The 113,315-nt window shown below is 38.8% G+C and overlaps 1 protein-coding gene across 4 annotated transcripts; it reads left to right on the forward strand.

Annotated features, from left to right (window-relative positions):
• Positions 1-6,978: 6,978 nt before the first annotated feature.
• LOC146317880 (netrin-G1-like) lies at positions 6,979-94,606 on the forward strand. Of its 4 annotated transcripts, none has more exons than XM_084733071.1 (7): positions 6,979-7,025; positions 15,082-15,736; positions 47,709-48,352; positions 75,041-75,213; positions 80,917-80,943; positions 82,840-82,884; positions 92,685-94,606. In XM_084733071.1, exons 2-7 carry the CDS (start codon positions 15,491-15,493, stop codon positions 92,921-92,923), a joined length of 1,374 nt encoding a protein of 457 aa, XP_084589197.1. In that variant the 5' UTR covers positions 6,979-7,025; positions 15,082-15,490; the 3' UTR covers positions 92,924-94,606. The 4 variants fall into 4 exon arrangements, with proteins under 4 accessions (XP_084589197.1, XP_084589196.1, XP_084589198.1 ...); XM_084733070.1 differs by lacking the exon at positions 6,979-7,025 and adding an exon at positions 7,756-8,458; XM_084733072.1 differs by lacking the exons at positions 6,979-7,025; positions 82,840-82,884 and adding an exon at positions 7,756-8,458.
• The last annotated feature ends 18,709 nt before the right edge of the window (positions 94,607-113,315 follow it).

Genomic DNA, 113,315 nt, shown 5'->3' on the forward strand with positions numbered 1-113,315 from the left:
ATAAGTGGCATGTACTTTGCAACAGGCAACAGCAGGGTTCGACAGCATGTGGTCCATGTCTTGAGAAAGAGTTGCTCCAGCAGCATCACTCATGGTAGCTTGATATGACTGAATCACAGTTTCCTTTCATTTCATTTGTTCAGCCTGGTGTTTTGTTCATGTTCCTGGGCTTTCACACCAAAAGTGCAAGTGTTAAATTGTACAAAAAGCATTTTTTTTCAATGGAGAGTGTGATTGCACTCTCTTGGCCTGTTATTATGGTATCTACTACCGTGATTTTCATCTGCAATAGCCGCAATTTCAGTAAGTAAATTTAACTTTGGACACAGAACTTATGACCGCAGCAATTTTACTGTACAGAGAGTGGCTTATGGCTTTGTTTTTCCCTTAACAATCAATAGTAAGTGAAGTATCTGCCTTGCTGAAGTCAGTTTATTGTAGTGGTTGGTAGGAGCAGTTGTCAGATCTAGTCAAAGAAATATACTGATTTAAAGGTTGTTATTTCAGCTGTGTCAGTGCCATTCATATTTGTTACCAGTTTTGTGGCCATAGGAAGATGATGTCACAAGTTTTAATGCTGCATACTAAGCTCTAATTGGTCAATTATTTTGCCCAACCTGGTGAAAATGGGTAGCCAGACTGGTGAAACTGGGCACTCTCAGTTTGAGACCAAAAAGAGAAATTGTTGTCTCCCCTGCATCCAAATTTATAAAAAATACACAATGAATTGCCATAACATCTTTTTTTTCTTTTTTTTAAATAAACTACTGGTAACAAACCATTAATTTAAAAAGTATGTGAAATGTATTTTTTTTAATTATAAAAATACATGACAGCAGTAATGACCTTTGCATAGCGTAATGTCAAGTTTCTCACCACCTCATAAGAAACTTGTGCTTTCCACTGAAACCCTAAAGGGCTTTTCATTTGAAATGGATACAGTAAGTGTTTAGTTTCTTATTAACAGCACACTGCTGCGGTAGCTTTAACAGGGCAAATGGGAACTGGTCAAAATGAGGCTTCATACTGATGAATTGGCATCATGCCTGGACTGAGTTAGCTGTATGATTCATAAAATGCAAATGTTAGCTGTTGTTAGAGTGTAAACCAGTTAGTTCTTCTCCTCTGTAGGACGTCACCAATGGGTGGACATTGCTGAGGGCTGCTCTCTGGCTCTCATTTTGTGCTGCCCATCACTATTTCAGGAAATGTCGTTTGCAATTTGAGTCCTGACCCTAACTTTGGGAAGTGCTGCTAAAGTTTACTGGGACTTGACTATCAATCATCATCACCATGGTTTAATTGAATATGATCATCATCACAAAAACTAAGTTAGCAGAGATGCTGTAAATCACCTCAGAGGGAAAACCAGAGAGCATTTTTTTTTCATAAAGCATGAACCAATTTCACCTCAATTAGTGAATGTTTTTGTACAATAACATTAATCAGTGAGGCCCGGCCCCCAGCTAATCACATGTTCCATGTAGCTAATGTTAGTTACTCGAGTCCACTGTAAAAATGCGTGGCCCATAATCTGCTGTCACCAATACCACTCCCACCAACGTGAATAAATTCTAGTCAGTGGGCCTGTAACCACGGTATTTTGGGGAAACAGAAAAAGGTTTCATGGGGCAACCATCTTGGAAGAAATGCAGAAGAAACATACTGCTGCTAGCAGGCTAACTATTCAATCTTAGCCTAAGCTCTGCACCACTAACGGTTGAAAACTGATTGACGGGTGGATGTCATGATATTATTGATTGAAACTGGTTAGCTTACATAAGAAGATGTCATGGATCGAATGATTGGATTGACAAAATGTGTGCTGTTAGATAGGTGCACAGTATAACTGGGGATGTGACCTAAAAGAGTTAAAAAGGCATTTTTCTTTTTATCTCAACTTTAAGATAGAAAAAGTAAGTTTTCTCTCATTTTCTCACATTTCACCATAGAAGTAAATAAGGATGTTTACAAACTTAATAGATAAATTTCATGCTTAATGTTTCAAATGAACACACACACACGCACACACCTACACACTTACACACACGGACATGCTGCAGTGCTTGAACTAATTCCAAAGCTTGTTTCCTGACTCTCCCATCTCCTTCCTTACCCTGATCACTTCCTGTTCTGAGCTGCACTGCAGTGGCTTTGGCATACTCTCCAGAAAAGTGTCACATATTCCTTGTACACAGAGACTTTTATGTGTGGTAACAACCCACTCAGACTCACAACTATGTCTCACTTGGTGAAAAGCTACACTGTCATATGCCACCACATGGTTGCTCAACTTCTCACTTGAAAGGTGAAGTTGCACTCCAATTATCAGTCAGCTTCTGGTGACGCAATCAGTAAAGGTAAACAGTTATAACCCAAACTCTACCACAGATGAGTGATGTTTGTCAACCGTGTGTGAATTTTGCTTTAATTATAGCCAGAAGCACTCTGAGATCTTTATGTAAATCACCATTACCTGAAAAAAAAAAAACAACTTTTGGGTTAACTTTCACAGGGAATTGGGAAGTTATCTAATATTTATAGGCCCTCTAATTGCATGCCATAATTACAACCTTGGCCTTAAGAAAGGCTTTGGAATAAATTGAATTAATTTGGCAGCCATAAGTTGTGCTTGCATGCTGATTCACTCAACTCTACCTCTGGAAAAAAAAAGCTGATTAAATACACTAATAATACATTTAAACCAGATAGAAATGCATCATGAGACAAAGAGGCCCGAAGCTGCATGGAATTAAAAATAAAATGTTATTCCAAATCTGTGTGTAGTGTGGAGGAAAAACAAAAAATGCATACAGATTGATGACAACGGGGTTAAAAAGTGACTTGCAGACTCATTCTTTCTCCCCCTCTTATCTCCTGTGTGAATGTTTCTTTATCCTCTGTCTGTATCTGCCTCTCCGTCTTCTTTTCCACTTTCTCTTGACTGCTCGCACACAAACACACACACGAACAGGGCTGCTGATCCCGTCCCCCTCTGCGGTCTTCCAACATGCAGCCGGGGTCACGGATGATTAAAGCAGTGGCAGGTGGACTCCACTTTGAAACTATCAATAGACCCCCGGGAGCTGAATCAAACAGCAAACCCTCCATCTCTGTCAGCCTGAGCTCTCGGTGGCACTGAGGGAGAGGACACACGGAGGGTGAGAGGGCAGACTCCACCTCTGCATCCTCATTGTACACTGTAGCACGCGGCTGAAAAACCGTGGAGCGGCTATGGAGGAATTCCTGACTCTCTGATGTGATTTCAAGCAGGCTTTGTGGATTCATTCAGCTGACCCTGCAGCCTTTGACCAGAGGGAGCTGGTGTCGGTAGCTGTCTTCTGCAGCATTTTTTATTCCCACCACCCGAATGTTTGCAAACATTGATAGTCAGTGAATTATGATCTCATAGTTGCTGCTGTACTGTTTATGGAATCAGAGTAGAGAGAGCAAAGACAGACACACACACAAGGTCACTTTTCCTAGACTATTGTTTGAATTCTTTATTTGTATTGATTTTAACTTTGGGACTATAAGCTTTTATTTTTAGCCAAGCTATCAGCACAGCTCTAAGGACAGCAGTGATGGTCAGTCCACCACTTTGATCCAGTCTGAAATAACTCAACAACCATTAGATGGGTTACCGTGGAATTTTGACATTCATGGTCACCAGAGGATGAATCTGACTGACTTTAATAATGCTGTGACTTTTTCTTTAGGACCACCACAAAGAAGAGATCTGTTGGATGGATAGGTGATTCATTCATTTTTAACAGGTCCTGCCCCTGACCCCCAACACTAACCTTATAGTAAAAATTATATCTGTAGTCGTGTCCCCCATAAAATATTTTTCTTATAGAGGTGGCTTGGTCTAGCTTTGTATTTTCAGCAGCCCAGATGTGACTGAATAATTAAAACATGATTATAGGAATACCAAATGCACCAGTTTGTTTCTATGATAATTAGAAAATAATTCTATAATTTATAATACATAGTTTAGAGAACATTATAGATCTAAGGTGAAACTGAAAGACGGGCAGAACTGAGAGAAAAAGGTTCAAATTACAAATCCATCTTCTACTTCAGCACCATGGACAGCTCCATGGGTTTCTTAATACACAGCATGGTGGACTACGCATTTTGTTCATTTTGCTATCAAATCACCTACTGGTTTCCATGACATTTGATATAGTTGATAGTTGAATATGAAATATGAAATAACTAGTTACATGTAGACAGAATACAGATGCATATTCCATATAGCATCTATCTATCTATCTATCTATCTATCTATCTATCTATCTATCTATCTATCTATCTATCTATCTACACTACTGAGAATCAAAATGAGGTAGCACAGTCATGTATGGGACTGTCAGGGAGGTATGGTCGTATTTCCAGGAGGAATGATTTAATGGAAATGTCAAGAGCAGCAGTCGCTCCAAGCAAAGGCTGAATCTCTGATACAATGTGAGCCACTTTTACCTCAGTGGGGATGAGAGACTTGTTGTCATTCAGCTCCAGTCCCTACCAAAATCTGCCTTTATCAGAACAGAAATGGCATTGTCACTTTTTAATGGGATTACAGGTCTTTCATTGCATATTAATTTGGGGGAAATCAATATGGGCTGTGGTTCTATTTGGGGGCATTTTAAACATTTAGTCGCTTTGCCTATATTCTGCAAAAAAGAGTGATGAAGAGCAAGGAAAAGAGGTGTGGAAATTAGACTAGAATATTCAGATTCCTGACAGAAAGAGATGGGATAAAAGAATCTAAGGTCAAAATATCCCCCTTGAAAATGAGATGGTTCATTCCAATGGGTTTATTCTTTTATTTTGAAATAAAATGGATGATTGATGTAAGGAGGGGCAAAGGAAGGACATCTGAATAACTAAGTGGAAGAAAAAAGGGAGGAAGGAGGGAAGCCCCAAATATTTTTTTAGTATACACTGTAAAAAAAAAAAAAAAAGACTGGCTGCAATGGCTGCCAAACAGAAATAAGTAAAATGGCCTAATTTGAATAAAGAGCAAAAATAAATTTACAGATTTTTTTTTCAGTAAAGCTCTAAAGGTTTTTTGGAGAAACACTGTGATTTTTTAGATTTTTCCAAAAGTATTGCAATCAAACACTGAAGGTGTTGATAAAGTGATAGTGCTAAAAGTTTTACAGGGAAACATTGGTATTGACAGATTTTTCTAAAATTATTACGATCAAACACTGTCATTAAGTGATAGCAATAAAATCTCCAAGTGAAAACATACTGAAATATAGACATTTATTATACATCTACAAGATTTTCACTGTTTCAAGTGGGGTTGGAAATTTAAATCCAACAATATGCTATTTGTTTTTATTCTCCACAACCCTCTGGTGACCTGACCTCCAAGATGAGACTGTTTTAAAGTGTTGTTTTAATGAATAATGTTGTCCTCTCTGTATGGAAAGTCCTCTCCAGCATGTGGTTAAGTTGCCTGCAGAGAGTAGGAGCAGGAGCTGTCCGAGGTGCTGAACATGCGTGCAAGTTCGATCACACCAGGCAGTGATAACTAGACTGGGGGAGGTTGCAAAAGTCTAATTTCTCCAATCAGCAACATGCTAGAGAGATGATACTCATACTGCACGTGTTCAGTTAGACACTCCCCCACCATGACCTGATGTTTGCGAGTTTCATAGGTTACCTGCCCCAGCCACATCACAACCTCAGAGCGTGAACCTGATCGAGGCTTTGAATAAATTAATATTTTTTTTATTTTTCCTCCCTACTCGGAGGTTGTAAGGCTTTTCACTCATCAGCTTGTAACAGGTAGCCCAGATGCCCACTCTCCCTGATAAAGGATTTCTGATAAAATTGTGGGGAATTAGCCATCATTCATGTCATGTATAAAGTTAGATTTAATCATACACCATCAAAACATTTTACACTAAGTCAAATAACATTTGCATGTCAATTTCTGAAAGTTATCAAATAACTAGAGCTAGCAGTTAGCTAGCAAACGTCGTATAGCTTACCTTCATAGTTGTCAATATACCTATGGAACTCAGGGCATTGTTTCCTGCTTGTACTAGCTGCTGCAGCTGCTGTTCAAACACTCAATAAACCAGAATTAGAAACATGTCATCCTGTGCAACTAGTCCATACTACAATATTATTGTAAAACAATGCTTATTTTCATAATACTGCCTTATTAAGACAAAAAGCAAAAGTCACTTAGTCATATTTAATGTATTTTTAACATGTTGCAACCATCCCTTGATCGTGGTGCAACTGTCCCCAGGGTTGGGGTCAGTTGTAACATATGGCTTCTTCAATTCAAACAAATACTGTGAATGATATGACACATGTAATCATCTTTAAATGGTATGAGTCATAAACACACAGATGTAAGTTTGATATGTAATGACTTGGTTGGTCGGAGAAACTGTAAGAAATGCAAAAAAAAAGTGTTGCAACCGTCCCTAGTCTCCCCTTTTCCAAAGCAGTTTGCACCATTACATTTCTTGTTAAACGGTTTACAAACAGTAAAAAAAACAGTCCCACTTTACTCTGTATCTTTGAAGAAACAGTCACTTTGCACACCCATAAAAAGATATGACGGGAGAATAAAAGCGCTACAGTTACTGATTCTTTAACTCAGATATAGTTTTGAACCTTTATTGCACCGACATGGGATCCGGTCTGCTCAATTACTGTGGTGACCTTCAGATGGGCGCGGTTGTTCTTATCGTGCGATCTCCACCAGTTGGCATTACACCACAATTAAAATGCGTGTTCAAAGCGACCTGTCACCGCGGTTGTTTGCCGCGCTGCTTGGCACCCTGTAGTGGAGAGGGTGACATCTATGACTCCTCGCCAAGGGAGCCCGGTAGACGCACCTAACTGTAGTTATTCCTTCAGCTCTGCCTTCAAAATTCACCGAATAATTACACCAACAACAACTCCGGCCAGGGGAGTTTTTTTTTGTCCTTTTCCAGTCTGTTTTTTGCGAGCGCATTTACCAAATCCCCCTCATTCTTAGATGGAAGGTAAGACCTTTTTTTTTTTGTTTTGTTTTCCGAAAGCGTCGAGACCTGAAGCGGTGTTGTAGAGGTAATAATCTGTGTGTGTGACCCCCGGTCGATTAAATGCAAATAATTGAAAAAAATTTAATCACATTTTATATTTTATACATTGTTTTGCTCTTAAGCGAGCTTATTCCTGCAATTTAGGGTGCATCCTAATTGCCTTAAGTTTCGGCGGATTTACTCTCCACCTTGCAGCCTGAATAACACTTAACATTTAATATGCCTTATTATAGGTGTGTGTTGTAATTACCATTACTGTATTCTGTACTTGGCGGTGTTTTAACTGTTGTGTTTTCCAAATGACATCAGTGCGGTTGGGCTTGCAGCTGCTTGGAGTTTGACGCTGCTGTAAAAAGCGATGCAGCCCGTTGCCGAGTAATTATCGAGCAACTTTAAATAGCCCAGAATATTCCACTTTAGTGCCACGGCAAATGCGTCTTCGTTTACTTATCAATTCGCGTCATTCTAAGAATTTATAATGAAATAAGAGGCAGAAGCACATTTACAGGTATTTTCAAAGGCATCACTGCGAGATAAAGTAACTTTCTTTGTTAAATTCTAGCGATGATTTGCATTTTTAACACAAAAACCAAAAACAGAACCGTGAATTGGGAGAGTAAATGACTCTATCAGGGCGGAATGCTTTGCACTACTGCTTAAATTTACCAACCGCGGTAAGAAAAAAAAAAAAAAAAAAACCCACAACAGCTGAAGTTGAGATTTACCAGCCTTTACCAGTCAGTATTATCTTTAGGACCCGGCGGAGCGCTCGTATGTTACTGGACATAGTGGCTCCATTTGAGGAAGATTGCTTATCTCTCCTCTCCTCCTCTCCCGTCCACAACTCGGCTGCACGGGCTGAGAAATCTATCCGACGCAAACGACCCCAAGAGTTGCTCTCCGCCGGGATGTGTTTTAACGCGCGTTGATGGACTTTAATGAATTTGCGACCACTGTGTGTGTGTGTATCCCCTGAGCGGCTACTTGAAGTATTTTGTCGTGCGCCATTCCAATGAACGCTGCGCCAAGAGCAGCGCTGCGTAAAGCCCCAACAGCCTGTGTGGTGGACACCAGTCGATACTCGGCGGCGTCTGTGAGCGCGAAACCAAAAGATCTGAACGTGAGCGAGTCCCGTGTAGTGCTTCGGAAGGAACGACTGCTTTAATAGCGAGACGCAAAAGTTTAAAGAAAAGTTGAGAGAAGGAGAAAACGCTGTGCTCTCCGCGTGAATGCGCGCTTTCTGCGCATACATCGCTTTTATTGATCCATCTGGAGCGAAATTAGAATATATTAGAAAAAGAAGCAGTCAAAGACGCATGAAAATCTTTCTTCAACTACTCGTGGCTGTAAATAACTTGTTGAATGAGCAGCTCGTCCCAGGAGTGCATTTAAATGTGAGTATTGTTGTGATTTCGGCTTTCAGATTGTGCTTTTTCCCTTTTTGCATACCGTCACTTGTATGACGATGACAATGTGACTAAATGGGCAATAATAGGGTAATTACAGGGGGCTGTTTCATGGGCGGAACGTTCACAGTGAGCGGGTTTGAAGTGGGTTAAATGACGAAGGAATGAGCCGCTTGAATGAAATTGAATTTGCAAAAAAATCCGTTTATATCCTTAGCGCTTTGCAATTTTCCTTCTTTTGGAAGTTTTACTCTACTGAGGGCGTTTTCTTTGTTGTTCTTTGTTTGTGGGAGCACATAAATCTGAATTTGCACTTTATCCAAAGCTGTTGTTATTTTAAATTCATCTCCATTATCCCCAGTCGTTTAACAAGCGACATAATGTGACTTTAACCTGTTGCGCAGCAGGTCAGTAAAGTCAGATCTAGGTGTGTCTCGCCTCTGCGCAAAATCTGACCCAGAACACAATGAACTAAATATCAGGATTACCGCAAGTTCCAAGAAACTGTTGCTTTCTTTGCGTCTTAATTCAAATTTTAAGCTGCATGATGGGACTCCATGTGAAATTACTGGACTTTTCCTTTAGTTTCTGTCCTGTGATTCTGATTGCATGAATCTTAGATGTCCGGGATGTTAAGATGTTTGAAACATGCTCTGCATTTTTGCATGTTAGTGGTTCAGGAGAGGAACTTTGAATAATGTATGGCAGGCAGCAGATTTCATGTGTGGCAGTGGTGCAGGCTGGCGGGCTGGCTCTCTGGCTGGGCTCCACACTGAGGGACCCCTCACATTGTCACCACATCAACCACATCCTGTCAGGGGAAAAAAGCTCTTTGCAGGAAAGCACAGCCAGTCCTTGTTATAGAGAAAAAAAGTGACTCCAGTTGGAGAGGTTAAAAGTGCAGCCCGTGTACATTAATTGTTTGTTTTATGATTGTTTTATATGCTTGAGGATCTAGTACAGCATGGATTCTACACTATGATAGACAAAGAAATGGAGAAGGTTTGAGGATAGACAGAGCAGGACAGAGAGTCTGAATGAGGGACCCAGGGAACGAAGGAAGAGAAATACAATAAGAAGACAAATGTGTGCCAGTACAAACATGCTTGCGCCTGCCAGTCGATCCCACTGTGACTCATATGGAAGGGCTGGTTTTTGGCTTGGGGAACATTGGAAGCATTAACCCGTTTATTGTTGCGCTCATCAGCCAGCCACAAAGCATCAGTCTGCTCAAACTGGCTATGGATCAGAAGTTATTGGTTGGAAGTCAGCAAAATCAATAAACACAGCGAGACAGCATCGCATCCAAAATCCTGACCAGGTGCTCGATACAGAAAAACAACAAAATAGCAATTGTTGCAGGATAAAACCACACAGGGAGCATCAGTCTAAGGCTGTTAGAGTCTTTTTTTTGTTTTTATTTCAAAATCAATAAAGGTGTCATCTTGCAATCACTGATGTCAGTGTTTAAGATAGAGGCCCTCCAGTGTTTCAGCACCATGGACAGTTCCCCCCCGCTCCACATTGCTGTATGGGAGCCAAGATGGGGATGAGAAAAGCCACACTCGGAGACTGAGAGCAAAGCCACACTTTAGCGGGATTACTATAAAATGAATGGAATACATCCGCCATGGTTTTTAAGAGTCTGGCTGGGAGTTTGTAACCAATATAAGCCACGGGGCATGGCTGCCTGCTGACTTTTAAAACACTCTGCCATGCTTGAGCTGCCCAGGGGATGGGATGCAAGTGGACACAAGGGGGTGTTTCAGAGGCTTCAAAAACAAGTGAGGGAAAAGAGACACAGAGAGGAAGAGAGGTGATGTGGTCACCCTGAGCTCTAAGCTCTCTCTCTCTCCCGGCATACGGAGAGCTGCTCAAATATTGATGACTTTTAATATAGAATCTGACCTCATATTTTTCTCAGTGAAATTACGACATTCCTGAGTTTCTCATTGCATTTTGAGTGCCGCTGAGTGAGAGGTATAGGCACAGGGAACAGGGGGAACAAGGGAGATAGGCCAGCACAATTAATCAAAATATTATTGAAATTGCAATATGGTCGAGTGTAATATCCACAGAGGCTATATTTTTTAAAATAAAAGTGTAAATTGTATAGCAAAACAGCAAAACAACAGATTATATGCACCATATGTGTAAAATTGTAGTTAGTAAACTTTTAACTCAGATTTTATACATATGGTGGTGCATTCCCTATACCACGTCAGTCTTCCTAAAATCTGATTTTAAAAAAATCACCATATATCACTTTACTTATAGTATCACAATATAATGAATCATAACCCGTGGATCATGATGCATATTGTTAGATTCTTGCCAATACACAGCCTTAATCTTGATACTGATATTAGGGAGTAGAGTAGTGTGTGTGTTTAACCTGAATTAAGGAAAAGCATGAAATATACACTGATTACTGGCTATAAACACAGATGGATGCTAATATTTTTACGTACTGGTCCTATGGGCCACCACGCCCCTAAACTTGGTGGACAAAGTACATTTTTGGTGGTCCAGCTTCCTTAACTGTGACATTTGTGTTGTCCACTTTTCCCCTGAAAAGTGTTGGTGAAGACTGACGATACGGGGATAAAACTTGATGTCCACAGTGGGTCACTTATATGGATAGTTTGGTGGCCACAGAGTAATTTTTCATGGCCACAGGCCACGGGTAATGTTGAACCTTCTATAAAGCTTATAAAGCATATTGGACAACACACATTCCAATACCAATATAAACCAATTTAGCCATTTTAGGCCAATATCAGGCAGTTAATGTTGGCCGACCAATATATCAGTCACACTCTAATTCCAATTTATCACGAATCATCTCACAATACCTGTCAAAATGATCACTATATGATTTTTTTTTTTACCATATTATGCAGCCCGAGTAGAGGATAACAATTTTGCTGTATTTTGCATTTATAGTTATTTTTCTATGTAATTTTAATGCAATATTTTGATGTAATAGGCTGTATAATAAAGTTATAAATGTAACATTTTCTTAAAAACCAGCGTATAGACTCATATAAACATATTTCCTACACAGACCCTGCCCTTTGCTCATATTTCCTTATTTTCTCATTATTTTTGCTGTGCTCGGGATACTTTACAAACCCAAAATGTCGGTATTTGATAACCTGGAATCTTTTTGTTGGGCTTACAAACAGCTCAGACAGATCCTACTGATTCTACCTTTAACTGAGAACCAGGACAGCACACAGAAATATTATGAATCACAGCTTTTGTCATACATTAATTCATCTGCGACATCTAAATGTTCTTTCTAAATGGTGTCAGAACACTTATTGTAGGCAGAAATAATCTCTTGAGCTGAGCATAGATTTAAAACATTTTTATATTGTGCATTTTTCCCCCTTTTACTGTCACATAATGCTCTGATGTTGAATGGTATCCATCCACAGAGGTTCATTGAGCATCCTGACACTTTCCTTTCATCTGTATAGATTTCATTACTCCAGGTGTCTATGAATTAAATCCAATATTCCCATGGTTGGTTCCATTTGCCATCTCTTATTAGCTTTGAATGTTCCCTATTAAATAAAAATAAGATAAGCGACCTCAACCACCCTGCCGCTGGTACCTAATTTGACTGTTTTTATAATGAAAGTCAGCCTCAGTATTATGAAAGGTGTGTGTGTGTGTGTGTGTGTGTGTGTGTGTGTGTGTGTGTGTGTGAGTGAGAGAGAGAGAGAGAGAGAAAGAGAGAGAGAGAGTGAGAGAGAGAGAGCATATGAGATGAGAGTGGTCCATCCCATGACGCACCTCTGATCAACGACTGACATTTATATTTATGAAATTTGATACTCGTATCTGCATGAGAGAAATGTCTTATTCATCACTCAGAGCTCCAGCCGTGTTATCAAATTTGTAATTGCCCTCTTCTTAGGGAAGCTTGTTGATTGACACAAACATATTTAAAGAGCCAAAATTCTTTCCCCGGGTGCGTTTTTTCCCGCTAGTTTCTCTCCGTCTCCCACCAGAGGTCTGTCAAACGAAGCCGGCCATCCATACCTCCTGACACGGCTCACTTTGAAGGGTCCGCCACGTCTGAATGGCAGGGCAGATCATTTCTCTGGCTCAGATGAACATCTTTCACTACTGCTGGAATGTATTCAAGCCTGTAGACATTTTGTAAAAGGGGCATTAGGGTGGGAGAAGTAAAGCAGTAATTGCCTTAGATGTGGTCAAAACTGATTCAAATTGGCACAATTTTCAGCCTGAGACAAGATGGCCAAGTTAAAATACTGAATTCTAATGCGTCCATATGTTGGCGGGGAGCACAGACACCAGGCTGCGTGTGTGAGCGACTCGATTCATTAAGATGAGATTCTGTTCCCCAAATCTGATCTGCATCTTTGTCCTTTCATATGATAAAGCTTTTATTAAAAACCCTCTCTTTAATTAATTTGATTTGACTTGATAATGTGCTGATAAAAACTGTAATCTTTTTGACACAAATTGAAAAGTAGCTCTTTCCTCTGAACATTAAAGACTCTCCACATGCTTCGAACCCCAGCTTACCTAAAAAAAAAAGAAAAATGTATTTTATCGGTGACTGTCAGTCACATGGGGGCAGCTATAGCCTGAAGGGTAGAGAATAAAAGCCGCTGACCGGAAAGTTACTGGTTCAACTGCATGTAGCAGCTGGATGTGTCAGGCATTTTCTAAGTCTAAACCTGCATTAGAATAAATGATGTGATGTCACTTTTCAAACTTGCAAGGGGTTTTAAAAAGGGGATGACTGTACATGCTTGTTAGAACTGTGCCCTAAGGAGGCAAAAGGTTAAATTGAAATGTAAGTACATTTTTCGGGAGCACAGACTTCTTTTCACTGAGGCAAAACCTCAGGCCATGTGAGCACATTGACAGTCAACAGTAACTTAACTCCTATTTACAGTGTCATTACTCTGTTGGAGGCAGCTGTATATAGCTGCTCCATTTTATTCTCCCCGCTGCCGCACACGCTCTATACCCGAGACATTGAGATCGTGTGGGTCTCCACTGAATGCTGCCAGGCACCATTACCTGACGAGTTAGGCCATCTGACTGATGGCTTGTAATAGCTCTGAGAAACGCACAATCCCTCAAATAGACCATTTCTGTCTCCCAATTTTGCTTTAATATTTCCCAAATGCCTCCGAAGGCACCGGGACAAACGCAGCTCCACGTTCGGCTATTAAGGAGCAAAAGTCGGGAAAAGCGATACCTTAAATGCACTGACTTGACACATGGAAATAAGCCTTTCTGTATGAAAATCAAATGGAGATTAGGCTTCACAGAACAAGCTCCATTTGAATTGTATACAGTGATTTTGGCAAGGTTATTATTGAGGGATACATATAAACAGTGGAGCCTTGAATTGTGTCTGTGTGTATATTGTGTGTGTGGTAGTGAAGGTAGTGAGACACACTACTTATCCAGCTCAGTGCTCTTAAATCACGTTAAAGGGATAGTTCAGACTATTTAATGTTGGGTTGTATGTGGTACTTATCCATAGTCAGTGTATTACCTACAGTAAATGGTGGGCACCCCTACAGTTTGGAGCAGCAGAGAGGAGTACCAGCATAGAAACTAAGCAATGTACTGTTATAAACAGGGTCAGCAGCTATAATACGTAACAATTTCATATTAACTAAAAGCACCAGATATGTTTTATTTATTGATCTTTTTTTTCTTTTACATCCCAAACGTCTCCAACAGTGTTGAAATGCGAGAAATCCAAATTTGTTCAAGGTAACATTGCATTTCCTGCTAACCATTGCTAGCTTGCTATAACTTTAAAAAACATGGGTTACATCAGAGAGTGAAGTGAGAGGAAAGTCATGACTAAACTTAACATGAATAAAACTTTAATATTACCTCTAGTGACAGAGCTTACATTGTGCACTTTTAAGTGTAGGCTATATTTAGAATACTTTCCAACTTTACCTTTACCTGCCTTTTCTGCCCAGAAACCTCTGCTACTTAAGCCAAATATCAGTCTCTCCAAACCAACCAAACTCCACAGCAGTTTTTTTTTTTTTTATCTTGCACAACCACTGCCTCGATCTGTTAGTTTGTTTTTGTTAGTGTGTGACTTCAGTGAATCTGAATAATCCTTTTAAAACACTGAAGTCACACAATAAGGCAAACAATCTAACAGACCAAGAGGAACCAGGAGACCAGCAGCTCCACTGTTGCTGGTCTACTGCACTGTTATGCAAGGTAAAATTACAGATTTGGAAATACCGTCTGATGCCAAAGTAAAGTGGGGAAAATATAAAATAGAAATATATTAAATAGGCTGATAGATATATTTTTAGATGGGCCTTTTTTAAGTGGCTTAAATACCTTTTGTTGCTGACTCCTGTCCACAGCAGTACATTACTTAGCTTCTGCGCTTGTGCACCTCTGTTTCCCCAAACTGGAGGCATGCCAACAGTCATACTGTCCGTGATACACAAACAATTGATAAGTACCTCATACAGCCTCTCTTCAAATAATCCAAGATGTCCCTTTAGTATAATAAATGGTTTTGTGTGTTTATGTGATCTGTGTAATTCACCACAGTCTTTTCTTCTGTCCTTTAGGATGCTGCCTGTAGCAGAAACCACAATAGACAGGAGATCAAGCTAAGACATCTGAGAGCCGCTGACTTATGAGGAGTGTCACTCCTCTCTGCATGTCACATCTGACCGTTAGTTGACCCTTTCATCAACGCCCCGCACTTGTGAAGACGCTCACTTGTTGACACACCTCATCAGCCAGGCAGAGGTGGCAGCAATCGAAGACAAAATAACTGAATGGGGGCTAATCGTTGCCTGAAGCTGCTCACACAAAAGTAGCAACATGCTGCCACAGTTCCCAAATGCCCCATTGCACCATTCAAAGCTGCAGTTCATTTAGAAAATCCTCAGCAATTTTGCCATTTCTGTGACAGAGCAGCAGCTGTAAAGACAAAAAGAAGTTCCACAGCAAACACACAGAACGAGATCAGCGATGCTTTGGCCCGTACTGTTCACTCTGCAAGCTGTGTGCAGCAGTGTGGCACATGCCATGCAACATTACCCGGCAGCCTGGGGACACTATGACGTGTGCAAGTCCCAGATCTATACGGAGGAGGGCCTGGCATGGGACTACATGGCCTGTCAGCCAGAAGCCACCGAAATGACAAAGTACCTACGAGTGGCCCTCGACCCCCCAAATATCACGTGTGGAGATCCGCCAGAAACGTACTGCGCTTTGGTGAGTCGTAACCTCGCCTGTCCCCTGATGGAGACAAATGAGGCTGTAGGCAGGATCACACAGCATACTGGGTCAGGGATAGAGAGCAGTGCATACAAGGCAACGTGCAGCAGAGATTGATGTACACACAGACCCACTGTGCATTAGGATACAAACGCTAACATCCAGCAACACATTCACAAGCTCCACACACGCACAAAGGGATGCAAACACACATCTATATAAACACAAATTTGTGTCCACTTCTAAATCTTGGAAGCAGGTGTGAAAATACACAGATGCACATGAGCACACACAAAAGCAAGTAAGGCACAAAGATATACAGACATCTATGGACCTGAGATTTCACAGACATGTACAGAACATTCACACGACAGGTCGTACAGTAAAATTATAAACATTTCAGTAGCACTTTACAATATGATTACCCTTACAAATGGTTTATAATAAGGTTATTAGTCATCTATAAACACTTTATAAATCAGTAATTAACAGTTATAAACAAGTTATAACAGTTTTCATACATTGGCAAGATCTAGTAACTGCTTAATACTAATTCATTAATCTAATTAATCTCACTATTGAATTACTAATATTTATAACTTGCAAAAGGGGGGCTAATTCTAAAGTCTAAAACAATGCATGCTGAAAATGTCAGTATTTTCAAAGACTCGTTGTATGAATCTGGTCATTTTTGATGCCAAATTAAACTTTTTGACTATTAACTTATGCTGACGGTGGTTAAATACAAGTAACTTGCTAACAAATATCTGCTGAAGCTGACAGGTGTCAGTGCTGAATGATGGAGCAGGCAAAGTAAGCTCAGTAAGTAATGAAATCTGAGGCTTACAGGAGAAATATCTAATATATTTGCTGTACTAAATGATGACACGATCATGATATGTCATCAGAGATGAAAGAAACAGTCGAAATATCGGATTCTCTGACAGCAACAACACAGCCAACATGTTATCCTTTGAAATTTCTACTCTGTGCCCAAACTGTTTTTGTTTGCCCATTTCATGTATATTAGAATTAGAATTAGTGCAGAATGTTCCCCAAATGAGTTTCTGTTCATGAGTTGTAAGAAATCATTAATGATCTTTTATAAGTCGTAGATGATGACAATGGTTAAACTGAGCAACGTGGTAATGGAGTCTGGCAATCACTGAACTCCAGATTCAGAGCGTGTATTTTCAGAGCAGTGTGCTTTTGTTTTCATGATACTGGCTAAGCCTCACATTGACAGACAACTGACAGTTATAAACATCTTTTTTTTTTTGTAATCTCTTGCACTGCAATATTTTAATGTTCCATTGAAAGATTTGGAAAATATTGAAAATGTTGCACAGTATTTTAATGTTTGTTTTTTTTTTAAATCATCCTACTATCTAGAAAATTTTCACACGTCTATTCTGACCACCATTTTGAGAAATTATATACATATACATTACATATCAATATCAAAGTATTTGGTCAAAAGTGGTATTGACTTTGTTATCCAGCTCTACATCTATAAGCACACACAGACATGCAAACACTTACTGCACAAACACAGTCGATCCACACTCTGCACACACACACACACACACACACAGACACACACACACACACACACACACACAGGAAGGATCAGTGTTAACAGTGACAGGGTAATTGTACTGGAGCAGTTATTATGCACTGCATGCTCACCACAGTGTTTAGCATTGTGTTTCATTGGCCCTTATCAAACATTATCAACAGTTCAAACCCAGGTTGAATTTGTTTAGAATCACACTCAAAGTAAGCAGCAAGAGCCCATAGGCTTTAAAGTGCTTCATTAGAAGTCATGTGTGTGCCCGCCGAGAGCTCCTGCAAGTAAATATTTACCAATTAAAATGGGCATCTTTAAAAGGAGGGTTTTTATTCTCGCAGCTCCAGATGGCATTGAGACATTTAATGCCACTGTAGGATGAAAAAGGAGCCGGTCTCCAGTCGTGTGTGACGTTCTGTGAAGCTTTATATCAAAACGAACTGTGAAACCTTTATCAGCCCAGGAGTTTATCCTGAATACACATCAACATAACACAAAGCGTATAACGAGCAAAATAGAGACAGAGTGAAAGTGGTTGGTCTGATTTCTCTGCTGATGGTTAAAGACGCCTCACTGTAATTTTATCCATGTTTCACCTATTTATTTAATGTCATAATTTCATATACAGTATACTGCATTTCTGCTTTCAGACTACATAGAAAAATAGATAATCTAATACAGCGAAGCAATGTTTCTGTTCTTCTTGACATTGCAGAATGATGTTGTTATCCTGATTGTTCCAGCACTGGAATAATGTCACTTTCATGAACAGCTGGTGCTACACACCAAATCAGGTGCTGTGGGAGTTTGCTCGAGTGTTTGTTTCCATCGAAACAAGAACAGCAAATTGGGAAATTTTTAGCCACCCAAAGGATGATCAGTTGGTCTTTATTCGGTCAGTTCACAACTTTGGTTCAACAACTGTGTGTATCTTATGAAATGTAGCAATTTCTACAACATGGATTGAGACTACAGACATTCATGGTTCCCAGATTATGAATCATGACTTTGATGATCCTTTTACTTTACCTTTGGCATCTCTGCGAGGCTGACATTTGTCATTTTAAGTGAAATGTCTTGATTAGACTGATTGCCAGTTAATTTGGTTCAGACATTCATGTTCCCTTCAGGATGAATTGTAATTACTTTGGGTGTCCTCTGGATTTCATCTCGCGCAAACATCAGATTAAAATCACAGCCTCAGCTATACTTTCTATTTAGTGTTAGTTAGCAAATATTAGCATACTTACAAGATGGTTAATATTTCCTGTTAAACAATAGCACTTTATTTATTTATATTGTCACTGGTCGTACCCTGTCTATCCTGTGTAGGTGTCATGAATATTCTGTGTTTGCATTTATTGCATGAACTTTTGTTGATATGATGATTTAATTTTCCTTTCAGATTTAATAATGTTATCTGGCTATCTATCTGTCTGTTTATCTGTCTGTCTGTCTATCTATCTCTATCTATTTTAGCATGCTGACCTCAGCATTTAACTCTCCTAAGCTACTAAAATTCAGTCTCAGAGTCATTCTACAGCTAAAGGGTCTTACAACTCATTCATTCAAAATAGATATGTCCATTTCAAACAATATAACTGTTTATATTACGTTTATTATCAAGTGCAATAATTCTTTTTATTTGTTTTCAGTATCATTGCCAATATTAGTCCCAATGTCATTGCCAAAACCACTTTTCTTTTTTAGTTTATTTAAGCTTACTATTTTATTTTTATTACTTCTATTGTTAATGTATCTTATCTTATCTCTTATCTTAACTCTCACTGTTCACATACTTCAATATATCCTTTATGTTGAGATTGATGTAAGCATTGCATCCACTAGAGGGCACCACTCATACAACAAACATATAGCAACAAACATGGCAAAGTTTGTAATAATGGCTGAGGCAGCGTTGTAGACAGTGGTGGTCTGTGTGGCCAGTAAATACATCGCGACATATGGATGGAGATTTACTTTTGTCACATCATTTCCATTACTTTCAGATTTTTAAAACTGTTGGGTATTGTGCTCGTGTCTCATTTGAACTATTGGCTACACTACTACACTGCCCAACCCCATGACTACAGGAGGTGCTGCTGCGTTTCATATGTATCTGTAACCTTTCAGAAAAGGTGCACAAATATGGACGAAATGGATGCAGAGTATGGACAGAAAACTTTTGTTAAATATTATAAATCCAAAAAGTAATATTGCCGTCATCCACTCCAGTTCTAAATATGAGTAGAAGTAGTTTGAGCAACATATTAAATGTGCTTAAAGTTGCTTTAGTGTGCTTAAGAATATCGACCTGCCACAACAGAACAGTGAAGGGATCCTTGAGTGGCTTTGTTTTGTGACTTGTCAGATGTCCCTACATCTAACTGCCAGGGTGTCCATCACCTCTGACATAAATCTGAGGTCATCATCGTCCAGATGATGGAGAACACAGGCTCCTCCTGAACTCACCTAAATGGCTGTTGTGCGTTTGATCTGCTTACATTCTCGGCTGGCGCACAGGCAGACTGACACCGGTGACCTTATCCACCGGTGCTTCCAGAGAGTTTGTTGGAGATGAGAGGAGCATGCAAATGAGCTCTTTTAGCCAATCACCAAGTTGCCTGCAGTTGTGAGCCTGGTCTAATCACTTTCCCCAGGACTTGGTTTGCCTCATGGTCTATGAATCCTGGATGTCTGCTCGTACCTCCTCCCCTCCCTCTGCCTTATGATTCCCATCTCTGTTGCTTAAGGATGTTTTTTTTTTTTTTTAATCCTAACTAAGCTCTGACGAATATAGTTATGACAGAGACTGTGCTCATGAAAAGGGTATTAATCATTCAAGAGTGGATCTTTTACAACGTAAGGTTTGAGGTTGTTACTTTTTTGGATGAAATAGTAAAGATGCCCTTTTAGTTTTGGTTCTGTTTCTCTTGGATGTTCAGAACAAGTGATAAAGAGAGTCCAGGATAAACAGTGTCTAGGACAGGTGTTCTGCATCAGGGAGTTAGCCCTGTTTTTATTTTTAGCTGCAGACCTTCAGGGGTTCTTCAAAATGTGTTGGTATTAAGGCTGTTCTCCTGTGGTGCGCTGTGGCACTGTCACTCACTATCATCCAACACCAGTTTATGGTCTTTTTTTTAACAATATACAGTAACAGGCAGTGTGCAAGCTAAAATATTACATATTGTATTGTGGCATTGCTTTTGTATTGTAATCCAGTAACACTTTAGAGTAAGGGTACATAAATTATCATAAATTCTTACATGACCTCATGCATGAAATTGCATGAATTTGTTCATTAATGTAGTACTTGAACAATTAGAAATGTACAAGAATTAACTGCATCTTATGCATGATTTATTGCAAGAACAATACATTAATTAACGCAACAACTGAGGTATTTTCATGATCATGATTTCTGAGTTATTAATGATGTTCATATCTTCTTCATAGGTAAGAGTGTTGTTAAAGGGACTGGACAAAAAACTGACCAGCAGTGCTGACATATACTGATGAATTTCTAATGTTGTAAGAAGAAGAAGGCATGACTTTATTAATCCCCAATGGGAAATTACATTCTTTTCACTCTGTTGTTGTAATATTTGTACACACATACACAGGCCCGAACTACACACACATATGCACAAACAGGACCTATAAGACATGCATCTGAGAGAAGTGTCAGTAGCGGCGTTACTAGTTTAACTACATTTCTCAGTAACGTGGTCGTAACGTCGCTGTTTTCTTCATCAAATAGCTTTTCAGTAGTGAAGCTACTTTAGTGATCAAATAACGCGATCGCGTCCACAGAAGCTACATTTCCCCACGCATTTCTAAACCTTAAATGCGTCTCTTCCATGTCACGTCACGTACCTGCCCTCCTGCTGATGGCCGCCACAGACTGGGTAGAAAAAGATTGCCGCGATTTGTCGCTGCGGGGCAAGATGGAACGGGCCCAGCAGAACACAGTGGCAGAGGAGGGAGCAGAGACGTGTACGTGTCGTGAATCTCCATGGCCAAACCTTAACAAGTTCATGTTACTTACCGAGTCCTCACAGAACAGTTGAACGTTTCGGTGTTTACTTTGCAACGACAAAAAGAAGCTCCTGTCAACATCCAAGACGTCCAACACAAATTTAAGGACACACGTTCAGGTATTTCCCGAAGCTAACACAACAATCGCTAGCTAAGCTAATCATCACAACTCAGTCAGCAAACACCAACAGCTAACATGGTGCTAGCTAGCAACGTGTCCTTTGGCAGCTACAGAATAAAACTGTGTGCGCGCGCGCGAAGGGAATTTAGGCAGGAAGAGGAAGGAAAAATGAGAAGACAGGAGAAGCTGAAAAGTAAAGTAAAACTTTGGGTTATGTTACTCAGAAATATTACTTGTGCAGGTTTGTTTTGTTTTGTTTTGTTTTTTTGTTTTTACAAACTTCTCTACAAAACCAAATTGTTGTGGTCAGTTTAAATAAATAATTTGATATTTGTGTAGATGGCTCCTAGTACAGAAGGGGGCTAATAAATATACTACTAAACACAGACAGACAGATACATAGATACTTTATTTTTACTTTAAAAATAGGTTTGATGTAGTTAAGCTACTTTTGTCATTTTATTGTAGCTTAGTTTGCTACATTTCTCTGGTGAGTAGCTCCAGTGTAGTGAAGCTTCATTTAATGTAGAATAACTTTAATGTAGAATAACTTGTCATTGCTTTAATTAATGTGTTGTTCTTGCATTAAGTCATGTATGAGACACTATCAAGTCTTGTATATTTCCTATAGTTCATGAACAGGTCCATCACAGGGGGGATATGAGGCCCTGCTCACGTGCATGTAGATGAATCAGACACACACACATTCTAGTTCTACTGTATTGTTGCACGCTTAATCTCAGTGCAATAGATTTGTTGCAGCAGCACAGCTTGGGAATTTTCCCTCTGCAGTTAAGTGACTGTTTATTAATAACTACCATAATTTTCTTAAGTCAGTTTCTATACAGTTGGAGAACAGTTTACTTACTTGTAACTCCCAACAGCTCCCTGTTTTTCTTCCAAACCAATGCACATAAAAATGCTGTTGTGGATCATTTAAGAGTGTTGCTTCTCAAGTTTGTCAATTATTCTCTCATCATCCCTGTTGACTGCACTGATAATGGGAAATAGAAACTTCAAGGATGTCAGCATCAATTTTGGCCAGATAAAATATGTTGGAGGTGAAGCAAGTGTGCGATACTTTGCTGAAAATAGAACCAATGCGAGTATTATTTCATACAAGTGACATGTTGCTCAGTCTGTTCGTTGACTCACAGAGCAGATCAGGACATCCTCATTAGAATAAACTGAAGCAATCAGCTATTCACTCACTGGCTCACTCGTTTGCATCACCTCTAGCTAGGAAGGATTCACTATCACAATAAAGTGGTCCATTATGCATGTTCTGGAGCCGGGGCATATTTCCTTTATATTACTTTGTTTTTCATTCCATTTGCGTCAGGTGCAAGGCTCTATAGAGGCGTGAAGCACTGTGTGGGTGCACACTAAGCATAGCCCGTGTGACGGTTTTGTTCATGAAGCATTAAATGATAATACATGTCTCCATAAAGTGTTACCTTTATTTCTTAGTCATGCACTCATGGAATAATGGAAAGAAAACATTTTAGCGTTTTCAGCGTTTTCATAGATTAGTACAAATTATCCAGTTAGATTAATTTGAATGGTCGTATGCAAGACTATTATTATTAAACTATTGCACCACATGGGCCATAATGCAGACAAATGCCTCCTGTAAAGCATCTGCATCTAAAACCTCTCATAATCACTTTTGATATGGTTTACAGACATGAGAGTGCTTTTAATTACAGCACTTTTCTCCCTCTCTCAAGCCCAAATCAGGTTGGCTTTGGTGAATTTAATGGCAATTCACAAAAGTGGCAGGCCATTACTCTGACTTCATTGAGAGAGGAGGTTTAATTTTCAAGCAATTCAGAGCTAAACCAAATCATTTGTAGATGCCAAGTAATGAGCATGGACATGTTTATTCTACAAAACATAAAAAGGCGTTTGGCAGATGGCTGCCACAGCATCTTCAAATGTTCACAATCTGAATGTGCTGGGTAAATAAATTCTGCTTTGTTGAAACAGACCACCCCGTCAAGCATTTCTAACTCTGATTGCCACTTTCACCCAGTGGTTTGGTGGTTTGAAACGTGGCAGGGAAAATGTTGGAGGAAGACGTCGAGAGACGGTCTGTTCTCCCATAACATCTACAGTGATCTGGCAGTCACACTAAATGAATGAGTGTGAGCTTTGAGTTAGTTGTCATCGGCCCACATGCTCCACAGTATCTGCAGCCTTGCTGATTCATCCATGTCATGTTGGCAATGTATAAACATTTGTGAGACTGATTCAGTTATGGTGCTTATTCCAGCTACTCTGAGTCTAACTGGGTAGATTCTTGTAATTCCTCTGAACTTTATTCACTTCTCTCAGAATGGATGAAAGGAGTTGTGGCTGCCAGTTCACCACACGGCCCCCTTGGAGGCTTAGGAAGGAAAGACGAGACGAGAGCTCCCACTAAGCTGCTCGGAGACTGCCATGTTATTGACAGTGAATGCAGCAGACTTATCTTTGCTGGCAATGACGGGACTCATTGTGAACTTTCAATCTGTGCCTTACATGCCCACAAGAACTGACGTAATAGACTTTAGAAAGATAAATAGATTATCGACTAGAGAAAGGGAAGTAACCTTTACTAAGTACTGTGAGCTGTGAGGTCACTAACAGAAATAGTGGATCTGCAGAGTGGCATGTGCCCCATCTCCATCTCCTAGAAAATATTTCTGCATGGTAACTTTTTTGTCAGTTACATTCTGGAGGAAAGGTTTATTTTCTGCCTGCATTACGTTTACTGGCATCTTTCCAACTCAGAAAAAGTTCAGTAAGAGTGCCCAGAGACTAAAGTTTGTGTCCTGCCTCCCACACATTCTACATTAAAACTAGTACCCTGGTTAAGATTATAGAAAGGTTTCATTTTAGATTAAATACTGAAAGTGTAAATGCATCAAATTTTGCGTGTCAAGTCATCATTGACTTTTTTAATATTCAACCAAGACCACAACATGTCCCTAACATTAAAGCTGCTCTAATCATTTTAAAAAAAATATTAACAGTGAAAAAAAAAATACCCAGTACTTGTAATATTCACTCTCAGCACTTTCAGTGGCCTCATTTTCAGTTGCATCAGGCAGCTGTTTTCGGTGACAAAATTACCTGAGTGCTTGTGAACATAGTGTCTCATTTAGCAGCAAAAGAGCCAGATGTTTCAATCAGAAGTTGGTGGAGCAAAAACAGGAGAGTGAGTATAGGACTTACAGTCATTGGATAGCTAGAGATACATACCCAAATATATGTTAACGGTAGTCTGTGTTTGCTGGATGTATATTTAACGTGCACTGTGTAATAGCGTGTGGTGGAATTAATCACTATCATCCACTGGTTTGTGAATTAACATTTCAAGCCTCGAGTCTGGCAACATGGCTGTGACCGTCTTGTTTTTTTTGCCAGAAGTGACCATATTTGGATGAGAAGGTGGAGCTTGGGATTATTGAGGACATGTCATGGTAGCAACCTGTCAAACACAAGGTGGCTAAACCCTAAACATACACTGCTTTATTGTCTATTTTATGCTAAATGGGGCCATAATTTACTAAATGATGATCATGCTGTATTGAAGAACACTTAAATCTAGCGATTAAGACCATAAACCCATTAGGAAAGTGTTAACTGAGGTCATAAATCCAAACGAAGATTATTTTAGACTTCCATACAGTTGGACTTGCAGGAGTCGCCTCTGATGGCCATCAGACACATGGGTGACAATAAATATCCTACAAAATCTAGTTGCTGTTGCAACTAGTTGCATAAGAACGTACATTTAGAAGTGTGCTGCTTAGACTACATGTGAGTATTCATCACTTCCTCATCCAACTGGTAAAACCTTTTATTTGGAGCCTATGTCTGTTCCCAAAATCTGTTCAGTCACCATTAATAACTCCCTATATCATAGACACACAGTAGTTAATGCTCTCATAAATCTCAATTTAGTGCTCAGTACACTCATGAATCATCATCAATTTGCGTCATCACTGATAGGAGTAGTATCACACAACTTTCAATTAATAAAATGGGGCACATTTGACTTTGGAATTGTTAGTGGAATGTAGCACACATGCCATCGATACCACTTTTTTCATTCTAGGTTGGATTTTTTTTAAGAGGAGTATATAAATAAATAAATACATTTTACACCCTTCCAATATTCATGCTATCATACTATTAACAATGCCACAAAAAGATGCTCCAATAAGTAGCATTAAATAAAGTATGCAAAAAATACCAGGATGTCCTATTGCATCCACTTGCAATTTGCAGTATGCATGCCACCATCCTTTTCTGGCTATTCTGACCCCCAGTCCTTTGTACTGTGGAAGATACTTTACATTGACTGAGCCTCTGAGAGCACAGACAGATGACAGCTCATTAGCTGCATTCCAAGTAGAATACTTTTTCTTTTTACTTCAAATTTAACACTATAGACTGAGACAGGTACATGAGCAAGAGGGTCAAAGTTCAAGGTGCAATGTAATGACGAAGTAATCTTGGTTGTGCATATACTGCATGCAACAGTATGTACTTTGTAAGGGTGGCTGCACTATGTCAAATACAATGGCCTACAGCTGTTTTACATAGTTAACTATATAGTGAATAGTGATTTTGGACACAGCCTGTCTGTGGCAAATTAGTTAGGACATCAAAATCATGAATAGAGTGTCTCTAGTTGCTAAAATAACTGAGCAGTTCAGAGGTCATACCAGACACTGCCATTGCCCCTCTTTGATCCCTGTACCCTTCCTTCTTTGGGGGCGTTCACTCATCCATATATTTGTTTGGGGAGAGGGAACAGTTGGAGCGTTTAGCTTCCTGTCAACCCTGTGCCCTTGACTCTGTTCTGAACTGGCCCTGCCCACCACATCATCACCGCACCACTGCGTACTAAGACACCGAGATGACATGCAACATGTCCCCTGACTCCAGGAGAGGGGGGAGTCATCATTTATTCTTTCACTCGCCTGCCACATCTTTTGTCTCCTGGCTTTTTAATTTCCCTGTCCCTTGTTTTCTGTCAGCTGATGATGCATAATATCCACGGCTTGTTTGAACATGTGGAGGCTGGATGCTCCATATGAGGTGAAGCACTTGACAGATAGAGATATGTCGGCATTATTCCCTGGGATCTGTGACAGGTTAATTCTTCGAGGGTTGTAAATACAAAGACAGATGAATTATGCATGGAGATATAAAAGCAAGTGATGGGCTTTATGGTTCGACTAGACAGAGTCTTTCTGGACAGCTTAACATTTGAATGCATGTTTGCCATCTGAAGTGGAGCGCCAATAATCATATGCATAAGTGCTTCATTCTTTTTTAATTTTTTTTTTCCAAAGCAGACATAATACTTGAAAGCCACTTTGAAATATTTTTCTTTGGTGTATGCAGGATTGTTGCTTTCTCAGCACAAATGATAATAATTGCAGGTTTCCTTTTGTTGCTGTAAACTCAACTTACAAGAGTATCAGAATGTCTTTCACTAATACAAATGTTGTCTGACATCCATATACATTCTTATAGCAATTCAAGTTTTATAAGCAGTAATAAGCAGTGTGAAACAGATTGTACAGTTCTTGTACTGTATTTCACACTGCTACTTTTACTGACTTGCACGATGGAACCAAGATGCCTCCCATTGGCAGACTGTCAAACATTGATGTACCTTAATGGTATGTTTGCCCTCTGTGAAGTGAAACTGTGACATACGTTTCTACTTAACACAGCAGGGGTTGAGGCATATTTAATTCAGGCAATGCAGAAAGTAGATTCAGCAGAAAAATCAGAGCACATTTTATCATGACATGGTCAATATGGATGTAAGTAATGGTAGGGACAGTGGGGATATTTCCCTACCGCTTTTTCTGATTAACTAAAATTGTCCTTACATTTAAATCAAATATAATTTCATTCAGCCTCACAAAGGTTTAACTCCCTGGTTTTTCACTGGATGAGTGTCTATTGGTTTGCTTTGTTCCCTCCTACCCAACATGTGATGACGATTGCTGGAATGTGCAAAACAATCTAAGCTGTCATGTCACAGGTGCTTTACCCTCTGTGATCACAATGTTATGGTACCCGTATCAAATTAAATTAAGCACATTGATTGTTCACTGCTATGAATGAAACACACACCTATCCTGGTCTGGCTAACTCACTACAAACCATGAATTGTAATTTTCTGGGGAAAGAATCCCAGACCCCTGTGTTAAATTTATATTTATTCACAAATCAAACCTTCACCCTTGATGGTGAAGCAATTCTTAAAATGAATACATTCTCAATCACAACTCATCAAATATGGCAGCTCTGTCAGGTTTGTTTGACCCATCCATACATCCAACAGCAAATCAAAACGTAACAATAGAGAGGTTATTTCTAGGTTTCTACAGCAACTTTACGTACTTTAGTCAACTCTAACTGACCTCATCAAATATTTGACTGAAAAGTTTCACCATGTATATATTACACGGTACTCGGTCAACAGTGCTCTCTTTCTCTGTCGATGTGACAACTTTGTCAAAGGAAAAAAGGTAACGTCTGTACACTTTAACTTTAACTTACCTTTGTTTTTGCATTACATTTTTTATTTGACACTGTTCTGAGAGCTTTGCAACCCTGCCTCTAATATAGCAACTTTGACCATTCCAGTTGTTTTTTACTGGCATTCTTGCATGACATAAGCTTTAGTGATAATTAGATCTTCAAACACATGGGTCATGCAAACTGTAAATATTCAGTGTCCACACTTGGAGGAAAAAAGTGGCAGAGTTTATGGGTTACTCTGGCAGCACTTCACCTATAGTTCTAGTGTCTTAGTCTGAAGCACAGGGGCACTGACTAGCTGTATTTGAGATATTAGGATTGAGAATAGACGAGCTAAAATGCAGATGATTTTATTTGAACTCTTGTGGAAGTCCTTAAGTTTCCTGCCATGCCAAGTATGTCAGGGTGAGCTATGAGTGTATTCAACAGTACACAGGATATCTGTATCTGTGTAAGAGCAGTGGTGCCTACCCTAAACTGAAATATGAGCGCCTTATCAGAAGACATTTTTATGAAATATATACAAGGAGCACCACTATATCCCATAGCAGAGGCCATGTATTTATATTGTACGTATGAATGAACGCCTACATATATAATGAGATGATGCATCAGGAGCTGTCTGATTCAGCTCAGCAGGTGATTGATTTATTGATCACATTGTGCGCGCACTTTGCCGTGGTTAATTAGAGCAGCATGTTGCAGTGTCAGGGAAAAAGGAAAACCTAAGTTTTTACAAGTTGAGGAAAGTAGAGACAAGCAGCCCAATCAGTCACAATTAGTATTGCAGGACACATGTTTTACTGGAAATCATCAATGGCTGCAATCAGACTGATACTTCCATTAGATGAAAGGGTGCAGCTATGAAAGAAAAACAAATCATCTTGTGAATATGGTAAACTGCTGATTTGCAGTTTTTTTATTGGGGTTTGATATGCCATGAGAGCAGTAAGTTCAAATAGCAATACCATAATATAGAAATTCTCTGTAAAAGTCAGGCATGTCAATTTTTCTTAAAGTTACTCTGTGAACCAATTACCATTGATTAATGGCTTTGTACTGTGTGAATGGATTGCAAAAAGAGAAAGAGACCTTCCCTGACCTTCCTGGTTGCAAATAACAGGTTGTGGACTGATTGCTATGTTCAGAACTATGGATGTTTTTCCTGAGTGCCTTGCCTCTTTTCAGCTCCCCTACAGCGGCAACAGTGTGCAACACTAGCTAACATTAGCTCACATCTACATACAACCGGCACTTACCACCGGCACTTGCTAGCTATTGACAATTGTCAATAAAGATTTATTTGAAAGGTAGATGTTTGCTAATAATCATCCATGCCAACCTTTATGCCAAAAAAAAAGACATATATGGACACGTGGCGAGGAGGTGGTTTGTCCGTTTTGGAAAGAGAATTGGAGGTAGGCTAGCTTCGTTATACAGTCCATATTTTCTGTTCACATGACACGTGAGAAAAAAAATACTGACCTCAAAGAATCAACTCATAGCTCTGGTTTCCTGTGTGACAGCTGACCCCAAAATTCTGACATGCCAGAAATTCATCCTAATGTCTGATGGCCGTTTAGAAGCAGTTGGCTTGTCCTCGCTCCCCCTTGTACACTACAAGGTAAACAACACCCAATGAAGCTGAAATTCAGTCAAACTCTAATATCAGTTTTTCAAAAATCATGTCAGAAACGGGCTCAAATCATAGAGTGTATACCCAGCTTTAGTCTGTTAGACTTAATGGCTACTGGTGTCATCAATAATGGATTTTCTTAAAATTACACATAGTACCTTTTAAGTATTAGCATGAAAATACAGCCTACAGAAGGTACAAAGTACACATTTCAGACTACGGGCCATTCTGTATATAATATATTGTTGTATTATAATAATTGATGCATCAATATGTACATGTGATTTTCCCCTTAGGGATCAATAAAGTCTATAAAGTTCTTGAGTAAATGTACTTAGTTACTGTCAGCCATTCCAAAGGGACCTGCTGGAAAACTTTGCCCTCTCTTTAGCGCTCTCACTATTTAACACTCAGTATTTTAAGTAGTTTCAATTTGTTACATCCTGTGGGGAAAAGATACCTGACATAAGGATTTTCAATTAACATATAAATTAAAATTCACTAATACAAAGTATTGGGAAACTCCTTGTGTGATTTGGAAAGTTGTAATGAAATGTAATTTTAAGTTTACATTTGAAAATGAGCAAACCGAAAGTGATTCATCTACATCCCTGCTTCTCCTATATCGTTTCAGATCCTACATCAACAAACTTCAGAGAAGATATTAAATCTTTTTTGTTCCCTTTAGGTTTGAATTTTGAAACAGGGTGACAAAGACTAATCTCATTAGCATTTACTGCTCGAGGACCCAAATTTGCAGGAGATAAGATGGTATTTTGGAGTGATTCAAAGGAAATCCTCTTACTTCACGATGTGACTCAGCTGCCTTTCTTCTCGCGGTCCAGCCACATTTAACTAATTTGCTGTAGACACGACTCTCATGCCAACACATTTTTGCCGCTTGCCTGGCAAAGGCATACTGCTACACAAGCATGAATGTTTCATCTGTGAATCACCATGTTTGTCTTACACCTCAGTGCGCAGGAAACAATTAGTTATTTCAGTGTGCAGTGTCTGTCAACACCAGTGAGACGGGAGTTCTTAGAAAGCGACAGTCATTCAGGACTTTGAATTAAGTGTTTTCTCAGGGATGACGTTGTTGTGGTGACCTGTGGGCCTCAGCTAGTTTGAATTCAGCTCCCCCTTCAGAGAGCGTCCTGTCCCTCCTGTTTCCATCTCAGGTGTTTTACCTTTTCAATCAAGAAATGACAGGATACCACGCGGAAGGTCTACGCTGTAATTTTAGAAATAAAAGGAATTCCTTCACCATTAAATTAAATTCTTTTCGCTCTCCCAGCCTTCAGTGCTTACACCCATTCAGCACCCTTTTATGCTTGACAAGCTGAATGGGATTCATGTAAAAGATACAGTAATTGAATTACTCAAAAGCTATTTGGCAGGCTCGCTCTCTGTTGCTGCCCAAAGAGAAAAAAAAAACTCAACTTGGCTCACCCATCTGCCAAAGGTTTCTTTTTTTTTTTCTTTGCAGGGAAGTGCATGTGCATGTGAAGGACTTCCCCTCCCTCAAGACACTGTCTATAATTTTGGCCAGACTGAGGAGTGTCAGGCAATCAAGCAGCGCTCTCATGGGAGAGGAACATGCTGAAAGCTTTAACCTCAGAAGTCTGTGATGGTGGGAATACAGCTGTATTACAACAACTGCTTTTTAATGAAGGCCATAGTCACCTGTTTAACATGAAAACACAGCAGCTAACCTCTTCTTGAGTGAAAATCTGTGGTGTTTCTTGCAATGCTGTAAAGTCCTTTAAGTTTGGCACCAATGTCAGCAGTGATCAGACAGTATGAAGTTAACTTGGAATTACTAGAATAATCGAACTCCAAAAAATCTAATTAGTTTTCTTCCCAAAAGCTTTGGATAAAGGGGAAGCAGGGTGCAATGATGTACATGCCCACACCTTAATGCAGTCATATTTATAAACATGTATGTCGGTCGTATAAGTACTACATGAATAGAAATGTGAATTTTGCAATTAGTAGTTTTGGGGGAGTAATGTTTTGGAACTATTTGAGCTGTTTATTGATGCTTCTGTACAATGTCTTCTGCTGTAGAGAGCCATTACTGGTTCTGTCACAGACGTAAGAAAAACTCAGTTACAAATATTATGACATTTCTAATCATGCAAAAAAAAAAGAAATCCAGCCTTCAAACATTATTTTATGCAATAGTAGGTCATATGGTCAGTTTGAGTGTTAGTTTAGTTCAATATTGTTCATTCACTGTTTCTGTTTTTCCAACACAAGTTATCAACTGTTTCTCCTGTAAGCTCCAGACCATCAAAGGTTAAATGTCACGCTGTGATAAATGGGGCAAATTCACACTTAAGCAGAAAGATAGTAGAATATTATGGGGTGAGTGAACTAAACTTACGATGGCAGAAGTATGCATGCTGAGCCACTGAATTTTATTTGGAGCTGTAGTTTTTTTGTGTTAAAACATTTATCAATGAGTCAGTCAGTTTTGGTCTTTATGCTAAGCTAAGCTAAAGGCATCCCAGCTGCAGATTTATATTTAACACAGGCTTGAGATTGTATATTAGCTGTGTTTCCATCAACATGTTTTTATTTTTTAAATAAAAATTTAAAATATTGCAATAGAAAAGGTTAAAAATGTCAAAATTATGAAAAAATCCTCAATTTAAAAAAAGGTCACGAGGTGATTTTTGCCTTTATAGAAAAAATTGCTTAATGCTCGTAATAAACACATTTTCTGAACGAGCTCTGATGTAGCGAACATGTTACTCACATGACTGATCAGCTGTTTCCTCATTGCTCACATGGCTCGGTAATATCTATTTCTTTTTACCTTTTTTTTCATTGTTTGATCTTAGACTGAACTGGCACCACCTACTGCTTATCTGTAAATGGATGAAAACAAGCGCTCATTCAAATTTTCTTTTGCTGATCTACACCAAATTTTGGATGGAAACCTGGCTGTTGACCTTCTCATCTTGTTCTTGTAAAGAAAGCAAATAAGTTCCCAAAATGCCGAACTGTGCCTTAAAGGTGTTAATATGTACAGCACATCAATGTTGTTTGTGTTGCCTTTAAAATCCCCCAGAAGTCAAAATGCTGGCTGTGTTTTTTTGAAAAGGTCAAGCATTACAGGGCAGAATTTTATGTTTTGTATTCATTTTTATTTTATTATTTGGAGAAATCATGAACTGAGTGGAAGGGGAAAGACTTGAAAGAGAGAAATAATGGTGAGATGACAGGCAACTGTTGCGACCCACCTCCCCTTAGGAAACCCAGCCATCATGTTGTCAGGTCATATCGATCTCAGAGCAAGAGTGAAAAAGACTGTGCTGTGGAGAGAGAGAGAGGCAGGGATGGAAGTACAGAGGGGAATAATGTTCGTTTCCAAAAGTGGCTGGTGTGATTTTATCATGCTCAGTGAAAGGGTGACATTTCAGTAATGCTTTATTCCTCACTTTGGCATTTCAAATTAATAAAAGCCTCTAATAACTATGCAGATTGAAAAGATGGAGGATGAGTTGACACACAATGAGCTAACACACTGAACAATGCAGCAATTTCACTCTCACTGTCTCTCCTTCTTTCCTTCGCTCTAAATTTCATCCCAGTTTCTATCAATTTCTCTGTGATGACCCCTGCATCTCATTGTGAAAGGCTGAGAACTGAGTCTGTGTCCTCTGATTTTCTTCTCAATGAGAGAGCACTCAGAATCCCTCAGAGCCAGACTTTCATGTGTTTTAAAGCTGCTTATATGAAGCTAACAAGAGTCAAAATCAATAATGCAATGACTTTAGAAGAGGTTATCGGTGTATTGTTAGGATGGAGCCATTCTGGGTTAAATGGATCACACTTTTTTGCGTTTATTTTAAATTGTTTCAAACCATATGGCCTAATAGAAGTGAAATATGGGTTTGTATAAACAGTTGAAAAATGACAGTTAAGATTTAGAACGCACAGAAGTCGGGTGACTTAGCAAAGGTCAGCTACTTTTTCTGCTACAGCAGAAAAAGGAATGGGCTGGAATCACTTAATTTAATTGGAATTGCCATTCTCTCGTGGAGGCAAAAGTAAATTTAAACGGTGCTTTCGCCCCAAGTTTGGGTGAAGACTGACATGCAAATTTGCAACACTGACCGATTGCAAACTGTCAAAGAAGTTCAATATTGTACGGTCACATTTACACTTTAATTTTCTTTCTTTATCAGAGTTAGGTGACTGTCATGTCAGTGTGTCATGGAGCAAATGCTGAGAGGTGATTGTCTTGGCTTAGCATAAAGATTGACAGCAGAAGGAAACAGCTAGTGTGGCTGTCTCAACTTTGAAAAATATGCCAGCAGATCTGAGACACACTAATTGACATGCTATATCATATTTGTTAAATCATGCACAGAGAATAATGTAAACAGTGCTTCATTTTAATACTGTATAACAAGATGTATGTTAATTAGTAGGTTTTAGAGTTTTTGGTAACTTTCAGAGAGTCAGACTACCAGTTGGAGTCTTTAAGGTGAGACACTTAAGGCAAAAACATTGATTTTTCATTCACTGGTCAATTTTAAGATTTTATGCTATTTTGGTTTCATAACACGTCTTCTTTCAGTCTAGTGGAATGAAATGTCCAAAATACCAAAATACACGTTTAGGTGTTTTAGTTTATTTTAGTTTAGATTTCTATTCTGGAAATGTGTGCAAATCAGTGCACATTTAATAAGACAAGGCCTCATTTGCATATTTAAACATAAAATGTCATAAAACGTATATACATAATATACGTTTATATATATATATACATATATATATATATATATACATATATACACAAAATAATCTTATTGTAAGTAATCAACTGTACAAGTTTAATTGTGATATCCATTCTGTTTTTTCTTTTTTTTTCTTTTTTTTTGACCACATTCATTTGTAGTGGAATATTTACAATATCTAATTCTTTAATTGCCATTTTCTCTAAATGTGTTTTGTTGTCATGAAGGTTTGTTGATACACACTGTCATTCTTTCTCTTTATATTTCATTTCAGCCCTAAAACATGGGCAAGATTGATTTATTGTTGTTCACTATATTTTATATCTTACTCTGTGATTAAAAAAAAGAGACCCCAACTTACCTCCATAAATATTTTGACTGTAATATGCCAACACAATGAAACTGGACAACCTGATTTCATGCAGTGTTCAAATTTATTTCTTGAAAGTGATTCAAATTGATGCATATCTTATTAGATAATGACTCATTTGCAAATCTAAACATAACATTTCAGAAATCCCTCTTTTACCATATTTACCTGTGGTGTCTTGCACTAACCCAAGCTATGCTAATTGCCTCCTGACTCGAGCTCCATACTTAATGCACAGACATGAGATTGATATTGATCTTCCCATCTCACTCTCAGAATGAAAGCAAATTAGTGTCCTACAAAAACTATTGCTTCGGCGTTGAGAGAGCAGAGAAAACTGGAGAGACGATTTAGACAAAGCATATGTACTGTATAAATATACTGCTGTTTGAAATGTATAATTATGTTGGACAAAATACTCAAAGAAAAGTGACATTTACACATTTTTATGGATCTTGTCATAAGGGTGAAGCCATCTTTACCCACAGTTCCTCTCTGAATGAGTATGAATATTTTCTGCCAAACTAAAACCAATGAGACGCAAAACTACAACCCGGGCATTGTTAGTGTCATGCTCTATCTGTGTAGGATCAAAAGAGATGCCTGTAAATTTATCTGACGTGTTTATTTTACACACACATATATGCCCGCGTTTAGTATTCTGTCTAAAGTATCTTGACAAGAGAGATATCAATTTATACCACACAAGCAGGCGGCGTTTCATCCAGTGGCTGCTTTGGAATACAGAGCGCCGCACAGAGAGGCAGAGATCTAGCAAAGAGAATTAAACATCTTCTCATTATAGCAATGTTAAAGCTTTTATTGAATCCTGACATCAGAGGGAACCTAATCCCACACACAGCCGAACTCACACACACAGAAACACACATAGAATATACAGGTATGCTCGTAAATATACAGACAAAAACAACAAATACACATGTACAAATGACTTTCATGCACACCGGCGAATCCACACGCACATGAAAGCCCACCATACCATCCCCCATGATAATAAGGCGGTGTTAAATTTACCCCGGTGGGACTTTGCCACATGGGACAGATAATGAGGCCAGGTGTTAATTAATGTGGAGTGCATTTCCTCCTCGTCTGCTGACGCCCTGTGAATCCCAATCAAGGCTGCGGCCCTGGATCGCGGCGCGCTTGATTTGCCAAGCAGTGTACTTCAAAAGGCCAGACTGGCTGTGCTGCAGTCCTCAAAGGGACTGCTTTGGCGAGGGCTACATTCCAAAGGGCGGAGTTCTTGGCATGTGGCAAATCGAAAACACGAGCGCCGGGAGAAGTTTGTGTTTTTGTTTTGATCAGACGTCGGCGCCGATAGCAAGTTACAGCCATCACCTCTGCACCCTCTGATGTGCTGTTTACTGAACCACCTGATGCGTATGTTTTCAGTTTGTTTGCTGTGTGCAGCCTCATAGACGACACTTAAAGGAATATAATCATGTGGGTTTGCAACTTTTCCTTCATTAATTAGAAATTATGTAGACTCTACATTCTTGCTCACCAATTTTGAATATATTTTATACAGTTCTAGATTATTGTAATCCATTTTTTGAAAAGTGTTTACTATCATAGAGGGCTAAAGAAAGCAGAAAATACTCACATTTGAGAAGCTTCATAAGAGAATTTGGCCATTTTTATATATATTAAAAAAAGACTCGATGAAATACAAGGAATTGTCTATCAAAATAGTTGGTGATTGATTTAATAGTTGACACTAATCAATTAATGAACTAATTGTTGCAGCTCTAAATCAGTGGCTGACATCTCACATGCAGGTTTGGGCTAATTAATCATACATAAATTAATGTAGTTAAGCCAGGATTAAAAAGTATGTCTGTGAATTAGCCAATGGTTGCTTTGATAGTGCAACTAAACTTCTAAAAAAAAAAAAGAGATGCCTGTAAATTCATCTGATGACTTTATTACAGGCAATATACAGTTGTGCTATTGGAATTTACAGGCATCTTCATTGCACATTGGCCAGTGGTTGCCTTGAATGGTCTAAAAAGTACATCTAAACTTCTAAAACGCTGTGGCACACTCTGCAGAATCTTCAGCTATGATGTAAAGAGTATGTGATTTGCAGTAAATGGGTTAAAAATGTGTGAAACCACTGACACACTCGAATGTCAGGACTTCTTTTCAAGCAATCCTTCATATGTCCCGACCATTTATGTTATCAAACGATTATATAAGAGAGTTTCTCTGTTAAATGCATGATATTGAACAGCCATTATCTGTTGTCACTTCTTAGACGCTCATAACCTTCCAACCTCAGATGTGATATGATGGAGCACTCGTAGGTCAGATGAGCAATCCTCCTGTCCTTCATTCCTCTGAAGGTCAGAAGAATGAAAAGCCTGGCTCTGTTGTGAGCCACTGCTGGCCCTGACTGCAGGTCATTAAAGCTCTATTGAGTTTCTGCCAAAGCTCTGACGCTCCCAATATCTCACCATGGCTCATCTTAGCTGTCTCTTCCGTCAGGGCTTATACGAAGCCCTGAAAGGATCAGCACCCAGTCTCTGTGTTCACTATACACTTGAGCATTCCCTCTTCTAAAGAGCCGACCTAGATCTACCTTGATATCATCCTTTTTGGCCTGTCCTCTGTGTATCACCACAAACGAATCAGCTATTTCGAGGTACCGTGTGAGTGCAGGGCAAAGAGAGCTTACCTTTTTGCACTTAAAGATGAGAATTTATTGTGCTGTCTGATGGGCATCTTCCGATTTTGTCAAGTGGTACTTCTGCTCAAAACGTTGCAATTTTTGTTGTCCTGGATCAACTCCCTGAGCACTGAATCACAGGCAAGTGATATCACCAAGCTGTCATTTGTCAAATTCTCCTCCTGCGGTGCACCCCATGAATGAGGATGGGCATCCGGAGGTGTGATAGAGGGGGTTTGGGCCAGCGACAGGTCCGCAGGTGTCATGCGGCAGGTTAGGAGGTGCAAGGCCGAGCAGGATGATGGGCTGATTAATCCAGCAACACCTCAGGTCCAGTGGGAGAGACTTTCCTCGCAGCCACAGAGGCTCTGTAACAAGGAAGCTACGGAGGGTGCAGCACAAACTAGCAAAGCACACACACAGGTCACACACTCATTAATGTTATATTTCTGTTTCACATCGTAGCTTTACTTCAAATGGTTTAAAACCCAGGTGAAGCCTGAGTTTATTACAGTTTTTTCTGGCCATCATTACTATTGTTAAACAAGTTCATTGCTGAGGGAATGCAGCGATAATGCTACAACAAAATACAAAAAACCAACAAGTCAGATGATCACATACTGTAGGTTTTGATCAAACAAACAGGTTAGCCTAACTTAGTTGGAAGAGAAAACAGAGGTGAATAGTAAAATAAGACCCAAACTGTCCATTGTAAACACTAATCACATTTAAGAGACTTCCTTATATCAGTTTTGATCTGTGAAAAGCTGCAACCTGCATGACACAGCTGCATGTTCTCAGAACCGCTTTTTGCACGGGGAGCAGAAATCCTCCCTCACAAGGATGCTTTTCCACTGTGTGGTCCTGTCTAGGGCTGTGAATCCGTCAGAAATTTTTGACACCAGTACCACTGCCTTGACTTTGATACCGGTTTCTGAAAGATACTTTTGACAATAACAATTTAATGAAATGCTTTTAAACGAAAAGAAAATTACATTACAGTGTGATTACTTACTGTGAACAACAAAACTGTTCGAAGACCTGGGGGCAGCTGAAGAAACAGTTTTTTACTCTAATTAGCCTGCATAACTGAACTAATAAACTAGTCCGAAGAAGAAGAAGAAGGGAATGACTTTGGGTAAGACTTTGTAGTACTACGAAATATTGGCAGAGTGAGACCCCACTTATTTTCTTTGTACTAAAGAGCAGCTAGCTGAGGTCTGACTGTCAACTTCATTACTGAATTACAGATTCTCCATCCCTGAGATGATGGTCTCCATCACTGGGTGTGATGCAGTATGTTTCCTACATGCCTCTACAATGCGTAACGACGCGAGACAGCCTGTTACCAGCATTATTAGATCTTGGTACAAGCATGCTGCACGCTTATTCGCTCACTGACGCTGACTTGATTTACTCAGATATTGATTTGCTTAGATATTGAAATGTGGTACCAAATGACGAGGTGATTTTCGGTACTCAGTAGGATCAAAGGGCTGATTTTGAGACTCATTAAACACTATATAGGAGCTCCATTTCTCAGTCTTTATAAGTAATTTGCCTCTTAGTCAGAGCAGAAAATGCAATGTTTCCCTTCTCTCTTCAAAAAACAAAGCATTCGAATACTGATTTGAATATAATAATTTACCATGACAACGGTAGACGCTTTGGAGCTTTGAACCATTCCTGTCAGCTCAAGCTCCCAAATCTGAGCAATTGTTCTGGTGAGTGAACGGTGTCCAAATGAAAATCAGAATGAGACCCAAGTTTTTCTAAAATGGGATTATCCCTCCAAGTCTAAAATCTTTAGTATTTCAAATCATATTTATTCATTTTAAAAAAGTTTCCAGAATTGTAGTGCATACAAGTCATGGAAGGAGTGGTGCATGTTTTGTCAGATAAGAGAGTCATGGAGAATGAAGAATGAGAGAGGGTTGATTATCTTCATGATCATCATCATCAACTTCAGATTAACCACTTCTGCACTGGAACTGCACTGTAATGAAACATCTCATCCATCTGTCCAACAGTAATCATTGTACGTATGCATGTACTGTACATGTGCAGTAAGATAAGATAAAAACTTTATTGATCCCACACCAGGGAAATTCATGTCACAGGAGCTCAGGATACTTAAAAAATTAAAATAATAAAAAAGTATCAATGTGTTTTAGGAAGGTTGGTTGAAACTCTGACATTCAAAATTGAATGAGTCATGATTTGAATTTGATATGTTGTAATTGCTGCAATTGACAAACAAAATGTTTTTTAGAATTATTATTATTATAATACCCTTCCAGTGTTCAGCAGACTGAACTGCTGGGCAATTTATGTACTGATGATATCTTTATATGCTGTGGGCTTCTGCATACCCAAAATAAATTTCTCCCAGGACTGTTTGGTAACTGATAGCACAATATTTCTTCTTTTTCTACAAAAAGGGTGCATGAGTCAAACAAAGTCAATCCAAATTAATTTAATGTGCATTTACTCAGCAAAACTGTCTCAGAGTGATTTCCAGAGAAACAAAGCAGTGAGCCAAAATGTGACAGTGGTAAAATAACAAGCTCACCTTAAGGGAGAAAACTGTGGTGAGTTCAATCTCTGATCTGAGCTTCAAGTCCAGGAATCTGTCAACTAAACTGATTGGTTGGATCGCCTGGACCCATCCTTCAACAGCAGCTGTCATTGGTCACAGAATTTATCTGCTGAGCCACATCTCGTGTCAGAAGGCACATCAACTGGTTGTGCTTTGTCAATCTCTTAGGCCATATGTCACTCATTTAACACCTGCCTCACATCACATCATCACATGCTCATGTGTGTGTGCACACATTAGTGTTGGATGTTTTCTTCATGTGAGAAGACATCAATTATTGTACTTTGAGCACATTTTTGTGTCAATATTTCAAATATTTATTGGCATAATTTATGTGCAAGTAATACATTCAGTGGTGTGTTGTTTGTTCTGTCACAGTTCATTGATTCCTATAATGGAAACCTCAATAAACTATTGAACACAACCATGAAATTACATGTAAATATCCGCAAGCTTTCATGGCAGCCACATGGCTGTATATTTCAGTGAATGACATTTAGATTCCCATTCCAAGCTTAAGTCTCTGTCTCTTCCTCGTTCTCTTGTCTTCCTGCTGTGTGACACCCTGATATTGGATTGACCTTATAGGCTGCAGAGATCGGGACATCATTAGCTGCGACCAGCCGCAGATTTGCTGCTCAGGCCTCCTGCATTAAGCCACTGCCCCCGGACGGATCATATAGCATTGATAGAAACCAGCTGGGCTCAGTTACACAGCAGCCATGGTGGCAATAGAGATGTCAGCAATACCAATAAGAGACAGGCTATTAGAAGCCCTTGCAGCAGTGAATGTAATGTCAATAGGTGTGGAATAAGGAAGACAATCTGACTGCTATGACATGAGCTAATGGGGATTCTTTAACATATGATAAAATGAAAGGAATTTCAATGAAAAGTGTAATATGTAGCATAAAAAACATTTTAGGGGTTGTTTAAAAAGGCTATTAGAAAGGTTTGTATCACAAACATTCTGCTATGAATTGTCCCTCCCTAAGTCCTGCACTTTTTGCCCTGTACTCCAATAACAATTACACAAACCTCGGTATCTTGGTCACCTTTTTTTTCTGTAAAAGCAACATCTATAGCTATGTCTTAAGTTAGCTAATGCTAGCAAAAGTATTACTACTCTTTAAATAGTTATCTAATACTAGCAAGTCACTAGCTAGTTAATGTTTGATGTAGTTCACCTAGCCAGTGGGTTAGCATTTTGCTAACATTAGCTAACTTAAGATTAATTTACTTTTACAGGTCTCCCACCAACATCTTTTAACCATCTTCAAAATATGGTTTTCTAGTCTAAGTCTAGAGTCTATGTCGAGAACATAACATATTTATGTCATATTATAGGAAAGGAAAAAGTTGACCAAGGTACCAGGCTTACTCAACTGTTGTTGGAGCAAAAGGCGAAAAGGAGCAGGACCTAGGAAGGGTCAGTTTGTAGTCTCATTGACATAAAGAACTAGTGTGTAGGTTTTAATGGCATCTAGTGGTGAGCTAGTAATACTGTGCACTTCACTTTTCCCTTCCAAGCGTGTAGGAGAAAGTAGAGTGGCCATGAAACACAAAACGCCCTGTTTAGAGCCAGTGTTTGGTTTGTCCTTTCTGGGCTACTGTAGAATCATGGTGGTTCAACGTGATAATGTCCATGGGAAGGATCTGTGCTCTCTGTAGATATAAAATGCTCATTCTATGGTAACAAAAATACAACAATTCTTATTTTCAGATGATTATACACTAATGAAAACATACTTATGGATATTATCTTCCATTTCTTAAATTTGCAAAATTCTTGAGCGATTTATACATGATGTTTCTCTAATGTCCGAACTGTAGCACCTACCTGATACTGAATTTTGGGGGGCAATACAGATATTAGGGAGTACAACCTGAGTAGAATAGAACATCTTGAATTAAGAAAAAAATTGTTACTTTTATAATGAAAAAGAAAAATTAATAAAAACGACCTGCATAATATTCTTTTAATATCGGACAACTTATACGCCAATACCGATATAGGCCAATATAGCTGTGCTAGGCTAAAATTGGGCCGATAATATTAACCAGTCTCGCTTTAGCACATTCTACAAATGAATCACGTTATATAATGTGACAGCATTGTGGTAAAGATCTGCTTAGGTTTAGGGACAAAAGATCTAGGCTATTTTCCATTCCTGCTGTACTCTGTGAGTAGATCCCCATCAGGGTTATGTTCCTATTGATCGATCAATAGATAGATAGATAGATAGATAGACAGATATCAGTAAACTGCTTCCATCAAAAGATGAAAACAAATACTTACAGTATTTCAAACATACAAATAAATGTATTTCTCAATCTAACTACATCATCAACATGCTATATCAAGGTTTAAAGTAACCTTTTACTCCAATAATAATCCCTGCTAAATTATACTTTCATGGCAACAATTCTTTTAAAAGACAGGTCACATTTTCAGTTGGTCGATATTTCATTTTGGTACAAAACCCTTGTTTCTTTCTGATTCTCTGCTGACTATTTCCCCTCTCCCACAGCCATGATCACAGGTAAAGAATCAAGCTGAGAGGGCTTATTGTTTTTCAATAGCTGCCCCCCGGCATAGTACTGAAGCCCTGGGTCTTAAATGACCACAGAAGGTATTGATCTTCATAATGCACTGTTTTTGTTGTTAAATAACCACCACAGGAAATCCGATGAAAGGTCCCGACGTTTCTCTAAGTCTCTATCATTTCACCGTCACTGGGCTGGGTGAAGCATTACACTATGGTGGGGGGTTGCTGGGAGATGGTAAATACCATACATGTCACTTAATGTTAGGTTGCAAAAGTGCCTTCACATTATCGAGTGTTATTAATGACATAAGGGTTTTTTTATGAAAGGTTTGTCCCCAGCCGGCTTCCATATGTGAACCAGTTCCTTGGTTAGAATGATGACTTCCCTAAAGGCCTGAAGTCGAGGCGAGAGAATGATTATGGATTGAATTTATGACTGCTTTCCACCGGTCTCTGAGCACTTCTGCTGGCGTGATGAAGCAAATTTCTGTCTCTTTAAAGCTTCTGTTTACTCTGCTTCTCACTGTTCAGCCAGGAAATTGTTTTTCTCATTAGCCACGGACGCCGCGGTCTGAGTTCTTTATATCATCTGTGAATAAGGCTCCCATTTTTGAGGACGCCACCTCCCGCTGGTCCCTCGAACCTAACCGTGACAACAAATGAAACAAATATTAAGTGAAAATTCATGCTCTTGAATGTCAACAGGGAAATCACTCTCTCTCTCGCGCACGCTGTCTGTGTCTCTCTCTATGCACGGTCAAGGTCTGAGCTCTGAGCAGACCTCCAAGGCTGTTCAGGCACAAGTGGGGAATATAACGAGCGTCAGCACACATCATCGGCAAACAGTTGACACTAGAACAATTTATTGTCCCTGTGGCCAAACTCAGGCAGCCAGCGTCCTCCCTGTTACCCCTCAACTCTCTCTTTAAGATCTCTGCCTTTCTCTTCACTTCTGTTTTCAGGCTACAGCGTGGCCTTTCAAGCCTCGTCTTGGCTCTGCGTATGTGTGTGGGTGTGCATGGGCGCGAGTGGAGAATACTTTTAGCAACTTAGATCTTTCTTTAAAAAAACACATTGCAAAAGAGGTCCACTCTTACAATCTCTCTCTGCCTCCCACATTCTCTTATTCTCTCACTCTCTGTCTTCGCAGCATAACCCTTATTACCCTCCTAATTGGATCATGCAATGCTCATTTGAGTCAGCAGAGCAGGCCTAGTGACCCACAATCCCTCAGTCTTGTTCTACCTCAGCACTTTATTTTACAGCACACTAATACATAGCAAGCTGTACTTTGTGTCAGATTAGACAAGAACTATAGAACTATAATATGTTCTTTATTAGACCCTTTATTATGGACACATTGCAACAGAACTGTACTGTAAAGTGTATTGATTCTGACTGTTGAGACCCTAATCAGACTTTTTTTTAGAGGGGAATTAGAGACTATTTCAACAGAACTGTACTGTTAACTAAATTCAAATCACATATCTACTACTTGAGACACACTTCCTTTGGCTGGACCCATACAGTTGGCAGAGTAGCCAAGACCGATTAGATCAAATCACAATACCTGGCTATTATATCACAAGAAGTCTGTGCAGTCACCCATAGACAAATTATTTCTCTGCCTCTAGTAGATTTGTTCCACATATTAATTTTAAATGGAGAAGTAACAGATATGTGATTTCACTTTAGTTTACAGTACAGCTCTGTTATAATATGTCCCTAATTACCTACTAATATAATCTAATAAGGGTCTAACAGTGGGAAATAATACACTTTAGTTTACAGTACAGTTCTGTTCTAATGTAACTGCCCTCTAATAAAATAGAATAAAGGTCTAATAAAGGGTCTAATACTGTCTAATAAAGAAAAAATATTTCCAGTTTTTGTCTAATTTGCTAAAAGTATGATTTATTGTGACTTATTAGTGCACTGTAAAACAAAGTGCACCCGTTATCGCTTCTAGCTGACAAGAAGATCGCTGATAGTGTATCACACTCCCACAGGAAATAAAATGGACTGAAAAGATCAGTATCTGAAAACAGGGAAGTCGTACATACGTCTTCCTGTGAAGAAGATAAAGCATCAAATTATGTTTTTCTTCAGAGCAAGAGGAATCTGGGCTCCTTATTCTTAAAGACAAAAAGCAGCCATTGGTCTTTTCAAATAAAATATAATGGCGTCTGCTTATCAGTATTCCTGCCAGTGATCTTCTCCCCACAAAGTGGCGGTCTGTGTTGAATGCAGTGCAATACCGGAGAGATAAGTGAGTAATGTTGCAGATAGCACTGTTCTCACCTTTAGATAATTTTGCGTGTAGAGTGTCGGATGATTGCTGATTATCGAACCGCTTTACAGTTGATCTGAATCTCATCTGCACTTAACCTCATTGTTCCTGGAGCAGAGGTGAGAGGAATGTCAATTGGAGTGTGTCTTGTGCTCTCTGGCTCTGTTTCAGCTCCCTCTCTCTGTCTCATTCACTCACTCACACACACACAAGGATACATACTGCATGTGCACACACAAGCAAACACATTCAGCGCTCTCTATCCCTCTCACAAACAAACACAAACACATCAAGAGCTCCTCTTTCTCCCCACAAACACGCTCGCACAAACATTCCACACTCAGTGGATGTCTATGGTAGGGAGCAGACACGGGCCCATGAAAAATGCATGTCCCTTTGCGTGTTTCATAAGAAACACTCATCGGGATTCCATCCCCATCTCGGCTGAAAAACCACACAGGAATATCAATTACACTGGCAATTTGGGTGGCAGTGTAGGCAGGAATGGCGCTGAACGAGAATATGGGATCCACAATGTCATCTTAATGAGAGGGTCACTGTCTCCTGCAGCTCTAGGGCCAACATTGCTTGCGCAGATTATAAAATACACGCTGGCCTGAGTGTGATAGAAATACTACTGAGTACGGTGGTGGAATCGTGATTGGATGGCGAGCCAACAAGGAACGGGAAAAACAAATAACCTTTCGAGGCAAAGTGGACCAACAACCGACCTGGGAGACGCTTTGGGGCTTGTAATCGTGAGGGTGGGACACAAGTGTGCTAGGATTCCACTTTTTCTCTAAATATTTTACTCCAAACTAAATATTAAACCACTGCCTTTTTGACATTTCAATTGCTTAACTTCCCTCCGTCACACTACAGAACATATAGCGCCTTACTTTTTTTCGCCATGTCTGTTTTATTGTACAAAACTGGCATGTTAAAATTTCCGATATTTGCAGCCTGGATCTTCATATCAATTTTTTTTCACCTCCATTCAGATCAATTCTGATCAAACTTTTATCAGCTGGTTTGCTGTAGAGTTACCTCCTCCTCAGTGAGCAGGGAGACCTGATACAATCTCACACAGTCTAACACAAAAAGCAATTAAAATCTGCCCTCAACCTACTGTCAGCAAATTGGGAAAAATTAATCTCTCAGGTATAATTACTCTAGGTGTTTAAGGTGTTTTGTTCTCAATGGGTCTGCTTTTTTTTGTATTTTTTAAATTGTTACAGATACTCCTATGATTTTGTGTATATATAACAGTGTACAGTCCACATATTTTGATTCAAAACAATTATAAATGTCCACTTTTTCTGTTCATAATATGAAAAGGACAGTAAAATAAAACATTTTTGCTCATTGCTATTTGTATTATATATTATATATAGTCTTTGAATGATGTACTACCTCACTGGGTGCACAATTCCTTTCATATAATATGGGCTAAGGTCCCTATAATCCTCAAATCTAAACTACTTATTTTTCGCCTGGGGCAGTGCACTTAGAAAATCTGTTATATTTTGTAAGAAGTCACTCAGATTTGTGATTAATATCTAAGGTTTCCACACAGTGCAGTGTAGCTGTCATTGCTATTCTGTGTAGGTAACAAATCCACTTGTGCCCATGGGTGTTTTGGTCTTAAAATAAGGTGGATCGGGTGCATTGGTGATTGCACCAATGACCAACAAAAACCTGGCCTAATGTCAAAGGCACTGTACTTTCATGCCACTAAAAGGATGCATTATTCAGATAGTAAGATGGTGGACTCACAGTGCATGCATACACTCTGGTTGTAGGGCAACGCAGCTTATCCGTGGGTCATAAAAGAATTTGCAGGTGGTGAGTGAAATCGGGTGAAGCGTACACCCAGTAAGAGAAATTTTGTGTCCATTTACCCAGAAGGCACAGCAGCTGTAACTGATTGTTTAAATTCATTTAAGGCAGGATCTAATGGTAATCACCTACACACAGTTGAAGTTCATGTAGTGAAACTTGTTGGAGTAAAGTAGCACATAAATGCTGGCGTCCATCAGAGCTGTCTAAAAATGGTTTCCTCTGTCCCGTCAAATTTATAATTCAGTTTTATTGCATAAATATTAAGAGTATTTGCTGCAGTAACATTATTGCACACAAGGTAAAATTTTAAATGACTGAAAGCAGCCTTTCTAATCATTAAATCATCTTTTAAATTATGTCGAGCAGTGCAAGCTTTCCAGGTGACTTCTTCATGGTGTGATGTATTGATGTGAGTGCTTTCTTTAATTATTTATGTCAATGATTAGACAGGCTGCTTTCAGTCATTAACATAGACAGGCTTAAGTAATGAGGCACAGCAGTCTTGATGCTGTGCCTCATGAGTAAATGCACATAGCATCTCTCTAATGGGGAGACACCCTATTTCAAACTTCTGCAACCCATCAGCTATTAATCATAATATTATTTTTTAATGTCCTAGCCTGCCCTAAGCATAGTGCTTGTATGACTACAACTGGGTCATTTCTGCATCCCTGTTCACTTCTCCATCTTAAAAAAAAAAATACAGCAATGATTTATTAAGAGACTAAATACAACCCTTTTTTGCCTTGCATCATACTTTGTGCCCAGATTATGCACCGTTTAAAAAGCAAAGTGGAGTTGGGATAAGCCCTAAATGCACTTACACCATGCATTTCAGACCATGTGCTATAGATTGTCTAAGTAGGGGCCCAAGAGGTGCACAATATACATTTTATGTCCTGATTGCATTGTTCACTTACACATTTGTATCTGTTTGCTTTTTTTTTTTCTAGGAGAATCCTTATATGTGCAACAATGAATGTGACGCCACCACTGAGGAGCTGGCTCATCCTCCAGAGCTGATGTTTGACTTTGAGGGCCGCAACCCCACAACTTTTTGGCAATCCACCTCCTGGAAGAAATACCCAAAGCCCCTGCAGGTGAACATCACGCTGTCGTGGAACAAAACCATCGAGCTGACTGATGACATCATACTGACCTTTGAGTCAGGCCGACCGGAGCAGATGGTGCTGGAAAAGTCACTCGACTATGGCCGGACCTGGACCCCGTACCAGTTCTATGCCACCGATTGCCTGGACGCCTTCACCATGGAACCCAAGACAGTGAATGACCTCACCCAGCGTACCCTGCTGGATATCATCTGCACCGAGGACTACTCCAGAGGCTACGTGTGGAAGAACGACAAGACAGTACGATTTGAGATAAAGGACCGCTTTGCCCTGTTTGCCGGGCCTCGGCTACACAACATGGCCTCACTGTACGGCCAGCTGGATACCACCAAGAACCTGAGGGACTTCTTCACCATCACTGATCTGAGGATTAGGCTGCTGAAGCCAGCCACTGGAGCCACCATGGTGGATGAAAATAACCTGTCCAGATACTTCTATGCTATTTCTGACATCAAGGTGCAGGGCAGGTAAGACGCATCAATACCTCTTACTGGTTTTTGCTTTGAATCCAATCCAAACTTAACTTAAACTTCTTTTGAAGCCATTTATGTTGTTTTTGTTGCTTTTTTAAAAAAAAAGTTTTAAGTCTAGATTTTGGTGGGGGTGAGTTCATAATCTTCCTCATAAAACTTTTACACAACTGATTTTTGAATATTTTAAATCCCTATATCCGTATTTACTTGTTACTTGTCCTAGGCTTCGCTGATTTTGTTAGCATATTTTTGTACATCTTTGCAATTTATTGGTGTTAACTGTCATTCAGAAGAATAGCATGAAACCTTGTGTGAGAAACAGCACAGCTGTCAAGAAAGTCCTTCACAAGAAGAGCCTCCAATTTTCTGTAAATTAAAATTGGCCCCGTCCAGGGGAATTACTTTTTCAAACAGCAAGGGCCACTTGTATAAATGATTTGTGTGCACAATAATATGCATCTGCCATTTCACACACATAAACTGGTGTCCGTAAAGAAGGAATGGTCGGTGAGACTGGACACACCTCGGGCTTGTCTCAGACCAAGGCGTACACATAATTTTCAAGAGATAGCTGCAGGTCAAATGAAGAGGTGGCGTGAAATATAAGGTGAGATATGTTTTCGCTTATAGTTAAGCATTGCTTGATTAGGTTGTTGCCAGTTTCTGTAATTGTATTATTATTTTGAAGTCTACATTGTGTTCTATATAATGTCATTCAAATGCATATTTAAAAACTTAATTCTAATTTATGATGAATTTTTTGCATCATAAATTTTTTGCTCTCCCTGTGAATGACCTTTTTTCATTTGGTCCTGAGCAGTGAAGCACTTATAAAGTCTTTTTCAATGTGATTAATCCTTGATAATCCTGACGTTTAGTAATGATGATTGATGTATCACCATGATGATGGTGATATATCAGTCATATGAATTAGTGGTAAAGATGCTATAAAGTAGTCCCGGCCATTCTAATGCTGTTGGAGAACCTCGCCAATGCAACATAATCGGTTAAATTGATCTTTTTCTTGTTTGTCGTTCTTCTCATTCATTTGCTGTGATTCCACTAAAGTATTTTTATGCACATTTTGAAGTCTTGTCTTCAAAGGGGTTGAAGTAAACAGCAAAATCTACTCTCTCGAGGTGGTTGTTGCCCTTTTTGAAAGAGTTTATGCTCCTAATGGGTGTTGCAATTAAAATTTTATCGGAATAAATTCTGAAATAACAAGTATTTAACTGATCATGACTGATCAGCTGTTTCCGCTACATGAAAAAATAGCCCAATTACAACTTGTCAAATTGGAAAAAAAAATCTCCATTTTTTCTTGTAGATGGCTGAGGCGACTGGTTTTGTTTCTCCTTTTACTTTAATGTTTAGTGCCAATAAGCAAACAGAGGGTTTTGTTTCCAGTTTGTTTTGTTTGTTTTGTTTGGGACCTCTGCTTCTTTTACTCTCTTTATTACAGCCATGCATAATGTAGCCTATAGAGTGTTGTAGGGATGACGTGTTTTTGTAGACCAGAGCAGAAGTTAGCATTGCTCTTGTTTCCTCCACAAAAAACAGCTGGATTGTTACACGGATTTAAATTAGTGCAGTAAATAAGATCTGTGGCAAACAAAAGTTTACGATACTTACTTTGTTCAGCAAGAAAATCTTCACAAACTAATACCACTTTTATGATTTTTGAAGAGTAAATGTCATCAGTGTAAGTAAAAAGCTAATGTTAGGCTACAAATGTACTACACCACAGTTGCATGACTCAAAGTCACCACTGCTAAACGATTAGTGTTGGGCGTAGTGATGTTTAATGTCTGCAAAACAGTCTCATTCAGCCACTTGTTACCAACTGCTTTTTAAAGTCACAAATGGGGTAATTACTGACATACTTTATGATGTTGAACAACACATGAAAATCTTTTAAGCATGTGTTTCGCTGTTTTGTAGCCTCGTTTAGTCACTTCAGTTCATTATGGAAACACGCCTGATTCAATTTATTTTATTTGTTTGTTTTATATTGTTTTGTTTTTTGCAACATCGCAAAGAATTTGTTTCAATTTCAACTGGCAATTAGGAGGAAACTGAGCTATTGACAAGTCTCATGAGTTGTGGTGAGGGACAAGTATTGCAAACAGATATTTAAGGACATTTCTACATCCCTTTATCCATAATCATGGGAATAGAAATGAGGCCTGTACACGTGGGCCTGGTTGTACAATGACTGACATTTATGAAACTGAACAAGACATGTGGCTTTATAAATCTGACAGTTAGAATGCGTCTGTTTTATACATCTGACCCCGGCAGTTCTGTGATGAGGAACTGTATCAATACACCTCAAATTCCCGTATTTCTGCACATTGGACAAAGCCAGATCAATATTTATGGATTTTTGGGTGGCTTGATAGAATTAATGGCATTATAATTATCACAGGTCATCAGTATTAACTAGGGGTGGTCAATCATGTGCTACTGAGGGCCAACAGTGTGCAGCTTTTCATTCCAAACAAAGACACCACACAGTAATTAGCGCTAATTCAGGTAGAGAGAAAGAAGTCATCAGTGAGATCACCTGCTGAGGTGATCAGTTGGAATGAAAACCTACATACTGTGGCTTCCCCATGGTACATAGTTTACCACCCAGAGATAAATCAACCTGCATTGTTCTGTGAAAAAAAAAATCACTGGGAAAAATACTTAAAAAAATATTGATAATGATTTTAGAAAGCCCAATCAATTGAGCAGCAAAGTTACCTGCCAAAGTCCAAACATAAATGGAAATCTAAGAATGTATTTTTATAAGCAGAATTCCTAATTAAGTGATTGACTGATTGGTTAAAATTTCAAAATGCAATGAAAGAAGCTTCAGCGCCTTCCTTTTTTTAGACTAATTCGTGCACAATCTTGCTGCTCAGCTTTTACAAGCACAACGAGTTTAAGTGGCCTAGAATAAGTTCAACCCAGCCTGAAATTCTGTTCCTAAAATATGTCTGAATCAGCCAAAAAGGAAGCAGCTTGAGCAGATACTGAACTCTAGTCTCCTAAATTACTTATTATAACCCTAACTTGACAAGGACAGAGGGCTGGGATTGCCTCCTGTGAGCCGTGGCGAAGAGAAGAGTTTTAATGCATGTCTCTCTTAATTTTTTATTGCAGACAGTCCACAGACATTTCATAATCCCATAATATGATATAATGATTATTGGGTTAGGTAGGATAAAGTGAAACCCAATTTGGTTAAATGTAAAACAGTGTTGGCAGCGCTATGAAATAACAACATAAACCCATTTCCATTTTTTCCCCTATGACTATGAATAGGAGCATTTTATCATAATCATTCAAAACTCTATAGTTATAGTTTCCCATTGTAATTAATTCACTTTTTCAGGGTGTGTTACACCTACAGATATCGTCATTGACAATTCAAATATGCTACCCATTGCCATATACACTGGTCTTCTGAATTGCAAATGGGATCATATATGATAAAATGTTTAATAACTACGGTTTTAAATCCAAATGACACAAATTCATTTAAGTTTATTTTTTACTCTTATGACAGGGGACACAACATAGCAGAACCAACTCAATAATCATACAATACATGCACAGTATAGAAATGTATGATCAGAGTTTTATTGTCTGATGAAAAATAACTACAGTCTAGAGCCCTACTGGAGCAGAATTCAGCCAAAGATTTATGTGTGCATGGTTTTGTTCACGTACGTTACCGTTAGCCATAGAAACAGGCAGGTGAACTACTACTGGAGAGTGAAGACAAAGGCTATTTCATGTTTTATTGCCCATTATATGAGGATTTATGGGCTGCCCTTTTTAGTGACATGTCCTTAATTTCTGACAAGCTCTTATGGATGAGTAATTTTAAGAAACCTGAGCTGTATTTTAGTAAGGGAACCTTTAACCTTATGTATGGCTAAGTTTATTTGGTTAGTCTTGGGCAGGAGACAGTTTTTTGTTTGCAATGTAATGTCAGAAGTTATATGTTAAATATATAATTATTTAATTAATTAAAAGCACATGATATATAACTAATTTTAATAAAGCTGCATTGGGTGATTTTTTTTGGCCACCTGGGGGCAGCAGAACGAGCTGTAACATTACATAGACATATTACCAAATATAGCAAATAGTTGCTTATTGCACCCATTAACAAAAAGATGGCCAACATGACAGCTCCCCAAAAATGAAGCCAAAACATATTGATCGCCCCCTGGCAGCTTTCTGCAATATAGGTCACATATTTTTTTTTTCCTGATCATGGTTTCTGTCATATCTTATCCTGCTGCTGTATCAAGTGTCAAGTGTTCATTTCTCTGCTAAGTTTCGTTCAAATGAATTATTTGATGCTATAAAAAGGGTGTGGGTGGCTCCCTATGAACCGCCAGTGCAAGATAGCAGCGCTTATATCTGCAACATTTTGGCTACATTTTTGTACAGTAGTGGGAAGTGGACACACATCATCCATCTTTATATACAGTCCATGACTCCAGCAGACATGTAGCAACATTATCATTCATTAGGAATTGTGTTTATGGCCATCTGTTCAATGTACATCCAGTTTTCACTCTCATTTTAGCTCTGGTTTGGTCTCCACCAACTCTCAAGGGCAAAATTTGACTTTTTGGCTGCTAATTGCTGTACTTTGTACAGCAGCTAGTTGCTAGCTTTGTCTCTCTGTCATGCGTTTGCTTAGCAAGTAGTGTAAATGCATTTGCAGGGAGGAAAAACAGAAAAACAATCCAAAATGCATTAAAAAGGTCCATAGAAGTGTTGGAAACTGCAGAGCTGGGTGATAATTACCTGTGGGTTTGTGACTACCAGCAAACACCCTCACAATACACATACTCATTTGATCCATTATTAAATCAAATAAATGAATAAGACAAAGACGTTAGTGCAGCTTTAAAGTCAAATTAGAATCTTATTTTATCTAGTTGAATTTAGACACTCCACCATCTCCGAGGTAAAAAGTTAGCACAGTTAACTAATTTTCTGAATTTAAAACCTACATTTTCATAAAATTTAGAAGACATTCTCTGCGTTTGTCATTTACACAGCTTGTGATAGTCCAGTGTGTAATATTCTCATCAGTGAGTCATCAGAATGTCTCTGCGATTTTCCGGGAATGGAAACATTGTCATTTCATGACGCATGGAAATGGCCCACATGATGGTCGTAAAGCCTCTACAGCTGCTCTCCAAATGGGACCTGTGTTGCTTGCTGCAGTTGGTTTATATGAGGATAACTAGGTTGGTAATGACCCATTAGATGGGCCCTGGGTGAATTGAAACAGTTAGTCTCTAATTAGAATTCAGTCGACTTCAATGGCAGATTAGAACCATTAGCACGTTGGCTAATTGGTAGGAGACTAATCTTGTAATTAAGAGCATTTGCAGCTGATTAAATGGTAATCATCAGAGACACATCAGTGAAACGTGGAGACATTCTGAATTGCCAGGCTGTGCTTCCAAATTTAGCCTTGCCCTGTTTAATAATGAGTAGATTTATGGTTTAATCTACGAGGTTTCCTTTTTGAGCAACCTGCAGATTTTGCTTTAAATAACACACATTTTTTTTAGATCTGTAGTATTTTTAAATCATCTTTGACTGCTAGTTGCAAAATCTGACTAAATCAGTTACAGAACATGAGCTGTCATAAAAACGTAACAACACTTCATGATGTTTGATATCTATGATCATGCCACAACAGGTTTTTCATAATGGTGGCATGTGATTCAGCCCTATCACAGCGATATACATATGCTGCAGTCTTGCAATATTCACACTCGTACTGTAAACATGAATTGATGAGTTCTAAATTGCAAGGCCTGCTGCCCGGCACAGAATAGCATCTCCCACAGATATCTTATTTTGCCATTCATTACAAAGAGTAGCAAAAGGTTGGATGGGGGGAAATAAGCTATTTTGCCCAATTTTCCATTCTGCCCCTGGGCATCAAATTCAATTTTCCACCAAAAGTTTGCAGTGAGAAAGAAAAGAAAATAAACATACGATTTCTGTCCAGAGGTGGATCAGTAACTCACCTGAAAGAGGGTGATGGAGGCGGGCGGGGAGAGACTGATTAGAGCTCCAACCAGCCTCAGCAGCCTTCTGGCTACAACCAAATGTGAAAGCCTTATCACAGAATGGCCATCCTGTCCGAGAATTCCCAGAATGCTCCACTAATGCTGATAAACTTTCACTCATACACAGCTGAATATTTGCAGTGTCACATAACCTGCGGGTATGTTCATGAATGTCACAGCTTTGAAAGGATGCATACTGGCATCCTTTGGAAACGTATTTCCACAATGATCTGTGAATGGTTTTGCACAGACTAAAAGATAATATAAAAATTAGTAACAAATGAATAAGTGATTAATTTGGGGATTAACAGAAAGAAGAACAATCAATCAATTAAACAAATAAACTCCTTTAAACTTTAACTATCAGAAAGGCAATTTTTCAATAAATAAGAAAGTTGCCACTTTTAAATCTTAAATAAATCTTCCAGATTTGCATGGCAGAAAATGTCTGGAAATTTAGAACATCAGCAAATTATAGTGTTCATATTAAATGATTCTACACATCATGATTCATGTGCAGAACCAGCCTTTAGTACCAGTGAAGGAAGGAGTGAGTCCTTTATGTAGTGAGGCAGAAAGTAGGTGTGAGGGTCAGGGTGGTTGATGGGCATGTAGGAAACCTGATTTTCAGACAGTAGACCAGAGTGCACCATCATTTAAGGGCAACATCAGCTAAGGAGACACCATGTGGACACTGCAAGAGCTGTGATTGGTGAGTTTGGGCTACTTGTGTTATAGGTGTTATAAGTAGAACTGGATACGGTGTTCCTAGCTGCTCAGTGGTGCATAAAGCCGACCCCCCTGCCAAATTCTCTGCATATGCATTCTGCATTGTGCAGCCCATAGAGCAAGTACAAGAGAGACTGTCGCCAGACGAGTTACTAACTTCAGGTTTAGCACTCCGCTGACTTCAGTGGGGATAAAATGATCTAATCAGGCAGCTCTTCTAGATTTTACAAATGTTATTGGACCAAACGGATCAGAATTCTGAATGCTGATACTGAAACCAGGCATTTAGCGGAGCTTGTGACACTCAAAAAACATGCATCCACCATTCTATAGCCTGTTTCACAATGTAAGCTTATGGGAAAAAGTCTTTTTGGGCTCCTATGCATCACGTGATATTGTCATAACACAGTTCTAATACTATTTGAGCTATGCTTCAAAGCCTGGCACACTTCCTGGCAGCTTAGTGTTTTCTCCAACTGGCTGAAAACAGAGCCAACGTGGAAGTGCCAAAACTGCAGCTGCTCAAATGGCCATTGATGCTGGCTCCAAAAGTGAGTAAATCTCCATAGACCCCCATACTAAATCTTTACAGTAGGAATTAACATTTTTACAGCCTAGTACAAAAGCACCTATGACCTAAAACACATTCATTGATTCTCTGAACCTAATGCAGAGTTTTGCAGAGTCGTCCAATATTAACTTTCTTCTCTGGGTCATTGTTAAATATTTATCTACATTAGACCAAAGGGCAACGTAAAGTATATTAAGACATGTTCATTTTTAGTTTGCAATGTTTCCATAAACTTCCATAAAGTCAAGCAATCAGAGAGCTCAAAAAAACTTGACGACATGAATCTACACAAAACCACAAATGTGTTGAAGAAAATAAAATACATCATCAACATGGTTAATTTGTGGTTTTGTGAAAGTTGTTCGTATAAATCTTTAATGAAATGCGCTCATTATTTGCAGGCTCTTGAAATAATTTGCAAGAAGAAATCCCAAACTTAAGTGCTCGAGGCAGGTTACAGCAAAGGAGGTGCACCAATAAAAGATTTTCTTTTAGAAATATATCCTGGGAAGCTTCAGATGTCACACATGACAGCATAAAAGAACCAGAACAGATTTCTCTTTAATAATCTGAGAATTGTTACAGAGCACAAGTTTATAAAACTGACTTTACAAGGCTCAGAATCACATTGCACTGAAAATACTGAGACAAACCTTCTGTGTGCAATGATCTTGTATGATAGAAAACAGATGGGTAAGAGAAGACACGAGGAAAAGGTAGAAGGGGGGTTATTTTTTTCACCTCTCTTAGAGTAGAGAGTCAGAGTGTGTGGTGGGGCTAGCCGTGCTATTGATTTCTAATGTTATTCCACATCAACGGAAAACAAAAACCTTGAACCGTCCAGGCTGTCCCACCTTTCACGTCTCCCTCTCCATCGTTCCTCACTTATTGATCAGATGTCTGCTCGTTAATTAAGACATGACCGCTACCGGCTGGCTGTGCGGTCAGAGCTGCACATCTACAGGGCTGCAGCGGGGCCTGGGAATGAGAGGCAGCTAATCCATAAGTGCTAATGTGCTATTTCTCTCATCCCCCCATGTCATTCTCTATTTTTCCCTCACCTTTTCTCTTCTCCACTTTTCTTTTTCTTACCTCACTGGTCCTTTGTCTTTTTTCTTTTTTACCTAGCATAAAAACATTGTGTCAAAGTAGTGTCAACAATGAAAGAAACTTTTCAACAGGGTCAGAGATTTTATGTTTAAATATCAGACTACAAAACAGACTGAGAAAGATTTCTTGGAAAAGTGATCCATTCATTATAAATAATAAAAACATTCAGGGTTTAAAATCTCACTTAACACAAAAGATGAAGCACTGGAGATAAATCAGTTAGTTATCTGTATACCACAGATGTGATGTCAAATGCTTATGTAAGGCAAATTCACATTGACACACTTAACATGCAAAAGAAATTTAGTTTCATTTAGCTTTTGTTGAGTCCATCCAGTCCAGAGACTTCCTCAAGGACAAACCTCAGCTTTTATATTGTGAACTCTCTAAACACTTAGCAGACCTGCTGCCTAAAATCACTTATGAGTATCTCTTCGATGTAAATGCACAAACCTATATTGTGTTCCACTGGGGATTCACTGTCTGCATTTACTGTATGGCTGTTCTTCAGTTGTCTCAACAACCGTTCATTCAATTAACTTCACCTTTGCTGGGTGTATTGTTGAGGAACAGAAGCAGTGCAGTGTCAAGTGCAAGTTCTTGGGATGCACTGTACAGTGAATATTTAATAGTAGTGCATTACTACCACCAGAAATATACATTGTATATAGAGAGCATGGATATTCTGTTCTTGACTGGATACTGAACGTAAGGATGGCGTCCATTCAGCCCAATGAGATTTACTCTCCTGGTGCATGTGCCCCCAAACATTTCTAGCCTCCAGGTTTACTTCTATGGTATATGGCCCACTGGATATTTGCTTCCACTAGCCCTGCCTGGGATTTCCCATTGGGCCCATAGACTTTACATTGTGGGTATGTCACATATTTTTTAGTCACTTTTGTCACTTGAGTATGATGTTGTTTAGATGAGTGGTTCTACAGTGAAGCTGCAATACTAGAGGCCAAGCTACTGGACTGCTATGAACAGGCACGTTGTTTCTGCACTATTAATGACAACACTGGTCTGTTTCATTATATCATGTCCTTACTTGTTTTGAATAATTACTTAGTCTCCCAATCAGGACTTTCAAATGGGTTGCATCAGCTATTTGTAAATCCATTCAAGTTTATGGGAAATGTCCTTTACTATTACTGACTTGCTGGTTTTAAAGTAGTGATTTTCCAAATTGGATTGCACCATTAAATTTTAAGAAATGCTGTAGCTAGTAAAGACTTTAGCAGTGTGAACAGTAAAGGCGTTATTGTGGCATCAAGAGGTATAAACATAACTGCAAAAGTTTTAGCCGACAAAACAAAAATTTTACAGCTAATCATTTGTAAATGATCCTATATATACATACACAGCGAAGTATGTGTTTTAGAGTTACTAGTCTAGAATGAGTGGTTGTGAATATTTACCAAGTAATATTTACTAGTTTGTGTAATGCAGACCATTAAAATTTAGTGATGCATAAATCTAAAGAGACACGTGTTGATATTTCTCAAGACATATTCACAAACCCTCCCCAAGATTTAATTATTTTTCATTTAAAACAATGTGGCATTTTTGATACTAGCAAGTCTCGAGACTAAAAACACTTCTTTCTAACACATAAGGAGGTTAGATATCAAATGTTAACATGACTGCAGGCTTGTAGAAATTAAATAGAGAGATGTTTAATTCCCCACAGACCGTCAATGCTGACAAATGTTAAACAAAAGCAAATTTCAAAGACTGAAAAACACATTTTATCCTGAACTTCCCCTCTGAGGTATACATGAGAGTTATTCAAAGGCAATTTTGATTCAAAAGAATAATAGTTTTAGATAAGATATGAAACATTTTACTGTTATTATATGCTCCCCAATGTTCCCCTCGAGCCACAGACAAACTCCGTATCTCCCTCTCCCTGTGGGAATCCTGAACTCATAAAAGTACCGTATCACACACTTCAAATGGATCTTGCACTTAAAAAGAGTCTAAATTTGTAACTCCTCCACGGCACAGTCACATGACGGGCATTGCACCCCGCTGAACCACATACAGAAGATCTAAGGCCCAAGGATATCTATAGTGTGAGCTTTCAGCTGGTCGTATATAGAAATTCAAGAAAAAGCAGATATTACACCATATCATCTGCTGTTTGATATGTCTCATTTGAACCACTGACGTTTGATTTCCTTCTATCCTGAACCGTCTCTCTTGCTCTAAAGCTTGTAGCTTCATCAGGCAGGATGGAAAAACACGATATTCTTCTGGAGTGTTTTAGTATATTATGTTATTGTGTAGTTTTATGACATTTGTGGTTAATTTTTCATTCAGTGGGTAGAAAGATATTATGATTTTGGAAATTTTTGAACTGTCCAAAACTCATACATTTCAGGATCGTTTCTCAGATAAAAGTGCAGCCACAGATGTATGTGTGCATTATTCTATCAGTATGCCATCACCTCGTTTTATATAATCTTACCATATCACTCACACACATTATTTCCTGCCTCTGCTCAATTTTCATTTATTACCCCAGTCAGACCTGTAGCATCCTTTGTGAGTCCTGAGTGCAGGCCACTTTTGTTCTGCTAATGCAATCGTACCGCAAGATAGCAATTTGTGCAAACACAATAGTAAATTTGTATGTTTCTATAGGTTGTCGCTCTCTAAAAAGGGTGAGACGTAATTGGATGATGTTTCCACCACTACAAAGACTGCAGAGCATCTAGAGACCCACAGTGTGTAAACAGCTTTGTAGCTGGGCTTTTAACCCAGCCCATGTTTTTATACATTTTCTCCTCTTCGGTAATTTCACATGCAAAGATTTTTGAACCCAAATTCACCCTCATCTTTGAGCAATTTCTGTTTCTTTCCCTTTTGGGATGTTCGCTGCTACAGATGGCTGCTTTTTCTTTTCGTGTCTCGTGAAGATTGTGTCATCGCCTGCTGTTTATTTGAATCAGCCATTGCAAAAGATCAATTGTTGATCCACTATTTGCATTATATATAATACCGAGACAGTTACCAGTCTACTCTACATGGTTAAGTAATGCAGCACAATAATAGGCTTTAAGTGATCTTTTATTTTTCTTAACCACTATAGATGATGGAAAGATATTGCATCTTGTCCTCTTTAGTTACAGACAGAGTGTATCTCACATTCAAAACTTCACAGATCTGTAAATAGCTAATGTGCAAGGTGGTATATAATTAAGGATACTAGACACAGTTAACGGAATTGTAGGGGCTTTAACAATAAATTTGTGAAGAAAAACTGTCATTTTATAGTTAAATGAAATAAAGCAATATGAATATCTACAAACTAAATAAATACAAACTTTCAAGTGGCTATTCAAAATAGGGTTTAGCAATATGAGGGTAAATACTAATGATTGATTGATTGATTGATTGATTGATACTTTTATTGCTCTATTTGCAACATCATAAACAACAAACATCAGGGCAAGAAACAAAATACATACAACTAACTAACTAACAAAAACTGGTGCATGGTGGCCTTGAAGAAAGTGTTCATGATCTGAGCATTTCTAAATATGACTACAGCCCTGCTAATAAGAGCAGAGATCCAACAGAATGGTTTACTGAGGAGGGTTTCTTAAATTGTCCATTATTTAGCAGTTGACGTGACAAGTTGGGAAGAGGTACATTCATATATGGCTGAAAGCCAAAGTAAACAAAGAGTAAAGGCTGTTAAACACAAGACAGTTCTTCACTGGACTGAAATCTTCCTTGTTGCCCCTTTGAAAGGCTACATTGCAGTCTTGCCCTTCACATAGCCACATGAGCCAACAAAAACTGCACACACACACACCAAACAAGCACACACGGACTTTCTGGCTCTTATCCAGCATCTCACATACAGTACACACACACACACATAGCGGTTTCCAATCCTCCCAGCCCGTGCCCTGTGAACCATGACAGCTGTAGCCAGCTTGATTGACAGAGTTTGAAAGTCAGGTTCAAGTGCAGGTTCACACGACCCCCAGCGTTACTCCGCTACCACCGTAAGGTTCTCACCAGCTCTGCCAAACGCCCGCTCACTTATCTTCCACCAGATGCCTGTCACATGCTGCGATGTTTTCTGCCAGTCATCTCACAGTCTCCAGCGTTTAATTAGTGCTCATTAAGGCCCGGGCTTTCTTTGTAAATAATATATGGAGAGAAAGTGCATCAACATAAGCTGTCTCCGGAGAGACAACAGCCATGAATAGTAAAATCGTCAACATGTCCTTTTTGCTGCACTTGTTGTATGATCGAGATTTAATAGCAGTGGTTTTTGTGGGTTTGTGAGTTCACATGGTGTATACATTAGGGATATATTGGTATTAAGGATAACCATTTAAAAAGTGAGAGTTAGTAAACAATCCAGCTCCTCTTTATCACACTGCTCTTAAATCATGTCCATTTCTTTCTGTTGCCGGTTTGTCTCCCTCCCCTAACACTCCACACAGACACACCTTCCCACTATCCATTAAGTGTAATTGCCCTTTTTGTGTGGTTTTGTACAGTTATGGTTAGCGACTGTCTCCACCTCCCTACACTCATATTGTGATTGTAATTAAAAGAGACAAAGCGTACAATAAACTAAGAGAGTGCATTCAGCAGCGATCACAGCTCTGCCAGGCAACCTGAAAAGATTCAGCAAAATGATTTGATTGGCAACTGCAATTTAATAACATATTTTTTCTCAGTAATTTAAAGGAGAAGTATGTTAGATAGTTTCTGTAATAAATCCTAAAATTGCCATGATATATCATCAGAAACCCTAACCCAGGAAACATGCAAAGTTAATAATAATAATTAATTATTATTAATAATAATAATAATAATAATTAATAATTGCTACTCTGTCAACAACGCTATAGTTGATGGTCCCTCACTCACACAAACACACACGCAACCCACTGTATGCTAACAAACTTAAAGGTGTCATTGACTCACCAGCATCTCAGACAAAAACAAATGCACTCTTCGTTTGCTCACTAAAGTTAGTGTTGTTTAAACACACTGCTCACAAAACTCAGATTAAACTGTCAAACTAGGCAGCGCTGATCAAATATGGATCAAGATTATATTACATTATTGCCTGTTTCTCACTTCAAATGTCTGAAACATATTTAAGCAACCGTTTACATGTAAAACAAGAAGACTGTAATCATGCAGCTGCCATTCTGGATCTTGTCTTCATAAGGAAGCCTCAGACCTGCAAAAGATCTCACATGAGTAATCATTTTCATCCAAACCATGATCTTTCCCTCACCCCAATCAAGTATTTTCTGTTTCTAAACCTACACCAACCTTAAACAAAGTGTTGTCACAATAGAAAACATAATAAGTTCGTACAGTGTGCAAAATAAAGAACCATCCATACAAATTTCATGAGAGTTTCAGAAATCTAAGATTTCCTCCCAGAATGATCTTTTCAAATGGAGACTCCTGAAATTCAGGAAACTGTCAAAGTCAGCAGTCTCGATCAAAAATGGCTCAAGATTCTGTTACTGCGTCACCTATTTCTTGTCTAATTTTTTTCAGATACATATTTTAGTGTACTGTTTAGCTGTAATATGATAAAGTTACTCACCAGGCTGCTATGTTGAAAACAGACACATGAAAGACCGAGTGGGACTTGCATGCATGAACATGTGCGTTAAGATAAATTCGACAAGCTTTTTTTTTTCCAGATTTTCTATAGATATTGCATGAATAAACATTAGTGTGAATTCTTTTTGCCCTGTGATATTGTGACAGCCATGAGTGTATAGGTTTATGTGTGTGAGTCTGCACTTGAGTAATGCAGTGGCAAAGTGTGTATTTTTCTCATTACTCTAAACTATAAGTACTTTTCTGCAAACAGACTTTTTATTTGTACTTTCATCCTTCATACTGTAGGTGAGTGCATGCAGTAAGACACAGTTGCATGGTTCTGTGCTTACAAACACACACACTTGTGCACACACAGAGTACATAGAGCATGCAGCCGGCCTCTGATTTCCATATTAATATGTCTTTCCCGTCGCTGATTTCTTCACGGCTTCCTCCTTGTCTCAGCGGCTTACATCACATGAATGAGACGGCCCTCCACCATGAGGGCTGAGGTGGGATACGGGTGGGGGGTAGACATTACCATACTGTATGCCTACATCAATGCACAACTTCAATAATAGGCCCTGTCATTGAAACAAATCACAGTCTTTCAGTGGCAGTGGCCCAAGCCACGCAAATTCAAATTTCATTTCGCCTCGGCAGAAAATTGAAGCAGGGGGAATTAACTTGTGATCCATTCCTAATATTTCTGCAACAATTTGGGGAGCCCTGGCGGGGCTACTTTATATTTCAATGGGGGACGCAAACAATTTGCTTGAGATGTATTACATTACACCCCGAAGAATGACAAAATTGGCCACAGCACACAGCGACGAAAACAAGCCTAATCGGACTCTTCAATTTCACGGTGACACAGCCTGGTGTAATGAGGTGGCTCTGTGACTCCCCTCCTCTACTCGTGAAAAAGTTCAATGCCATTCGAAATGTAAAAGGAAGAAGTCAATGTAAAGTAACGCTGTCAAACTCATTATGTCTGCTGGATTTGCCTTGTTCCTGTTCAAATGACTTTAGTTGACGTAGGAGACTTTTATCTTTTCTTTCCTTGCAATTACTCTGCATGTTACAGAGTTTGCTAAAGGCAGCTGGGGTATAATCACTTTAGCTCTCACCTTATGCTTATCTATGAAACTGGACAGATAGTGCACTTAATTCATGAACCTAAAAAATGCAAATCAAATCTTTATGGCAACTTCCATATACATTTAACTGTAATAACTGCATATTTAATTTTAGATCATGTTATGCAAATATACATGAATATACATGAACGATTTCATTTATTCCAAAAGAGTAAACATGGTTTAGCAAAGCACATAACACTGAATATGTTTTCTCACATGAAAGCAATAGGTTTCTTTTGTAACTTTCCAAAACAGGACTGCAGATCAAAACTCTCAGTCACTGACCCCTCATATTTCATGTACTCAGTTAATTGTTATATAGTATTTTCTGTAGATGTTATTTCCCAACAATAAGGTCTAAATTCTGTTCCAAAACATTATTCACCATAAAATTTCTGGTGGGAAAATACCGAACACTTTATTTGTCAATCTAAAAGTAGTGGAATTGCAGACTGACAAGGCAATTCAAAGTGCTTTACATATGATATGCATTAAGGTCCAGTGTATTAAATTGACATGGATTATTGGCAGAATGTGTCTGAACTTGAATATAATGTTCATTAGCCTATTTTCATTGGTGTATAATCACCTGAAAATAAGAATCGTGTTTTCGTTACTGAGAATTTTATATCTACAGAGGACCCAGATCCTCTTCCAAGGTTGCTGGATGTTGCTCTGCAATGTTTCTACAGTAGCCCAGAACAGACAAACCAAACAGTGGCTCTGGGAAGGGCCTTTTAAATTTCCCAGCTACTGTAGGTTCTCCATCTACATGGTTGGAAGGGGAGGGTGAGATGAGGTATTTGCAAGCTCACCACTACATGCAACTAAATACTGCACACTGGTCCTTTAGGACAAAGTTTAAAAAGAGCAAACCAATACAGAGGATAAAATAAGCTAAACTGAATGAACAGATTAAACAGAAAAACAACATGACTCATTGTTACTGTGTAGTGCAATATACAGTGTGACTGAAAATTCCCTAATTTAATTTCACAATAGGCAAACTTAGGTTTTAAGCCTCCTGTCCCAGAGGGTCTCAAAGGTCTCGAGTGTTCATAACACAGCAGCAGATCAGAAATGTGTTTTGGCCCTAAACAAGTCTGTGCTTCATAAGCCAGTGGCAGCATTTGAAAATGATTTTTGTAACACAAAGGAAGTCAGCGAAAATATGTAAGAACTAGAGTGATATGGTCCGTTTTCTTGGTCTTAGTGTTGACTCTGAGTCAGCTGCTGCCGTCTGCCGTCAAATTTAAGTGATAGTAAACATGAAGACATTGACAGCGTTTTCTAAATCCTGCTGATATATGCCATAAATCCTTTAATTCCAAAGGCTGATTTTGTGTCAAAATTTATGTTCAGTAAGCTATTTGAAGGGGAGATGCCACCCCCCTAAAAATGAAAAATGTAAAATGACCAAAATGCATCCCCCTTGTTAACCTGTCATCCCCCTCTCCATCCGCTAACAGAGAGAATGCAGTGGCAGTGGGGTTATTAAGTTGAATATGTTGATTATCTTGTCTGCCCGACTCATTGATCCTGTGCCTGATTGAGGTTTGTGTAAGTTAGACTCTATGACCCCAACCATGGCTGAGAGATACGTAGCCTGTGCGTGGTGTGCTGTGTGTGGTGTTGTCCATGGTGCTGAAAGAGCAAATGAATTTGTAATTGCTACTTTCTCTCTGAGTACCACTGCTCTGTCAGTTTCGCCTTGGCTCTATATTAGTTTTTTGAACCATATAGAGCCAAAAGAGTCATTCGTGAGCCGGTTTGAAAGTCATAGGTGAACCGTAACAAACCAGGTCCATCCACCCACCTGTCTATAACAGTGTGGTCTTAAACATTAGGTATTTAATCTTACCACTGATCTTTAATCATTCAATCAATCAATCAATCAATCATTTAATTTCTTTTAAGGAGCAATTTGTAGCAATGCATGCAAAAATTAGTACTGCACTCCAAAGTGTGATAGACAGTATATTAAGTAGAGTGAAATCCTATCTGTTACATGATCTATGGTTGAAGCAAGTTGCTTTAGATTTTAAGATTTTTTTAAAATATTTTAAAACATATAATAATATTGTCTGGGGTTCTGTTTTGGTAAAGGACAGGACAGTAAGAGACAGGATGTCACAACTAGTAAACATAATGAACCAACTTCCTGATTTTTTAATGAAATTCTTCCATTTTGATTCCTGTGTATTTCACATATATCACAGTGTTCCTTCTTTTAATGTAAAAGACATCAAACAGCCTCTCTTTCCCTGCGAGGTGTTGTGCAAGTTATTCTGGTTTGTCCAAGTAACACATTGACATTCATCTAAAACTTTCAGCAAGGCCAAAGTTTCACTCAACAGCCTTGATCTCTCCATATCTGTCAGCGCTATCACTGGTCAGGATATGTGAGCCTCTCAAAAGTGTCTTGTCGAGGAAAGTTTCAGGAAACCTCAGTATGTATTTATACAGCATGGAGCCGCATTACAGTTTCTGACCATGGGCGACTTGTGTGAGGGAACAGGTGAGATATAGAGCTGAGGGAGACTGGTTTGCTCAGTCAGTCTTATCACTCAGAGTGGCAGTCATGGGTTAAATCTCTAATGGAAAAAGAAACGAAAGGGGCTTTCTTTTCTGAAATGCTGTATAGCTGTTAAGGTCTTAGGAGACATTGCCTTTTTTTTTTTTTTTTTTTTTTTCAGAAAACATTTTGTAGAAGCTGCTGCCACTGTTTGTCCAAAGGTAGATAATATGCAATTTATTTTCCTTATCTTCATAACAGTGGGGAATAATGCACAGACAGACATTTTAGTTACTGGCCCTTCATCAGTGTGTGACCTGGCCCTGTGGGCCTCAGGATTTATGCCCTACCGCAGTTACAAACAATCAGTTTGGTCAATCACACAATTGCCTCCACAAAGAGAAAGAAAACCCAAGCTGAACCACAGGGACCAACATGAAACAGACACATGTAGTAGTGTCTGATAGTTAGCATCAGCAGTTAAAAATAATATGAGATTTATAGAAGCAAGGAAGCCACAAATCAAAGTGCGAAAAATAGCGAGTGCAAGCTTTACCTCATAGGCACTGGTGTGGTGATTGCAGATTAAAAGACACTAAGCATTTAGGTTAAAAGCGGACTCCTATCAATTGAAAAGATAACATTTAGAGGGCAGCTAGGTTCCATTGTTTCAACAGTATTTCAAGGACTATATATAAGCGTGTGCTTAGGACTTGCTACAGTGAAATATAGTCACTGAAATGCTGCTGGAACAGTAGTTTTATATATAGCCAAGATGTCAAAACAGCCTTTCATCTAAACTTAGCCCAGTCTGAACTGAAACATCTATCAATGCTTTTATTCTACACCTTTAATGCCAGTGGTCTGCACACACACCCACGCAGGTGTTTTCAGTTATTCTGGATGATTTGACCTCAGCTCCGGTTATATGACGACACTAAACTCAATCACCAAAAGACTTTTTACAGCGGTCAAAGACTGCAGGGAAATCAGATTTGTTTCTCTAAAACAGTGGTTGCTATAGTAACAATGTAGGTATCAGTAACTACATAAACTGGTGATACCAACCAAACAACTGCTGTGTCAAGTCAATGTAGAGAAACCTCCCACAAAGTGCTGGCAGATATTTTTTTTATTTCAGTGTTTGTTGACAGGTTGTTGTTCTCTGTGTTGTCTTCCACGGCTCTCTCTTGCACTTCCATCACCCTTAATTTGACTTTATGTTGTGGGTGATGAGTAAGAATCTTTGAAATCTGAATTCAGTGTCTGGAGATTCCAGACCATTGACTGTATGTAAAAAGTAGACAACATGACAGCTCCCCAAAAGTGAAGCCAAAGCATCTCGATCGCCTCCTGGTGGCTGGCTGCAGTACAAGTCATAAATCCTGCCTTCACAATGTTAATTAAACCAAAATAAAACATGCAAGTGCACATCAAATAAATTTCCTCCAAAGATGGTTTCTATCATTTTACGTAGTACTTATCACACAGATGTTTGTTCAAGTGTTGATTTTTCTCATCAGTTTGGTTTTAGTTAGTTATTTGATGCTGATGCTATATAAAGAGCGTTTCATGTCATGATTGACAGCTGAACTCTGCTCTGAAATGTGATGGACAACTGTGTGGGCGGGAACTTGACAGCATGGCTCCAACACTGGTTACTGCTGCATAGCCTCTGGCTCCAAATGGTGTTGCCAGTGTAAGGTGGCAGCGCTTGTATCCAGGATATTTTGGCTTCAGTTTTGTACAGTGGGAGGAGACGCATCATCCATCTTTATATGTCCATGGTCCAGACAGAGATGCATCTAGAGAAATCCATTTGCTTTTGCATTTCAAATCGCCGCCAAATGTGGCTTGGATCCAATTTGCAACAATCACATTAATCTTGATATACCAAAACACAGATTTTGGACCTTTGACTTGTCGCAGTAGAAAAAATACAGTTGTCTTGTAATTAACCTGATCCCCTTATCATTATTTTTCATGTTAATATAATCTAAAATGCTTTGTGTCAGTATTAAAAACACTCATTTACTTCACCTAAAGTAATTGTAGGGCGATATTTGTTTTCACCAGAAGGAGTTAGTATTGACCTTGTAATGTGAATGATGGGTGCTGTAATTGTGGCGTAGCAGGGAATAAGCCAAGTTGTAAAACAGAAAGCCGATACTCATCCAAGACTGTTTTTTTGTAATATTTGCAGGTGAGCAAAGTGCACATTTATGTTAAGTTTTTCCTTAATTTGTGGTGCCATGTTTTTATGTTTACAATGTGATTGATCCCAGAAAATAAGGCAGCTAACTACTGCCGACTGCCTCTGCTAATATAGGCATGTCGTGCACGTCCTAGCTGTCTACTGAGAGCTTCGTGTGAGTGTAAACAATGGTTAATCGCATCATTCAGTATTGTTAGTGGCCTCACCATATACTTTCATTGTTGTCATGTGAATAAATGTTGCGTTCAGGGGTTTGTAAACATGAAGCAGCAGATATAGGCAGCTACTATAAGCAGTTTCTAACATGTTGCATATAAATATTGTGTTCAGTAACTGATATGTTGAGCAGATAATATGAGCAGTTTATTTAGTACACATACAATATATAAATTGGTGATATTACAAAATGGTTATTATACTCAATTTACATGAGATATAATACAAATAAATAGTGTTCAACTGCAGACAGAACAGTGAGCAGCTAAAATATGCTGTTTGTTAGTGTGTAGGCTGCACATGTTATGTTGTGTATTAACTATTCAATTAACTGTAGGACAGAAATACTTATCTTATTTGTTACTGTATTATTTTTAGTTGTAATCGTGGCATAGCAGGAAGTAAGCCCAGTCGTAAAACATAAGACAGTCAAGATGACAGCACAGAGAGCTGATACTCATCCAAGACTGTTTCTGTTATTTTTGCAGTGTTTGCTGTACAGTTAAATCACTGGCACATGGATGGACATTGTCATCATTGTACAAGTGCAACACAAATATCTTTATTCTACATTTTTTATGCACCTTTTTTAAAAAAAATAATGATGTCTATACTACATGTCCTTGATGAACAGGACACCACTTATCAGTAATTTTAATTCTGTTACATTCTTTATCTGCTCTTTAGACTGTCAGACTCATTATGGCTTTCATAACCAAACATTTACAGATTTGAATAGCTTGACACTGAGTTCACTGAAATTTATGAGCAGTTTGTCTAAAAGGCAGTGCAAGAAATGGTAGACATATCAGAGATTGCAGAGTTACCTCAGCTTTACAGTGACAGTTTATTGTACTTTGGAAAAAATACAGTTTATTAAATAAAAGTTACAGGTTTAATTACTGTAAATGTGGCTAAGACCAGGAAGATTAATTTACAGCTGATTCTCTTAAGCAAAACATTATGAAATCACTGACTTTAATTTGTATTTTCTTGGAATTCTCTGTACAGTTGAACTTAAAAATGAGCAAAAAAGTAAAACTTTCCCTGTCAGTTCAAGCTCTTCCACTTTGAGGTTCCTTTTAACGAGTTCTGTGCTCCTCTCTTGTCTTGAGTCAGAGATGCTAGAGGCTGTCACAAGGAAGAAAAGCTGTGTTAGACATGGTGAGCCTGTCACCACAGTGCCAAACAGCCACGAGAAGCCAAGGTTAGGCAGCAGCCAGAGGAGAAGACACAGGGCACGGCTGCTGTCTACTCCAGAACATCAACATAAACTGGACCTTCCCTTCACCTTATTCACTGTAGAGATTTGTTCTCTCCTACATTTAGCATGCAAATGTATTTAGTCGGAATAAAGAACAGAATCTGTATCACATTATTCACCAGGAGCAGCATAAATGCATTCTTTTTTCAATTTGAGGATTAAAGAAGGTAATTTAAAACCAAGAAGGTCATGACAACATTCATAATTAGATGAAGCCTCAAGTCTGCCCTGCTGAATGTAAAAGGTGAAAAGGTGTATTCAAATTACAGAAATAGTACGCACTGTATATTTTCTTACTTACTTAGACTGGGATGTAATCCTTTTTTCCCCAAAATATTTTTACTGATTTTCTCCACAACACGCCAGTAAAGCAAACTGCTATCATTCAATAAACAGTAAACAGCTGTTAACAGAATCCCATCCACCCTGCCCATGGTACATAACATTTATTACAAAATTACAGTCTATTTTATTCTTTGTTAAAGTCTTCAACAAAATATTCTGCCTTTTCTCCCAAGTTTGACAAATAAAATTTGCAACAAAAAAGGTCCCTTTTCTAAAGCAAAAGTTTCTCATAATCATTTTGGTAAAAATTACACCCTTATGTCCTGGTAGGCAGGGCAACAAAACAACAAATGAAACTCAATCTCAGTTTCATTGAGCTGACACATAAAAACAAAGTCTTTCCTCCTAATGCAAATAACAAGGTTCTACAACATGGCAATTCTGTGCGAGACAGCGAGTTCAACATTTTTCTTTACACCATTTGCTCAATTAAATATCTTTTTAGTGATAAAGGGAATATCATTTGTGGTATTTACACCATCCAGAAATTTCATTTATAAAATTTCAACAATTTACCAGACAAAATTAGTTGGACAATTCAAGAGAGAGAAATCAGAAAAAGTCCCAATAAAAAACATTGATAATAATAATTATTTGGAAGGATGGAGGATGGAAAGATGTTGCTGATGTTTTTTTTAAGCAGTTTTCAATGCTGGAGGCACCACAATCTAGATTCTATTATCTTCTATTGTACTGAGGGGAGGGGGGGTGAGAGGGGCAGGAATCTGACACACAGATAACTCAAAACCTAAACAATGAAAATCAAAACTATCTTCATAGTTGTATTCTGCTAGATGTGAGAGGATTTTTTTATTATTATTTTGATTTACTGACCCTTTAAGTAACGTCCTGTACTGACTCCCTCTACCCCTTTCTTGTTCATCCCTGAAACTCTCTGTAACATTTCCTGCATGGGGTCATGTGTGAATGGGAGCAGGAATCGATACTAACCGAAATCTGTGCTGAGAAATTCCCACCTCAAGGCTGAGTAACATTTCAATGACAATGCAATTACAGCTATGCTGTTAATGAAAACAGGGATAAAAGATATTTTCACATGGAGCAAGAGAACCAATTATAAGACTCCAACGACGACACATCCAGCGCTCTTTCAGTGTTCCTCTTAGTGTATAGAATGTGTGTTTCTGATTCAAGCAGATCACAAAAAACATTACATGTCTCAGAAACTTGTTGAATGTTAAATTCAACACAAGAGCACCAGACAAATAAATATATATATATACGGCCTTGCCCCATCTTCTTTTTCCGTGGGGTTTTATGGCAGTTGACGTCCATTAGTGTTCCATCACAGACATCTGCTGGACTGTCCTTTGCCAGTATATTCCAGCATTGCGCTGGGATGTGTAAAAAAGACACAAAATGGAAATGTCCCTGAATGTATTATGTGAGAATAGCAAAAATCACTGGCGGTGCCTGAAAGGTTATCACAGTAATTTACCAAGAACTGTGTGTGGAAAAAGGCTACACACTTCATCCACAGTGTTCATTTCATCTTTTCTGAGAGTTTTTTTTTTTTTACCCCCAGCTGAAGAAATGCAATTGATGGGAAGGACAGAGACGCTAGATGATCTCCAGTATCTCCTAGGGGAGGGTCACTTGTTTGGATAATGGATCATACCGATTGCTATTGGGCGGTACGGTGGATAAAAGGTCATTAAAACTTTATGAAATGTGTCTTTGTAATGGCGCAGGTTCAAAAGGCTGGACATACAGGGGATCTCTTCCCTCTTGTGACCCAAACCGGGGACAGAAAAGCTCTCTGATTTCAATATGACAATGCCAGCGGCAAAAGCATCACATCCCAGAGCTCCCATGAGTCCACGTCCTGTACTCCATCAGCACGCTACCCACACCGGTTGGACCCGATGATCCAAATTTTGCTGGTTTTTAATTAAGTGGAAGGTCAAATCTCATCGCTCTTTTACTTCAGGGAGCTACTGCTGTCTGCATGGCAGAAGAGCTACACCCAGTCATTAATTTTATGGAGCAGGGACTTTAATTGATTAAAAAGTTAAGGACTGTGGGGAACGCATGGTTAAGAAGCTCTAGCATTTAGTTGCTGTGAATGTGGGCTGGTATTCAGTCACATCCATTATGGCTGCTAATATTGTGAGACAGCACACAACCTGAGGAAAGATTGTGATTTTCTTGTATAGACAGACTTGAAAAGTTGTTGCTAAACTGTGAAAATAATCTAATTGCAAATAAAGTTAGCTTTTCTCTGGCTTGAACTTAAAGGTTTGCATGATCACTTAAGATTTTAATTAGTTAAACTCATCATCATCAGTGAGACTTTTAAACTAAAAATAATTCTGCTGTCAAGCATTGTTTCTGCTATTTTGGTCACTTTTGTTACCAAGTGAGAACCTCTCATCACAGACCTTTCTGTATTATTCACAATGCCTTTTAGATTATTTTTTTAATTACATGATTTGACATTTTAAACCTTGTCATTTATAAGCTCTATAGACAGTGTAAAATGTTTACAACACATTATAACACACCGGTACATATTTGTAAACAGGAAAAAGATAAAAGAACTTTTGTATTTAAATTTATTGATCAGTTTTACTTGTCACATCTATAGCTAATGTATAAGAAGTTAATGAATATTGATAACACAGTATAAAATAAATGCCTTTATAAACAGTTTTATGTACACAAACAGGTAATAAATTCTCTGTAAATTTGTTATAAACAATGAAGTATATGAATATCTAAAATTGTTAGAAATTAATCTAAATGTTAATAAACTATTTGTAACCCTGATGCAAATATACAAAGCATTTCTACATATGTGCATTTGTGCATAATCACTTTTTAAAAACTTTAAAAATGCAGTAAGCTATTATATGAATATTTTTAATTTTAAATACATTTATAGGCACCATAAGAGATTCTGGAGGAAGACAGTTGATTGTTGAGTCTCATTTCCACCTCATCAGATTACAGATTATTTGGATTGGTGGCTCAAAATGATTGGTTGTTGAGTATCATTCCCAGGTGCTGCCAGATTAATTGGAAAAATTAATTCTCGACTGGGAACATTCATGAACATAACTTGGAAAGTCAGAGAACATTTTTTACATAAGTTGCCAAGTTGTTGTCTGTATATGCAGAAAGATTGCAGACGAAAGTAAATGTTTTGTTTATAACTTTTTATAAATTCATGTACTGCATATCGGTGTTTTGCTCACATGTAATTTGCATATAGTATTAGGTTGGAACAATTAGTTGTTGTCCACATGGAATAGAACATGGAACGTAGAGCAGTTATAAACATTATTTATTAGCATTAACCCTGATAACAAGTCAGCCCGTACTGATTCAACATACTACTACTACTTTACAACTGAGAAGTTCATGAACACTCTGAAGTTGGTATAAAAAACTTTATTACGGACCTTTTCCCCCAGTGACACCAAAAATAAACTACAGTCACATATTCATAAAGATAAACTACATATTTGTATTTCATACTGAACAATTCAACCCATAATCAAGCAACCTTTACTTACAATACAATGTTATGTTTGTATAGTGGTTATAGATGCTAAATTGAGGAGTTAAGTTGTTATCCATTTGTGGATGTTACCAGTAATCCACATTATTTTAAGCCTCATTCACTGACTGTTTTTGTTTTGTTTTTTTTTACTGCTGCTTATCAGCTATACAGAGCAGGCTATAGTTTCCCTTGTTTCCCGCAGTTATCCATCATTAATGTGAGATGTCACAGTAAGGCCAGGAAGTCAATTAGAATGGATGTATTTCTGACTGCTGCTGTCATTTCTCTGTCTCATGTTCACTGGCGATTGTAGGCAACAGATATCCGGCTCCTCGCTCTCAAACGGGAGAAATCTTCCCTCGGAAGCACTTTGTAAAAACAAACATAGTCATGATCTGTAACCATGAGCCGCCTTGAACCCCTGGAGACGGGTAGAGTGTCAGATCCAACTGTTTGTGTATCAACCCCCAACCTCCTGAGAAGCTGAGGTCACTGGTTGTAACCTTTTACCCTCTTAGGAGTAGAATCAAATACGGAGAATTATATTTGGAATACATGTGGTATATAAAACTGTAATATCTCAATGTGACAACAAACACTGCCTCTTCTGCCTCTGACTGAGCGTTTTGCTGGGAGTAAACACAACTCCCACTAAAATAAAAACATGCAATTTACTCTCTGCTCTCTGTTAGAAACACACAAGCGAGATTTAAAATCCAAGTTTTTTTTCTGCACGATTGGAAATACAAGCATTCTTGTTCCATGTGGTCAGAATAGGGGTGTATTCAGTTGAGTGTTGAAAGCTGACGGGCCTCCTTTTCACTCCTGTCAGGAGCATCTGTCAGGTCTGCCACAGCTCTGTCTAATAAACCAGCTCCGTCGACCGGTAGGGTTTCCTGCCTGAAGGCTCCCTTGCCAAATAGCACAGCAACTTTGAAGAGAAAGAAAAAAGAGAATTCTCAGGCTACGCTGCTTCTCTTTATGCTATCATCTCTCTATCAGATCCCTGTTTTGTGCTCAATTAGTGAATCTTACAGAGTGCCTTTCATTTAGCTCTCAGAGTCGCAAAAGTGACCTTATTCGCGTCGCTGTTCTCTCCGCAGGGGCAGCAACAAATGAGGCCTTGTTTTTTTTAAAGGAGAGCATAATGACGCTTTGTGGAGGCACGATCCAAGTCAGATAACCCACCAGGATTTCAATTTAGCCCTGTCAAAAAATTTGAAAAGCACAAATAAACGCCGCAGCAAGGGCAGACTTTGCGTATTCCCACCAGAGGGTATTGATTCAATGGGTGCAGAATGATGCCTATTCATGCGCCCGTCTTTTGTTGTTATCTTTCTGTCTCAGGTGCAAGTGCAACCTGCATGCCAACAGCTGTGTGTTTGACAAGGGGAAGCTGGGCTGTGAGTGTGAACACAACACCACAGGAGCAGACTGCAGCCGCTGTAAGAAGCACTACCACGGAAGAGCCTGGAGTGTTGGCTCCTACCTCCCTATACCTAAAGGAACAGCAAATATATGTAAGTATATCAGTATTTCTAATATTAAGTGGATACAAACTGGACATGCACCTAATTTACTAATGATACAGTTGGTGCTGGTAATAACACACCATTTCCAGTGTGGCTATAGCAAACAGTGGTGTGTGAAGGCTGCATCATTATTGTCTTTTGAATGTGTTCAAATCTGCTAAATGTGTAGGCCTACATTAAACAGCTAACAAGGATAATAAATCACAAGTATGCGTCATTTGTGTGTCATTTGGCTGGGAAGGTAGGAGTGTGTTCCAGCACGTGTTTGTTTATTTTTGGACTTAACATTCTTCCTACTGTGCAAAAAAAGACACACAATTTGCATGCTAATACATATAACAGTTTGTTTAAACTAGTGATACGCGCACCATTTATTTTTAGTTTTGCTGCCCAAATATTAACAATATTTGCTGCAATGACATTACTGCATGCATACAACAGTCATACATCAGTACAATACACATTAAAGAAATCACCTGGAAAGCTTGTGCTGATTGACATGATTTAAAAAAAAAAAAGCAATATAGCCTACAGGGATGGGTAAAGGTACAGATGCAGGTCTCTAAAAATAATGCATTTGGGTGGGTGGCGGGTGGATGATTCATGCTACATGTGGATTTGGAGGAAGTTAGGGGCCGTCCATCATGCGTCACTAGTTCACACTCTCAGAATGACTTAAGTTTATGTTGTTGTGATAAACTTTCTCTTTTACTGTGTGAATAATGGTTGTACTCTCTGAGAAATGAATGCCAGTAGCAGAACACCATTCTACACTCTCTCTTACCCTGTTTTAGGTGTGTTCAGAAAGAAAGCGAATACATTTTTGTATTGCATCATTTGTTGCATTCGTTGTGTATTTGCCTCAAACAGCAAACTGCACACACATTAGCTGTAAGCTAGCTTGTTAGCAACAGATGCACTGCACTGGCAGAGGGTGTCTTTGTTTGTGTCTATGCAACAATTTGAGGTTTCCTGAATGAATTTGTGTCTAAATACGTCTTTCCACTTCAGTCTGTCTGATAACACAGTTAGAGAGGAGAATTTCAAAAGGAACAGTATCAACACAAGAGGGTGCAGTTTGTATCCTTGCACCCAGGATGCAAACAAGATTATTTCTTTTCACCATGTAGGCATTGTTTTAACATAATTTTCCCCTAAACTTAACTGTGTAGTTTTATTTTAGATACAGTAGTTTAGAGGACCAGTGCAGAGGATTTAGAGTTATCTAGTGGCAAGGTTGTAGATTATAACCAGCTGACTTCATCCTTCCCCTCCAAGTGGGTTGGAGACCCTATAGTGGCCACGAAGCTCATGAAAAATGTGAAAAGCTACATCTAGAGGCCAGTGTTTGGTTTGTACTGTAGAAACATGGTGATGCAACATTGTGGCCTCCCCTCATTCTAAGGTAACAAAAACAAATGCTTTGTATTTTAGCATATTCTGCTAATAAATCCCCTAACTCTTTCACACCGGTCCATTAACAAAATCATGTCAACTCAAGGTTGGCTTACTGGCTTATTCAGGAGATTTCAACCCTATTAATGGTCTTCATCAGTAAATGAAGCTGGCTCGTTTGTCAATTGGTTCTATACAGGGAGGATTGTAATACCTGTTTCTATGGAGTTTTGGTTCTCCTGAAAGGCTTGTAAGTGGACCTTGAGCTTAGATTATTTTGTCAAACGAGTTGCTTTTGTTGTCTAAATATAATTTGTACCTCATCCGTGGGCATGACCAATCAGAAAACCTTGATACCATGTCATTTTTACTTGACAGGTGATCTATGTTGCTATGTAGATTTGAGCTCTTGTTTGGCTTATTCATTTTTGCCTGTGGGGACTTAATAGTTGATCAATAGCGTATTTCATTGATTCAATAGTACTGTAAGTAAACATAAACAGTTCTCCTTCCAGTGCTTGAATATAACAGTACCACTTCATTTCTATGAGAAGTGTGAACCAACGCTGGATATTTTTCTGCCTGTTCACGTGGCAACTCTGAGGCAGAAGGTGCTCTTTTGCATTATCCCCATTATAATCTTGGACGGGAGTTGAGTCACATTTATCAAATCCCATGCCTGAGGCAGGGGGCTCATTGCCTCAATAAATCTAATACAGCCACTCAGGGATGTGGTGGTGGTGGACGGCCAGGCGAGGCCAGATGGTGGAAGATCTAGCCCTCTGGTCCTCCGTTCACACTGATTCAGCCCTACAGTCAGAAAACGCTCATGGCAGCCGTCTGCTGGGATTGACAGCAGGGTTTCTCAGATGCTCAGTTTGATCGTCTGACTTGAATTCTCAGACATGGTGCTCTGATTAGATTTGTACACAGATATGATATTGCTATTGATCCGCTGATTTGGTGTGAGCACAGTAACGCTGCTTTTTCCTGCTCTTCTTTGGGTATTTGTTGATGATGAATTGGAGGATTACACGCTCATTTGTATGAGTATGTGTCTTATGGGTGTGAGGTTGTGGATGCATGTGTGTGTGTGCGCTCATGCAACACATTTGATTGCGTGTGGGAGTTTGTTTGTGTGAACTCTAAGGAGATATTGCTGAATTTACCCCTGCACCTCGTCTGTGTTATGAGTCTCTCCGCAATGTGGTGCTCGCTGTCAGATTGACAGGCCGTTATTAAAAAATCCAACACTTGGCCGCATCTGCACTGAACTGATGAAACCAAGGTCTAGCCATATCAAAAGCAATATTAGCACTTGTTTGGCAGTGGCATAAAATGCAATAATGTCACACATAGATGTGACGTAACAATATTGGTCCCCCAGGTGTTGAATGAACACACTTTTTGTCTTAAATTATTCTTATTTCTCTCATAAGTAAAGCCCCATGAACATGCTTTTATCCATTATGTGAAGCTCATATTTCCTATGAGGATATTAAACATACAAGCCTCAATTCAAGACAAATATGCTGAACGTGCAGAATGTAATTATGGTTTAATAGCTTTCATCTGTCATCAAGTCTTCCTCTTTAATCATGGAAGTCATTTATCTCGCAGGTAGGAGCTGGGCGAGGTCTATTACATATTCAAATTCCCCGTACACGCAGATATATGGACATACGTGACCCTTCATCTAATAAATTAGAGAACCCAAAATGGAGCCCTTGGCTGCATTGCTATGGGCCATAGCTGTCAGAGGCAGAGAGCGACTGAGAGTGATTCAAATCCAAGGCTTCCCCTAAAAGAAGGAGGAGAAGAATCTGTAAGTTGCCCGCAGAGCAGAAGAGGAATCACTTGGAGAATTATGTTGACAGTCCACTTTGCAGGGAGCGTCAACTCATCTCGTGTTCCAAAGCAGGTTCACAGGTTAAGAGGGTTTGGGCCCGAGAGTTTGATCAGACTGTAGAATGTGTTGTGGCTTCAAAGGGCAATATTGTTTGCCCTCCATTTCTCAAACAGAGCAAGTATTGGTTAGGAATCGCAGCTCGCTTGCTTTCTTGCAAATTGGAGCTTAAAATCTGTGCTTTTTTTTTTCTGTCGCTGCGGTGTTGTGCACTTGCCAGCAGTTGTTGTGACAGCTCCAAACTGGTAATGAAGTGATGAATGGGGTGCAAACAATATGAAAGCCCCAGTGAAACATAATCACAGAAGGACAAAGCAGGAAAAGCTTGAAAAAGGGATCTGAAATTGCACTAATTGTGGGGTAGGATTTGTCCACTGATTACATTAACAGAACACAAAGATGGTGACTCCACAGCCAGACACTAATAATATACGTTTCAGACAAAGGCCGCAACAAGGTTGTCAAAGTCAGCTCCAGCTCACAGACAGGGCCTATTTCTGTGCATATATATATACTCTTTAGGTTCGCACTTTATTTTTCAATGCAATAATAAGATGTAACAAGCTAAAGTTTGTATCTACTTAGACAAAAATTAGAAATAATATTATTTATCAGACATTATACCTCAATTAGACACCATATAGCTGTATGTATATAACAGTACACTAAGAAGATAAAACAAGCCATACATTGTATTAAAGAAGACAGTATCAGACTTAATATTAGACTTTTTTAGAGTGTAATTTGGGACACATTACAAGAGAACTGTACTGTTAACTAAAGTGTGTTATTTCCGGATGTTGGACTTTCTTTGTGTGTAATTAAGGACGAATTATTGTAGAACTGTACCATGTATATTGTTCTCCACTGTTAGACCCTCATTAGACCTTCTTAGACCTTATTCATACTTGTGCGTAGAGTCAGTAAACATGGATTATCAAGCTGCGTGTTTTTGTTGATGTTGCAGTAAGAGAAAAGGTATGGCTTTCTGTCTTAATAATTGCGAGTCTGCACGAGGTCTTTTATTTTGAAAACTGATCTTATTGTCTGTGCTTTTTCCATGTCTGACTTCCTGCCTGCTCTGCTCTGTGCAGATGACGCAACATCTGTTAAAAATAGATTCGGGTTGTATTTGAAGAAGAGCGTAAAACTGGTTCTGGGATGCATGGAGGCCCTGCATTGTGGAGAATAACAGTGATCAACCCCAGCTGATATGGCGCAGCCATAACGTGACGTAGGCGTGTCTGGTGTAATGCTTTGTCACTGGTGTGTGAACATATAGTTACATATTACATAGGGACATATTACATCAGAACTGTACAGTAAACTGAAGTGTGTTATTCCCACAGGTGGACCCTCATTAGACTTACTTGGAGGGTAATTAGGGACACAATAAAACACAACTGTGCAATAAAAGTGAAATTTTTCTGCCATTTCCCCATCTGAAAACAATATGTAAACCAGATCTACCAAGTGAAGGCCAAAATTATAAAGGTAGGGGAATATTTGGGCTATAGCTGACTGTACAGACTTAATGTTATACTGTAGGCAGATCATGTGATTTGATCAAATAAGTAGGTATTGCTCTTTGCTATTAGTAATTGACCAATCAAAGAAGGTGTATCTCGAATAGCAGATATGTGATGTCATGTTAGTTTACATTACAGTTGTAAAGTGTCACTGATTACTGTCTAATAGTGTCTAATATGGGTCTAATAAAGGGTCTAACACAGTCTAATAAATAACATATTTTTTCTAGCTTTTGACTAATTTGATACAAAGTACAACTTGTTACATCTTGTTAGTGTGCTGTAAAATGAAGTGCAATCATTCTTAGTTTTTCTGTCAGACTAATGTCTTTAATTCACAGACAGGTGATGTCTTCCTGTGCTACAAGATTGGTAAATGAGAGGAAAAAAGCATTTTATACTATCCTGAAAATCAGAGACGATTACAACAAACACTGAATTCCATTTGCCTGGTTTGAGTCAGAGCTCCATTGATTCTAAGATGATACAGAAAATGTCTTCCTTTTAAGAGATGCCAACAGCAGATAAGGAAAAACAAACTGTTAATAATATGTTTATTTCAAACATAAATGAGAAAAGACTTTGCTGTACATAAGAGTTTTGATTCTGTTGACATTTCATCACAGGGAGACCTGTTATTATCATCAGAAGAGGGTGGGCGTTGGACCATGCAGTGGTCAGGTTTTCTGCCTGCTGTTAATCAGTGGACACTGTGGAGACCAACTGAAGACTAAAGTGTTTGTTGGCTTTGAATTATTCAAGGCAAACAACAACACATACAAAACTGTTTTCAAAATTTCAAGCGTAAAATGACGTGGATCATGCTTTAATTAAACATTTCTTTCTCTGCTCTTTCTGCAGGTATCCCCAGTAATCACGGACCAGTGCGTAAGTTGATCAAGCTTTTTTAAATTTGCATGCTGACTAATGGTTTCCTCCCTCAGTGATGAATAACTCTTGTTTGACCGATGATGTTTGTTTGAGAATTTGTGCCATACGTTTTCATTATCATTCATCAGTATGTTTTCCACAATGAGAAAAATCCATCTTAACAAGGAAATAATGTAGAATTATGTCTTCACATTCTGCTTTTATAAATGGAATTGAACCAATGGTGTGAGAAAACCTTACTTTTACCCAATGCAGTTTAAATAGTTACAACCCTACGACCCTTGCAAAGTCCTGCCGCTTTTCACTCTGTGCTCCTGTACAAGACATACTGTGTGCTAGGCTTGACTATATTGAAAAGAAAACTAAATTTTGAAAGTAGTAAGAAGATGTTAGCAAAAATGCTAGCTAACCAGAGGAAGTTGACTGAGGTACAAAGCGTGCTCAACTGTTATGGAGTACAGACCGAAAAGGGGTGAGACTGAGGAAGGGTCAATTGTTCCTAGAAAATTCTTGAAATAAAAGAGAGAATTTTCTCATCACGCCAACAAAATTTCTGTCTTGTTTTAAGAGAAAAGAAATAAAAAGAATATACCAGATTTTTTATGGTTTAGTCAATTACTGCAAATCATATATACAATTTTGCAAACCATGCTGTCCTGTTTCATATTATGGAAATGTTTCCCTGTCTGTCTGGAAAATGAATGGAAACCAATGAATGATTTGTGAAACTTAGAAATCAGTGAGCAGTTAACTTCGGGCATTTTTACCCCTGAAAGTCTGAACCAAAGGTTTACATTTTTGTTACACTGTATACGTTCAATCAGGTTCTCTCTTCTCGGAGACTTTGTAAAGTCTTTCCCCATGAATGACTGTGGCTCAGTTTGTTTTGTTGTGTTCTTTTTCCTTTTTCCAGTTGTGATGATAACCTGCCAGAACTTCCTGTAATTGGTCCAAAAGTCTGATTAACATGATTACACATTAGGAACTAACTAAAGAAAGATTCCCCTTGATCGGGACCAAGATCACTTCTTTGGGTCGGACCGAAGTCCAGCTGTTTGTTCTGGATCGTGGTCCGAGGGAGGTTTCACACCTGTAATCTTGGTTTGGAACAAACCTAACCTAACCCAGTCCAAAAGTCCAAAAGAGCACGGTGTTAAAGGACCCTTAATGACCATTTAGCTTTTTAAACTTTGTGTTGAATTATACAGCACAAGTTTTTAATTTTCATATTATACAGAAACTCACAGAATACAATGAATGCCTGAAAGGTTTTCTAGCCTGCAGACATCCATTGTTTTGGGACCTTAAAACTCTGCAGCATGGTTTACAAAATGATTCAGCAGTAATATTAAACATATGATTTGTAGTTATAAAACACTAATATGGTTTAAGAATAAATGACTTGCCTGCTCATAAAATACTGCAGGAGTCCTGCGTCTTTGGCCGAGCGTATCAGCAGGCACTGTTGAGAATCCTTTCTCTCCATGCTAGAATATTTGCTCTGAGCGCACAGACAGATATTTGCCCAAAGCCAGAGAAAAGGAAAAACATTTTTTATGAAAACGTGGTTCCCACCATGCATCCCAACGCATGTTGATGCCTGAAGGTGACTCCTCATGCTGGATAACAAAAGCAGCTACCATATGTACATGTCTCTGCCTTTGTCTTGTGGAAGATTCACCCATTTAAACTGCATGCACACTATTTTACATGAGTCCATTTACTCCAAACTCCAAAGACATTTTCCAATAATTCTGAGGCAAATCAGCCCAGATAACAAACGGATTATTGTAACATATGAGAATCTATGCATGCTGTCCCTGTGCTTTAACATAACAGCATGAATTATATGACAACTCAGTGTAATATATAACCTTTCCCATTTTTACACAGATCGAGCAAATGCTTCATCTCTTGGTGTTGCAAATCGTAACCAAGGTAGGCTTATAGGCTTTGTAACTTCAGCATGATATTAACAACACAGAAAGAATTGATTGCTTATTGATTGGCCGTTTGAAATAAAAAAAAAAAGTGTAGTGTAGAATATGCAAATCGCAGAATGCACTTTGTTGTTTCCCCAAAGACCAGATGCTTTCATCCTGCATGCACACAAATAAACGTTGGTCTTTACAAGGCGGACCTTTTGTTGTGAGAACACTGCAGGGAATGGACCACATGCCTTATGATCACAGAGTCCACAGCCTCCTAACCCCTTTTGATCATACCCTCTTTTTAAATACCCAGAATGCTCTCAGGGGGTGCACCCTTTCTGCCATGTTCACAAGGAAAAAAGGAAAGCGGAGAAGGAGAGGGAAGGAGAGAAGAAGCTCCAGGGGGGTTTATGTAGATTGATCTCCAGCTATCTCCAGCTAATCCTCGGGCCTCAGATATCCTGTGTAGTGAGTGTTAAGTTGCATCTGCACCACTGCTCTTCGCAGCCAGAAGAGAACAAATTAAAAGAGGACTTTCAGGATTTCCACAATCAAAGGAGGGCGTTTCCTTCTTTCTCTTCTGGACTCGCAAAGCTGGGAAAGAGATGCACCTATAAATAATCCAGTGTTTGCAGTCAGAGGTGAAAAGAAACCAGTTACTGCTCTGGAGTGGATTTCAAACAATTCTGTTTTCCTGTGTAATCATTTCCATATAAAGTGCCAGAACACGAAAGGCTTGTCAATATAACATGAAAGTCTTGCATATTTACATGCAGTTTTACTACAATTGCTGCACTTCTAAACTCCTTGTCAGTAAGAGTTTTCACAGGAAAATCCCTTTAGTGCAAGAAGATGTGACATTTCCTTAGAGGAGGTGCTGTATATCTCTGAAATAAGTTATTTAGCATTAGCAGTAATAGGTACCACATAGGGCTGCAACTTTTTTGTTATTGATTAATCTACAAATGATATTGATTAATCAACTAACAATTTGTCATTGAACAAAACCCCTCAAATTTCACATCTTTAAATGTCTTGTTTCTAACGAGCAGTCTAAAATGATGTTGGGAGCACCTGTAATTCCACTACTTTTGGCGGTAACTCGACATGTAATTAATTACTTTTTCAAATTAATAATGCAAATACTATTAGTGAAATTTAAATGGGCTCATTACTTTTACTACTTTTGTCTTACCTGGAAATAGTGAACAAGTCATAGTCTACTCCATGATCTATGATCCTGTGTCACCTGACCTCATGGTGGCGCAAGACAGTTCAGGCCATGTGAGCTTTCTTTTCATTATAGTATAATATAAACTGTTCATCATATAATTATTTAGTTATTATTTAATTATTATACATGTTAGAACATAGTTGCTGAGAACATGTTACAACACTGAGAACTACATAGTACTGAATTGTGGGGTTAGACCGCCAAGCTGTTGTACCAAAGAAAGATACTTTCCATCATAATTTTTATATAAGTAACTGTAACTATTTACTAAATTTCAGTCATTTTGGTATGATGTAGTTGCTAATTAATTTTTGGTGTTTTTGTCCACCTTGTTAGCACCAGTGATTTTCTAACAATGAAAAAAAGTTACCACTACTGGTTAAAACTAGGTGGAAACCACCCCTCTACATTGGCGGAGACATGATTTTTGTGCTCAACACTGAACAGAATCAGGGAGAAACAAACATTTCTGTTTGTTGGATGATTAAAAGAACAAGATTGAGAACATTAGTTAGTGGGCTTTATCAGTGATAGTTGGCACATTTTTGAACAAAGCCAAATTAGTTGTTTCCCCTTGCTTCCACTCTTTGTAGTAAGCTAAGCTAACGGGCTGACTATAGCATCACTTACACAAGAGTGTGGTAGCAATCTTCTCATCTAACTTGCAGCAAGAAAGGGAAAATGTTTCCCAACATTTTAAGCTTTCTAATCTTCCAGTTCTTACCTGACAAACATTAACTAACACAGGAACTGAGTGAAAGGAAAATCAGGCATTTTCTGTCTGTAGACACTATATTGTATCCCTGCCACTGTCAAGTGCTACTATGCAGCTGACAGTTTATATTGAAGCTTGGAGCCTGGAGTCATGACTAATGATGAAAACTTCATGTTAATATGATAACAGGAGGCTAAATCTGGGTTTCAGCTTACCCTGACATCATGGCAAAAGATATTGATTCAGTGTAATTGAAGCAACACTATTCTGTCTCAGAGCATATAATTAGCAGATCCTGTATCTGAAAACTGTCTCCAGTTATAGTTAATTGCACTGCTGAATCTATAGTTATAAAGGCCTTTTAAAACTATTAAGTGAATCACCATGAATCCGATTTTTTCCCTGTGTGTAATTAAATGGAGGGGCTGCTGTCTCTCCAGGGTCTGTCTTGTAAAAAAAGCAGATCTTTAATACTATAACTCCCTTTCAGTCGTCACATGACTGCAATAAAACCTAGTGATTTTGTGTAATATCAGATCTGTTAATATGAAATGAAGCATTTAAAAAGATTGGCTATTCAATAGAACTTATTTCTACCACATATGATCTAGATCTTACACAAAAAGGAGAGTGACAGGCGCCACAGTCGAGAACATCGATCTGTGACTTCTAACCTGATATCATGCTGATATTTGCTATATCTCAGACACTTCAGTCGCATAGTGTCTGAGAACAGCAGAGTTCACTGAGATGAGAGGATTAGAGAACTGCCCAAGTATGTTGAGCATGTAAACAGACTGCCAGCCCCTCTAAAAGTCACAAAAAAGGAACGCTGTGTCCAGTATTTCAGATGAAATATGTCAAAATAATCCAATTTATAGTGTGTGGTACAATACAACAAGACAAAATTACATTTAAGACATACCTTTCAATTGCATCGTGCTTCCAGTCACACAAGCGACAAAAGGAAATTTAATTCAGCTCTTTGTCTTCACTATCTATCACTGCTGTACTGTTGCTGTGGTAAGTTCTCTTCATGTTGCTTCGTGCAACACCAAGGCCCAGAGATGGATCTGTCATAACAGTTATACTGCTAAAATGTCACACATCTGACAGAGGTGTGAGCTGCACATATGTCTCAGAGAGACTACGCTGGTGCTTAGCCAGGTTTCAGATTGCTGTGTTCTCACTCTCTGCCGGCACAAGTCCGAGACAGACTGGCGTCAAGGTAAAGTATGTAGAAAATACTTAAAAACATGATATTGTGTTTTATTTTTTTATTATACGAGTAAAGGTGATATGACACATCAAGATCAGTGCATCATCACATCACAGATAGTGCACTCAGAATGAGAAACAACTGTATAATTAAAAAAAAAAATACCCCCTAATGATATAATCTATAGGAGACTGCAAATTTTAAGAAGACAGTCTGTGTCACAAATGGAGTGGGCGGGGAGTTTGGAAAACATGGGTGTCTAACAAAATACAGTAGTGATTTTTGACTTGAACTATAATTATTAGACTAAATGTGAGGATATCTCAGGCTCTTCTGCTTTTTTATGGAAGTGCAGTTCTCAGTAATCACAGAAATGCCCCTTTAAATGTTCTGTATGGGATTATAATCATATTTTCCATTTTATTTAAAAGTGGCTATAAGAAACTTTCATATTGTGTTGATTTCTGAAGCCCACGTGGTCAAAAACAGTCATGTTTCCACCTCCATACCCAAAAAACATAACATCCAAAATTAAATTATCCAAAGAAAAACTTAGTAGACAAGCTGAAAACAACCATCCAAGTCAAGTATTATAGTGTTCTAAGAAAGGGGCTTTTATGAAAATAAGGGATTGGAACAGAGTGGTAGAAAGATAATAAACTGAATACATCATAAAACTGAGAAAAAAAACTGAGAGCAGCAAAAAACAATAAGGCATATATTTAAATACATTACATTTAAAAGCTAGACTAGTACTTTTTTTTTTTTTTTTTTGCTGAAATAACCAGGATTTGGTAGCTCTCTTAAAAGTGATGAGGTTTGCAGCAGATTTCAAGTAATCAGGAAGGGAGTTCCAGGACTTTGCCCCTCTCACAGAAAAAAAACTGTCTGAGCAAAATATGTTTAACAGAGTGGACCTTTACAAATGTCACTTAAAGCTGCTCGGGGTCTGCACTTCAGTTTCTTGGTGTAAAGCATTCAGGAGCAGTACACAAGCTTTACATAATGAAGATAAATTAAGCTTACAAATCTTAAAATCTTGTGTTTACTTAAACTGTGGCATTAAAGGCACTTTATGGATTTAATTACCGACTGCTTGCTCTGAGACCAGGAAGTGATGTCACAGGACAGATGTGAGAATACCTTTGAACTTGGAAATTAGAAAATATCTGCTTGTTGCTTTTTAACTGACTAATGGACTTTTCACTGTAACTTTGCCTTGAAAAATGTTAACATCAGCTCTTCTGGTCTGCATCCTGTAAATCTTTCACCTGATGTCGAGGAGAAACCGACCCGGTGACCATCAATAATAACTATATAGAGACAGCCAGTCTTCTTGCTGAATGTCTTGTTTGCTTATGTAGGGCATGTAGAGGCATCAGTAATACATTGATGTTGTTTCATAAAAAGACTCCTTGTAGTATAATTAAATTTTAATAAATATGTTGAGGTTTAAATTGAATATAATGACAATGATTATACAGGTATAAATGCATCTTATTATACCAAACTCCCAAATTGTGCTTCACTGTGTTGTCTTTAAAAGACATCACTGACTTGTTCATCTGATCTATAAAGGATAGGAACTGAGAATACTGAAGAACAGAGAAACTTTTTATTATTTCACACATAGCCAGTCAGTGTGTGAGCTGTATTTTCTGAGTGACACAGGATAATTGACTTATTTTACAGTGTATTTTGTCATGACAGCAGGCCCCCGTGGCTCCACAAAGACACCGCAGGCTTAAGCCCCTGGAAAAGAAAAATAATTGGGCTACAGATGCTTTTAGAAAGACAGTGGTCCTGAGGGTGTGCTGGAGGACACACAGATTATCCTCTGGCCACAGGCAACAAAGTTAATGTGTAGGATAGACGATGGAGACTCGACTAATCCCATGGAAATTTTTACCAAAACACACAGAGCAGGTGTTTTCCATTAGCTGTAAAATTAGTAAGCTGACATTAGTGACTGCGATGTAGCCAGAAGGCCATTAATGTTTAAACCCACTGAGGACTGATCAGTAGCACTCTGAGATTCAGAGTCAGAGTCCATTTTCTTCCACCCACAGTTCAAGTACAGACACTTTTACACTAGTCAGGTGTTCATTTTGTGGGACATGAGTGGACTGACTAGAGATCTTGTACCTGTCAGACTTGGACTTGGACTACCAGGGCCTGAGACATATTAAGACTTGGCTTAAGCATATTTAAGTAGTTTTCTGAGACATGTCTGGGTTAGCATAAGACTTTATTATAAACATTACAATTGAAATATTATTAGATCAACAACAGTAACTTTTTTTTTTTTGGCCACTTTGGGTTAATGGAAACAAACACTGAACATTACACTGATATATCACATTTTAAGTTTATAGGAAATGGCAAATTGTTATTTATTTACACATCCAGCAGACAGAGAGCAACATTAGCATTTATTTGTTATTTTGTTTCTGGTCTCTTGACAAATCCAAGCCCAATATTCATGCCACTTTCACCAGCTAGTTGCTAATTGTCTGTCTTCATGCTGGGTTCATAGGGTGCACTTGGTTTTTAGAGCTTTTTTGCTTAAAAAGCTCCTGGTGAGGAGGAATGCAATGAGAGCAAATATGAACATGAACAGAAATAGTAAAGTTTTGGGACAGAAATCCAAAACACTGAGCTGAAAGATGCTAAAATCTCGGTAGAGCTGTGGGGGTCTACAGAGTTCACTTTACATATTGTATTTTGGCCCATTGTTATTATAAGAATATTGATAATATCCTAATCCTACCAACTTTGGTACTCAGGGCTATATTTTTTTTTCACATTTTACAGGCGCTTGCATTGACTTTGTCAATAAACTTGTCCCTAATGACTTGTCCTAACACAGTATCATTGTTCTGTTTGTTTTAATTAGTTCTTTTTAAGAACACCAATGTAAAAATCCAGATTCTGCCTATGCAATTATAATAGACCGAACTATTTATTGTTTGAGTTCATGTTTGCAGTGGGTCCTGATTTAAAGTATCACACATTATCAGGGGGATAGGGGCCCTCTGTCTGTCATTATGAGGGAGACAGACACAGATACAGCTGACACAGATTTCCTCATGTGCTCTATTTTAATTTAATACTATATGCAAATTAACATTTCTACAATAATAATATGTCATGTTTTCTTCAAATGACATTAATGAAGTGTTTTAACTGATATTTTGACAGACACATACAGCCATTGTGTAGTTTCTTTTCCTGATACCTGTTACTTTGTTTTTTGTTGACATGAATTACTAATGATGTGTGAAAAGAAACAGTAGTTTATGTATGATAAATATGTTGGAACTATGAGGGTTAAGGTATTACATCCATCATTACGTGCATATATGTACATCATCAGGGACTTGTAAAATATACAAAATGTGTGCATTGATGGAAAACTTGCAGAAACTGTCAGTAGCCATGGTATGAAGGACCATGCTTTTAAATAGAATAAGAACAGTTGACTTTACTTGCAATGGTTGACGTCAGCCTCTATGAAACTTAATAACAGTATAGTAATTCTAATCCAACCCCATGCACTACTGCCTCTAATTATGAAAATAATCAAAAATGTGTTCATCACGCTCACTCGGATCTGCACCATAATTCTTTTTCTTGCTCCGTATTGATTTGCCCTTTGAAGGAAAACGAATGTAAACAAACAGCTTATTCATGATTTTATTTGCAGATCAGGGTCTGTTGTGTGAGTTTCATCTAATTATAAACTGATTCTGATTCAAAGACGTTTTCTGGCCAAAAATGTTTAATCTAAAACGTGGATTGTGATCATGAATGCCAGGCTTTGGTGTCAGTCTCTGAGTCAAAGAGCAGCGGCTTCTTGCCAGACTCATTATTTTGCAAAGATGTTCAACAGTCATACAGACAGAAAGCTATCATGCAGCACAGCCCCAGAACCTGCTGTATTTTAAGTGATGAGTTTGAGTGATTGGGAAAATATGCTACATTTCCTCTTATAATGCTATCATTATCAATCTTTCTATAAATACATAAAAAAAAACAGTTGACTGCAACAAGGCTGTCACAACAAATCTGTCAGAGAAAGTAGAGGCAGATGAGAAAAGGAAAGGGGGTTCACCAAAAGAGTTATTTACAACACTTCATCACAAGACTGAAGCACACAACAACAGTGGTGTCTGTGCAAAAGGGATGGGAATATTAAGTTAAATGCAATAACAATGCCTTTTTAATCAGTTTTGGAAGCAGCAATGATTATTTTTTGGGTTTATTCTGATGCATGAGCCACATTACTGAAAAACCAAAATTGTGATCACTATTTATGCAGGGAGAGATATCCAATTACACTGAAATCTCTTGGCAAATATTACCTCTTGCAGGATTTCACCTCTGCCAGCAGAGGGGCTTCCCGGGATAATTGAGTCGTGAGTTTTTGTCTGGAAATGTGAATATCAGCTTATGTAGTCCTAATCAATCTATATCAAAACAAAGAACTGTTTGGTGGCCATGAGTACGATGCAGTCCTGGATATTATGTCCTTTTCTTCTAACAAGGTTGTGTTCTTTGTTGTAAGGTTAAGTGCAGAGAGGAAAATAATAGCAATTGGTGAATTACCTGGAAATGATTATTTGCATATCAAAGGACGGTGTGTGGTGAAGGTGGAGCCAGATCCTGTGTCTTCTCTTCTTTCTGTTTTTCGAGTGTCATTGTACCAGAGGGAAGCAAAATTTAATTCTGCTGTCCTGCAGAGAGGGGCCGTTTCACAATACACTGGCATCCTTTGATTCACTAATCATTAATTTCACCTCATCACAGCCATGGTTTGTTTGCTCTTTTGTTTTGCCAGGATTATTTGCTCTAAAGTCCCTTTGGTACTCCTAAAAATATCCTTAAAGCCATAAAAATGTCTGTCTGTGTTCTGTCACAAACAATCATTCATGGAAAGGGTTTTTCAGGTGCACTTTATTTTACAGTACACTAATAAAACATAACAAGCCATACTTTGTGTCAAATTAGATAAAAAATAGAAATAATATATTCTTTATTAGACAGAATAAGACCCTCTGGACTTAGATTTGACTAGAGAGTAATTAGGGATGCATTACAACAGACCGGTAAACTATAGTGTGTTATTTTCCACAGTTAGACACTTATTTGACTGTGTTGGGGGTAATTAGAGACACAATGCAACAGAACTGAAGTGAAAACTAAAGTGCATTATTTTCCGATGTTAGACCCTAAGACCCTACAGATTGCATGTTACAGGATTATGTAATTGGGATACAAAAAAACCCAATATATTCCATTACAAAAGGTGTACTCAGATTACAATTACATTTCATAAAGATGTGGATTTTCAGCAGGATTACAGTGTCATATTTTTCAAAATAAGGAATGATATACCATGCACAGTGTGCACACTTATTATAACACTCACAACACTTATAACCATAAGAGTCACAACACCACTCTGTTGTCTCAAGTGGACACCACAGCTAATTTTATGTAAAGTGTGTTAAAACTCAAAGCATAAATTCTGCTATTAATCTAAATGAAAGAAGGGAACCAACAATTAACAAACACAACAACCAACATAACAAATTATATTAAACCAATTTCACTGTATTTGGTATTGAGTTAATCCAAAAGTAACAGAAAGTAATCAAGTTACATTACTTGTGATATTTGGATTAGGTTACTGACTACAATTTTAACAGGCAACTAGTAACTGTATTGGAATACATTTTTAAAGTAATCCTCCCAACCCTGGAGGGTAACTAAGGACACATTACAACCAAACTGTACTGTAAACTAAAGTGTATTATTTTCCACTGTTAGACACCTATTACAGTTTCTTAGAGGGTAACTAAGGACACATTACAGCAGAACTTTACTGTAAACTAAAGTGAAATCACATCTCTGCTACTTCACCTTCGTTGACTGGTCTGATACAGTTGGCAGAGTAGCCAAGACTGATGCCAACTTCCTTGATCAAATCACGTTATCTGCCTACAATATTACAGTAAGTCTGTGCAGTCATGGAGACAAATTTCCCCTCCCTCTATAATTTTGGACTTTACTTGGTAGATCTGGTTCACATATTGTTTTTTAAAACAGAGGAAGCAGCAGATATGTGATTTCATAATAATAGTAATGCACTGTAATGTGTCCATAATCACCCTCTAATAAAGTCTAATAAGAGTCTAACAGAGGGGAATTTAGTTTACAGGACAGTTCTGTTGTAATGTGTCTCTAACTGCCCTCTAATAAAGTCTAATATGGGTCTATGAAATAGGGGTCTAATTTGATACAAAGTGCAGCTTGTTACATGTTATTGGTGTACTAAGTAAAATGCAACTGGGTTTTAACAGGCTGTGGGCTGCATTCTAGTATTCATACAGTGTGTGTCCTGATTATCTGCCTTCTTTTTTGTCTTGCACGCTCACAAAAGTCCTTGGCTTCGCCCTCCCTAATGTGTCAGCTGTGCTCTGAGGACACAGAGCGATGCAGACAGGACTAGAAGAGGCAGCTTGTGCCCTGTGAACTTGCCTGTTGATGTTCTCTGCCGCCCCTATCACTGAGTGATCTATTAATCACCCCTTCCCGTCTCCCCCTGCCCTTTTTTCTTTGTCTCCTCCTCCGCAGCTCGGGTGTGTGACAACGCAATGCTGCGCTGTCAGAACGGCGGCACGTGCCACCACCATCAGCGGTGTCACTGTACCCCTGGCTTCACGGGCGTCCTGTGCGAGAGAGCTCGCTGCCAGGGCCCCGGGGAGTGCGATGACCAATTGTCTGGACGGGCCTCCTTCAATCATCCCCCCGCCGGCCGCCAGCTCGCTCTTACCCTCCTAGTGCTCCCGCTATTGATTGTTTCCCTTTGCTGAGAGACCTGGACGGGCCTCCCATCCTCAACCAAAACCCTAAGACCACATATGTTGAGACTGAACTCTCAACCTAAAAGGACATGAAGGACAAAGGATGTCTGGGCAATGTGCTAAGAATACAATATAAGCAACTCTTTTGTATTTCCAAGGACACGGTGGTGGTGGGTGGAATGAGTGCAACAGGTTGCGCGCTGATCTGTTATTCTGAATACTAGATGGATTTATGAAAGGCTTGGTGAAGTCACTGCTGTCTTTGTCACTGGAGGAAACAGTTGGAGCCCTCGCTGTGTGATTTTGTCATTGGCTGGTGCTTCATTAATGGCAGGCTGGAGACTCAGAGGGAGCCACCCACATTCTGACTGTACAAAACTAGACACATGATTTCTAAGTATCATCTGAAGTTATTAAAAAATAATAATGTGGATGGGGACATCTTAAAACATCTTGCCTCACTGCCTCCTTCCTTACTTGTTCTTCTCTCCTCCTTCCCCCTCACTTTCCCCCTTTTTCCTCTCACTTCCTCCTCCTCCCTGTGCTTTGGTGACTCTGGTGATTTTACTTTGCTGAAGGGTGTCTGTTGTTTTGCCAAAATGCTGCACATGTATTATTATCAAGCCCCTTGATGAGTACCAATCTAGTACTTTTTCTGTTTTCTTTTTCAGAGGCTTTGTAGTCATGCTTGAGCTCACCTGTATGGGAAAAAAAAGAGTTGTATCATACTGTAACTGTATTTAATTTTTGTATAAAACAGATATTTTCATGACTACGCAAAAACAGAAAGATGTATTACTTGTTTTCTATTGCTGCCGACCTGTCCTAGATGTGGACTATCAGTGCGTAAAAGGAGTTTTGGTTGTATTATTTCTTTGCTTGTGTGGCACATGGTTCTCTTCATTTGAGAGCTGCTGTCAAAACTATGTTTACATACACACTTACACAATACACTTCCACCAAAGGGAAAAAGAAAAACATGTCTTTGTCTTGTTGTTGAACAGTAGTAATTTTATTAGTAGTAATATGACATTTGAGACAAGATGTGTAGAGTGTAGAAGTGTATTGTTTGTAGATAAAGCCAATGACAATAGCTGAATGTCATTTTAAAGGATTTTTTGAAAGCTATCAATGCCAATGGTTGACCTATTCACTGAAGCAACGGTTGCTGGTAACAATATATAAGTCAAGAAATGAGTTCTAGTTCGATGACTAAGGTTGTTTTTTTTTCTCATGTGCTGTAACCCATTCTTGTTGTGCTCATGAAACGTGGGAGAATCAGAAGAAACTCAAGCCAAAATCCCATCAGCTTTATGTAAATTCAACAAGAAGACTTGGGGGGGAAAAAAAACAGCGATTGCATGGCTGTCGCAGAGGTTGTCCAGCTCAAATCTTTAATCAGATCTAATCCTTGAATCAAATGGGAAGAGGGAAAGGTTTTCTGAGCTGGTATGGTTGAAAGCCTGCATCCTGCTGCGGGAGCCTCTGAGAAGCGACACGTTCAGGAAATGAGCTTTAATTCATTGAGGGTCAATGAATAGAAATGAAGTCGCATCCCACTGGGTGACATATTGAGCACTGAGACCAATTTCATTTGAGAGATTAATTTTCCTCCCGAGGTTGTCATGGAACACCTAATTGTGTTAGAGTCTACTGTAAGTGCCTCTCATTAAATGATACTGTCGATAAAAAGAGTAAGGAATGCCTTTTTTGACAGAGAGCCTGGGAAAGCAACTTTTTGGCAAACTGAGGTATTTGAAATGGGTTAATTCACTGTGCAAAATAAGTGGAGAGGGATATTCTGTTGAAGGAAAATACAGGAATCAATTATGTGATTGTCAATTAATTCCAATCAGAAAATAATCAGTAACATCAGCGAATCCTTAAAGCATCAACCATTCACTAAACTTCTCCTCAAAACAGCATTATCCTCTCATTCACTGTAACAACGAAAAAGTTGAGAACACTTAAAACAGATTTCTGAGTTTTGAGCCCCACTCAAACTCTAAAGTTTTGAAAAAGTTTTAAGAACTGTCAATATTTTGTGGAAATAATTTGCTCTTCTTTGTTATAGAAACTTTTTTGAAAATTTTTAGATGTTTTTAGATACCCACAAAAATTATATTATGATATTAAAAGTTGAGTAAACTCATTGTAGTTAAAGTGAATAATAGTTTTTTTTGTTTTGGTTTGGGTTTTTTTATCAGCATTAAACTTTCAGGTACCCACATAATGAGAAAAGAGGTCCACAGCTCACTGTGACCAATTTAAAATCCTTTTTTTTGCTACTTTCCCACAATGTGGAAGCCAGTCCTAAATGTTACAAAAACAGTGTGAAGGCTACTGCACCTCTGTCACTGGATTTAAGAAGTTTTACTCCAAATATGTTATCCAGTATAACAGTATGTTCGTCAAACACACTGGTTCGTCAGTTTCTTAAAGGCATTTTCTCTTGTAAAACAATTTAATTTGGAACATAGAATTAGAAAATACAAAAAATAAAGCAACTCACCTCAGTTTTGTTTGTCAAAGTATGTAAACTGAGCAGCTAAGGATCCATACAGCTTATCATACTCAAGTAATACCAGGAACAGTTCACATTCATTAGCCCACGTCTAGACTACAAATGTCACAGAAACATCACGCTGGCGTGACAACAGCGTTCACGCTACACTGAAGCACCTGTTTCTATAGGTTCCATCTTGTCTCTGCATTTCAAACCGTTAACAGCCAATGAGGAGTCAGATTCCCTGTGCAGTTTTCTTTTGATACGTGTGAATTTTCCCAGTCTTTTTTAAATCAACATGATGCATATGAGGCATAAGCACAACAGTGTATGTGTTTGCAGTGAATTGGTGAAGCAAAAAAGAAAGGGTGCTTATGGCTGCGATCAGGATGGACAGGTGTTGGCAATCAGAGTAGAGGAATTAACATTTAGTGGTGAAGTTGTATTGTGGCAGTAAATGTACGGTGAGGGTTACAGTTTGCCCCCGAATAAACGCTGCAGAAGAAGTTCAAGAGGGTCCCGTGTCTTACCTCCCAGCTGCTGGGTAAAGTGAGGGGGGTGGCGGTGTGTGAGATTACAGACCAGAGCAGCGTGAGATGCTGTCACACGCCTAGGTTGCAAAATGTCGATAAATGTGTTAATTTGGTACCTTTTTAGTGGGAGTCAACCTTATATTTACATGTGTATTGTTGAAAAAGTAGATTTGGAAACCAAATGAGACGCAGTCAAAACAAAAGGTTGGGGTTCTTCTTTTAAAACAACTCAGCTGGAGACAGCGTTTCAACCAACTCATGGAGGTATTGTTAGCTGACATAGTCAGCCAGCAACAGCAGAAAGAAACACAAGTGACAGTTATCATTACAGCTGCCAAAAGATGCCAGCTAGAAATGCTAATCTCTGCTTTTGTCCAGTTTTCTGAAATAGGTCCGTTCTTTTTAAGTTATCATGACTGCAATTCATGGTCAGTTGTCACACATACAAAAGAAAATAGCTCTTACCCCGTACAGAGAAAATAAGTTCAGTGATGAAAGTTCTGGATATTTAGCCATGGCTGACTGACGTTGCCGCCTGTATCTGCAATGCAGACATAGTGAGCCAATGCTAACACCACAGTCTCTCATGCATCACAAGGATTTGTTGCTGCATGCTTTCAGTTGAAAAATATGTTTTGTGCATTCACAGGCAATTCAGGAAAAGTGCTGTATTAACCTTGTTATACTCTGCGCCTCAACCTGTCTGAACTGGAAAAAAGAACCTACTTTGGAGGACGTGAATGTAAAAAGTTAGCGTGACAATACACATGTGACATGAGCATGAGCCTCATGCTCATGCATATGAGTTGGCAGCCCTATTCTGACATCAAGGACCAACTATTCGAAAAATTATGAAGAATTTCAATGGTAAATCCATCTCATGTTATACTGTAAACTTCATGCATGAACAGAAAGATAAATAGGTGCACCAACAGTAACTAAGGGGGGCGGGGGCGTACTGAAAGGTCAATTGCTGTTTTAAACTTGCAGATGTACCTAAAACTGACAAGTAACTATGCTCTTACCCTAAATACAGTAACATTACATCTATCCAGTATTAGAGTTGTATCTTCTTCTGTGATTTAACAGTTTTGTTCAAGGTTCCTCTCTTTGAACTGGCTGCAGAATGTAAAGTGGCACACTTGAGACAGTTTGTGGTGACAGTTCAAGGAAAATAAGCTTTTGAGCACTGTTTAAGGGCCACTGTGTGTGTGTGTGTGTGTGTGTGTGTGTGTGTGTGTGTGTGTGTGTGTGTGTGTGTGTGTGTGTGTGTGTGTGTGTGTGTGTGTGAATGAGAAAGACAATTACCTTTATGACATGTTAGTGCAATAAAATTGGTGTTTTATGACTCTTGCTCCTGGCTTTGGGCTGTATTTAGCTATTAGCACAGAAAAGTTTTAAGGTTAAATTCAAGTCTCTTGCACTTAAATGCAGATTATGGCACAAAAGGTTGATGAACTACTGGATGGAGACCATTGCTCTGCCTCAAGAGCAAGTGCAACACACTGCCAACATCGACATTCTCAGCTACGGAGGGAAAATGAGCACCATAACTCCTCTTCATGACCTGCTTACTGTTGGAGTATGTGCATGGGAATATTTAACTTTCTCTTCTTCTGCACCAGATTTAGAGACAGAAAAAGTAGTGGAAACTAAAACACGCACATTGTATTTGAACATATGCATGAATATATTTTCTAATACTATCATAAATAGCTTTAAAAATGCTGACATTTAAACACACATACGGCAGCGCTGGAACATTTTATGATAGTGACTTTTTGGTACGGTTTGGGAGTGCAGCTTGATGTTTTTTTTGAGGGGTCAGAATTCAGAGCACAAAGAAAAGACCTGCAGATTTTATTTGCTAGTTATGCTCCTCACAGCTCTGTGTCACAGCAACGCCATGTCCTTCTTCTTTTCACTTCTAAGACTCAGGAGGGGGTATTAGGAGGACATTTTTAGACACGAGCAGTCCTTGTGTTCTGCCACTGTCAGCACTGGTGGCACCAACAGAAAGTTACATAACATAAGACAAGGGGTATTCAGTATCTAGGAAAGAAGAGGCTCAGCAACATGACTGGAGCACTCAGCTTATTAGCAATCCAATATCCATGTTCAGTTCATCAGTGACACGCTTTAAAATGCACATCAGTAGAACTCAAAACTCAAAATAGTGCTGTTCACGGAGAGAGCTTACATTTTTCCCCAAACCGTTAATATTGCTAATGTTTATGCCAAAACTGTGGACTCAAAGCCTTGTTCATTTCTTCCTCCAGCTGTGGATGTAAGAAAATTACAGCTTGTATTTTATGTCATGAATTTCAGGAATGTTTACAGCTCAGAAACTAACCTCGCGGTTGCAGGTCTTCATATCACTCACAAGTGTGGTTCTGTATTTTTATCAATACATTGTCCTTGACCCGTCACTGAGCAAGACTCAGCTGCTGGATCAACCATTACTGTAACAAAAGAAATGGATCTACAAGTGTGGCTCCATATGGTGAGTTGCACTTTCCACAAAGACCTTCTCTTCCTTTGAGTAGCAGCACTATTCTCATAGTGTGAAAGCCGCCTGCAGCCTGACAATGGAAGTTATTTTATTTATTTATTTATTTGCTTGTCAGTTTGTTTGTTTGTTTCTTCAGAAAGAATAAGAGATATCCACCATTTGAAGAAAAGTTACACCTAGTCTTGCAAAACAATTTTGAGCACCAAGTTAAAACAAATTAGCGTCTAGTGCTTATGTAAGACTGTTATTTTGAGATGCTGGACAGAATTGTTTTGAATTTTTATTATTGTTACAGTCTAATCCTGAGACTCTTAAACTATGGTACTAGGACTGTGGGTGGTACTAAATCTCCCTCTTGTGGTACACTGAGGAATCTTGTACAATTTCAAAGACCAAATAAATAAATTTAAAAGCATGCAATCAAATACTAACAAAAACTTCAAATCACACTAATCTACTGTATTTTAATGTCAGTCATATTTCCTGAGATTGTATAAAAAATAGTGGGCAGCATGTCCACAGTGTTACCCATAGGTTACTGAAGAGCCACTTCGAAGCTTACAGTCCAGTTGCTCTGCCTGTTACCATCTTGCATGACTCCATAAACTCCCAACTCATCCAAAATGGGCAAAAAAAAAAGGGTCACTGAGCTGGCCAAATGATACAGCTACAGCCATTGCAAATGTATAGTTGGACATTTTAATATGGGAGTCTCTGTGGACTGACACTTTTGGAGCCAGTCTCAAGTGGCTGTGCAAGGAGCTGCAGCTTTAGCACCTCTATTAGCTTCAGAGAGTCCTGGAGGTTACCACTTGGCTGGCTTTGTCAGTTAGCAATCTTGTTTGCTTAGTTTCTGATGAAACAATAATGTGCAGATTTACATTGTCATCACAAGCAATCATGGCAATTCCACATAGTTTAACTGATGTATCTGAAAAAAAAAAGATTATTATTAAGGAGCTAGTGTGAGGATTTAGTACCATCTAGAGGGGCACCTTGCCTCACCCTCCCCTTCAAAGCATGCAGGGGAACCTACAGTCACCACAAAACTCATTAAAGGCCTTATCTAATGTCAGTGTTGGGTTTGTCCATTCTGGACTACCGTAGAAATATGGTGCATCTGTGGGAGGAGGTAATGAAAACACAGCATTTCTTATTTTCAAGTGATTATACACCAATAAAAATCATATTTATGAATATTATGTTCCATTTTAGCCATATTCTACAAATATATCACTCTAAATCTTACAAACTGGAACTTTCAGTGCTGATGTGACAGGGCCTCACTCGGTAAAATGTATTTGAAGGGCCATTTAATCTTCCCTTCTGAGGTACAGCAATCTTATATTAAAAAGGTGTGGAAGTGCAAAGAAGCTCCACAGAGAAAAATGGAATACCAAAGGAGGAAAGAGATACGGTGTAGAACTTTCCTCACTGTTAAATATATCAATCTTTTGTGTGTTATCACATATATCATGCTTTTCTGACAGTTTTCTTTTTACAATTATTTACTGCAACATTTTAAAAAAAGATATACATTGAACAGGCAATGATGATGCTTTTGATGCAGAGATAAGTGATTCAACTTTTATTAGATGTGAATCAATTAAATGTTCTTTGGGCCATTAAAAGGAGGCTGAACATCAAATGAGAGAGCCTGAAGCACACACCCATGCAAAAGTGCACCTCATGTGCTTTTACGTGTAAAACACATAGTGTAGACGCAGCCCTGCACACTGACTCACCAGCATCCATATGACCTTCTGCCTTCACCATCCTAATCAATTTTTTAGCTCCAGTGGTAGAAATAGTATCGACTCCATTTATGTGGCAACACATCAGGAATGGCACTTATGGATGGGTGGGAGCAGCATGCCATCTGTGGCTTTATCAAACTCCTATTCACATCCCTGACATCGCAAGGACAGCTGGTGGGTGGTTCGCTGGCTCGGCGCACAGAGCCAGAGTACACTGGAATCAATAGACAGAACAAAGAGGAAGTTAAGCTGCCTCAGCTGGAACATAATGGAAGTACCTTTTCTCCTACTGCTCTTTCAGAGTTCTTGAAACTGACTAAACAGGAAGCAACATTTCCACTCTTCCCCCAGCCATTAGTTCAACAAAGATGTGAAAAATGCTACACAGGTCACCCATTTCACTTGATCCTATCCTTGTATTGCGAAGGACTCACACTGTAAACTGTGTGAGGGATGTGTTGGAGTCAATGTTGGTGTCTCACTCTTTATTTTATAGTATACTAAAAGGGTCTTACAAACCAGACTTTGCATCAAATTAAATAAAAGCTGCTAATATCTGTGTTTGTGTGCAGTCACTAATAGAAAAAATATTCCTATACTTTTATAATTTTGGTCTTTACGCAGTTGATCTGATCCACATATCATCTTTAAATGGGAAAGTAACAGCTAAGTGATTTAAGTTTAGTTTACAAGTTCTGTTGTGTCCCAGATTACCCTCTAATAAAGTCTAATAAGGGTCTAATACTGTCTAATGAAGAACATTATTTCAGTGCTGCTTGTTACATCTCAATGGGGTACTGTAAAATAAAATGCAACCAAAATATGTAATAAAATGTATTTATCTGAAATGCAGAGGCAGCTTTAAGAAGGACTGTTTCTGACACTAAGCAAAAGCTATAAAAAAAAATCTGCTTTCTTGTCACGACCACAAACCAATCTGATGTCCCCTCATTTCAATACAATCTAGGGCAGCAATCGGCTCTTCGGCTACAGATGGTAATCCTATTCAGTGTCACACACGATCACAGCTCTTGTCTATTTTTTCTCAATGCCAAATCCAGCACTTCTGGCCTTCAGTGCCACACCTAAATTGCAAATCAGTCCCGGCTGGGATTGGCACTGCAAACCCCCGACACCCTGTTGAAGAAATTATTTATGTATCACACCGAATCCATCCATAAATAAAAGATACCATTCACAGTCTGTTCCAGAGATCCCGGTGCTTCGAAGAAAACGGTTTATCCTGATTTTTTCACGTGCTGCTAAGAGGGAAGTGGGGGTTTGTGTCAGTCCCCAGTTTTCATATAAACACCTCTGACTGGGAAAACAAATATAACACACCCGTACAGTAGAACGTGTAAAAGATTATCACCTGTTCCAAAGTACATTGCACACAAAAACTGATATCAGTTTCTCTAAGGATTGAACCTACACTCCTAGAAATAGAGGTGCTAACTAGAAATTGGAAAACGCTTTTTGGTCCCTGGTAGACCTTTTTATAGAGGTGTCAGATAGAGGGTTCTACCTCAAAACCAACATTAAGGATTATACCTAGAACCACCTGCAAAAGGTTCCACCTAGAAGTAGATGAGGCTCTAAAGGAGAACCCCTCAATGGTGCATGGTGGTTCTGCCTGGAACACTGTCTGGGGGTTTCATCCACAATCTTTCCACCTTCTAAGGGCGCTAACAAGCAGTGTTGTGCATGAACGCGCTAAAAGAGCAGCGTTCATTCATTTTGGGGAAATGGAGAACTGAGCATGTGAATGTGAGCGTTGGTCTCTACTGAGAGACATAACGGCGCTCACATTGTCAGGTGATTAAAACAAGGTGGGATTAGTGTATTAGTGAAGTGTATAAACTGCACTGTAGGCTGGAGCGTCTATTTCAAATTAATACAAAAAAAACCCAAACATTTTTTGGGACCATGAACTTAGTTCAAAGTGAAAAAAAGTGAACTATGTATGTGAATTAGTTCATTTTAATCTGTGTTAGCTGAACTTTGAACTGGCTCTTTTTAAGTGCGAACTTGTACAACACTGCTGACAAGTATCCACCCAGGGGTTCCACCAAGAACCCTTTTATATTTCAAGGCTTTTATCTAGAATTCACCCAGAGGATACTACTGAAAACCCTTATATAATTAAGTGCAAAGAACCCTTGACGAAAGAGTTCTTTAAGGAATTCAACAGCCCTCTCTGGGGGTTCTGTCCAGAATCTTTCCACCTCTAAGGGTGCTAACAAGAACCCAGAGAGAGGTTCCACCCAGGACCCTTTTATATTTCACGGGTTTTATCTAGAGCCCATCCAGGGGGCTCTACCGTGAACCCTTTTATATTCCGAGAGTTTTATCTAGAACCCACCCAGGGCATTCTCCCAAAAACCCGTCTACATTATGATATAAAGAACCCTTGAGGAAACTTCTTCATCCACAAAGGGTTCTTTGGATAAAAAGAGTTCTTAATGGAACCCTGAGTCTTACAAAGGATGTTGACAAACCCTGTCTTCAAAAAAGGGCTCTTTAGAAGCAAATGGCTCTGGGTAGAACATTAGATCCTTAGAGAAAATATTTTTGGAACCCTTATTTCTAAAAGTGTAGAACAATTTTTACATTTAGCATTTTTGCTCTACCATTTTCCTTGATAAGACCGCGCTCTGAGTAACAGAAAAGATCCTGTGCAACTCAAATTCCTAAAATTAGTCATTTGTAGTTTGCATTTTGAGTCAGTAAAATATTAACAGAAGTGGACAGGGATACACTGAGCTACAAGCTACATAAAAATCAATACAAAGATTGGTAAGGTGTAGAAAGCATGCACATATTTTGCACATGTGGGTATAAATTATTAATTACATTTAATATCAGAGCTGCAGCAGTTTGCTCTTTTGGGGGCTTTATTTGTCCAAGTTTGGAGACATGTATGAGGTCTGTAAGACCTTGTAGTCAGTGGTAGCTACTCCCTCTGTGGGCCCCCCTTACTCATCCTGCTTTACCCGAAAAAAAAAATAATTTGGTGCCATGCGCTAAGAATATTACACAGCCTGCACTTACACACTCAAGACACAGTGGCATACACACTCGAGACAGCCTTTACTATAAACAGCAGTGTTACAGAAAAAAAGGAATTCACAGTGCATCTGTAAGCTGGTAACAGACTGAGCTTTCTATCTGAAAACCAACTTGACCTTATGAACCAGGCCACATGATTTGGCCAGCAGCTGAGTGGATGTGGCCCACATCTATCCAGTCAACTGCTTAATATTTGAAATGCTTTTATGGGCCAACAGGGGTCACTTTTTTTTTTTCTATGAAGTAAATTTAAATAATTAAAAATAGTCTGGCTAATCCAGGGCCCTTGCAGACATGGGGGCCCTAGGCTGCAGTCTTGGCCAGCCTGTGCATTAATCCTCCCCGTCTTACAGTGGAGGACTTCAGTAGTGGTACAACATTAAAAAATGAAGTGCAACAAACATTGCCAGCACAGTGGACCAACTCCATCTCCTAGACATTACATTTGTATATTACTAAATTGTTTTCAAAACGTTGTAAACATAATTCCTGCCTCTATGATAATCACAGACAATGTTTCTTTGAAATAATACATTTATACAACACGCAGGATTCACAAGGATGGGTGGTGGGCAGGACGGAAACACTGATTTCAGTCAAATGTTAATAAACACATCTCATGTCTCAAATCACTGCTGATTTTTGAATATGTGTTTTGCATGATTTTTGCAGAAAACAAATAAAATGCATTGTCAGTCAGTATTTTACTAATGCATTCAGTATCAACATTTTACCACTTTCCAGATTAATTAATGACATTTCCTCATTATGTTCATTAAAAAAATGTAATTCAGTCAGCATTACATTTCTCTCAAAACATATTTGATGTTGCAAATTAGTTGTATATAAACATAATTTAGGCAAAAGGTTCATACACTTAAAGTAGGAAACAGAGGCGTGATGTATCCTCATATGTTCATTTGCATCATATCAAAATGGCAAAGGTCAAATACCACCTCCATGCAGGATTTCATATGTAAGATAACAATGGGTGCAGGTGTTTCATCACCATTGCATCATATGATGCCAGTATGTTGTTGCCCTTTACAAAATTCCTAAGCAGCCATTTTTCCAGGAGCAATGTCCCGTTCATCTGAGTAATTCACAGACATCACTGTCAGTGGTTCCCAAAATGGGGAGCAGGCCATCCTTGGGTGTTGTGGTCGGGGGAGGTAGAGCCACTGCAGGGGGGCGTGGCTGACCAGGGGAGCAATATAGAGTAAACAAAATTGAATGAATATTTAGATTTATGTCGGGTTATTTGGTTTAAGTAATAAACAAACAACTGTTTGCTGATACCATTGTGCTAACCTTTATTTTACAAAAATTCAACTTGGATCGTTTTTTATCAGTTGCTTCCCCAATGCATGTTAATGATTGATAATATTTATGGGGTGGAGGGGCATGAACTTTTTTCAGCTTCCGAAAGGCAGAAGAAGATCATACTCTTTATAATATTATTTACAGAGATCCAATAGTTCCCACCAGCAAGTACTAAGGCAACAGTGGCGAGGAAAAATGTCCATTTAACAGGCAGAGATCTTGAGCAGATCCAGACTCTTTCTAAGGTTTTTGTTGATTTTGATTTGTTGCTTTCTTTTTGTTATTTTATTTAATCAAAAAGTACTTGCTCCAGATGTTATAGACCAGTCTAGACGATGGTATTGGTTAATCCAAGCCCTGTTGTCTCATGTATTGGAGGAAGGAGCAGCACAGGTGGCAGAAAATCTCAAAACAAAGAGCTGCTACAAAGAAGCAGTTAGAGAAGAAACAGACACGCAGAAAAGACAGAGAGACAGACTGACAGGGACACAAGGAGAGGTAGTTCAGAGGCAGACAACGGGCACGTGAAAACAAAAGAGATGCAAGTTACAGCGGGGAGAAATAAAGGAGAGAAGACAGAAGCATTCATCACAAAAGCCTGGCAATGAAACAATAGTTCCCTCATGGAAAGAGGCAGCGGTAAACACCAACACCACTGTTTGGCAGACCCGGAGGAAGGGATTGGAGAAAAGGAGGGAGACAACAAGGGAGGGGGGGGGGTGAGGGAAGGAGAGGAAGGGGTGAGACACAGACAGGCGCTGCCAAGGCGGCCCCCATGACGAGCAGCGCCACCTCGTTAAACCTGTCCGCAGGAGTCACAGGCAGATGCTCGGCTTTTTCTATGATAATGACCGACCTGCTAAGCAGCTAGCAGCGTCACGCTCCTTTGAACAGCTATTGACCTCGAATCTGTCACTCGGCTTCACGCCAGCGCCGGTTCCAACTCGCCACACTCAGAAGGCGCTTGTTGCACCATAAGTTTTAACATGGGCCTATAGATGTATTAATACTGCTTGTTATCAAATGTGTTTCCGCTGATACAGTCTGCATAAGTTTAGCTCGGACGCTGCATGTGGGCATCAGATAGAGTAGCTTCAGCTTCATGATCACCAATTATGTCTTAAGACCTTTGAAAACATGCTCCCCAGCCTGTGCAAATTGGCATTAAGGATATGAAAGTGTTACCCATTAGTGCACATTTATTCACCATTTTACATTTCGGAGACCCACCGCTGTCAAGCATCAAAGCGCAGTCAGCACATGGAGCCATGAGTCAAGAGGAAGTAACTAGGGTGAGGGGGGAGATAGAGAGGGGAAGAGGGAGATAGACGGAGGAGGAGAGAGCAGCAGTTCTCTGAGGATTAGCTCATTTAGGCCGCTTTGATCTGTGAGATCTTAATTGCTGGGTAGCACTGATAGAGTCCTCACACACTTAGCAACACCATCCAGCCAAGGAAGGAGGAGGGTGGTCCTGTTCTTACCTTCTTTTCCTCGTTCCTTCCCTCTTTTCTCTGGATAAACTCACCTCAATTCCTGGACATTCTTGTTTAACAATAATAGAAAAAGTGTCCTCAGCCATGCTGGGAGCTCTGTGAGGATGTATTTTGACACAGTGATGCCACCATGCTGATATTTAGCAGGTATTATTTACCACAATCATCATTTTGGTTTATTGTGCTAGCATGCTAATATTTACAGACAACAAGCTGCAACTGAGGATCACATGAATATAATTAGCAGCTTACATGTTCCTCACGTGGAACTAAACTGAAAGTGGAGGCAGTCTGATGTTACAACTGAAGTGCATGTGAGTCTCAGTTGCAACAGAGTGAACTACAGTTTTTACAGTTGCTTTAAACAAATAGTTTTCATGGAAATTCAACAATATTTCAGTCAAGCAACTGTTTTTACCTTAATTTCATGCCAAGGATGTGATCAGATGTATAAAACATAATGATGTACCAGTAAATGCCTTTGTGTCCTTCCTTGTTGGCAACTACATAGATTACACTTACCTAGTTAGCAAATCTGATCGATGGAAGTTGCAAAAATACAACCTGTTCTAATCCCAATTTATCACATAATGACCTTTTGTCACCACCATTTTTGTCACCACCATTTTAAGCCTCTAATGAGTATGTGACTTGCTGAGGGGCAGAAACATCTCATGGGTATTTGATGAGTTCAGAATGAGACCAGGCTGAAAAATACTATACTGTACAAACCCAGCTGATGTTGCTTAGGGATGTTAAGTGCTACACTGGCCGCATGCTGATGTGCTGATGTCACAATGACATTTACACAGCAAGAAAAAAATGTGACATTGCATTTAAGGTGACTCTCCCCGCTGGATAAGTGATCAATTTGCCCTGCTTGTTGCACTAGTTAAAAGCCCTTAGCCTGTAACAACTCATGATGACTCCTCACTGAAAAATTGCTTGATTCAGAAACGCCATTGTTGTGGTTAATTTCACCGTTGAAGGGAGAGGCCTTGTACATCAATCCATTTACTCCCATCCATAAGACTTTGTGCAGCAGCGTAACAACATCCTGCCACTTCTGCCTGTTTCTGAATGTAAACACGTTGTTTAAACAAATTAGTGTAATTTTTCAGGAGTGGACAGCTGTGAACATGAGCCACTGTTAAAGGTCTTAAACTCCAGTGTGTCACATTTAGGGGGATCTATTGGTAGAATATGTCAGAAATGGAATATAATACTAATAAGTGTGTTTTCATTAGTGTATAATCATGTAAGTCATGCTTTCATTACTTTTGAATGAGCTGTTTATAACCAAGGCTGTCATGTTGCACCACCATGTTTCTACAGTAGCCAAGAAGGGACAAAACAAACACGGGTTCAAGAGAGAGCCTTTTGCTTTTTGACCGCCACTAAAATCCTACACACTGGTCCTTGATCGTTAGAAAAGCATTGCCTTTCACGGTTAAAAGACACCAATGCTAACCATTGATAGGAGCAAGATGTGAACATCCACTGTTAAAGTAAAAGGTTTTGTACTTCAATCCATTCATGTTTCTGAATGTAAATGCATAGTTTAAACAAATGATTGGGGACAGGTGTAAACATGATGCTCACTTTCTTAAATCGATTAAAAAAAACAAAACAAAATTGATGATCTGCACATATTAAACAATATGAATTTTTATTTACTCACTATTTAATTACCTTTCATCAAGTCAAATTCTGATTTTCTGGCATTTTGTCATTATGGTCATTAAATACTAAATGTCAGCTTTCACATCTTCCTAGGACTGGATGTCTTTTTTTCCACATTCCTCTTTTCTCTTGCAAGGCTGCTTTTTATGTCTTGTCTGAATAGAGAAAAACTCTGCAGCTGTAGTTTTATAATTTTGTAAGGGGGGGTTGATGGTCACAAGACAGCACTTGAATATAAATCTTACAGATAAAGTCTTTCGGAGAGTCGAGCCCTTTCGAGAGGAACTGAGAGCTCACCGTATTTGAGGGCAGCTTCAGCTTTTGCTAAATCCCTGTTTAACCCCATATAGAGATCCAGAGGGGCTGACTGGCAAAGACCGGGGGTTAAGGAGATCATTCAGACAGATGAAGATGATGCATGGCTTCCTTCTCTCTCTCTGTCTGCCTTTTGTCTCTTTCTCTCTCTCAGATACCCACACCAACTCACCCACACACACCACCCTCTTTCCCCCCTGTACTTTATCTACTCCGTGCAACCTTGTACACCCGTTTCTCTCTCTCTGGCTGCTGTCCAACTTCTCTGTCGTCGCCTTTCATCTCTTTGGCTAAGACAGGAACAGGCAGATTAAGGAGAGGAAGAGTATTAGGGGAGCCATTCTTTCTGCCTCTTTGTGACGGGAGGGTTACTGTTAGCACAGCAGAGCCCTCCCTCTGCTGAGTTTGGTCATTAGAGAGGCTGCAGAGCAGTGGGGGGAAAGTAAGCCTCAGGGAGTGTTTACATTACAAGAATACTGATATTGTCAGACTTTGGTGTACGCATGCATCCTCGTATTTCACAGTGTGTCTGCAGAATCATGTGTTCCAAAATCCATTAAATGCAGACAGTAATAAATTAATTAATAAAGTGTATAAAACAATAGAAGAGCACATTAACTGACAAACAGATGTCAAGCAGCATAGTCATATATATATATATAACATATATAAAATATATGTTTGAGCATCAGAGCACTACAGGAAACTATGCCAAAAAAAAACCATCTGAATATTATTGTTAGAGACATAACTTGACGATAACTTACTGCATACAAACATTTCAAAGAGCTTAATTATACTGAATTAATTGTAGCATCTGTTCAAAAACATTGATGTAGCTACCAGCGGCAGTTATTTTATTTACAAATGAAACTTGATTAATTTTTAGCGCTTATAGAAACAAAATCAAGCTGCATTTCAACAAACTTTCCTAGAGGTAATGATGTAAGGACATCTCAGTTCGCACATTTACCAGTATACCATTTGCTCTTCACGTACATTGATAAAGAGCTTATTTAGATACGGCTAATAAAATGTTTTATTCTTCACATAATTTTTTTATCATAAACATGATGACAGCTCTTTTGTGTCTTATGACACAAAAGAGCTGTGGATTGTGTGTGTAAAAAAGTAAATGTTACTTTGCTTTCTGTAATGTCTTTTGTCTGTGACCACAATCACATATCTTGTCTCAAGAGGTGGTAAAAGTACACACATTGTTCACTCAAGTATCATCACAGATTCCTCTGTAAAAAAAAAAAAAAAAAACTCTGGTGAAAGCAGAAGTATTGATTCAACTTCTAAACTCAAGTAAAAGTGAGAAATTACATGTTCTGAAATGTATTCAAAGTATAAAAGTAAAAAGCCACCACCTGAAGGATATTTCTTCCAGCTGTGTCTGTGCAAAACTAACTGAACCTCATCTTGTTACGTCTTTTACATTGTTTTCCTCCTATGTCTTTTACATTGTTTTTTATCTTGTTGCGTAGTTTTTATCTTTTCTTTGACTTCATCTTTCTCCTCTTTTACTTCATTGTTGTCTTGTTATGTCTTTTACGTAGTTTTGTCTTGTTGCATCATCACTGTCTGCTTACATCTCGTCTTGTCAGATCTTTTAGATTATTTTCATCTTGTTATGTCTTTTACATAGTTTTGGTCATTATGTATTTCACATAATTTTCCATTTTATGGATTTTGAAATACATGATTCCGCAGACATACACTGTGAAATATGAGGATGCATGCATACACCAAAGTCTGACAATATATATTATTTTCATCTTGTTATGTCTTTTACGTAGTTTTGGTCATTATGCATTTCACATCATTTTCATCTTGCCATGTTTTGCATCATTTTCATCTTGTTGAGTCTGTGGTGTGTGATACAGTAATAACAGATACACCACAGAATTGTCTTTTCTATGTGTTACTGTCCCGTTCCTTTAGGTTAAAATCAGTCTTGATGTTGGTAAGGCAGCAAACAATGATGCAACATAAAAATAATAAATAATTCCCCTTAAATGCATTAAAACTAAAGTAACAAGCCTGTTGTGGAAATGCAATGAGAATAAAGTATGGCTACTTGTGCTAAAATGCAGGGAGTAAAATGTAAGTAGTTAGCTGTGGCAGTTTGAAGAGATTAAAATCTGGCTAGCAAATGTAAAGATCAGTCAGTGTCGACCCTGACTGATGTGGTATTATTACATTAGATAGCTCCAATTCTTAACCTTTTTGGCTTGCTAGCAACAATTAAAGGAAAAATATGTTATATATTTCCTGCACTAAATCATAATGATCATGATATTCCATCAGAGATTAAGGAAACATGCTGAGTTGAAATACCGGCCCTTCTCCGATAACAATAGCCAGTGTGTTCTTCTAAATTTCCATTCTGGTCTGGAACGTCTGTTTTTGTCTGCCTGTTTGCCAAATGAGTTAGTGTCTGTTTATGAGTTGTTTTCAGGAAAAACAAGGCTTAGCTTTACACTGACAGACAACTGAGAGTTATAAACAGCTTAACTTACTGTGGAATCTAGGACTCGTCATCGCTTGTCAGTGTCAAATTATGTTGCACTTGTCTTGTACTCGTGTAGGTTTCAGTGTCCCTGCAGCCTGCAGGCAATCTGTCTAAGCTTCAAGACTCAATCAAATTCACCCACTTTAGTCATAAACTGTATGTTTAATAGGGATTCAGTCTATTTTAATACGGTCTGTGGCTCTAACTTGTATTTGGACTGCAGTACTTTCTCACAAATTTGCTACTTTAACTATCCATTACTGTGCCATCTTGGCGGTAAGTGACTCAACTAACGCCTTGCTAATCAAAAAATGAGCCAAGAGGTAGAACTGAGGTGGCCGAATGAAGTGACAGCAGAGTGACTAATCATCTGTGATGGTCCTCACCTGTCACTTAATGCATGCATGTCCTTACTTTTGCACAACTTTAAGCCTGAATATAATTAATTAGCTATAGAAACAAAGAGAGTGTTTTTTGTACCAGGCTGTAAACATGATCATTATTTCTGCTGTAAAGTTCAGCATTTTATTACGGGGGTCTACGAGGACTGACTCACCAGCCTCACGTGGCCATTTGACGAACTGCAGTTTTTGGCACTTGTGTGTTGGCTTTATTTTTCCTCCCTGTAGGTTGCCGCTTGGCTCAAATCAGTTCAAGCAAACTACATGTTAGTTTATTCTAACTTCATTTTTCTTTTGTGTCTTTTGTTCTTTTGTGTAAATTGAAAAGTAGATTATTGATTCATTAACAGCTCTGGAGATTCCTTCCATACAGTACAGGACAAACCTCTCTCATACCACACCTCTAGCCATTATTACTAGTTTTCTCAAGTGAACAATGCAGTAACAAATGCATTCAAACACTACCTTACTCAGACAAAGTAATTTCTGGATATCTGTGGTGATATTTCAAGCAGAGGATCAGTGAGAAAGGGCTAAAGACAAAGGGTCTGTTTCACAATAGCGAGCAGTGCTTACACACAGCGTCACATTTCACAAATGACTGTTGTCTGCAAAGGGCAGATTAATGTGGGAGTCCTAAACAGCTCTTGCATGCTTATTTGTATTTATTTTAATTAGTAAAATATGTAGAAATCAACAGGAAAGGAATGATCTCATGTTGCAAATACTGTAGCAGTTTGCATGCTACACAGTGATACACATTTTGAAAGAAAACATGGACCTCCACTGAACTTAGATGCTGCACTATCACAACTGTTTTCTGTTGTTTGTTTGGCCATTATTGAGCCCTGGCAGCTCTCGGCTGCACCTCCACAAGTCCGTGTCTGACACAACTGTAATTTGTGATGCAACTGCAAAGGCTTTGCTCCTGCAATGTAACATTTGTCTGAAGAGAGAAAAATAGCCTATCACATTTCAGAAATACAATTCAAAGCATATTCCTTTTATTAAATATTGATGTCACACACATGGTTAGCGGGATGTTAACGTTTGAAGGAAAACAGCATCACTTAACGCCCTTGTGCTACCTTGCTCTACAGTGAACAGCGGTTACATCACCCTTGAATCACTCATTCTGAAACCAAAAAGAGTTGAGGTAAACACAAAATCTGTGGAATGTAAAAGGGCTCTCCGGTTTCCACAGTGAATGATCAAAAGATGAAGGAGCTCACAGTGAAGTATAGACCTACAACACATGCACTTTTCAAACTTATTTGGCTTTGTAATTCCTTTTGTGCATATTTTTTTTCTCTTTGATGACACATCTGATGCCAAAACATGAGATCTGGGCATCTTTTTTCCTCCCTTAGTGGCTTTAAACATTGTGAAACATCATCTGAGTGTGTGTCCCTTCTTCCTTTAGATGAGTCACCATATCACACTTAGTCTCATGGGGCCCAGCTGTAACTGTAGTAAGTTTTGGCTTAAATCAACATTTTGAGAAATACATTTATTCACTTTCTTGACCAAAATTAGATGAGAAGCTTGACACCACTCTCGTGTTTATTGCTCCCTAAAACTGAAGCGACAGCTAGTAGCTGATTAGCTTAGCATAGCATACAGAATGAAAAATAGTCTCTGTCTGAATATAATAAATTCACCCTCAGTAATTTCAGGAGTCTTGTCATCAATGTTAGGTTGCTAGGTAACTAGTGGAGACTTCACTAAGGCTTTTCCATTGTTACTTGTGGCTGAGCCAAGTCAAACCATGCTGCACTGATTAGGGCTGACCAATTGATTGAAATTTTATTGCATAATTGCATTATGGCCTTCTGCTATTTTCAAATCACAGGAAGCACAATATTTGTTGCACGCAAAATGTGTGTAAAATACCATTTTAAATGTAATATTGTCGTGCTGTCCTTGCCTACACATCAAAGTCTAAAGACTTAAGAAAACATCTTTGTTTGGCATCAGATCCCCACAAAAACATTTTTGAAATGAAAATTATCCTCTCCTATAATTTTGCAAATCATATCACAACTGCAATATCAGTCATAATAATAGCAGTTAGATACTTTTTGAAAATCGTTCAGCCCTAGCACTAATTTGCACTTCCATTACCAGTTACAACGCGCTGAGCCGTGCCGAGTCACGCCAGAGATGGACCATCACTAGAGCACGGCCGAAGCATGTCTGTCCTGCCTCCAAGCAGGTTGCAATGACAGCCCTGAAGCAAGCGAGTACTGCGAGACGCAACTCGTGTCTGTGCAGGAGACCAGAGAGAAAGA

This window comes from Lutjanus erythropterus, chromosome 12, assembly GCF_056507025.1.
Source record: "Lutjanus erythropterus isolate fLutEry1 chromosome 12, fLutEry1.hap2, whole genome shotgun sequence".
NCBI lineage: Eukaryota > Metazoa > Chordata > Actinopteri > Lutjaniformes > Lutjanidae > Lutjanus > Lutjanus erythropterus.

Bases quoted from the DNA above. Each gene is read 5' to 3' on its own strand.
- LOC146317880 (XM_084733071.1), top strand. From the start codon at position 15,491: ATGCTTTGGCCCGTACTGTTCACTCTGCAAGCTGTGTGCAGCAGTGTG. The intron at 15,737-47,708 runs GTGAGTCGTAAC...TTTTTTTTCTAG, and splicing joins CAGAAACGTACTGCGCTTTG to GAGAATCCTTATATGTGCAA. The intron at 48,353-75,040 runs GTAAGACGCATC...TTTCTGTCTCAG, and splicing joins GACATCAAGGTGCAGGGCAG to GTGCAAGTGCAACCTGCATG.